Genomic DNA, 144179 nt, shown 5'->3' on the forward strand with positions numbered 1-144179 from the left:
ACCTGGGTTGCGGGCACTTCCCCATTGGGGGATGTGCAGGAGGCAGCTGATCGATGTTTCTCTCTCATCGATGTTTCTGACTCTCTGTCCCTCTCCCTTCCTCTCTGTAAAAAATCAATGAAATATATTAAAAAAAAAAAAATTCAGTCCTGGGAACAATACCAGGAAGAAAGTTTTCAACTCCCTCATGCTGCCAGTCTTGTGAAAACAAATGATACTCTCCAGCCTCATTCTTAGCTTATCAGGTAGAACTGGGAAGCCATGGGGAAGGAATATTTGGAGGCTAAAGGTTCTTTGTCCCAGTGAGAGAAACATACTCTAGCCTTCTAACTTGCCACCTTGTCCCCAAGTCTGCTTCCACGCTGGCCACCAGAGTGACCATTCCATGATCCCAGTTAGATTCCCCCTAAAATATGCAATGGCTCCCTCTTGCCCTCACTGTAGAGTCCACATTCCTTATTAGGTATTTAGGGTACGTTCTTCACTGAGCCCCAGCCTCAGAGTAGACAAACATTGATCTCAGGAGACCTTGGAAGACCACAGGTTGGGGGTTCGAATCTGGATTCCTGAGCTGACTCTGTCGCTGTGTGAGTCTCAGTGCTTCCATTGGGTCATCAGTGTAGAATTTCCTTCTTCTCTTCGTGCCTCTCTCTGGCCCTCGGATTGCAAGCACTGCAGGGGTGGGTGCTGTGTCTTACTGCTCGATCCTTAGCATAGTGCCTGGCACTTAGGAAGTGGTAATGTCTTGTGGAGTAAGTCAGTGTGTAAATGCTCAAGTATTCAGGAGGCGTCTGTGAATTCATGTGTCTTTGGGGCGGGGGGGCGGGTGGTGTCATTTACCCTCTGGGATTGTGTGTTTGCTTATTTATTTGCAGAGGGAAATGACATTGCATTGAGGTGTTCTGGGAGCAATGCTTCTGTGCTTTCCTCCCTCAGTGGGTGCTGCTGTAGACATGCAGCCCAGCCCAAGGGGCTTCTCCTCGCCTCAGGGCCCCTCTCCCAAGCTCCTTTGTGCAGGGCACGCCCCCAAACCCCTTACTCGAATGTCTGCTCAATGCTGGTCATTGGATGAAAACCTCTCTTGTTCCCCTCAGCACAATGTTGCCATTATAGCCCCTATCCAGGAAAATGACACATGCCCGCTGGTCCACTCTGGGCCCCGGAAAGCAGATAGAGATCTGAGTGGCAGCTTCTGGGAGAAAGAGTTTCACGGATGGATGGAAACTCCTTCTTTTGTCAGACCTGCAGTGTCTGTTGCAGGGCAGGGGCTCCTACCTGCACCCGGGCTTCAGGGCTTCGTCTCGGAAGTCAGCAGTGGCTCGTGCACTGGTTGTATCTGGAGGAAAAGGAACTTTTGTTTTCATGTCCACATGCTGCACGAAGCCCGCCCCCTCCTTTTGGGCCCTTCCTCCAGAAAAGAGCACCCTTGGCTCCATAAGTGAGTCTCACAGACTGAAGCACCGACAGGGCCAGGCGGGGGAGGCGTGTGTGAGCTGACCTGGCCAATGGGGCAGTGGCAAAGCAGGACACTCTTGTTTCAGCAAAAGGCCGGTAGCCAGCAACCTGGGCCAGTGTGGCCAGTGGGAACATGGGCCTGAAGTGGCCAGATGTTCAGACTTGTCAGGAGAATCCATAAATCCAGATTTTAGTGTAAAATCTCTTTTGATGTAAAAATGTTGGTAAGTAATACCAATTGATTTAAGACATTGAAAAAGCCAGTTAAAACACCCCTGTGGCTTAATCTGGCCTATAGCCCCCCCCCCCCCCCCCCGCCGCCATATGGAACTCTGAGGAAAATTGTGGACCCAGGAAGACTTCTGGGGAGTCTTTCCAGCTGGGTGCCTCCACCCTGAGGGACAAGATGATGCCCAACAATACAGCACAGGCTGGCTCTCCTCTGAAAGGCTGGGCTGCATGCCCATCTTCACCTCTAGGCATCGGGCTGACGCCAGGCTGCAGGTCCAAAGTGAATTTCTTAAACCTGAAACTAGAAAAACTTTCAAGCCAAGAGGAGCGTGAGAGATTAGCCAGTCTGGAGCCTTCCTTTGTCAGATGAGGAAATTGAGGCAAGAGAGGAAGACGTCTTGCCTGAGATCACATGAGATCTCAGGGGCAGAACCAGGAGTGGTACCCAGGGCTCCAGACTCAATGACACCAGAACCACACTCCTCCTGCCCCCACAGTATCACTCTCTTCAGTTTGTGGGACACAAAGAGCTTGACTTTGCAACGAGGCAGATCTGAGTTTGATACCCAGTTAAGAGCATGATCTTCAACCTCTCGGAACCCCAGATGCCTCAGCTAAAAATTGGGGCTAATGACACCTCCCTCACAGGGTGGTTATGAGGCTTAAATTCGACCACCTATGTATGTATGTACCAGCTGTACCCGTTAATAATGCAGATTTTGTAATCAAAGGAAACACGATAATTTTAAGAGAAACATCAAAAGTGCTTTATTCAAAGTAATGTCCATCGCTAGCTACACATTTCCCCATCTTTCAGGTAATTTGTGGATACCGTCCCAATAGAACTTTTCTTGTTTTGAGGCAAACCATTCAGAGACCCAATTTTCCATTTCGTATGTTTTGAAGTGCTGCTCAGAAAGTGCGTGTGCCATCGATCGGAACAAGTGGTAATCTGAAGAAGCAAGGTCTGGTGAGTACAGTGGGTGGGATAATACTTCCCAGGCAAGATCTTTTAACGTGTCTTTAGCTGGTTTTGAAGTGTGTGATGGTGTGCCATCATGAAGCAAAATTACTTTGCCGTGTCTTCTGGCCCATTCTGGTTGTTTTATGATCAAAGCGTGGTTCAAATTGACCTGGACATTCTTTATCTTTCACATAGAAATCATCACTCTTAAAGCGATGTTCATGTTCACCATAAGCTTCCCGAAGTATACGATAACTTTCAGCAGCACTTTTCTTCAAAATAAAGTAATGAATTAAAACTTCCCACAAATGCTCTTTTTTTGGGCACGAAATTCGACATTTTTAAATGTAAAAATATCTATGATGTTAACACCTTCAGAAAATTTGACATATGAAGTTTTGAGCTTGTTGTCAATACAACAAAATAGCATACATATCAAATCGCATATATATCAACATATGTGTAACTCCATCTATTGAAAAAAATCCGCATTATTAACTGGTACGCCTAGTAAAGTGCTTGGTGCCTCGCCTGGCACAGAGGAAGCGCTCTCCAAATCCCTCTGTTTAGGGAGGAGTTGTGCAGTGGCCACGTGCATGGGCTTTAGAGTGAGACATCCCTGAGTTCAAGTTCAGGCTGTGCCACCTACAGCTCTGAAACTCAAAGGCTCAATTTCCTTATCTGTAAAATGAGGATAAAAGTAGTGCCCGGAGGATTAAATGAGACATCGTAAGCACTCAGTGCAGGGCCTGGCCCACTGGTGGAAGTGTGAGTTATTACTGTAATCAAGGTGGGTTTCCTCTGACGATGATTCTGGAAATAGTAAGGGCGACTGAAGTCCCCGCCACACACCCAGGCTGCCCCCTGCAGGGTACTTTTTGTAAATCACACCATTAGGTTCTGCTAGATTCCCCCTTCTCTGCAGGAACACCTGATAGAGCTGTCATTTTGTCAGAAGGACACATTGCTTGGGACAATTTCTCCTGATCCAGGTGGGCAAGGCTGTGTGCTAGAGAGGCAGCCACACTTCTTTTGTATCCACACGAGGGCTTTGGGAACAAAAGGGCCCTTGGGTCCAGGTCCTACATGCATCGTTCAGTGACCGACCGAGGCAGATTTTGACCCCTTCATATGTATTCACTTGGCTGCCCTGGCAAGTCTTCCCTCCCATCCCATGATCCCTCGGGGCAGCTGCCTGCACTATTTAAATTGTCATCACTCTCCCTCACACGGACAGTAAAGGCATGCATGCCAGACTCCACTGTCAGTGCTAATTCGCTCTGGAAGCCAGTGTGTCTTTCATGACTCCTTTGGTGGCAAGTGATGGAATCACAGCTCCAAGCAGCTTAAAAAAAAAGGGAATTTACTTGCTCCGAGGGTAACGGGGGAGTGGAAGGGGTGAAGTTGGCTTGAAGGCAAGCTCAGATCCCTAGGAATGCAAACAGAGTAGTTGCTACTTTCTCTCACTCTCCCACCTTCCTCTGTTCAGTCTTCATCTTTACATGGTCCCTTCCAACCTGGCTAAGGCCTCACCTCTGCAGGCCTGCACGCCTTGGTAGCAGAGGTTCCAGGGCACAAAGGCATGCCTCTCTCCCTGTAGTCCAGCACCGGCCCAGAGGGGGCTCTGACAGTCTGGCTAAACCACTTGATCTAAGAACGAGGGAGATGCTGTGGGTCAGAGGCACCTCTCTCCTGCAGCCAGGTACTGTCCCTGAAGCACATCATTCTGTCCTTACCACCCTATGAAATAAGTGCTCTGATTCCTATTTTGCAAGTCTAATTGCATGTGTTGTATTGATTTGCTAGGGTTGTCATAACAAACTACCACAGACTGGGTGGCTTAAACAATTGAAAATTATCTTCCGGCAGTTCTGGAGGCTGGAAGTACAAGAGCAGGTGTTAGCAGGGTTGGTTTCCTCCGAGGACTCTCTCCCTGGCTTGCAGATGGCTGCCCTCTGGTGCTTCTTCACGTGGCCTTTCCTCTGTGCATGCAACCCTGGTGTCTCTCCCTGTGCCCTATTCTGCTTTCATAAGGATCCCAGTCAGATTGGATTAAGGCCCACCCTGACAGCCTCATTTTTACTTAATCACATCTTTAAAGGCCCTATTTTCAAATACAGCCACATTCTGAGGTGGGGGGAGCGGGGAGAAGGGATTGGTCTTCAACATATGGGTTATTTTTGGGAGCGGGCACAATTCAGCCTATATAACCAGTGCCTGGTTGTGAGGCTGAGTCCAGTTGCCGTGCTATAATGTCCCTGCTGAAGCTCAGGAAGATGCCTGTGGAGGCAAAGGCTTTACCCCCAGAGCAGCGGGTGGGGGGGGGGGGGGGGGAGAGGAATGGGCAGTGTCTCCAGAGAAAAACCTTAGCAAGGGCCAGGGACTTCTGTTGGCATGATGCCCCGGACCAACCGGTGGTACATGATGGTCTTGGCTCCCTGAGGTGGGCGGGGTTAACCCAGGCCCTGTTCGATTGTCAGAGTAGCTTGTGTTTTCTTCTCTCTGTGGCTCCTTCTGCTAGTTTTCCCTTTGGTTCTCCAAAGACCAGTCGTCATGAAGAATTGAGGGAATCTACGTCCTCTCCTCCCAAAGGGTGGAATTCAGACTACTGGTGAGGATGTGAGATAAACCCAGATGTTACACAGGCCAACATGTTTAAAGATTTGATGAAGTTGTCTAAATTTGTATTTAAAACATATAACCAGTCCTTACAAACCTATGATTTCAATATCAGCTTAAAATAGACATGTCGGGTATGAATTAATTGAAATAAAAATATTACATAAGCAGCACCGACTAAATAAATAACCTTATGAACATTGTGAAGGTGATGTCTGAGTGACTGCAGTTTGGGAAACACTGGGACACTTTCCCCCTGAGAAGGAAACGCTTGCTGTCACGGGCATAGTTGTCGCTTGACTTTGGTGACCTGATTCATCTGCACACCTGGCCCTCATTTGCCGAGAGGACGAGCCCTGGGGCTGACTGCAGGCCTGGGCTCCCCTGCCTGTGTCCCTCCCTGTGCCGACTGGACCAGGCTCAGTGAAGAAGCCAGTGGGCCCTTGGGTGGTAAAGAGCGGCTGGCCGTCATCCTCAGGGCTTCCGGGTTTCATTGATTTAAAAGAGCCTTGCTCCGAACGGCTTGGCAGCGGCTCCGAGCTGTGGATATAAAAGCAGGTGTTTATCACTGTGTAGTCAAGGTTTTTAGCAGCTCAAAGTCTGATGAGGAATGAAGCATGTAAAAGTTAGTTCCCCAGGGGCATTAACAGAGCTGGCACCATTCTGCCATGCTAATTGCTATGAACTCTAGCGGTGCTTTGTTCTCTTTAAATTTTAAGCCCGTCTGCTTCACGTTTGGCTCTGCTCGGTGGCGAGTGCTGCTGCTGACACGCTCCACAGCCGGTCCCCACGTTTCTGTGCCCGGTGCCCGGTGCCCGGTGAGGACGACCGGCGCCGGAGGCAGTGTCGCTGCGTAGTCCTGATCTGCTCACTCAGTGGGCCTGTTTCCGTGGCTGCCAAATGTGGACCTCACACTCTAACCTCCTGTGACTTCTGTGCTCTTCCCGCCCACCCCCGCCTTGTGTTCTGATTTATTAATGTAAGATTGCCCCCCAGTGTCCAAAAAGGTTATATGCATGGGGAACGGGCTCCTTTCTAGGACTTCATTAAGCCTAGACACGAAATGGTGTTGCGCTTGTCCCTAAAAGGATGGTGGTTGAGAGTAGTGCTTCTCAAACTGCACTATGTATGTGAATTATTAATGATTATTACCTCATTAAAACACTAGGGACACAAGATACAGCATTTCTTACAAACTCCCAGGTGACCCCAATGCTGCTGGTTGGGGAGCACACTTCAGTAGCAAGGCTTAGGCTGCAGGGGTTCTCAACCTTCCTGATGCCGCGACCCTTTAATATAGTTCCTCATGTTGTGGTGACCCCCAATTTCATTGTTACAAATTGAACATAATTAAAGCATAGTGATTAATCACAAAAACAATATGTAATTATATATGTGTTTTCCGATGGTCTTAGGTGACCCCTGTGAAAGGGTCGTTCAACACCCAAAGGGGTCGCGACCCACAGGTTGAGAACCGCTGGCTTAGAGTGATCCTCCCTGCATCCGATATATCAGCAACCACCATGCAAGCCAGACAATCTCCACAAAGTTTGAATGAATAAGAGGTGTCCTTCTAGACCAGTGATGGCGAACCTTTTGAGCTCGGCGTGTCAGCATTTTGAAAAACCCTAACTTAACTCTGGTACCGTGTCACGTATAGAAATTGTTTGATATTTGCAGCCGTAGTAAAACAAAGACTTATTTTTGATATTTATTTTATATATTTAAATGATATTTATTTATATATTTTTATATATTTAACAAAGAAAAATCAACCCAAAAAATGAGTTCGCGTGTCACCTCTGACATGCGTGTCATAGGTTTGCCATCACTGTTCTAGACCCAATGCACGTTCTGGCCCCTGCTTGCCTTTTTTTTTTTTTTTTTTTTTTAATATTTTATTGATTTTTTACAGAGAGGAAGGGAGAGGGATAGAGAGTTAGAAACATCGATGAGAGAGAAACATCGATCAGCTGCCTCCTGCACATCTCCTACTGGGGATGTGCCCGCAACCCAGGTACATGCCCTTGACCGGAATCGAACCCGGGACCTTTCAGTCCGCAGGCCGACGCTCTGTCCACTGAGCCAAACCTGTTTCTGTCCCTGCTTGCCGTTTTTGATTAAAAGAGACACACGAAGGGAAGCTTCTTTCCTGCTTTTTGATGTGGTTCTGTGAGGACATGATGGCTGGAGTCACAGCTGCCCTTCGTAAACATGAGGGGGTCACACCTGAGGACACAGCCAGTGTGCGGATGGTGAAGAGATGCAACGACACCCCGGCTCCTGATGGAATCACTGAGCTGCCTAATTGACTAGCTGTGCACCTTGGACTTCCGGTTGTGCAAGACAATGTGTGTTCTCATTGTTCAAGCCGTTTCTAAGAAGGCACTCTTCTCCTGGAGCTGAACACATCCTGACGGAGATGAGTGGATAGATAAGCCGGTCTCTCCAGGCAGGCAGCTTGGAATTGGTCCCTGGCTCTACCAGGGTAGTTATGTATCCTCAAAACTGTTTCCTCATCTGTGAGACAGAGATAAGAACAATGGCCACCTCTTGGGTTGTGACAGAGGCTTAAATGAGGTGGTAGATGTAAATTCCTCAGCACAGACCTTGGCTCATTGTTGGGACTTAATAATGAGGAACTGTTACTATTATAACTGTTTGATCACAGAATCTTATTTGTCCTTGGCACACCCTCTTCCATCTTGCAGGACCCGTGTGCTGCAGGACCCAACCTGGGTGATGCTGACCTCATCAAATTTTCCTATTTTACAGAAGGAGAAACTAAGGCCACGGGAGAGCTGCTCTCTAAGAGACTCTTATTTTGAAAAAAGTGTGTGTGGTTCAGTCTCTTCCCATGTCACTCATTTCCACTCCCACTACGAACGACAGCAGGACACAGGTCTGGGTTGAAATCATGTGCCTTTATGGGAAACAAAAATATCCAACAACAATAACAAAAGCCCTTCAAATCTTGCCAAGTTCTCAACCAGTGACAATGAGGCAGTTTCGATGATTGCGTCTGGCTGGGGACATTTCTGAGGGGTCAGGACAGTTGAAAGACATTGGCCATAAAGAGAAGTAACCGAGAGGGTTGATGTTTTAAATGAGAGCTTAATAGACCTCCCTTCCGGTCCCTCATCCTTTCACCCTTTCAAGTTACCGTCTCCTCCCAGTTTACAAAGATGCTTCCTGAACTTTGCTCTAATGCAATCTCCTCTAGAACACTCTCCTTCGTCTGCACCCACCGCCATCTGCCTTTTCAGTAATGTCACAAACACTTTCTCATGCCATCTCCCATCACTTTCCGCCTTACATCCATCACAGTTGAGTCCATGCCTTGTTAGTAGGCTCGTCCCCCAGACAGGCCCATGCTGATCGTCCCAGCGTCCCACCTCCCTCCCCCGTTCAGTGCTCAGTATATAGTGAGTGCTCAGTGAGGGTGTGTTGAATTGAAGTCAGTCCTACAGTTGCCATGTCACATCTCCAGCCTCTTGAGAGTCGTAATTGTCATTTCCATGCATTCGTCCTTCCTTCCATGACCTCAAAATTGCCTGACTCAAGGCATCTCCAGGAAGGAACAGGCCCCACCAAACATTACCAGCTCAGGATAGAAGGTCTGGAAAGGGGAGGAGAGAAGGCTAAGCATTCACCCCGTTCCAGAAGGCAAGGAGGCAGGAAAAGCAGCCACTGGGGAAATCCAGGAGGCTCGTGAGTGGGATGGGCCAGTGCTTCATTCTGGAATCTCATGAGCAGCCATTCTTCAGAAGGTTTCCCCTATGATACCTGGCCCACTTTGTAGTGGGATTCAGGTCCTGGTTGGGTTGCCCTACCAGCCCCGGGACCAGCAGGCCTAGACCAGGAACCTTTCTTGGGAACATGGCCTTTGTTACCTTGAGAGGGGTGATAGAGGTTGTCTATCTAGTTGGTCGGTTAGAGCTATGGTGGGAACCTTAGCCCTGGGTGTGTTGAGTTGTCAGGCACATAGATTGTAGTAAGGCTGAAGAATACAGGCTGCAATAATGGGCCTCTCCTCCAAAGGGGGAAGGAGTCAGTGGGTGCTGGGAGCAGTGACAGGGTGGAGGGAGAGGCCCCAAGAGGTCCTGCAGCTCCAGTTCTAACAGGTGCCCTTCTCTGTCTCCCACTCCTGCTCCCAGTTCCCACTCCCTCTCTCTGGTTCTCATGGTAGGGGCCAGGCAGAGGGGCCAGTTGGAAGTGGTGGAAGAAAAGGAAGCGCCTTTTCCTTTCCTACCATGAGTCATAGATTGGAACCAGGGAGAGGTTAGGATCAAGGACAGAAGGAGGAGGACTGAAGAGCTGAGGAGAGGCCAAGGCCCTGGCCACCTCTGTTTACTGCTGTGAGGAGTAGTCGTGAGGCCCACACTTCTAACTGCATCACCCCTAGAGAGCACCGAACTCCTAATTGTGGGTGATGAGAAAATTCTGCCAGGGCTCTCAAAGGTGCTCAGTGACTTTGGGAGGTGGCTGTGGATCCACCCAGGGGAAGGCCCCTCTGGGGCCAATAAGATGTGAAACAGCATGGTCAGCGTCCACACTCAAGACTGGAGAAAAGAGCTAAGAAGCAGAGAGAAGAGACCTCAGGCACCTCCTTTAGGAAGGAGGGTTGGACCTTGGGGGACTCAAGTTAGGACAGATGTTTCAGTATAAAAAGGATCCCTAGTAAAAGGATGGGCGTCCCCTCAAATTCCTTCCCAAACCCCATTACATTTAGAAAAGAGAAAGTAAGGAGCATAAAAATATTTTGATGACGTGGGCTTGCCTGACAGCACAGAAAAGCAAGTCTCCTGGCAGGCAGCGTGCCCCATTACACAAGGGGATTATACTGAGCTCCAGTATAGAGATTTTACATATATCTTTATATAAGTGCATATATATTTATAGAGCCTCTGTCTAGAACAGCCGGGCTTGCTTCTTCAGTTCGTTCCTCTTCCAGAGGGCCAGCCGGTCAAACTCTGAGATGGTCATGCCGAAGACTTGGTAGAACTCCTCCTGGGACAGGTGGCGCTAAAAGGAAGTGGGAGGGGACAGAGAGGAAACAGCTTGAGGATGTGAGGTGTAGGCTGGGGGCTGGTAGAGGCAGGAGCGGTCACTGTATGTTTCCTCTGGGTGCACTGTGCCCGGCATGGTGTCTGACACACAGAAGGCATGTGATGAATAGGTGTTGAATGGATAAACGTGTGAATGAAGGTTTCCTCGGAGGGACCTCGGGGCTGGTCTGATTGAAGAGGCTGCCCCGGCTTGGGATTCAGGTGGGACTTATGCTTCACCTAAGTGCCTCTGGATGCATCCAGGTTGACCTCACCCTTCTACATCCCTGCTACACGCATTCATTCTGTGTTTAGGAGTGTGTATGGACTAATGCTACTCCTCTGTCCTTTGGGGGAAAAGAGGGCATAGCCAAGACATTAGGGTGTATATCCTCTTATTAATATTTTTACAAATGATCTAGATGGCTGATCCTCAGGCTAGTCAATGAAAAACACTACTGTTCATATTCATCCACCCACTGAAATGTCCTTTCATCTCTTTCTTATATGAAAACAATACGTTGTAAAGTAAAACATTGCTTTGCACTCCATGGCAGGACCTCCACCCACCCCTGCTTCCCACCTTCTGCCTGCTCTCCCTCCCTTACAAAGAGTCTTGAAACTTGATACACTGTCAAAAGCTTTTAAGATTTAGAAATATATGGCACTTAAAATGTGGCAAAATATCAATGATTGGGGCATTTAAGTGAAGGGTAGATAGATGTTCATTTTGCTATTCTTGCAACTTTTTGGAGTTCTGAAATTTTTCAAAATAAAATTTAAAATTGTGTGTAAAGAGAGAAATATATGGCATATATCCTGCCTGGACACTTACTGGAGTCATTGAGATGACCTGTTGGTAGCAATTATAGTGGTTCATTGACTTAGTTCAGTCCACTTCCTGAACTGGCACAGGGGGCTAGGGCCCAGGGGTCTCAGCTCAGGCAACACGTTAGATGTGCCCGTGCGTCTCTGAACGCTGATGCCGGAGTTCCTCCCCCGACTGCAGTTTGACTGGCGGACCCTCTATTGGTGTTTTTTAAAAAGCTCCCTGGGTGGTTCTGATGCTTAGGGAAGGCTGTGCGTCCTGGAGGGTGTAGGAGAGCAATTGGTTTTCAGGATGAACATTTCCATCCCTTAATGCTGGTCACGGAGCTGCCCTGGGAGCTGTCCCCTTCAGCACTGGAAGACACTCTCACTGCCAGACAGTGAAAGGAGGCCGTTGGCTGAATCACCTGTTTCTTCGTTGCTACCCCAACATGCTAGGGCTGGAAGGACTCACTCGCATTCCCCTCCGACTGCCCCAACCCTCTCTCTACTCTAGGTGAATTCCTCTTTGTCAGGTCAAGGCGGTTGATATGCTTCTCCTCCCACTCTAGACCATGTGGTAGACGACACACGGTCTTGGCAGGCAGAGGAAATGGATCTATACGTTAGATACAGGGCGGGGGGGGGGGGGTGTGGAGACTGGAGGAAGAGGTAAGTGACACATTCTGGGGGAGGCTTGGGGAGATTTGGGGCACAGGCATCACTAGAATGCAGCCTTGAGGAGTGAGAAGGCTAGTGGGAAGGGAGGGGCAGTCCAGGGAGAGGCAGGAAGAGGCCCTGGGTTGGAAAGGGCAGAAGGTGCTCCTGCATAAGTCTCCAAGCCAAATGTACTGAATGGCTCGAAAGCCCAACGCCATGCTCAGGTCACATCCGTGCCTGTTTCTATGCTGTTTCTATTGCATGATGTTCTCCTCCCTCTCTCTGCCCATCCAAACCTGCCCACTTTCAAAGGCCAGCCAAATCCTTCCTCTTGGTGGAAGCCTGCTCCTCCAGCTGAGCCTTAGTGGTCTCTGAGTAAGAGCAATCCCACACTGGCAAAGTGCTTGCTTTGCAGGACACTGCCTGACTCAACACTAAAGGCTTTGTTTCATTGTGTCACTTGGCAACTGGAGGGAAGCATGGCAATCACCCTACCTCACAGAGGAGAGAACTACGGTTTAGAGTCGTGGTCACCTGGCCAAGCTGCCCACTGAGGGATGGCAGGATCAGGGTTGGAACCTAGGGAGTCTGACTTGAGGCCTCCTTATGCTTTTAATTCTGCAGTGCTGCCTCCCTGTCCCCCCCTGTTACAACACTGGTTTTCTCTACAATCCTGCACAAAACCAGGGCTGACTTTCTTCTTATCTACCAGACTCTGAGAGCAGGGGCCAAATCTAGCTGCTTCTTTCATCTGCAGCATCATCATCTGCAGGTGGGACACGCTGTGCCTGTGTCACACAGAGGCCGAGTGAATTGAGGAGGCAGCACAGAACATCAGGGAACAGAGCCTCTACTTTTTCAACAGGCTGTGTGACCTTGAAGCCATTCATTTCCCTGGGCCCCTCCTGAGCTGGGTGAGACCAGGCAACTGCTAGAATCCCTTTGAACCCAAAGGCTCCTGCTCAGTTTTCCACACTTACCTCTAAACGTGTCCGGTCCACGTCCTTGGGCAGTCGGTTTCTTCCTCTTGTGGTCACCAGCAGCAGCTCGTAAGGGTAGATCTAAGGAGACAGGATGGGGGTAGGAGTTTGCAGATTGGGTGAGGGTGGTGGGCTTGTCCCTTCAGCCACATTTTGTGTCTGGGCTCCTCCTCTACCCAGAAAGAGCCAGAAGTTCAAGTCTGGAGAGAGGCCTGGGTCTGCCTTCCCTGGGGTTGCCTGGTAGCCTTAAGCCACCCTTTCCCAAAAGGCAAGGGTCCAGCGTCCCCTGATCTTCTAAGGGATAAGCGTGGTGGCGTTCGACATTAATGTGGGCACAAGGCCTCCTGAATGTAAATGGCTCATATCTGGTGATTTGGAAGCTTCCAGACAGTCTCTGAGGCCCATGGGGAATGGTCTGATTTCAGGAGGCAAGAGTCGTAGGGAAGGATTTAGGGAAAGTGGGCCAAGGAACTGGAAATGCTGGTCTTAAGAGGACCATCGGGGTTGTTTATCAATGCCCCCATTTTCTGCGTAGATAGCACTGTCATCCTCCTGCTGGTCCCCAGTGTAGCAGGTCCTAGTGTCTCAGGGACCTCCCGGGTCTGTGCATCTCCTTTACCTTGTACTCTGTAGAGAGAAAAGACACACAAAATGGAAACACATTGGTCTTTGCTGTGCAGACTATACTGGCCGCTGTCTTAGAGACCCTGTCCTTGCTGAATTCATCTCACATCAAGGCCAGTAGGAGTACCATGGCTGGCTGGCGATAGGGGTTGGGCTGATCCAGAGATAGGGTTTTAGGGGAAAAAATGACTTTTGAGAGATTTAGAGGAGAAATAAGACGAGTCTGAAGCACAGGGACAGACCCTCCCTCCATCGCCTGGGGGCCCTCCAAATTTCTGTAGGAGCTGCCCTCCTGCCGGAGCCTGCTTGACGATGGTGAGGCTGCGGGAGAGCCTCTGGCAGACTGCCCACAGCTCACGGAAGTTTTGCTGGGAACAGTGTGCATTTGGCTCCGAGTGTTTCCCTGCACGCAGCGCTGGCAGCAACTCTGGCTCAGCCGTGCCGGGACAGCAGTGCTCTGGATTGGCTCCGGGAACCCAGATGGGACAGATGGCCTGGAGGTCACCCAAGGCCAGGGATTTGAGAGGATGAGGGTGAAGAGTGGGAAAGGGAGGGACTGGGAAGTGAAAGGGAGTGGGAACTTGGGGTTTGGACAGAGCCCAGCGTGGGGCCCGAGCCTGTAGCAGTCATTCACTGGGGGTCATGTCACAGCTATGAGCAGTGCATCCGAAGTCCCGGTGACTCACCTCGCATGCCCCAGTTGACGGCATTCATGCTGTCGTAGTGGAAGAGGTCCGCGCTGGGTGTCTGCAGGGGAGACAGAGCCAGGGCCGGCCTGAGGCGAGCTCACTTTGCCTCCCTGAAGCACTCACCTATCTCCAGAAAATGGACCAGGGCGTGTGGGACGTGGGGCCCTCGCAGAAGCCCCAGTCTCCAGTTGGGGTCATTTAACTCACTGCCATATCTCTAGTGCCCAGGCCCAGCACATAATAAGCACTCAGGAAACACTCATTTATTGGTGAATTACATCTCATGCTTTCTTTCATGAGATCTACCCTATTCAAAAATGCTGTTGCCCTCTCCCCAAGTCTGTGATCTCCCTTCTCCTGCTCAACATTCCCCCCTCGCCCCCATAGCACTTACTACCTTCTACATTCCATATAATTTGACTTGTTTACTATTTACTACTTTCTTTCTGTTTGTCCCTACAAGAATGGAAGCTCTGAGGGCAGGGGTTTTTGTCTTGCTTGGTCCCTGATATACACAAGGCACCCAGAGCTGTGCCTGATGCATATAAAATACTTTAAATAAATAACTGCTGTGCGAGCAAATGTCCAGGCTCTGAGCATGCAGAGTACACGGCCTGTGTCCTTCAGCAGGACAGCTGGATTAACACCAGCCGCCATGCTCCAGTGGAGCTCAGATCCCTTTCTTATGCTCGACCCTAAAGTAGCCTAACGGGTGTACAGCCTCCACTTCTGTCCTTCTGTCGTCTCCAGTTCATACAGCAGGGAGCCAGGTCACACAGCACGGTTACTGGAAACCCTCAGAAGCCCTTACCAGCGTGCAGGGCCCTACTGACACCCTGTCGGGCTTCATGCTCACTCCATGCCAGCCCTGTGTCCTCCCCGCCCTGGGCCTTGGACACTGTGTGTCCCTCTGTCTGAATGGGTCTTGCTGGTCTTCAAGCAGCAAGAACCTCTGTGCCCTCAGGCCTGGCTTACATCCATCCCCCTCTGACCGCCTTCTCTCCTTACCCCCATGCTTTGAGTTCCATCTTAGCACTTAGGACCACCTGACTGCAGATCCCACCTTTACTTGCTGGTTGTCTGTCTTCCCAAATAGAACTCAAGCTCCCAGGAGCAGCCACTTTATTCACCGCGGTACCTCCAGCACCTAGAACAGTGCCTGGCACGTAGTATGTGCTCAGTTAATAAACATCTATCTCAGTGTCGCTGCTTTCCCCGTCACCTGTCCAGGCACACAGCCTCTCCTCTTGCTGACAAGACGTATTTTTTATTCTCTGTAGGTTCTTAAACTAACGTTTCTGGGAAGGTTTTATGTTGCAGGCCAATCAAAGAGCTCAGAGGGCTCCAAGCCATGCCAGGCAAGTGGAGCAGGCAGTCAGGTGTGGGCTGTGGGCTTGAGTCCTGGCTCTGCACTTACTGGGTGTGAGAGCCTGAGCAGGTCACCCCCTCCCCTCCGTGCCTCCACAGTAACTACCTCGCAGGGTGAAGGAGTTAGTGCTTGTAAAGTGCTTAGCACAGTGCCAGGCATTCGCCAGCCTCTCCCAGGGGCTCCTTTTCACGTAGGGCTCACAGGGAGGAGAGCAAGCATTGCTTTTGGGTTCCTTCAGTTGACCCACCTCTCACCCCAAGGCCTTTGTCCAGGTTCCACCCCCAAGTGATCACCATAAGCACCACAGCAATGAGCTAATGCTGGAATTGCCAACATCGCAGAGGCAATGTCCCCACATAGCCTCTCTTACCCTGTGCAGCCCATTTCTTCTGTAGGCAGGCAGGGAGGCGGACTTGGAGATGAGGGGATCTGAAAAGAAGGAGCAAAACAATTGCTAGGGTCCCCTCTCTCTCTGAGTTCATCTGGCTGCAAATGGCCAATATTACTCCCCAACCCCGGGGGCGAAGGGGTCATAGCTGAGGCCACCAGCTCCTCCCACTGCTCTCCAGGCTTGCAGCTGACTAATCTTAGGGGTGCCTCAGCCTGACAGAATTCTAGGTCCCCCCAAAGCGCCCACTAATACAGTCTTCTGGCCTTGTCCTTCACACATCTACCTTCTTATGATGGACTCCTGTCCTGGCCACACGGTGGCTCTGGACAAAGGCCCTGGAATTGGAGGTGAGCTCGAAACCCAGACAAGTAAGCTCTCACATGGGTGGAAGAGATGCATACTCTTCCTTTCCTTCTGGGAGCTACTGGACACATCAACCTTTGTTCTAAAACCAAAAATCGAGGCCCTCCAGCTGACAAACACAATGGGGTAGACTATTGGAGAGAAGGACTGTGCTGGGACATCCATGTTATATGCTCATCACAGCTATGGGGGACCTGCAGCTGACTCAGCTCTGGCCCTACAGAACACCATGGGCTGAAGGTAGGGCGGGCAGAACATACCACTGTCAGCCAGGTAGTGGGACCGAGGGGCTGCAAGAGAGAAAAGCCACAGATCAGTGTTCATGGGGACAGACAGATATGGTGGACAAACAGACAGGAGCTGGAGGGGAGAAGGGGCCTCTTTCACTACCTCCTTTCCCACTGGTCAGTTTCCAATTGTTGTACTTGCACTGCATCCTCCCTGCCCCTCCCAGCTCCTAGACCAGCACCTGGGGCAGAGCAGGTGCTGTGTTTTATTTGCTGCACAGATGCCATTGAATGTGTTGAATTTTGAGCAGCATGGGTGGTGTACTGCACAGGGCCCAGAAGCAGAGGTTAAAATTAGTGCCTCTCAGTGGTCAAACAGGGAACTATCCTGGCTCTGCCATTAGTAGATACTTAACTTCTTCAAGTTACTTAATCATGCTTCAATTTTCTCATCTCTTAAATGGGGAGGGAGTGTCTCCTTTACAGGGTGATTGTAAAGAATATATGACCTAAAACAGAAAAGTACTAGCACAGTGCCTGACACCTGCAAAACACTGAATGAACTGGCTTTTAACATCATTACCACCATATCCTTTCATCTCATCTAAAGTCAGGGTGATTATCCTTGATTAGGTTACTACTCATCTAGTATTGACTTGTATCCATCAAGTATTGATATGATGTTAAGAGGATTATTCTTGACAAGGTTATTACCCATCAAGTATTGACTTGAGATAGGATTTCCTGGCAGGACTGACTCCCACAGGGGTAAGAAAGAGAGAAGGCAGAGCATGTGTGTGTGTCCAGGAACAGGGATGGGATTACAGTGACTCTTAGGGCAAACTGCTTTGTATACCTCCAGTGATAGGAGGCTCACTACCTCAAGAGGCACCCCTTATATCTTTGAGCCATTTAGACGAGTAGAAGATGTTTTTGTTGACATTGAACCTGATTGGAAGTCACTGCTTCAGATGCCCCAAGAAGCAGAGTGACTCATCGCAGCACATGGTCTCACTTAGTGCCCTGCAGAGCCCCTTGCCAAGTCCGTATTCTAGAACCAGGTGAGACCATAGCAGGGGGGAGGAGAAAGCCCCCACCAGGCAGGCCTCCAGAGCAATGCTTACAGCCATTGAGGGACATGTCATAGCCAGCTGTGTGCAGGGCCTCCCGGCTGCTGGTGGAGCTCCTGGGTGGGGTCCAGGGATCTGCATAGGAGCTGGACCGGGCCTTCATCTCCTCTTTCAGAATCAGCCGGCCAATTCCGCTCTGGAGCTGGGGGTGGGAGAGAAGCAAGATGAAGTGAGAAGGAAGCCAAGAGCCCTGAGATGGAACAGGTGCCGGGAGCCGGTCCATCCTTGCTGTTTCAAGGGACCTGGCATATATGGCATACTGTTCTTAATATGTTTGCTCACCTTCTTGGCACTATGTGTTTTAACCAAGGTCTCTGAGAAAGGTTGTTTCCCCAGGTAGGGATTTTCCCCTGAAGTTAGGGAGGGAATAAAACCTCTTAACTAAGTGCCAGGTGGGTAATTAATCACTTTAACTACGAACAATCATGCTTAAGCTACATAATCTTTACTCCCTGGAATGGAGATAAGAAACGCCCTAACCTTTGTAATAGAGATTGATAGGATTGAATCAACTGGTATAAATACAGATGTAACAAGACAGCAAGAGACAGAACTTAGAAGAAGAGACACAGAACTTAGAACACAGAACTCAGAAGACAGAAGGAAGAAGACAGAACCTACACAGAACCTAGAGACAGAAGAACTTCGCTGGAGAGAACTGGCAAAAGATCCTGGACTGAACCTGACTACAGAAATTGGCAAGAGAACCTGACTAGAACCTGGTGACTGAACCTGGCTGGAGAACCTGGACAGAACCTGGCTGGAGAACCTAGCGAGGGAACATGGCTACAGAAACTGGCTGGAGAACCTGGAGAACCTAGCAAGAGAACATGGACACAGACCCTGGCAGGAGATTCTAAGCAGAACCTCTCTGGAGATCCAGACCAGAACTTGGCTGGAGATCCTGGCTGGAGATCCTGGCTAGGCTGCTGATCAACTGAACACTGTCTCCGTGTCATTCCTTCTTCGCCGACTCCGTCTACGCCTTTGGGGACCCCTGGACCCGCTGGGGTGGGACCCCAGCAAACAGGGTTGGGCGAGGCTGAGTGACTGGACTCTCTATAGTGAACCTCTGTCATTTTTGCCTTCCCAGTGTCCCTCCCTCCTTGCAGCACCCGTATTTTCTTCTGGGACTTCATCTCTCCTTCACAAGTGGTCTTGTGGTCGGAGTGAAATTCACATAATATAAACTTAACCATTTTAAAATGAACAATTTAGTGGCATTTAGTACAACCACAGCCTCTATCTAGTTTCAGACATTGTTATCACCCCTTAAAAGGACCCTGTACCCATTAGGCAGTCACTCCCTATTTCCTTCTCCTCCCAGCCCAGTCCCTGGTAATCACCAATCTATGTTCTGTCTTCACGGATTTACCTATTCTGGATATTTCATGTAAATGAGATTGTGTAAGATGTGGGCTTTTGTGTCTGGCTTCTTTCACTAAGCACAATGTTTGTGAGGTTTATCCACACTGTGGCATGTATCAGTACGTCATTCCTTTTTTATGGCTGAATAATATCCCATTGTATGGATAGACCACATTTTTTAAACCCTTTTGTGAGCTGGTGGACATTTGGGTTGCTTCCACCTTTTGGCCACGTGAATAGTGCTGTGAGGAGCATGTGTGAACATATATTTGAGTACCCGTTTTCAGTTCTTCTGGGTATATATCTAGAGGTGAAATTGCTAGGTCACATGGTAGCTCTACATTTAACTTTTTGAGGAACCACCAGTTTCTGCAGTAGGTGCCACCACTTTCCACTCCCGTCGGGGTGCATGAGAGTTGCTGGCACTCACGTGCCACTGCGTGAGAAGAACCTGCTTGAGCATGAGGCCAATGCCGAGGCAACGGCACAGGAGCAGAGGAGACAGCTTCCCCGGGGCAGTGTTTTGAGCAGCTGGATCTAGTTATACTTGAAGCTAATCCTACCGTTTGACTTTTCAGTGATGCCATTCCTTTTTCCCCATCAACAACTGACTTTGCATTTGGTTTCTGTCACTCGCAAGTGAAAACATCCTCAGTAACATACCGTCTAAGCACCTCATTCAGCGGGGTGGCCGGCTCACCTTGTGCATGCTGCGGTCAAAATCGTCCTCCTCTCCTCCGGACGAGAACCTCCTGGCTCGGGGCACTGCCAAAAGACAGCGAGGATCAGCTCCTGCGTGTGCTGCCCACTCAGCCTGCTCTGGGGAGAGGGTGCAGGGGCAGTAGAGCCTAGACAGGTGGGCGTTTCCTTTAGGTGCTGCCACTTTCAAGCCAAGTGACCCTGCCCAAGTGCACTTGGTGAGCTGCCGCTCCACCATGGCCTCCTGTACAGAGGTGCCCAGCATCCCTTTCCCTTCCTGGGCTCTGAGGTGGGCGTGAAGCTGACAGCCCAAACAGAGCTAGTAAGCCACCCTGTTGGGGCTTTGCTTGGTGGGAGAGAAGCCCTTTTCCTGCCCAGGGTAGGAGGTAAGCCTGGACCTGCCGGAGCTCCCGCTGCTATGAATAGGGCAGAGTCAGCCTGAGAATGGAGCCACCCAACTCGGGGGACAGGATAAGTCCCGATGACATTCATTCACCTCTAGATCCAGCCGTGCCACGAAACTTTCAGTCACATGATCCAGGAAATCCCTAATTTGGCCTAAGCCATTTGGAGTTGGGTTTTTTGTTTGTGATTGAAGCAGTTTCATCTAAGATCCCCCTCGCCCCGGCACCTGCTGGCTGTGCAGCCTCTGAACACTTCTCTCTTATGGACCCTGGTCGCTGTTCACTTTGGGTCATAGTTGTGCTGGTGTCTTAGCTCCTTTCTAAATGGAGACTTCTTTGAGGGCGAGGAAGGGGTCCTCTCAGCTCCTCAGAAGCTTTGCTTCGAATGGACATTCAGTTAGCAAAGGTGTGTATTGAATCCAAATGGCACTTGATGAAAATTCCTCCCCATACTGAAAGGAAACACTTGGGATGCCAGATTGGTTGGGGTTTTCGCCTTGAGGACCATTAAGGCTCTTTGCCAGGTGCCTACAAAAGCCTTCCATCCATCCTCCAAACTATTATTCCCCCTGTGGCCAAAGTGGTCTCTCACAAGCATAGATCTGATCATGTCACTCTTAATGGCTTCCTACTGTTTAGGATAAAGACGAAAACCCACAAGGCTGGTGGGATCTGGCTCCTCATCACCTTCCCCACACTGCTCTGAACTCCGGTTAAGCTGACGGCCTTTTCTTCCCCCCCATGGAACCACCCTCCCATCTTGGGCTTTGCAAGATGTGCTTCTACAAAGCTTCCTCCTCACCCTTCCTGTAGCCACAGTCTCTGCATCTGAGATGCTCTGTCATCCCCTAGGCTGGACAGCATGCCCCTGTCATTAGCTCTCTTACCACCTGTGTCTCACCTCCGGGATATCACCTCCTGCTCTAGGTAGGACCCGTGTCTTCTCCACAAGACCAAGGACATGGTCTGGTTTGCTCCCCAGTGTTTCCCTAGGGTCCATGGCTGGTCCTCAATACATGTTTGTCAGATGAATAAGTGAATGATCATGTGAAGGAGCAGGTGACTATCCTGGCCCTTGTGTCCCTGGTGTAGGTGACAGGGCTCTGGCCTTGGCTGCCCTGCGGGGCACACTACCTTTGGGGGAGCCATGGTAGGTCCAGTACTCAGACTCTGAAGCATAGTAGGGGTCTGGAGAGTAGGCTGGACTATACTTGGAGGCCTGGCTGATGTCTTCACTTGTTTTGCTCTTGGTTGCTGTCGATAAATCACCTGCAAAGGACCCAAAGAGAGAGCTGTAGGGAGGCAGAGTATTCTAGACCAGTTTCCTGTGCACTGTTTCCCATGTCTCAGCCAGGCTCCAGCCCAGGGGAGTAAGGCCACAATAGGGAGCATTGGTGCTGGAAAGCCCTGAGGCCAAGGCCTGCATTTAACAGGTGGGAATCTGAACACCAGAGAGGGAAAGGTGCTTGCTCAGAACCACACAGCTAGTTAGACCAGAACAGGATCGCACCTTGCTCAGGGCTCCTTCTACCACATTCCACGGACTCCCAGGTGTGCTCCTGAGTGAACACTAAGGCCGTGGCTCCTCCAGGTGAGATTGGACACGTTCCAGGTGAGCCCTTGCCCTTCCTTACCTTCCTTACCTTCGAGCAGTTGGCCTTGTTGTGGATTCGAGCCACATTTAGGGTGGGAATTGGCAAGCAAGCCCTGCTGCATGTTGAGTCGGGTCAACCTGCTCACCCTGAGATGCCAAGTCCTTCTTGGGGAGATTATATGACCCGAAGGAAGGAGCACTGGACAGGGAGGGAGTCAGCAACGCTGGGTTCTTTGCCCAGCTCTGCCACTTAACTCAGTTGTAACACTGGGAAAATCCTTCCCCTCTCTGCCTCAGTTTCCTCATCTGTGAGCATCAGAATTAGTCTTTTGGCTCAGATGCCATCCAGCTTCCAGCTTCCACATGAATTCCACAGCATGGAGTGACCATCAAACCTATCGCAGCCACAAAACCTTCTGGGGCAGTGACTTTAGCATGTCTCAAAGACTGGCAAGAGGCTGACTAGGGCAGAGAGAGGGCTGGCTTTAGGACAATTCCTCAGAAGAGAAGCTATAGGGACAAAGTCTACACTCCTGGCAGCCAGGGCAGCAGAGGGTCCTGGGATGGCCCTCAGCCAGCTCTAGGCTTTGCCCCCTCCCCCAGCAGCACTTGCTCCCAAAGCTTCCCAGTTCCCTTTGATGTGGTTCAGTCAGTCCCCAGCCACTCTCCTCTAGCCATTTCATCCGCCCTCTTATCCACTCAGCCCACCTCCACCCCAGACGCCCTGCCTCCCAGAGCCATCTGCAAATCCTGCAATCCTGAGGGCTTTGGGGTCTGGGGGCCTTTTCCAGATGTAAAGTCAAACTAACTTTGTCAGGGTTGGTGACTTTCTGTGGCCACTTGGGGCACATGGTATGGCCTCTGCAGCCACACACAGACGTGCACATGCTCACAGACCCCCCTGGACCCCAGCCCGGCCCCTTCCAAAATTGAAGATGTTTGTCTAAATCAGTGGTTGGCAAACTGTGGCTCGAGAGCCACATGCGGCTCTTTGGCCCCTTGAGTGTTGCCACGAAGTTTTAATCGCACTGTATGTGCGCGCCCGCACATGGTATTTTGTGGAAGAGCCACACTCAAGGGGCCACAGTTTGCCGACCACTAGTCTAAATGATCAGGTTGTAAGTACCCAGAGCCACTATTTATACTTGTGCCGCCCCTTCCACCAGCTCAGTGAGTTCAGATCCCGGCTCAGGGCTGCTTCTGCTGGCTCCATGCTCCACCAACTCTGTTACCCACCTAGACCTGTGGGCACGCGAGGGTGACAGGGTAGCAGCCGCGCCTCTGCTAAGAGGTGTGCTTATTGCACCGAGGCTCAGTAAGTGCTCCTGCAGAACCGCCAGGCCTCAGTGATGAATGACTGAGCGTCAGTGCCCTGGGAGTGCCCCTCCCAGCGGTAAGCTGACAAGGGTTACTCTGACCATGGAATTTAGGATACCAGACAGTAGGGAAGGGGGATTGGGGAGATGGTGGCAAAGGATTTAGGGGATATGAAGCCTTCCTTGCTCTTTTAAAATGTCAGCACACTCTTCTCCAATGTCCCCTGGAATCAGTAAGGACCGAGGTGCAGCCTTGCAGGTGCCCTTCCTGGTGACCGGTGCAGCGCCTTCTGCACATGTGTTAACTGCCCCACATCCCTTGCCTGGCCATGCCCGCTCTGCCTCAGACCGTACCATGCCGTTTGTAGATCGGGGGTTTCCGGTAGATGTTACTTTCTCCAGCTGCCAGACAGACCCAGAAGGGACAGTAGGGAGGAGAGAGAGAGAGAGAGAGAGAGAGAGAGAGAGAGAGAGAGAGGAGAAAAGGAGAAAGCAGTTGGTCAGTTGATCTCAAAAGAGAGAGCTGGTCCATAAGTTTTCCCAAGGGTCCACCATCTTTTCCCAGGTGGCCTTCTTCCAAAGCTGAACTTCCAACCTCGTACCACCAGGTTCCAGGAAAGGTGAGGGGAGAGGAATGGATGGATTCAAATGGTGCAGAGGAAGGACTTGGGGCATGAATGGTGGGCATGCAGGCAAAAGGTGGGCACGTGCTCAGCAGGCCCCATGCAGGACGGGCCCCACTGCCTCCACCCAGCAGCCACGCCTCATTCCATGAGAAAGTGCCCTGAATGCTGCAGCCAGGGTTCAGCGTCATCTCCTCCCAATTCCTTAAAACAGACAGGCTGGGACCTTTCTGGGGCAGGTGAGAAAGGTGTAGATGAAACAGCAGGATGAGCTCCCAGGAAAAGTGAGTGGGGAGTGAGAACCTGCGCTCGGAATTGGGAGAATAGTCGAGGCTGTAACTCAGGGCGAGATCTTGTCCAGTTCACACCTACAAGCTCACCTATCACTATCCCCCAGGCTCGCCACCTCTAGCCACACTGGCCTGTTTCAGGGCCTTTTTACTTGCTCTGCCAGGATGTTTCCTCCTGGGATCTTCGTAAGGATGATTCCTTCTCATCTTTTGGCTTCAAGGTTGTCACCACCTCCAAGAAGCCCTTCCTGACCACCTCATCTAGCCCAGCCTCCCCCAGTCACTCTATCTGTTGTATTATGTTTGCAGCACCTACTGTCACCCGAAATTATCCTTATACTTATTTGTTTACTCATTTATGATTTCTCTCCCCACATTAGAACATAAACACCATGAAGGCAGGACCTGGGCTGGTTTAAGTTGCAACCTCAGCGTCCAGAATAGTGCCTGGCTGTACAGAAGGAATAACAGAGGCTCAGAGAAGCTAAGTAACTGGCCTGAGGTCACCAGCTTATATATAAGCAGCAGGATCAAGATTTAATCCCGAGTTTTGATGCAACAGCCCCTGACTTTCAGCCTGATTACTGCTGTGTCCCATCACGGCCCCTCGGCATTCGAGGCACTTCCCTGGGCTACTTCCTGGCGGTCCTGACCAAGGTTGATCCTGTCAACAGAGTGAAAGACTGGGGGTGTATCAGGACTGGAGGGTGGGTTAGTTCCGGTGATGGTTATGGAGGGTCCCCAGGAACTGGCTTCTCCTCGGTGCCGGTGCAGGGTGCCCGGCAACCCCATGAAGCATGCATCCGTCCATGCCGGGAGTTCCGGGCTGGCAGCCTACCTGGGATGTGAAAGTGCTTGGGAGCCTGGTAAGAGGTTGGAGTGGAGGACCTCACATCTAACTGGCTATGGTATGGAGAGCTCCGGCCACTCTCGGGCCCTGGAGCACGCAGGCAGTGGTCCCCAGAGAGAACAGAGGCAGAGAAAACAGGCATTAACGCGGTGGCAGTCAAGGCAGCAGTGAAGTGTGGGGAGCAGGGACAGTGGGGAGGCGGCTGTGCGCTCATGCACTGTGTCTGCAGAAACAGACCTGACCCTGTTTTCTTGCTTCACCCCAAAGTCAGGTTTTGTGGGTTAGAAGAATCCACTCCACTAAGCTTCAGGAAGGCATTTTTACCCCGCCCTCCCCTTCTCCTCCCACCTCCCTGAATTGCTTTGCTGGCTTCACCCTTAATCTCAGGGCTGGCTGTCCACGACCTGACTGGCCTGGGTGGGGCTGGGCTGTGGGTGAAGGCCAGGCCACAGCCCCATTTCTGGTCCTTTGGTTCTATCCTCTGGACCAGGCAGGCCTAAGGCTGAGGAGTGAAGTGTCTTCGTCCAGCTAGGGCCTTTGGGATGTCTGCCACTCTCCTCTCCTAGCAGCTCACCACCCATTCCCCACAGCTGCTCTTCCTCTCCCCTGCCAAGGGCATCTGCAGGGCCTCAGTGAGGCCCAGCTGGTCCCCTGGGTGGCCTCAGGCCTCCAGCGGCCATGCTGTAAAACGGAGATCTCAGGAAAGCCCTGTTCTGTCTCCACAGCTGGGAACATCAAACCACTGTGTTGTCCCCCTGGCTCTTCCTGTCCCTTTGGGGGCGTCCCCCTTCCTTACCAGAGCGGTAGTAGTGGTGAGGTGAGCGGGAGAAGGTAGGGGACATGCCCTGCCGGCTGTACGTGGGGGAATCGATGTATCCCGGGCTGGAGGCCCGTCTCTGCCGGAGGTCCAGGTTCTCGTAGATGTCCTGGGGAGGAAGTGGGACTGTGAGCAAGGCCAGCAACTAGGCGGGCCTGTGGCCTAAGGGTCTGGTAGGCGGGAGGGGGAGTGACAGAGAATCTGGGATTCTAGGGCCTGAAGCACGGTGCTGCCCTTCTGAATAGAGACCCCTCCGTAGGTTACATGCATAGCCCAAGGCAGGGTGCAGAGAATTTCCAGGGCCTTCACCCATCACTCACAGGCCCTTGAATGGAACCTGAGGGTCAGGTCCCTGGAATCCTGGCCAAAGATCACAGAAGCATTGGGGAGGTCTTCTCTGGGTAGAAAGGGTACATCAGGTTTGCCCCCAATCATTTCTACCCTTTACGCCACCACCCCTTCCTCCAGGTCATGCTCCTATCTCCCTATCACTGCCCTCGTTGGGCCAAGGGCTCGGGCCCCTTGGGGTGAAATCAGGGGCCTATTTGGTCAGCATCAAGGGACAAAATTATATAAAAGGTCTCCCCAAACCAGATTAATTACCTGGGAGTAGGGAGATAACGTTCCCAGCGACTTAGAAGCGAAGAGTTTGAAGGCAGTCATGGAAGGAGAGAGAAGAGGGTGAGAGAGAGGGACAGAGAGCAGTTAAATGGTTCAGCAAAGAGAGGGCCTCTGCTGCCCTCAGCCTTCCTGTCCAGATGACCCTCACTTAGAGTTCCAGGATAGCAGTGCTGACAGGTGGTAGAAAACCTTGAGATTATGTTCTCCTTTTGCAAATGGAAAAGCCAAGGCCCAGAGAGAGAACAGGAAGGCTCGGGTCCTCTCAGGGAGGAGGTGGCAGGGTCTTCACCTGGACCCAGGCTTCTCCACTGCAAGCTCAGAGTCATTTCATGACTGTTCCGTGTCCCTATGCCAGTTCACAACCCCTCTGTGGTTCCTGAGGACAATGCCTGAGTAGGGGATCCAAAGGTAGGTCCAAGCAAGGGCCCGGCTGGTGCCATCAACACGGGAGTTGGCCAGTGGGTGGTGTGGGAAGCTGGAGATGGAATGTCCCCTCCACGGAGGGCTGCTCAGCCCTAGAACATCAGGGCCAGGTTGGGTTGTCTGTCCAATGTTAACACAACTTCTTAAGTTTCCAAGATAAGTCAGAAAGGCAAATTCTTAGGTGAAATCTCCCAATGTTTAAATGTTGACAACTAACTTACATTTTAAAAAGATATTTTGTGAGCGAAATAAAACAAATTTCAGAGCTGGTGTGGCTTATGGGCCCTAGTGGGCCATCGCTGCCCTTAGGAAAATCAGCTTCTACCAAACACTTGGTCCCCTTTTCCTGGTCCATTTCAGGGGCCAGACACAGAGAGTCTCAGCACCAGGCTCTCAAACCAAAACAGAAGCCAATCCCTCTGGAGAGGAAGGGGACAGTGGTGGAACAGGGACAAGAACCTGAGTCTGGCCACAGATCCTTCTGCTCCAAATGATCTCAGCTCAGGAGTCTGGGATGGAGTCAGAAATCTCCTGGGATAGCAATGGCCAGGGCCTCCCGGGTAGTGGCCACCCTGCCTTCTACAGAGAACACTTTCTCTTGTCCAGGGACCATTTATTTCAAAAGCCATCTGATGCTGAGTGTTTATACTAAGAGTTCATCTCTTGCTTTGAGTTCGGGGATTTAAGGCCAAGTGCAAAAACCGGAGAACCTACTAACTAAGTATTATAAACCCAAATGGCCATTAATTGTGGCAGGGGATAAGAGCCATGGGGCTGTGTATAAAAATTCTCCGCTGTAAGAAAAACAGTATTTCGAGTGATAAGTAGTTACAGGTTCTCAGCTTCAATGTTGGGGTTCTCAGGAAGTGGTGGGGACCCAGGAGAACTGCTCCCCATCTCTAAATGGTGGAAATACTGGTGTAGTGTCATCAGCTCTAATTTTTCAAGTAAGTAGATTTTTGGATGAAATCACCTGATTTTAAAATGCTAATTGTAAATTCCAGTTTAAAAGAGTCTTTGGGTCAACACTGTGGAGGCCAAAGTGTCTGTGATGGAGGGGACTGGGGACCCCACGGACCCTCCTCTCCTCCAGCAGCCCCAGAGAGAGGGGCAAGAGGCCATACCTCTCCATAGCCACATCTCTCCAGCATCTCATCAGACGTGTATCTGGAATGAGGCTCGTAGGAAATGAGGTCGGGGCGTTGTACCTCGTAGATGGACTTAACCTTGGGGAGAGCTGCCAGGTCTTTGTAATTAAGGATCTCATTATCCACTTTAGCCTGGGGAAGAAGGAAACGGACAGGAAAGAAGCAGAAAGATAAGAGGGAAAGGAGAGAGGCACAGGGAGAACAAGCTTCTCCAGTGTCCACAAGAAACAAAACTTTAGGATGGAAGACTCGCAGAATGTGAGAATAAGACAGGTCTTTGAGGCCATCCATTCCAATGGGGTCAACACTGATTGTGCACATATGATGTGTGAGGCCCTGTGCTTTACAGGATTTATCTCCTCCACATGTCATGACATCTCTGTGAAGTGTCTGGGTGTTGACTGCCTTCTGACCCCACAGAGTGAAGATACCCAACTCACAGCATTCTTGAGGATGATGAAGATGGCAAAGACAAATAATTATGGTAGAAATTACTAGCTGACATTTAGTGAGCACTTCTTATGAGCCAGACTCTGTTCTAAGTCTCTTATATGGATTAACTCCATAACTCACAACTCTAATAGTAGGTACTAATATTATCCACACTTTTAAGTAAGAAAACAGGCACAGAGGAATCAATTGACTTGCCCAAGGCCACATAGCTAATAAGCAGCAAAACCAGAATTCAAACCCAGCCAGCCTAACCTGAGCGCCTGCCCTCTCCAGTGGCCTCTCCTAGTTCCCTAGGGTGGGGCATTCACTGGCTTACAGCTGTCAAAGGGCTGCATCAGAAAGCTGCTCCTCACGTCGAACTGAACTGAGCCTCTACTACCTGACTTTGCCTGAGTCCAGTTCTCTAGAAATGCATGGATGAAGAGGGAACTTCCCCTTGCAGGGGACAGCCCATGTCTCATGGTTTCTGAAACCATGTTCTTTCCATGTCTGCGTCCTCCTTCTGTGACCTGGTTTCTGCTCTGGTTAACAGGATCTGTCGCCCCATAACTACTGTGCTCCCGAGGTCCTGAGGTGAGGCAAAGTAAGAGAGCTCACTAGATAGGGCATCCACGGAGATTGTATTATCCTCATAACATCTCCCAGTGCTTTGGGGGCCAGGTAAGTCTCAGGGCCACGACTAGTATAGAGAGAACAGCTTTCATAAAGACCCTAAAAGTGTTGGTATTTTACACACTTCCCAAGGCCCTTCCCCTATTCCATCCTGTCTCATCCCAGTGCTCTTTGGGCACTGTGCTATTCATCCCCCTTTCCTCCTAGAGACCCACTCTCCACTCTTCTTGCGCTGACCTAGGCTCCAAGGCCCCATGGACTCTATCTCAGGCTCCCTGTCTTTCAGTTGGGTTGGCCAAAGCGGGGCGGGGGGGCACCTGCAGAGTGGGAGGTGAGTGAAAAGGCTGTGTGCTTGTCCCCCTTGCACCTGTCTTGCCTGGCTGTGGTTGGGCATGGCTCCTGCCTGGGACTGCTCTTCCACAGCTCCAGCTCTTACCATCTTTTCCCTTTAGGCTGAGGGTGGTGACAACTTCCCGCTCTTGTAGTCCTGGGATGCTGCACTAAATTGGGTCCCCTAACCTTGCCCATACCTCTGCAAATGCTCCCTTCACAAACCCTGACTCACTTAAACCCTTTGAGGTATGCCATCTCATTTCTGCCAGACCCTGCCTGGGTCAGACATCCACATCTGTACCAATTTGTGGGGAGGGGTGTGTGGGTAAAGGGAACCTCATTTGGAGAGTCCACTTGCTGAAGTAACTGCTGCCTTTCATTCTGGGATATTGGATCTTGACCTTGAGCGCTCTTGGCATCTTGCAAACTTGTTTCAACCCATCAATATTCATCTCAGCATTTTACTCCAAACCTCGGAAACACTAAATTTATATTTCTTCCTATAGCTGCCTTGTTACAGGTTATAAATAAGTTTATAGTGATTGGACAGAGGCATCCTAACATCATTAGCCAGGAAGGAAGGAAGAGACCATGAGGAGCTGATCCAAGTCAAGTCACCTGGAGATGACTGTAGCAGTCAGTGGGGGATGGAGCAAAGTTTGAAAGAACCTGTCCTCTCCAGGTACTCTAATAATTCCATTTTAATGCCAAACCTCAGTGTTTATGAACACTAAACCAATACTCTTTCCTTCTGCCTGTTATTGCCTGTCCCAAATGTGGTTGGATGGATTCTTCCCTGACTTGGAAGCCATATTTGGAACAGTCTGACTTAAAACATGGCTCACATCACCTGTGCAGTCATTCCCCCGAGTAGCTGAAAGTGAGGCATCATTAAGGGGAGAGTAGGAGGATACAGAAGGGAGCACACATGCCTATGCAAGGATGTGGGGGTTACTGATCTCAATGTATAGGCCCCCCGCTGGAGGGCACAGTGGCAGGTGTCCCCAGTTGCTGTTGTTCACCTGTAGTCGAGCTGCTTCTGACAGGGGCAACTCTATGAGCTTCCTCCAGGGTGAACACCATCAGGGCCTAGCTTATTTCACAAAGGTTAGCAAGGCTCCTCAGAAGCACAGAGACCAGCCGGGGATTAAGGGCTTAACAGTGCAGCTCTATATGTCCTGAGTTCGTACACCTTGGTAACTCTCTTTTGGAGACAGGCCCGCTTTGGTCAATAACCTTCTCACGGTATAGGCCCCGGAACTAAGCTCATTAATCCTGCTGTGGTCTGGCCCCATTCATAGCACCACTGAAGATTCCTGTCTTACTCTGACAGGAATCTTCAATGCCTACAGCCTGTGATCAAAGCCGCCTGTCCTTTGTGGGAGCCACGTGGCAGAATTGACCCATATTGAAGTTGCAGTCAATGGTTACTCTTACATCTTTTAAAAATTTAAACAGAGGAAGAAAGGAAAGGAAATAGTCCCATCAATAGGCATAATCCAGCAATCAAGGAGGAAACTGGATGTGGATTTGGAGTAAAATAATGATCAGGCATGATGGGCAGGGCCCACCCGGGGCTGGCGGGTTTGAGGACTGTCTCTAGAACTTCTTATTAGGGTTTCCTGCGCTAGACATTACCCCCAGCCCCCATTTCTGGTCTTCTTGGCTTCTTTGACTTGAGGAAGGCTGAAGTAGTCTGGCATTAGCCAGACTGAGGTTTGCTGACTGTCAGTCCCTCCTCTGCTCATCATGGTCCTCTCAGGCTGTGCTTCCCCCACCTCCTTTATCTTACTTCTATTTACCTCTCAGGTTTGAGCTTAAATGTTTCTTCCTAGGATTCTACTCCCAATTGGTCCTAGACTGTCAGGTTAAACTGCAGCAGCATCAGAGCACCCTGTACTTTTTCTTCCTAGCACCTATCAGAGCTGCAACTGATTATCCATGGAATTATGTGCTCAACATTATGGATCAGGTTGGTGAGGCATCACCATCTCCCCAGTGCAGAGGACAGCATGTAGTGGCGTAGACACTCAGTATGCATTTGTTGAATGAATAAATAAATTACATACCCAAGGTCATCTAACTCAACTCTTGTCCCTGGCAATGATGAGTGTATCTGTATTTGAATGCCTCTAGGGATGGGAGCTCAGGCACATGCACAAGGTTTACTCCATCCCTGGACCTCTCACATGATTAGGAAGCTCTTTTATGTGTTTGCAAATCCTTTACGGCTGTGTTTCCACATTCATATGGCTTCTTCTTCCTTTCTGCTGCTTTACCTCACACCGCTGTCTCCACATTGACATCCCATTCAGTACCCACCCTGAATAGGACTCTAATCCCCAATTTTTCTCTTGCCCTTTGTCTCAGTTAAGTAATGGGAAGGGTGGGCATTGCACTGTTTCAGAGCTCATCCAGGGCTCTTGCTGTTGCTACACTTTCTTTCTCATGTTCCTCCTGATCTCGGTATTATCCCTGTAACTCTGTAACTAAGCTGTGTGTTCCTAAGGGCAGGGGCTATGTCCTCCCTGTCCCACCATATCCTCAGGACCCAGCACAGAGCCTAGCATGTGTTGGCACACTGGACAGCAGTGGACACCAGCTGGATGAAAACCTGACAGCTGTCTCTGTCCTAAGAACCTCCTTAGATTCCAGGCTTGGGGATAAGAAAGTCCTCTCTGTGCTGAGAAGCGATACATACGCAGATGACTCGGTTGGGTGACCCAATGCTGGATCCAGGGGGTGAGATGGAAGTTTCAGACGTTCGCCTGTGCTGTGGGAGAGACAAAGATAGAAGGGGTGAGGAGCTCACCCCAACTTGGTGGGAAGGGGGAGAGACAGGGTATAAGAACCCAGCTCTTCAGGGAACATTAGCAATACTATTAAAAGCACTCTGGCTATTTTATACTTTCTCTTTACTGCCTTTTAAATCAATGTCTGAGTGTGAATGAAATCAGAAATGCATGGGACTTCAGGCTATTGGACTGAATATGGATTTGTTTTTACATATTTGTAATTGGCCGTTTAGATAGGAAGTTACTCATAAAACTTTTTATTTGAGGTAATCCCAGCCAATAATGTATTTACTTTAAATGAATAAAATTGGTTAGTACTATTCCTTAGTAGTTTGCTCATACAAAATATAAAAGTAGGTTAAACTTCATGTAATTGCACAATATACCTAGTGTTTATAGTATATCCACTGCAAATTGACATCAACCTAAATGATAAACTTAAAAATCTTTCTCTAAACAATGGCAATGATGGACTAAGGGCTTCCTTAGCAGAACAACACTGTGTCAATCTCAGTGCATCAGAGAGTGGCAGCATGGTGTGGTTAAAAAGTAAACAGATTGAGCATTAAGGACCACTAATGAACTATGTGATTTTAGGGATCTTGAATTTCTGATCTATAAAATGAAGGGGTTGGTTTTCAGGATTGCTAAACTCCTTTCAGATCTTTCACCCTACAACTTAAAGCATCCTGAGTGGGGCTGTATAGCAGTGTTTTGTGAACTAGTGTGGCTCTAGTGGAGATGAATTTAGGTGGAACAGTTGGTGATACAGGATCCTAGAGTAAGAGAGTAAAATGTGAAGTTCTATTTCAGTCCTCGCAGATCAAGGAGCAAGTCTTAATTTTGTGCTAATACATTTCAACAACTGTCTTGACAATTGCTAATCCCCCAACACCCCCTCCTCTGCCTTTTTAACAAAGAGTACAGGCAACATGATACAGCTGGTCCAAGAATTATTCTTGAGAATTGTATTTTTAAGAATTATTTCATTTTCATCTAATTTATTTTATGGTTACCTTCTATTTATAGCAAGTAATACTGGTTTTCCACATGGTGCTATAAAGTTTTATTTTAAAATAAGTTTAGTTAAGTAAAAAGTAGTGAGTTGATGTAAAGAAAAAAGAAAAATGGTAATTATATAGTGATACAGGTGGCACACAGCTATGGCAAAAAGCACCAGGGTTGTAGGGTGACTGAAATTTGAGATGCCACCAAAGAGGAGGACATAGAGGAAGAAAAGGATGATTAGGTCTTCTTACACCTTAAAAGAGAGAGGCTTGGAAGAAACAGGAAAAAAACCCCACTCCTGGATCAAAAAAATTATACATCCATAAACCGTCTCTTTCCTAAAACTTACATTAGATGGATGAGATGGCAAAGGAGACAACATTTCACCAGCTGGTCAGAAATTGTATGCATGTGTTTTTACCCGAAACTCTGTAACTTTTAACACGGTCCCAAGGGCCCAAGTTGCTCTGAGGGCCAGAGTGCAGGGGCACCTTGGAGATCATCGAGTGCCCCCCACACACTCCAGGTATCTTCTGCGCAGCATCAAGGACCAGGAACAGGGCCCCTCTCTGCAGTTCTTGGATCAAGAACCCAGAGTCACAGTAATTCAGAGGGACACTGGTCCAGCGTGTGCCTGGAGACCGGCTGTGCTTCTGCCTGGCTGCATCACTGTGGGCAAATCCCCGCCCTCTTTAGACCTCAGTCTTCTCACAAGCAAAGCAAAGATAAAATTCCTTCCCGACCTGCCCCATAGTCAAATAAATCAAATCAGACAGTGGCTGTGAAGATCTTTTGCAAACTCTCAATCCCTGTGACAATGTTAACTTTTATTATTATTAATAAATGACCTTAGATCGGGGCATCTGAGAGAGGTTGCCATCTTGGTAAGCAATGGTTAGGGTATAGCCTCACCCCAGAAACGCTTAAAACTCACATTAAGACACTGCTGAACAGTTTTCAAAGTGCTCTCACATCCAGTGTCTTAATCCCGCTCCGTGAGGTGGGTGTGCAGCACACATTTGGGAATATGCACTCTATTAAAGTCCAGTGCTCCCAGCCTGTGGCAAAGAGTAGCTGGGCTCGCTTACCTTTAACTTCTTCTCTGCTCGGGCTGCCTGTTTGCAGATTGGGTGCCAAACCTCAGAACCTAGGGGGCCAGGAAAGTAACAGAGGCTCAGACCTTTCACACCTACCAGCGTTCAAGTCTCTCCCCACCCTCTCCCATCTCCATTTACTCCCTCAACAGCATAGGAACCCTGCACAGCAGCCAGGAGGGCCCTTGCTTTTCCTGGCTCTCTGCTCTACAGGGATTCAGCCAGCCCTGCCCTCGTTCTGCCTGTCCCAATCCTACCCATTCCTCAGGGTTAATGCCTGACATGACATCTTCTTGCAAACTTTCTTACCTGCCAGCTGAGAGTGACTTCTCGCTCCTCTGTGATCCATAGTTCTTTGTATCTCTCTTAGCACGTATGGCTTTAACTCATAGTAGCTTGTGGATTTATCACCCCAACTAAATTAAAGAGTTCCTTCTGGGCAGGAGCTGGGCTTTATTCATTGCTGGATCTCCCGCAGCATCCAGCATGGGACTTTGCTCTCAGTGGAGTCTCCGTACATGTTTGTGGGGGTGAATAGATGAGGGGACGACTGGCAGTGAGTGACACATAGCAGGTGGTCAATAAATGTATGTTGAATGAATGAATGGCAGTGGAGGTGAAAGAAGGTGGCAGACTGTGGTGAACTCCAGCCTTCTGTTCTCTTCAAAGATTCGTGACAGTCTACCAGAGCTATGACATTTAAGGGGAAGAAGTGTCATGATGTATATTCTGCTTAAGAGCATTGGCTTGACCTGCTAATTCCTAAAAGACTCCAGACTCTTCAAATTTAGAATATTGCATTTCATTGTGGGTGTGAAGCCAGTTGGCCAGCCCCAAACTGAGAGGCCGATTTGGAAAGGCATGAGCAACAGGTGGCTGGTCACATGGTGAGGAGCCCCAAATATTACACATTCCCCAAAGAAGGGACAGATGTCCTGGATTAGAAGAAAAAAATAGGAACATATTATCCCACTGGTGCCATTCCCCTTGTAGTAACCAGCCCTAAAAGGAAAGGAGCCAGCAAATGGCTGGGTTCCTGAGCACCCAGATGGCATTTGTTTGTCTGGCTTTGTTTTTGGGATATACTCACCATTATGGTTTGTTGCCTGGAACCCCAGGACTGGAATACTGGCTAAGTGACTGGAGGTTGATTTAAGGTTGAACAGTTAGACCCGAAAGTGTGATGAAGAGGGGATGGACCTGGAATAAGGAGCCTGGGTTCTTGTGTTTGCTCAGTCTCTAACACCTCCTTTTTGGGGCCCCTATTTCTTCATCTGAATAACAAGGAGGTGAGATCTGGGTGGTCTTGGAGATTGTTTTTATCTCCATAATTCTAGAGCCATTTTTTCATTTGTGGGATAGTGATCTTAGATTCTTGTTTGCTGACAGTCTTGGGTGTTCCTAATGATTCAACACATGTTTAATTCCTTCTATGTCAAGTGCAGTGGCTCTCAGAGCCCAGTAGAGGGACTCTGGGTCTGCGGCTTCATACAGAAACTTCAGGGTGTGTCTACTGCCAAGCGGTGGGTGGGGATCCTTGCTTTGGGGAGTTAGAGCATTTCCGGGTCCTCTGTGAGTTGCTGCTGAAGCCACCAGGAGTTGTTTAACCCTGTGGCTCTGGAGGAAGCACATGGATGATCACCGTAGGAAATGGATGAGGTGGACACAGATGTCTCAGGTCACGAGATTAAGCACAAGAGGCATAGGAAAGGTAAAAAGTCAGGCAGACGTCTCATGGGGGAAATCATGTGTAAGGGGAGGGGGTCAGATGAGATGGTCTCTCCATGCCATTGGCATATCTGCTCTGAAATAAAGCTGAGCCACAAATGGCTTCAGCACTCCATCCACAGGAAAGCAGGTTTATAAGATGTGAGGGGTGAGAATCAAAGGGAGAAAGAAAATATAACTGAAAATGAAAAAAAAAGTTTGGGGAGTTGGCAGAAGATCATTTCAATTAAAGAGGGAAGGCGTTTGTTGGTAGATAGCAATAAACTTAGATAAGTGAAGGTAAGAAAAGATGATTTGTTCATGAAGGACCCCTATGAAATTATGGTCTGCTGAGCTTCCGCTGTGAGTTAATAGCTCTACAATGTGACATTAACAGAAAGGTAGCATCCAGAGTGAAGAGGGAGGTCATTCTCTTCTGTGAGCTTTATCCCCAGAGCCTTAAACGGTGCCTGGCTCACGTGAGTTTAATAAAGAAACAGATGAATGACTGGTTGGCTTTCATCTTTGTATTTTAAAAAAAGACACAGTGATACGCATCCCGAGGGTGATGGTAACCATAACAAAAGGGTGAAAAGGATTTCTTTTTGAGTATTTTAATGCTTCTCTGTGGGGAGAGGGATTACCTCATTCGTCCTCATGTCTTATAAAGGAGAACAAGGACCAAAGGCAAAAGTTTCAGGGAAGGAAAATTTCATGTCTGAAGTTTGAATGGGCTCATTCTGCAAGTAAGTTTCCCGTCCCTGCAAGTATTTCAGCAAACACTGGGTGTGCAGATGCTCAGCAGGGATATTGTTGAGGAGATACGTCATGTGGCAGTGACACTCAGGAACATTTACTATCCCGCCCAACCGTGGAGATTTTATGTTTCTCTCTTAACAGGCTTCTTTGTATGGAAAAATAATTATTTACCCCATCCCATATAAATTCTATAAGAAGCGGGATTCATTTCTGTCCTTTCTACTGATGCACCTGCAGGGACAGCAGATCCTTAATTAATACTCACTGAATGAATGAATAAACATGAAATTCTATTTTAGGCCAGTAAAATTCTCTAAGCCGGCCCAGAGATTTGGACAAGAGGTAGAATCTAGACTCTGATTCAACAGCTACAATTTCAGATTGTCTACAAGAATATTCCCTAGATTGGGGTTTGTTGGAGTGTGACTTGTGGGCCACGTGTCCAGCAGCCTAGTAAAACACAGATTCCTGGCGCCCCAGAAGAGCTCCTGAGGTCCGTGTCCTGGAGTTGGGGCCTGGGAATCTGGATTTTAACAAGCTCCCCAAGGTGATTTATGACTAAACTGGAGAACCACAGGACTAAATACCGTTTAACACTCCAAATTTGTTCCCCTGGAATGCCATGGGACAAAGAAATCAGTTTTACAAGATGGGACTCTTTTAACTTGTAAAAATTCAACATGTTTTGCTTGTTACAGGACTCCTGGTTCCACAAGTCACACTCTCATCCTCTGAGACTGTCACCCACAATTCCAAGTTCTGCAGTTAAAACCTCCTGTAAAGGTTATGGAAGTGAAGGATTAGCCATTTCTGTGTCAGCTGAATCAGAGATAGAGATCTAATTCTCTAAGACTGTCCTTGGGCCAGGTATTAAGGCTGTTTTTAGTCTGTAGCAGAGTCAGCATTCAGTCTTATCTGACTGGTTATGGCACCTGTAACATTTTGGACTTATTTAATGTTTGGGAACCCACTCACCTCTCTGTTGGACCTTGAAATTCAATTTGCCAACTTGTTTACTTTTTTTGTATTAGTGGATATTTATGCCAAAACTGGAACTGGTGCCACAGTTTTCCAGAATGCCCAGCTGGGGTTACAAATAAAGCAGTGACTGGAGCTGGCCCAGGGAAGGTTCCATTTAGGCAGCACAGTGTTTTCTTAAGTATTTTTGAATATGAATGCGCTAAGGGTGACCCGTGACCCTCCCTGCTGTCTGCCTCCGGCCCTTCTCACTCATCTAAGCAATTTAAGCAGGCGATTGAGTTTTCAGCCCTGATCCTAGCCAGCCTGTTCTTCCTCAGCATGTTTCTTGTCTGGGTTTCTCTTGACCACAATAGGGTGGAATTTCTGAGTTCTGCCTTTACATTGGCAGCACTACCTTTGTGACATAGATTTGCTAGGGTCTTGGAATGGCTCCTTTAAAGTCCCTGCCCAGATAAACAACTGTGGTGAATCCATAGACTGGAATATTATTCAGCCATAAATAGGAATGAAGCATTGACACATGCTACAACATGGATGAACGTAGAAAACACTGTGCTAAGTGAAAGAAGCCAGACACAAAAGGCCACGTATTAGATGATTCCATCTAAACGAAATATCCAGAATAGGTAAATCGATAGAAACAGAAAGCAGATTGGTGGTTGCCGGGGGCTAAGGGGAAAGGATATGAAGAGCAACTGCTTAATGGGTTCGGTTTCCTTTTGGGGCGAGGGCATTTAGTTGCATAGCATTGTGAATTGTACTAAATGCCACTGAATTGTACACTTTAAAGTGGTTAATTTGATGTTATGTGACTTTTACATGGTGGGTATGTGTAGGAAAAAGCTTGGCGTATATAGGTTTTGGTACTCTCCGTGGTTTCAGACATCCACAGGGCATCTTGGAACGTATCCCCTGCAGATAAGGGTGGACCGCTGTATATGCACTTCGAACAGCGTCTGCCTTGGTGTAGGCACTATGTAAGCGTTAGTTGTTTTCGTTATTATTATTATTATTTTCCCTCTCCTACCAAATAAAAGCTGTCTGCCAGATCCAGTTAGGGGAAGGGAAAGCAGTAAGGAGACACTGCAGGGGTGGGTGGTGTTTACTCTCCCAGGTGAGCAGGTGGAGCGAGGGGCTTGCAGCAAGCAGAGCACTGGCGGTGCAGGTGGAGTCTCTAAGCAGAAGCCTAACTTGGCTGCCAGTGTGCCCTTCTGGGAGGTTGGGCTTCTGCCCAGGGACGAGGGCACCTCGGGAGCAGTGGAAAAGACCAGCTTGCCTGGAACTGACATGATCAAGTGGGCTTGAAGCTTAATAAAGATTGAGGGGCAAACCTGCTTAGCTACCATGAAGCTGGTTACCATGGAGGATATGAAGTGGGATGAGGAAAGGAGAACTGCAGTACTGAGTAATTCACAGGAAATAATAACTGCTGAAAAGAACAGTTAGGACAGTAATTAAAATGTGTTGAGTGCTTAGTGTGTGTCACGCACTAAGTATTTTTATTCTTCTTCTTATTATTATTATATAGATAATATTTAGAGAGTGTCTGTGCCAGCCCTTATGCTATACACTGTATAACAATAGTACTCAACTGAAAAATAATGATAACTAATAATGATAATAAAAATAATCAAGATAGATAATAATGATAACATTTACGAGCACATATGCTGAGCCCTGTGCTAAGTGTTATTAACAGTGATGATCTATTGACAAAAGCCAACATTGTCAGTGCATGGCATCATGGGGAATGGTTATTTCTACATCACTGGGTGTTTATTATGAGCTCACACTGGCAGAGCTGGTGGTGCCGGGCTCTGTACTAAGCCTTTACCATGTATTCACTCCTTTAATCTTCACAGCAGCTCGGTGAGGTGGGGCCTATGGTTATCCTGTTCTCAGATGAATTAGGGTTTAGGGAGCTTAGATGTTTTGCCGACCTGCCAATCACTCTCTCCCCACCCTGGCCAGGTGTGGCCATGTGACCAAAGTCAGGCTTCTGGGAGTCTCTCAGGAACTCCTCGGTTGAACCTTGCAGAGAACTCCGCCCCTCTGCACCCATGGTGTCAGGGGCTGGCCATGCCACCCCACCTCTCATGGAGGCCACACACAAAAAGCAGCAGGGAGAAGAACCACCTGCTGGCACCGGGGGCCTCTCACCCCAGCTGTGCTGCTCCTCAGTTACGTGAGCTGTTCAATCCTCTTGTGCCTAATGTCATTTGAGTTGGGTTTCTGCCACCTAAAAAGTCCAGAGCAATAAAACATCTCATTGAGCTAAAATGTGAGTATCTGACAAGTTCCTGACTTGCCCTGCAGGCAATTTTGTTTCCCAGAAAATAGAGGAAGCAACCAGGGAAATTGCTACTGGGGACCTAATTTCGATCAACATGGACAAATTGGCTGGTGAAGTGGATGTGACATGTAACTGGTGAGAAAATGGCCGCGTTGTCTTGAGTCGGTGGCAGTCTGAGAGGAGCAAGTTGGAAGCAACCTTTAAAATACAAACTTAAAGTTGCTACACTGTAATATCTATAGGATTCGAGATGTGTGGTAACCCTAAAAATAAAAAAAAAATTGCAGCTCCTCAAAAATTAAAATGTACTGTGTTTAAGATGAAATATGCTTAGTAGAGTCAGACTTTAGGAAATATCAGTTTAGCACAGTAGCAGGATATGTTTGAAGAGTCTAAAATTATGTAGCAGGATTGGGAAAACATAAGATTTAAAGTTTTTAAGCATAACTCCTACAACCTAAGCTGTCAGGAGAGAGATCCCATTCAAAATAACAATGCTAAACTACTAAATTATAGCAACCGCTATTACGTTAGTGCCCTTTACAGTGTGGTTTGATGAGATGTGTCTGAGGGCTGGCATTCCATAAGCCATAACAACAGACGATACCTCTCCTAGACATCTATTGCTCCGCAAACCTCTTCTATGGCACTTGTCAGAGGACAGTGAGGCCTCTACTAAATATCAATCCAGCTGTGCAGACAGACACACTTCCTGGTACCAGGCCCTTGTGTTATCTGAACTAAAAAAAAAAAAAAAAAAGAAAGAAAGAAAGTGATCTGAAATAGACTCAGTTATACAAGAGAAGGGTATGGTGTGATTATCAAAGAAGGCTTCCAGGGCACCGCTTTGGATTTGCATTACCACGGGACCCGGGCTCTTCACTTTGTTTTGGGCCATGGGCACCTGGCAATTTGATGAAAGCTACAGACCCTCTCCTTAAAGAAACACCTACATGCAAACTTTGGCAAGTGATTTCAGGGGATTCGCTGAATTCAGGAGGCCAACTATGAACCACGGGTTAAGAATTCTAATAATAAATGAAAGAAGATGGACTGACCCCCTAGCAAAATAGGCTGGCTAACCTTGGCCCAGGGACATAACCTCTCTAAACTTTCTTATTCTCTAAAATGCAGATATTAATGGCTTTTGGTCCATAGGGCTGTAATGATAAAATGGTATATTGCAGTTAAAACTCAGTGTATGGCACATACTAGGCGTTCAATAAATATTAAGGTATTTTATTTCTCTATTATTACTAGTATTATTATTATTAGGACCTACAATTTGTTATAATATATTCCTCAGCAGAACAGAGTTTGTCCTAGGATTTCATAAATGACTTCCTGCCTGGTAGGTTTAATTAAATATACAAATGATAACAGAGATCTGTTTAAAAATGTGCAGCTGAACTCCTGTTTCCAGTGTTATTCTGAGGACATAGGGGTGTTTAGTGTAGACAGAAGGAGAGAGACAAGTCTCTCTTTCCTTTTCCCTAGGTATATGCACATTTAGAGCAAGAACAATATTTATCTCATGAGCCACATTTTGGGTTTAGAAAAACTCCCACTGGCCTGGCCACTGTAACCTTTGTGATTTCAGTGTAAGTTTTGCCCTGACCCTGCAGCATTTTGGCTATTATTTTGCTGCACAAAATCAGTGATCTAATTCTCTGGTGAAGCCCAAATGAAGGGTTTGGACAACAAACAGATGAGAAATTTTGGCATCTTTACAAAAACAGTTGCAAGACTGAATGCACAGCAGAATTTAAATAAAAGAAAACTTACTCTTGTCTCCTGGGACCTCAGAAGTTCTCACCCAGACAGATGTCAGACTTTCCCCAATTAGAGCCCATCAGAAAGCCATCACACAGCAGTTATGACACAAATAAACTGACCAAGAGAACCTCCCCGCCCAGTTGCCAGCACCGTGCGTTCTGTGTCTGGCTATGGAACCGACAAGGCTGGGTGTATGCACTTTGCAGGCTTCCTAACACTGTCTCCCCTGTATGCTGCTTTGTGGGCACTTGGCAGCCTCACTTCCATCTCCTGAATATTCATGAGGACTTTGTGGAGTATGCTTGTTCTCGGAGCATTGGCCATGTGGGCTTGCCTCAGTTTCTCCACTATGCAATGCTTCCTCCCACCGTGGGCCTTTGCACCTGCTGTTCTCTCTGCCTCCTTCCCCTCTTCACCCTCCCACCTCCTACTCACTTTTAAGATCTTGACTAGACCAGGAGCCTTAAAACATACTCCATTGTCCCCAAATCCCCCCTTCACAGCACTTATCACACAGCTTGTCATTGAATATTTGCACTTCTGTTTGAGTAAAGTCCGTCTTCCCTTCCTGATAGTGTACACTCCACTCGGAAGCAAGTACACCTGCCTCGTTCATCTCTGAGCAGCCAGCACATCACAGAGAGCCTGCTGCATAGCATGGCCTCAGTCGGAATGAAAGAGAGTGTAATTATCTTCATTTTATGGGTGAAGGAAGAGACCCAGAGAAAGAAGTAATTTCTTCAGGCCATAGCCCATTAATGGAAGTGCGACCTTTGAACCCAGGAATCCCTGCTCTAAGCCAATTCTCACTACTCCTGTGCTGCCTGGGAGGACAGTTTTCTTGCTATTTCGGGGGAAATATTATCCCACCCAGGGAGGATGTCCAAGGCAATAACAGGCCAAGCTCTTAGTAGCAGCAGAACCACCTCCCTCCCCCTACCTTCCCTGCCTCCCCCCGCCTCCCCCCGCCCCCATGGCTGACATCCTCTCCAAACACCCACAGCCCAAGTCAGCATGACTGTAGCATTGGATGGCCTGGTCCCCCTCATTCCAGGATCACTCAGCATCTCTCAAGGCAGGTCCTTGAAGACCCTGCAATTACTCCCACTCTCCCAGGAGCCAGGAAGGTAGGGAAGGGGATAATTAAGGAGGAGGGTGACAGGCCCTTCTTCACCACCAAGAATATCTCCTTCCTCCTGGAGGCACTTGCGCCCTGGGTTTGATTGTACATTCTCTCTCATGATCACAAAGATGTTCACTTCATCACTTAACTCTTTCAGCATTCTGTGGAGTTCTGGTCAGAAGCAGAGCTCAGAAGGTAGTGATACACGAGGACGGGCACTCCATGAGCGCAGGGAACTTGTCTGACTTGCTCACTGCTACGTCTACAGTTGTTAGGGCAGTCCCAGGCACTCAGATGATCCTCAATAGATATTTGTTAAATGAATGAACTAAGAGGTTACCATGTGTCAGGAACCTAGCATACTTCTATATATAGGGACTATTAAAAGCTGATTTGACAGGGTAGGCAACTGAGGTTCAGAGAGTTAAGAGACTCACTCAAGGTAAAATCTTAGGAAGCAGTGGAGCCAGGATTGAAAGCACCACATGGGGAAAGATTAGGATTGAGAATTCAGGCAGAAAGGTAAAGGTGTTGATTGCTCTACTGATATGAATGTGGGGGCAGTTTTAATGCTAGGAAATGTGTTAACCAGGGAATGGGGAGAGGAATACCATGCAACAAATTTTCAAACCAAGTACAAAGTCCAGATTCCCAAGGTGGTCAGGGTCCATAAAGACATCGTGCAGGGTGTGGAGACTCAGGTGGGCTTTCTAGCATGTAGTACAGGGTCCTGCAGCAGGAACCACTCAGGGACTCAGACACCGAGGGATCAAGTGTCTTCATGAGAAGGGGCAGCTAGTCCTTGCAGGGACCTGAGAAAGCAGGCAGGAACTGGGTCCCGGGTTCCAGGAGATGAGGTGCAGAGAGTCCTGGAGTGGGAGTTACAAGGCCAGTCCTGTTCTGCCCCTGTTCACTCTGGTTCACATGAAAGTCTCTTCTTCTCTCTGGACCTCACTGTTACCATCTATATAATGGGGGTTGTTACTTTAAAGTCTCCAGTGACCTCTAACACCTGTGTGACTGCACATTCAAGTAAGTCATTGTAGAGTCACAGCATCCAACCCAGGAATTTCTGCTCCAACATTCGAGCAGATGATAAGAGATTCTGTTGAATAGCTCTAGGCCTGTAGTTCTTCATCAAGGACGATTTTGCCTCTAAGAGACACTTAGCAATGCCTGAGATATTTTTGGTTGTCACAGTAGGAAGAGGGTATGTTATTGGCATCTTGTCGGTGGAGGCCAGGAATGTTAATAAATACCCTGCAATACAAAGGACAGTTCCTGTTCCAAAGACTTATCTGGCCCCAAATGTCAGCAGTGCCACGGTTGAGAAAATCTGCTCTAGGCAGAGACTCATTTGATCTTGCAGGAACTCCTGGACCTGGGCGTTTGTGGCTATGACAGGTTGACAGGAAGTCACATTCTGTGTAACTGCCTCCCTGGCCTTAGATCTGCACTGTAGGGAGACTGTAGGGAAACCCACAACTTAACACACTCACTCCTCCCTGAGAGATATTCACACATCTGGGGATGGCTAATCGCAGCAGTTCAGCCAACAGTGATCACTGGTAGAGTGAGTACTTGTGGGGCCAGTGTCAGTAATAAGGGCTCTCAGGGAGCTGGCCCAGACTCTAATGCAAGCTGGAGGGGACCAAGTGTAGACAAAGGGATGTAGGGTCTCAGGGAGGAGGGCGTGTGTTAAATTGTGGGTGAGGGCAGGGGCATCTGAGGGGTTTATGAAGTGGGCAGTGATTAAACTGGGCCCAAAATGATAGGACTTTCGAAGGAGGGCATGGGAAGACAAGTGTCTTTGTTGAGGATAAGGCATACAAACAAAACCAGAGGCATGGGGGCATGTTCATTTGCGGGGCTGAACACCATCCTAGCCACAAGGACAGGCCTGGCTCACCCCAGCCAACCCACCTCTGTACCTTGGCCACACAGGCTCCCCTAGGTTCCTAACATTTGCCATTTCTTTACTCACCTCAGAGCCTGGTAGATTCTGTCCCCTCAGGTTGGTGCACCCCATCTCTCCCCTCTTTGCCAAGCTAACACCCACCTATACTCTTTCTCTGGGAATCTTCCCTGAGGCCTCTCCCCACCCTGTGATGTGCTCTCATAGTCCCATATGTCTCCTCTTCACAAAACTTATCCTGGTTGACAGTTATTTGTGTGATTATGGACTACGATCCATCTCCCGCATTGGACTTTAGGGCAATGGGTGTAGGGCGGTGGTTGGGACTCATTATGGACCCCAGTGGAGAGCATGCACATGGTAGGAGCTCAAAAAATAGTTGTTGAATGAAGAAACAATTGAAATTTGGCAGCTTAGGTGTTGGGTTGGTTCAAGGCTAGATAGGCGGTTTGAGACCTCTTGAGAAGGTCCTAACTGCTAGGTCAGACTGGTGGGTAAGGAGGGGCCCTGCAGACCTCTTCACAGGGCTATGCCAAGAACACCGTGATGCCCTTGGACGATGGACTGGGCAGAGGATGGAGGATTGAACCTGCCGGACCCTGGGAAGCAGGCCTGATTTGCTTCTAAGAGAGTGCTGGTTCCCTCCCCTTCCTCTTTGTGCCTCCTGAAAGTCCATGGGAAGACCCGGGCAGCAGCCTGGTGTGATACTCTGAGATGTGGGGAGAAAGGAGGGGAGATGCTGCAGATACTCTGCAACTCAGGCATCCCTCTGAGGTTTTCTGACCCTGTGGCCTTGTTCAGCTCCACCTCCCACCCCCAGGCAGAGCCAGAGGAGTCTGCTCAGAGCACTGCCAGGGAAGCAGGCCAGCCAAGCAGCGGGTGGAGGCGCAAAGGGATGGAAGGCAGATTAGATGTCACTTCATATTAGCCACACCGGCAACTTTCCCGAACCACCCAGAGAGGGGCGAGTTAATTGCAAATCTGAGGATAAGCCCAAAGCAAGATAACACTGAAATAAAAGGCGATTGTATCTCCTTTCCAGTCCTGAGTGGATCGGAATGCCTTACAGGGGGTCCGATTTGCTTACCTGTGAGGTACATCTCCTCCCCTTCAGTGAACATCTGGTGGCAGCGTACACATCTGGCACATGTTGGGTGGTAGTGCTTCCCTCCTGCCTTTGGAAATAAAAAGGAGAAATAGGAGATCAGACCTGGGGCTGTTGTGGGGGGGGGGGGGGGGAAGGTTGGGTTTGAACACTTCCTAGGCGTGTTAGTTTTGCTGGCATCTTCATGGCCCTGAGGTTGGATGGGAGTCTACCCAGGAGAGTCCAGAACTATCTAAAAGTCCATCCAGGAAGCTCAGTAATTACACAGCATGGGTCCCTGATGGCAGTTCGGGGGATTTCTCCAGATACCCACACTTCTGTTCTTGTAGTAGAACGGCCATTTGGAGGCCACCAATCCCACCTCATTTCCAGATGAGGAACCAGGCTTGCTTTGAGGACATCCCAGTATGTCCCTGAGGATGGGGCCCTCACCACTGATGGCGCAGCAGATGCTTTTATAGGGTACGCGGGCCCAGGAGGTAATAACATTGGATCAATGGGGGGGAAAAATGTTCTCCTTTTCAATCCTCTATCAGTTCTTCTGATTTATTTTCAATGAGAAAGTACCAGTTTGGTGCAGTATGCCTTTAACATCTATCCCAAACTTACTAACCTACCTTTATAAGAATGAGAACAGGAGCCTCTACAAGCAGTAAAATCTAGCTAGTACTATACTTATTTTTTGGTTATGAGCAAGTGATCCTGGCTTTCCTGTTATCTGTATATAGAAAAGCCTAAGCAAGCGTTATGACCAAATGACCGAATGACCTGTTGACTAGTCGCTATGACGTGCCCTGACTACCAGGGGGAAGACGCTCAACGCAGGAGCTGCCCCCTGGTAGTCAGCGCACTCCCACAGCTACCCTCCTACTGCAGACCAACCTCCCACAGCCCTTCCTTCCCCTCCCCCCTCCCCCCCTCCCCAACTGGGCAAGATGGCCCCAATCAGCCCCGGGCACCAGCCAGGCTGAGGGACCCCACCTGTGCATGAATTCGTGCACTGGGCCTCTAGTTATATATATTTCCTTATATGTAAGTGAGCCAACTTAAAGACAATTTAAGGTATTAGTTAAGAAAGAGTACGCAAGGTTCACAGACATGGCAAATATTATGAGAGTGGCAATGGAAGGACAGACTCTTATACATAGGAGAGAAACAAAGGGACCCACAAAACCAGAACCTGTTGGCAAGCCTCTGATCCCCAGGCAGCTCCTGTGATTGTTGTACCTTGGTGCCTCCACCCCTATGTCCAGCTCACCCCAGTCTGGTGAGCCCCCTTCCCTACTCCCACTTTCCTTCCCTACCATTATTTTAAGGAAAAATGAAAATGACTTGCAGCTGCAAATTTTTTTAGCTTCAGAGAAGGTCTGACTCAGGTCTCACTGAAGCCGGGAGCAATGCTGGAGCTGGACTCCTGAGGGCTGGTCACCAGCCCCTCACTCCCCTCCACGCTGACCGCTCTGACACTACAATCCCAGCCAAGAGGACTTGGTATGCGGAGCCCTTCAGTGGCAGCTCTGGGATTCCCACATGGGAGAAGCTTGGTGCACTGGTTGGGCTAGAAGGTGGGGCTTGTTTTGAAGGTGTATTTTGTATGTTAGGGTGAAGTTTTCTGGGGGGATATGTCTGGGGGAAATTGATAGATATTGGGAGGGGTTGTTAAAGCACCTCCCTAATCCCCAAGCCATCACTTGGTCTGATGCTAACAAGTTCCTTCCAATTAAAAAAATTATCATTGTGGCCCTAACTGGTTTGGCTCAGTGGATAGAGCATCGGCCTGCGGACTCAAGGGTCCCAGGTTTGGTTCCGGCCAAGGGCATGTACCTTGGTTGCAGGCACATCCCCAGTAGGGAGTGTGCAGGAGGCAGCTGATCGGTGTTTCTCTCTCATCGATGTTTCTAACTCTCTATCCCTCTCCCTTCCTCTCTGTAAAAAGTCAATAAAATATATATTTTTAAAAAATTATCATTGTGTAACACTGAAGGCCTGTTTCCAAATCAGTTTTTGGGGGTGGGGGAGTCTGGGCATAGGCTTGCTTATTCCAGAAATACTTGATTTAGTCTAAAAACTTAGCAAAAATGTGAAAAGGACAGATTTTTAAAAAAGGAAAACAAACAAACAACAACCCCGCCACTATTCCTTGTTTTACTCTGCATGGTTTGCGTGGTTCTCACCAATGATAAAATGTCCTTATTGTCATCAAAGCAGACTGTTCAAACTCTGGAAGGAGCTTGCTGTTTCCGCAAGCTGAGATGTCGTGGCACTGATGCCCCCACACTGTGGCAGGGATAATTGGTTTAATTAGTAGCCTCTTCCCACTTTGTGTCTCTTTTTCATTTGAATTATAGACCTGTTTTTCCAGGGTGGCAATAGCATGTTGGCAAAACTAAAGCTTGGCATCTTCCTAAATGTCATCCCCACCACACAGCCTCGGCCGAAAGAGGCTTCGTGCCCACTTCAGCACCCTGGCTGTGGATGGCGTTGAAAACAACTTGAGGGAAGGAAGAAATAAGGGAGGGAGGGAGGCTGCCAGAGCAGCTGGCACCAGCATAAGGGAAACCAAGTCAGTGAGATCAGATGAGATATTCTGTTTGGTAACAAACTGAAGTCATGAAAATGGTGAGGAAATAATGGTGAAGCTCTAGTACCTGAAAAGGGGGGGCATATTGGAGAGCACCACACACAAGGTAGGAAAAGCACATGGGCACCAGGTGTGTGGTTCTCCTTGGCCAGGACACAGATGAGGAAGGAAGGAGTATGACTGGTGCTCAGCATTCTCAGCTCTGTCACTGAGGAAGGGATTGGGGGGTGGCCTGGGGAGGGGATGGGAAGGGGAAACGGAATCTAATTAAGTGCCTATTGTGTACCTGGCAATGTGCTGAGCTCTTTAGTGGGCAACTGTTGTTTTTGCCTGGCCAACATCCTTCCTCCTTCTTCCAGAAATAGCATCAAGCCTTTCCTGGGTGGGACTTCCCACTCCCCAGGTCAGTCCATGTGGCTAAGTGAAGTAGGGCTGACACCACCAATAAGCGTAGTCCAGCTCTGGTTCAGATACTGGTTCAGAGATGACCTGAGATGGTCTAGTACAATGGTCAGCAAACTGCGGCTCACAAGCCACATGCGGCTCTGTGGCCCCTTGAGTGTAGCTCTTCCACAAAATACCACGTGCAGGTGCACATGTACAGTGCGATTGAAACTTCGTGGCCCATGCGCAGAAGTCGGTATTTTGTGGAAGAGCCACCCTCAAGGGGCCAAAGAGCCGCATGTGGCTCGAGAGCCGCAGTTTGCCGACCACTGGTCTAGTAAGAGGCTGCCCCAGGATATTTGTTGAGTTATCAGAAAAGAGAAATTCTCCTTCCATTGGGGATGCTGGGTGATAGGAAGAATAAGCCTGGAGCCACTGGGGTACAACTTCCCCATCATGAAGGAGAGCCTTCCTGAGAATAAAGTCAACGGAAGACAGTGGAACCAAGATGGCGGGATATTCCAGATGCATTTGTTTGAGCACTTGATCCAGCTGTGCCTGAACTACTCCCAGGCTCTTTATTATTAATGTGAAATAATAGAAAAAAATATATGTTTCCATTAGGAGTGAAATAATAGTAGTGTTCTCCATTGAAAGATAAAGACTCTAAGACGCAGGGAAAGTGACTTGCTTAAGGTTTCATGGCTAGATGTGGTAAAATTGGGATGCAAGTCTGTTTACTCCAGCCATGTATTTCTCATGACATAACCTTACTTCAAAAACCCCTGAGTGGCTGAGAGCTGTGGGCAGCAGTGTGGGATGAAGGGGCCTGGCATCCTAGAGTTTGCTCTCTCTCTCTGCCAGAAACATTGCGTGTGACCTTGGAAAAGCACCACATGTGTTGGGGCTCACTGCTCTCATCTGTAAAGTGAGGAGGGGAACTAGTTGACTGCTGACAGTGTCTTCAGCTCTAAGAAAAGAATCAATATGTCCAAGATGCTAATGGAGCCTCATATGAATGGAATCAATTGAAACGCAGTCACAACAGCTTCCCTAGAATAGGAGGCTCCCAGGACGCTCAAAGAGAGTAACAGGCAGGAAAGTCAGCCCCCACTGACAATTTCAGAGCAGCCTGGGAAGGCCGGGGCAGCTCCCATTTGCAGCCTGCGTGTAATCCAAGTTCCTTCCCTTCTTGAAGGAAAAGCATGCTTTTATGATCTCCCATCCCACTGACCTTTTATCCCACTACAATCTGGATGCTCCTCCCATACAATCCTGCAAACCCAACAAATAGCTCCCCTGCAGCTGACTTGCTCCACACTCCACAGTCTTTTCTCAGCCCATGCGGTCCTTAATGCCCTGCAGAATCTGACCACCACTCTGACTGACCTCGCCATCTTTCTGAAGGTCTGGCCTCTCACTGCCCCTCCCCTGTTCACCACCTCCCTGACTGCTCTGCCTCTTTCTCTGAGAACTCCTCAGCCTCCACCTGCCACCTGTAAGCAGCTAACCCCCAAGGTTGCCTTCAGTGTGCGCTCTCTACCTCTCAGTTTCTCAAATCCCGACGACTCCCATGGTGCTATTATTCAAATCCTAGCACTTCTTAGGTCCCCCCAGGACTGACCGTTGTCTCTGAGCTCTGATCCACATTTGACTGCCCTCTTGAAACCACCCTGGAATTTCAGTAACAACCTGTCCCAGATGAACTCACTGTGCGTCTGCCCAGATCTGCAGAGGGCAACACCAGACTTCCTCTCACCCAGGCTTGACACTTTGGTTCAACTATTGGCCTCTTCTCTTTCAGTCTTCATGTCTACTAGTTGCCTCTCAGTTGCAAAGCTATTGGAATTCCACTTCCATGATCTCCGAGACAGGGTGGTTGGTCTTCCCACGGCCACTGTACTTCCTGAGTCCTTCCTGTGGGGTCATGGCCTCCTTGCTGGTCTCCCACTTCCAGTTTCTTTCCTTCAAATCTGGCCCATGTACATCCGGCTATCCTCTCTGAGGTGCAGCTCTAAGCAGGTCACTTCTGCTAGGTCCTTCCACAAGCCCTCGCTGCCCAGTGAATTACATGCAAACTCTTCACCCTGGTATTGGGCCCTTGGAAACCTGGTCCTACTACCCTCCCTGCCTGTGCTCCTGTTTTAGGCCCTATCTTCCACGTTGCACTCCTATGCTCCCTGGAAATGCTTAACAATTTATCAATTCTGCACTTGCTTAGCATAGTCTCTCCAACTCCCTACAATTTTTAAAAAAAGTCTTTCTGGGTCCTTTCTCCTGCTGAGCCTAGATGTAGCTGCAGAATCCTTCTTAATATAGTGCTGACTTCAGAGAACCACAACCAACTGGCCAGGTTTGTTAGAATGAATGATTCTGCTCCAGACAGCTGAGCCAGGGTGCCATCCCCAGCCACTGTCAGATAGGAAAACAGGGGCCTAGAAAGGCAAAGATACTCACCTCCAACCTGAGCATGAGTTAGCAGTTGAGTGAATATTAGAACCCAATTGCTCCTGCCCTTAGGCTATTGTTTTTCCTTTACACCAAACCCTTTCCTATTTCTAATATTTCAAGGTAGGTGGTCCCAAAGCTATGATGGTTTTCTGGGCCCACAGGTGTGGGGAGGAAGGCCAGGAAGGCAAGTGGATGGGGGCTTAGGCAGGGGCTCAGCAAGGGTGCTGCAGGTTGTCTCTCACTGGCAGAGCAAGCTGTGCACTGGAGGCGGAGGAAAGCTGTTGCCATGGTGATGGACCAGCCAGAGAAGGGCTTAGGGAGCAGGCTGCTAGACAAGCTGGTTCTTAAATCAGCACATTTACCAAACGCTTAAAAAATAAAAAACAGCTTCCATTCTTTAGCAGGGTTGGGAAAGAAATCATAATTGTTACTCGCTCACAATCTACCTGGGTCTGATAGGTTACTGATATTCCCATCACAGCATTTTTGAACCAGGAATAATTTTGTTCGGCCTCTCATTTTGAGGGTACCCAGAGAGGCAAGGTTATCTGCTCAAGGTCAATTAGCAAGCTAAGCCATAGCAGAGGAAGTGGGGGAGGGGAAGGCTATGGAAGAAGGGCGTAGGGTGACTTCTCTATCTTCAGTGATGACTCTGGGGCGTCACAGGCCTTCCTGCTTAAACGTCTTCACAGTTACCTGTACCCACTCACCTCCAAGACCCTGCCGCTGATGTATCGGTCACAGGTCTCGCACTTAATGCCAAACTGGGAGTGGTAGTCAGACTCGCAGTACGGAACGCCATCCCTGCAAGAGGAAATCCACACAGGAAGAGGAAGTTGGAGGTTCTGGGGGGGGGGGGTGTCTGTGGAAATTCCAGGACCTGCAGTTGATGGGGACTGGGCTAAGATTAGGAGCACTGGGGGAGCTCATTAAAAATCCAAACTCCCCAGACACCCCTCAGATCTACAGACTCAGAGAACCCCTGGGGCTCCGGGAATCTGTATCTTGACAAACTCCCTAAGCATGTCTGGGAACCGCTGGTCTGCTGCTGGCCAGGTGTTCCTTTTTTACTCTCCTTCTTTCCCCTCCCCACACATTCTCCAGACCCATTCTCTGAAGACCCTTTACCCCAAAGGGCTCTTTTAAAAAATACTTAAACTTTATTAGGAGTTATTTTATTTAGCATAGATAATATTTGCCCTTGGCACACTACAAAGGCATAAAGAGAAAAGTATTTACCCTCCTACCAGCCCCTCCCAGTTTCTCTTCCAGGAAAACCAGGAGGTAATCAATGTGATCAATTCTTTGTGTATCCTTAAGGGCTCCTCTTCTAATTAAAAATTTCACCTGTGGTGAAAGAGTCTCCTGACTGCGCTCTTGGATAACCAGATACCAGGAACCTCTCCCGACCACCTCCTCTGTGCTCCATTCTTGCCCAGTGCTTATAACTTATCAGGCAGTAAATAAGATTGTTGTTAATTATTCTTGTACTACCCCCTACTACTAATAGCCACTGACATGTGTTGCTTGGTGTGCGGCAGGCCCTCAGATGGTGTTTTACATAGATTATTCCATTTAATCCTTAAGGCAGCCCTATGTAGTCGGAACTGTGTGAATGAGAAAAGCCAACTTGTTGGGCCTAGAGTTAGATTCTTACCCAGTCAGTCTGGTTTCTCACCCAGATTTTCGTGAGGATTAAAGGATGTGGCCCAGGGCTCAGCACAGTGCCAGCCTCTAGCGAGCACCTGGCAAGTGGCAGGCAGAGGAACCCCCATGATTGATGAGAAGGGTATTCAAGGAGGACGTGTGGGGCTCAGCTACCAAGGATCAATGTGGAGATAGTTGGGAACTTCAGAGCGTTTAGTTCAGTTCTGGGCCCTGTGTAGCTCTAAGGACTGGATCTGATGATATCTCACTGAGTGCCGACGTTGTTTGTGAGAAGAGAGGAACATTTCCCCCACTTTGGGGTGTGACAGAACTGGCTCACACACAGGAAGACTAAGGGACAGGCATGTCATTGTTCCATCTCCAAGTTGTTGCCATGCTGGGATTGCTGGGAGCCCACCCTGGGCAGCAGGGCAGTCACTGTTTTCCTGAAGGAGAGGCAGCAGTGAGGACCGAGGCCCAGCAAAGTCTGGAGGTGAGACTGCTGTTTGTGGGTCCATGAGACAATCCTCCCTCACTCTGTGGGTGTGGGAGGGTGACTCAGCAGGGGATAAAGTCATTTGTCAGGATGTAGGGACAACGAGCCAGCAAAGTTTGGGTAAATATGCCAACACCACTGCATTTGGACCCGTGGGTTGATAAGGCCTTGGGGAATTTAAAATATATATGATTAAAAAGAGAAGCGGGCCCTAGCTGGTTTGGCTCAGTGGATAGAGCGTCAGCCTGCGGACTGAAAGGTCCCAGGTTTGGTTCTGGTAAAGGGCACATGCCCGGGTTGCGGACTCAATCCCCAGTAGGGGGCGTGCAGGAGGCAGCTGATCAATGATTCTCTCTCATCATTGATATTTCTAAGTTTCTCTCCCTCTCCCTGCCTCCCTGAAATCAATAAAAAAATATTTTTAAAAAAGAAGCGAAAGTAAAATTAATACTTACTAGGTACTTATTAGGTACGAAGCACAGATCTCTGAGCCTTTACACAACACAACCCTATGAGGTAGGTCATCTTCTTATCCCCACTTTTATAAAAGGAAACTGAGACTCGAAGAAATGAAGTGTCTTGCCAAGGCCATGTGGACTGGGCTTCTAACCTAGGCATTGATGCCAGAGCCAGTGCCTCTGAGCCGGACAGAGGAAGAGCCCAGAGCCAGGCTGCAGAGGCCCAAGGTGTGGTGGGCAGCCTAGGCTGGGCCTCCTTGAGCGGAGCTCTGAGCAAACCCTTACTCCCCAGAGAATTCTGACTTAGGCTCCCAGGCTCACTAAGGGCACTCCTGACTTGGCAAGCACAGAGGAGAATGCGAAGTCCTACTAACATGGCACTCAGTGTGGTCTCAGTGATGCGACCTCAGTGCACCTGTGCAGCTGAGGACCCTGCTGCACCTGTGCACACGCCGGAGCTCCAGGCAACAGGACGGATGTGCCCCACACCTCCCTACCTTGCCCAGGCTGGGCATTCTGCCTAGAAGCTTTCCTTCGTTGTATTTTCAAATTTTATCCCCTTTCTAAGGTTCAGCTCAAATACCACCATCTTTCATGAAGCTCTCACAGATTCCACTTCCTGCTGGCTGTAAGTGATCTCCCCTCTCCCCGAATATTCCAAGCCCTCGCTTGGGCCTCTGATACAGACCAGTGCTGCCTGGCCAGTATCCATCTATCCTTCTGCCAGTCTCAGTGCCTCGTCACCCCTCCCCATTGCAGTTACTGTGGGCCACAGAGGGCTGCGCTCTGTCTCTAGGGGTCACATCCTCCTGGCCAGTGATTGGTCAGAAATGGGCATGTGACCCAAGGGGGGCCAAGTGAGAGCAGCCGTGGGATTTTTGCTGGAGTTCTTGGGAAAGAGGCCTTGCTCTCTGCGGTGCTAAACTGACAGAAAGAAAGCTTAGAGTTGCTGATGCTCATCTTACCACTTGGGGAGGGTATACTTGAGAATGAATTCAATACAGAGGAAAGCAGAGGGAGGAGGAAGATAGATAGAGATAGAGATAGAGATAGAGATAGAGATAGAGATAGAGATAGAGATAGAGATAGAGATAGACAGAGAGAGAGAGAGACTTCTAAAGTGCTCGACATCTCAGTAAGCCCCTGGATTCACCACGCTGGGAGCTAGTATGCCTCTGGCCTTCCTGTTCCTATGAGCCAGTGAACTTCCATTTTTTTGCTTTTAAGTGAGCTTGAGTTTGGTTTTCTGTCACTTATGATTAAAAAGGTCTTAAGGAATAAAACTTCTCCTGAGCTCCCTATCACATATCCCCCGGGGTCATAATTCTCTATGTGTATAGCTCATCTCCCTGTTAGACTGTAACTTTCCTGACAGCAGAAACCGTGTATGCTGCACTTTACATGCTCACTAGGTCCCAGCGTTGGGCCAGGGAGTGGTACCTCGGAAGTGTTCAGGTCACAGAGTGTCAAAGCTGCGAGCGTCTGTGGCATAATTCCTTTTAGGTTCTCGAGTATAAATGTGGTCAGTAGGTGGCTTGTCTAGTGCTGCAGTGTGAGGCCGCCAGGAGCTGGGCCCTCTCTCCTGACGGCTTTGTGTGCCCATCAATCATCTCTTCTCATCTCAATTGAACTCATTCAACAACTAGATTATTAATTATGGGTTGGGCACTGTGCTGCAGGCAGCAGTGGATAAAAAAAGTCCCCACCCTTGTGAGGACAGACATTAAATATTACCGCTGGAGCAAGTTACTCACTCCTCCGAGCCTCAGTTTCCATAGTTTTTAAAACGGGGATAAATACCTCATGATGCTAGTTATGGGGTTTAATGGAATAGTCCATATATAGCAGTTAATATGTTCCTTGTACATAATAAAAACTCAGTTAATGGTAGCAAGTATAATTATCATTACTGAAAAGTTACCATGGATAAGTATGTAATTGCAAATGGTGTTAGCCTGGATGAAGGAAACAGAGCACTATGAGGGCCAGTAGTGGGGGACCAGAGGTGGTAAGAGATGGTGTGAGGACAGGGTGGCACCTGTGACCAGAGGGAAGGGAAGAGAAGGAGCATGTGAAGAAGGGAGAAGAGCATCTCAGGCGAAGGAAACACAGTGGGAGGCTCAAGGTGGGTGAGATGCTGTCTGAGGCTGTGATGTGGTAGCCGGATGGAAATGAAGGGAGATGATGCTAGAGATGCAGGCGAGGGCCGATGGGGCAGCCTGGCCCAGGGAGGATGCCCAGGCCCAGGAAGCCGGTGGGAGGGGAGAGACCCACTTGCTGATGTACTCCCCGGTGAGGATGACGCTGCAGGTCTGGCACTTGAAACAGCTGACGTGCCACTGCTTGTCCAGTGCCAGGAGTGACTGGCCGTGCTTGATCTCCTCCTTGCATCCGGCACAGTCTGCAAGCACAAGAGGACGTTGCTGAGGAAAGCATCCCGGGCCCCTTGAGCGCTGCCATCATCTCAGCCCAGGTCAAGGACACCTCTGTGAACACGTTTTCCCACAGCAGCTCCCACCCTGGTCCTGGCACCGACCAGAGCTCCACTGGGGGAGAGAAAAGGCCACTGGAGCCCTGGCTTCTGGACACCAGTGTGAGGGAGAAAGAAAGGCTTCCCAGGGTTCCTCCGGAAAGTTCCTGCTTGCTGTCCTGACCACTGTTTATCCAGAGAGGGCCCTGCGCTGCTTCTGGCCTGCCCTCGGGTAGCTAACAAGCCCATGCTGCTCTCCATGACCCGGACCGGTAGCATCAGCACCACCAGCAGCTGCACAGGCAGCGGCGAAGGCCCACCCAGACCTACTGCATTTTATCAAGGCCTCGGCTCACAGTAAAGTCTGAGAGGCACTGGTCCAGGGGATAAGCTTAGAACCTATTTTTTCTCACCCTTAGGCTCTATGCCCAATGGCAGTGTTTTGTGGTTAAATCTATTCTCTCGCCTAGCACCATGCTCAGCCTGAGAATAAATGAGTGGGCCTTACAGCACCCAGGCAAGGATAGCATTTACCATGCCTGGCCCCTCCCCAGTGTGCTCCTATACCGAACGTTCGCCTCCCCAAGCAGCAAGGATGAAAACGTCTAATGCAGCGGTTCTCAACCTGTGGGTCGCGACCCCTTTGGGGATTGAACGACCCTTTCACAAGGGTCGCCTAAGACCATCGGAAAACATATATATAATTACATATTGTTTTTGTGATTAATCACAATGCTTTAATTATGTTCAATTTGTAACAATGAAATTGGGGGTCACCACAACATGAGGAACTGAATTAAAGGGTCGTGGCATTAGGAAGGTTGAGAACCACTGGTCTAATGAGACTGTCCCAAACCAGAAAGGTACCCTCACTCTCTGTCCCCGTCACCCCGGAACATGCACTGGGGCCACAGAATGTGGGGGGCCCGGCAGCTGCCTGTTGCTCAACCAATGTCTGGGGAGGGGCAGGAAATGGAGCCAGCGTCCAAGGTACTTGGGAGATTCTGGGAATTGGGGCCTAGCCAACCGGATGGCCCACTCTGGAGGAGGAAAGGGTCACGAGGCAAAGTTTACTAGAGGACAAGCCTCCCTTTTGGCTCCACAAGACAAATGCACCTCGGAGCAGTGGGGAGAAAGACACTGCACCCACGTTGGGAGAGCCTGGCTGGAGGCCCTCATATCCAGCTGGGAGCCAGTCCTGGGAGAGAAGATGATGAGTCTGCATGTCCAGGAAGTGGGTGAGCCCCTGCAGGCTTGGGAGGTCGGGGCCCTGATGAAGTGTTGTAGGAGGCGGCTCCCACAGTACCCGCCTCTTGGCTGTCAGCATCTTTCTAACATCACTTAGCACAGGCGAGGGGCAGGGACATTTCTGATTGCAAGAGGCTTGAAGACCCAGGCTGAATTTCAGATGGCGTCTGGGAAAATATTCTGCAGTTTATTTTTTTTCTTCTTGTTCTCCTGGGATAAACTACCCCCAACTCCCCATTCCAGTAATCACAGGCTTTAGAACATAATAGTTTAGAGAGGCTAGGCACCCCCTCCACGTTTATAGACAGACAGGAGTCTGAAGTGACTTGCCCATGCTTGGCATAGAAGAACCTGAGGGCCCAGGTATCTGGTCTAGCTTTCTAGGCCACACAGACTGCACCTGTGTCTCTAGGGGCCTCTCCAGCAGGGTAGACAATTCCAGAGGGGCTCAGAATTCATAGAGCATTTGCTCCCAGTTTCACCCAATACAGGAACCTACAGCATTCTTGACAGTGGGCACCATCCTCTGCTTAACCACCTCCAAGGGTGGGCAGCTTACCCCTTTGAGGAAGTCGACTTTCCTTTGGACAAGCAAGATGACCAGCACTGCCTCGTTTATATGGAGCCCGGACCCAACTCCTGTGACAGCCCTATTTTATGAAACCAAGAATAATCTACCTCTTCCCCTACATGACACTTCAAATATTTAAAGGCAACTACAATTTCTGTCTTATTCTTCATTTCTTACACTTTGCTTTTTCTTGCTTGAAATGGTCACCCACTGGTCAAATTCACTTGTGGAGTCCATGGACCCGGGCATGTTATTGGCCAACAACACGATTCCCTACCTCTCTCGTAAACTTACTTGAAGAGCTGCATTCTTTCATGGACACCTTCTAGTAATGACTCCCATCTCTCTAAGTTGTAGTGACCTACCTGGGATGAACTGAGCACCTTGAGTTAAAATTTAGGAGGTGGTAGTATAGTGGTTAGAGGTTGGACTGAGAGTTGAGAGTGAGGAGAAAGAGGCTGGCAGAGGGGAGAATCCCAGCTCTCCCACTTAATAGTTGTGTGACTGCTAGGCCCCAGCTTCTTCATCTCAATCTTTTCCTTATAACTTTGGTGTGAAGATGAACTGAAATCAGGCCTGTGAGGACTTAGCCCAGTGCTTGGCACATATGTGCCCAATATGTGATTGCAGATTATTATTTCACATTCTCATGTTTTTATCCTATATTCTCTGCATTCTCTAACCTCTGATCTGAGGCCAGAAGCAATATCCCTATTGTAGGGTAGGCCTACTGACCCTGAGAACTCAGGGATACCTTTTCCACGTGGTTTTTCTTTTCATGTTAAACTGCTGGCCATCCATTGTTCTGGCTTCATATTTATCAGAACTGTTTTTGCCTTTCTCCTTTCATTCAGGCATCTGATCCAGGAGCCCACCAGTCTCATGTCATAACCACACCCTGTCCCTAGTTGGTTTCTGTAAGCCAGCTGTCCACTCCTCGTATGTCCCTCTCTATTCCAAAATTACAACCTTCAGCTGGCAGAAGGTATGATGCCTCCACCTGTTCCTCTCAGATTCCTCAGTTTATTGAGGTCTCTAAAGACCCCAGATAGACATTTTTAGTTTTTTTTTTTTTTTAACTGCTTCATTCATTTCACTTAGATCAGCAAAAATGAGCGGGTTTTGTGAGTCATAGCAAGCTTCCCACCTTGTTTTAGGCAACTAATCCAGGCACAGACCCCCTTCCTAAATTGGCAAATCATGTGTTTGATAGAGGGTGCTAAGGGAGTAGCCTTCATGGTAATGCCGCTACTGCTGCCGACTCCTGTCAGTGAAGTCTGTGAGGAAACATTTCTTCTTCCTATGGAAAGAGCCCACATCTCTGGGCTCATATCCCAGTTCCATCACTTACTATCTGTGTGATTTTGGGTAAGTTATTTATGCTCTTTGAGTCTCATTTTTGTCATCAATAAAACAATTACTCTTATCTCCCTCATAGAGTTGTAATGATTAAATGAGATATTATATATAGAAACCTTAGTGTAGCCTGGCTGGTGTGGTTCAGTGGTTGAGCATCGATCGTGAACCAGGAGGTCACGGTTTGATTCCTGGTCAGGGCACATATCCGGGTTGCGGGCCCGATCCCCAGTAGGGGACGTGCAGGAAGCAGTCGATCAGTGATTCTCTCTCATCATTGGTGTTTCTATCTTTCTTCCCTTCTCCCTTCCTCTCTCTGAAATCAATAAAAACATTAAAAAGAGAAAACTTAATGTATTTCTGGACAATAGTAACAATCAATGTTAGCAGTGGTGATGGTAGTGGTGATGGTGTTGATAGTTATAGTGGTGATGGTGGTGATGATTGTGGTGGATAATGATGGCTGTGATGGTGATGGTGGTAGTGATGATGTTGGTAGTTATGGTGGTGATGGTTGTGATGGTGATGTGGTGATGATGGTAATGCCGCTACTGCTGCTGCTGATTCCTGTCAGTGAAGTCTGTGAGGAAACATTCTTCTTCCTATGGAAAGTTACATGATTTTTCCCCTCTTAATAGTTCCTGAGTATTCTTCTTGACTTATTTTCATTAGATATAACTCCTACTTTTCCAGAAAGTCTTTATTCACCCTCCAGATAAAACTTCACATTCCTTTAGATGAAAAATACACCACATTTTTCCTTCTTTTTCTTTTTCCATGATCCCTTCCTCATCTTAGTGCTCTTTAGAATTTGGTTTTGGTTCTCTCTTTCCTTTGGGAACTCAGCAGACCTTCCAACATTCCCTCTAGTCATTTGCAGCAGTGACAGGGACGACCTTCGGGCAGAAAACGTTTCTATGACACATGTGTTCTGTAGATGCACAGATTGATGTCTTTACTTTGTGAGTAATGAGATGAGCCATAGTCCTGGGTACTCCCCCCAGAGTTCTGCCCATATGCTCACTTGCTTTCCATTATCCATTCTTCCTCACCTTCCTCTACCTCCTGATCTGCAGAATTATGGTGGAGACATTGAGTAGCCTCTCCTTGAGGATACACTCACATGCAAGAATCCCACACTCAGCGAGGAGTCTCCCACCTGTCCGAGATCTGATGCACACAGTAACACACAACACAAGCTGAGAGAAATAACGATCGATTCAGGAATCTTCTCAGTTGACCTTTGACGTGCTTTCTAGAATAAACCTCCAAGTGGACAACATACCTCACTTTATATTAGGGAGCACTTTACGTACTATGATGGATGTTAGTCCGATTCCTATACATTAATACATTTGCTTTCTACAAAGCTGGGTAAACTGAGCACCAGGGAGGCTACATAACTGCTTTGCATCATGCAGAAGGCTGGCAGGCCCCTGACTCCCAGCTCCCTTCTCTCTACCGCCTGACAAGTGGTTCCACTGGCCTCCGGGTACTTCAGCAGCATTAGTCGCAGGGCCATGGTCCTGCATCCCAGCATCCTGGCCTTGCTGTCTTTCTGCATGATGCTTTCAAAGAGTTATGAGAGATCACATTGTGTGCACTCAGCCACCTTGAGATGGAAACCTGCTCAGAGCAGCAAATTGTTCTTGGGAAGAGCTGTTCATCCTACAAACAGATCCAATTTGACTGAAAGGAAGGAAGGGTGAGGGAGGGAGCCTTCCCATGGTCTTTCTCTCCAGCTCACCACCTTGGGAGGACTCTAATGGAACCCCTGGGAGCCGACCCTGCTGACTCGGGTGTTGTGTGCTCACCCACCTCAGTAGGATGTAGCCCTAGCATGCTGACTCTGCTGGTGCTATGGCTGACAGCCCCCCGCACCAGCACAGTGATGCGGCACAGGAAGCTAATGGGTTTTCATTGATTCTGCCGACAAGGCCAGCAAGTGTCATGTAGCATGAAGGAATAATGGAGCCTGGCGTAGTTTACTGAGACCCAGGGGGCCGGGCCCCTGTGTATATGTCAGCAGCCTGACAAGGGTGTCTGGGAACAGTGAGTTGCCAGACACACTTGAGTGGAATGGACATTCCACAAATTAGAATGACTGTTCCAAGGAACTCTTGATCCTTAGTTCCCCTCCCCCAGTCTGTGGTTTAGTGATAAAATATAACGTTTGCTATAGCATGGCAGATGTCCTCCTCATCCCTAGATGGTGATCCTCAATCTTCTGAACAGAGAATGAATCACCCAGGATGCTTATTAAGAATGCAGATTTCTAGGTTCCTTCCCATAAGTCCAAAGTGGGCCTGGAACTGTGTTTTTCCCAGTTCTGCAGTGGCGCTGATGCAGTGGTGCATGGAACACACGCTAGGAGACACTAGCACAGCCCTTGTGGTTCACTCCCACATGTTCTCTTTTGTAAGGCATGTCTGAGAATTCCTTTTGAGTGGGGCTTGTGAAAATGGAGAACCACTGGCAGCAAAACACTTGGTCAGCTCCGTTGGGGTCCCCTTGGGAGGTGGATGCAGAGGGGAGATAAGATCAGGAGCCCAGCTCATCCCAGAAAAGCCCACCCGATGGCACAGGCCATCACTGTTTATAGTCAGGCAGCTGCTGTCCCTGCATTTGTGCTTAGGGAAGCTTGTCGGTCTGGGCCACATGCCAACTGGGTCATGATTCAGAAGTCCTCCAGGGTGGGAACCTCCTGCACGTCTCTCCAGGCCTGCAGGAGCCATTACTGGAGCTGAGACAGGGGAGCCCTGGGAGACAGGGAGGTAGGTGCCCAGTGGGGAGGACTCACGGCTTGGTCCACGGATCTTGATGGGTTTACTGCTGGTCATGGACTGGGAGCACGTCTGACACACACACTCCTTCCCGCTGAAGGTCACTTTGTCTCCAATGGGGAAAGGCTTCCTGCAAGGGGGCGAGGGAGGGAGTCAATACCTCTTCTATGGAGGGATTCTGTGTCCACTGGTGCTCTGACAACACGCGTCCTCAGAGCTCTTTGGTAACACACACGGCTTGCCCTCTAGAGCCACCAGATAAATTCAAGCACCGTTCATAGGGCCAGGCTGACTAAAGCACTCGGTCAGGGCCAGGGCCAGAACTGGAGGCCCACTTGGGCTAGTTACATGATTTCAACATGGGGAGAGTCATGACACTTTGTTGAGCATACATTTCTCATCAGGTGAATGAAGTGGTTAGTAACTCCTCCTCAAGTTTGTTCCTTCTTTCCGGGACTGTTTGCTCTGCAACCTGATTTATCCCTGCACGGCTAAGAGAACTCATTCAGCTGCTGAGTTTACCATCCAGGACCTTTAGAAGTCCACAAACCACCTCTTCCTCCCACAGCTTGAGTTCTAATCTATGCTGCTTGAGTCCCACAGCTCTGAGCTCTCAAGCTCGTACATGGCCGTCCTCCCTAATTAAGTATACACTGCATCCAGAACCCCGCACTGTCCATCCCACCACCAGCTCCTCTTGCGCCTGGTTTGGGACACTTGTTGATACAGACTCAGAGCATAGCCCCTGACATAGGCTCCCAGTGGCTCCACTGCCCTTGTGTTAGCAGCGTGGGACGATGGAGGATGTCTTGGGGGCAAGAGTTGGGGAGCAGCATTTGCATAGTTCAGGCATTGACTCGTGGTAAAGAAACATGGCATGACCTTGGGGAGGTACCGCATCTCTATGGCGCTTGACAAAATTTTATACTGTATGGACCCTATTGTGCTAACCTCTGATGGGTCTGGGAATCCAGAACCCAGGGCCCAGGTTTTAAGAGATAGAGGATGAATGAATTTCACTTCTTTCACACTGTCATTGGTCTCAATAAAAAACCCTTATCAGTAACTAACAAGTGGTTATTTTATGGGGAGGATAATTAATCTACAAACTCCTTTTCCAGTTTAAAAATGCATATATATATATATATATATATATATATATGTATATATATATATACACCAATCATATATATATGTGATTACTTATAACTTAATCACAACAAATCATGTTTTACTTATAACTTAATCAGAACAGTCCATTTCATTATAATGTATTTATGGGCAGGGTTGAGTTTTTGTTTATTTTTGTCTCCTTAATGTGGTACTTCGCATACAGTGGATCCTTAATGTACGCTTACTAAGTTAACAAGTAATTGGGATGTTGGGAGTGGGAAGGAGTGAGATTTCCTTCACCTATCAGATATTCTGAGGCTAGATGATTATCATTATGATAATGAAAATAATAATAAAAGTGGACACAATTATGTATCAGTCACTGAGCGAAGGTCTTTGGGTGCCTCATCTCATTGATCTTCATGAAAACCCAACGAGGTTGGAATGGTTTTGATGCCCATTTTACTGATGGAGAAGCTGAGGCTTAGGGAGTGGGGTCACTTGCCAGGATCCTGGAGGAAGGCTATACATAGCTATCCCTGTAGCACAGGTGGCTGAGGTGTGGGAGTGGGCCAGATGCACGGCTTCCAAACTGAGTACTGAGGCTAAGGAACTCAGTAGTTCCTTTGAGCCTTTTGATGGGAAATGAGAGGGTGAGTGTGGGGGCCCAGGTCCTCACTATGCCTTCAATGCAGGACAAAATAGTGTTTTACATTAGATCACATTTGACAGAAAGGGTTCAGTTGTTAAAAGGTTTGAAAACCACTGGGCTGTCAGATCCTTCCACCCCTGAGATTCTAGAAACCCAAGTGCCCAGCCTAAAGCCCAGGAAGCCCCAGAACTGTCTGGAAAAGACCGTTTCTTCCTTCCCTGGGGGCTCAGCAGAGGATCCGGCCTCCGCCAGCCACCCGCTCACCTGCACAAGCTGCACACGAAGCACTTGGGGTGGTAGGTGCGGCCCAGGGCGGAGATGACCTCGCCGGTGATGAAGTCCCGGCAGCTGTCGCAGCGGGTGCCATAGAGCTGCTGGTAGTCCTGGGTGCAGATGTACTCCTGGTTCTTGAAGAAGAAGCCTGACTGGGCCAGGCCGCAGCCACACACTTGAGGAAACGAGGAGGGAAATAAGAGCAGTTTGAGTCCAGGGAAGGTCTGCAAGCATGAGGGTCTTGTTGGAGACAAAGCCAGTGTCTGATTTGGTCATGAGTGACCAAGAATGGTGGCACATCAGACTCATGGATCTTTGGGGCCAGTGTTCCTTAAAGTATGGGCTGAAGACCACTCACATCAGAATCACCTATTGGGCTTTTTAAAATGCAGATGCCTGGGCCTGAATCAGACTTCCTAGGCCTGGGCCTGGGATCTGCTTTTTAACACACTCCCCAGCTGATTCTGGTGCATGCCAACTGAGACCACTGATGTTGTACAATCATCTCAAGATGGATGAAAATTTATGGCCATGTGGCTCACGCTATGCTACATAGCCGATGTATCATGAATTTGATAAAGAATCATTCAGCTATAAATTTCTGGGGCACTTCTTACCAGCATGACTCAGGGCTAGGTGTTTTAGGTATTGGGACCATGCACTCGAATCCCAAACTGGCCTCAATTTACGGTGGCAGTGGGATGGATGCTTTGAAGATTATAATCTGTCCTCATCATAGCCAAAAGGGTGCATCTGTTCCCGGGCGTGAATGGTAAACACAATCCCCACACTGTGAAGAGCAATAATGTGTGTAGAGCGAAGATCGTATTGAACATAAATCATGGTGACAGGCCATCGGCTGGTGTAGGTAGAACATTCTGTGAGTGGGGAGGAAAAGGGAACACTACCAGTGCGGGAAGGATCAGGGGAGGCTTCTTGGAGGAGGCAGCACGTAAGTTGAACTTTGAAGAACAGAATAAGCTAAAGCATAGAGCAGCGGTTCTCAACCTATGGGTCGCGACCCCTTTGGCAGTCAAACGAACCTTTCACAGGGGTCGCCTAAGACCATCCTGCATATCAGATATTTACATTACGATTCATAACAGTAGCAACATTACAGTTATGAAGTAGCAATGAAAATAATTTTATGATTGGGTCACAACATGAGGAACTGTATTTAAAGGGCCAGAAGGTTGAGAACCACTGGCATAGAGGCAGGAAGTTGCAAGTGATATTTGTGTGGAGATAGGGCTGGGGAAGGAGTGGTGTTTTCAGGGATTGGAGGGTCGTACTACATGGAAATATTGTAGTACTACCTCCTCCAGTTGGAGGAGGGCCCAGGTCTAGCTTTGTGCTATACTAAGAAGCTAGGAATGGTTTTTCCATTAGTTTTTAAAAACTTAAAGCAGTTTTTTTTTTTCAAAAAACATAGACAAATACAAAAGTAGAGAGAAGATGTTAATGATTCTCCATTACTCAGCTGTAAAAATGATCAATTATCTTGGTAGCTTTTGAATAGAGAGGCAACATGATTTTATGAGGCATTTCATCAGGTCTTTTGGGATATCCTTGTGGACAACATGAAGATGTATACAATAGAGAATAGAAGAGCAGGTGGATATAATCATAGGTGTCTGAACAACTGAATCACATGTGACTGTCTTCCCTGAAAGGACTTAGGAAGGTGGGAAATGAGATTTCCTCAAGAGTGGAGTTATGAAATCAACTCATAATGGCCAGAGCAGAAAGAGGCAAAGTTTCTTCCAAGAGATTGAATGGCTCTCAGGGCTGCCAGAACTGCTGAGTGTATTGATCCAGCTAAAGCAAGGATGGGCCCTGGCTGGTCTGGCTCAGTGGATAGAGCATCGGCCTGTGGACTGAAGAGTCCCAGGTTCCATTCTGGTCAAGGGCACATGCCTAGGTTGTAAGCTCAGTCCCCAGTGAGGGGCATGTGGGGAGGTGGGGAGGGGTGTCCAATCAGTGATTCTCTCTTATCATTAATGTTTCTGTCTCTCTTTCCCTCTCCCTTCCTCTCTGAGATCAATAAAAATATATTTAAAAAAATAATAAAGCAAGAATGGGACATCCAGGAAGGGGCTGGTCAGCAATCAGAGGCCTCTGGAGAGTCCATTCAAACCCTCAGACCAGCTCCCTTGTTCTGAGTGCATTCACCAAGCAGCTGTCTGATCGTTTGACTTTCTACATAGATTGCCTTTGGGAGAGAAGTGGCTGGTTAGAATATCGTGCACTAGAACAATGGGGAGTTACAGCTCTTGTTTACGTTAATAAACAGGCACTCTGGTTTTCTACATTGGTTTCCTGAGGATTTTATTCGCATGAGTCAACTTTCTCAAGTGTGGCCAATAGTGGGGAAACCAATGAGACAGAGTTTCCAAGCCTGTAAGTGTGAGGACCTGGCTTGGACAGGGTGACATCACCTCAGCAAATACCACCCCATCTTGAATAAGGAAAGTTCTGCAAAAGCAGCCAGGTTAAAATAGGAGCGAGTTCCAGGTGGATGCCAGAAATATTTTGCAAGTGTTTGTTCACCTTGCAGGCCAGAGGCAGGCTTGCAGGGCCAGGGTGAGTGAGGAGGGCAGCCCAGATGTCACAGCACCAGGGGGTCAGGGCAGCACAGCAGGAGGCATAGTGGTCTGGGAGACAGGCCCCCTGGGCTTTGGTCTTGCCCTGCCACTAACTCTCTGGGTGACAATGAACTTGGCCCTCTCTTGACTGGGGCCTCAGTTTACTTATATGTAAAATGACCTGAGCTCTTCTTTTGACTACCATCCTGTGAGTCCAGGGAGAAGGAGAGCTTCCTTCAGGGCTCACGATGAGCCTAAACTTTTAAAACTCGGTGTGAGGTAGAGCTGGAGGCCCTGGAGCCCACCCCTGTGGAGAAGCAGGGTGAGTGGGTGGAAGTAGTGGTAGAGGTGAGAGGTGGGGAAGGGTTCTTTTTCCATCAGGCTTCATGAAAATTCATCACATCAAACAATGCCGGGCCTGGAGGGCAGGCAAGGCCAGGGTACAGGCTGTTCTGAGGTGTGCAGGTGGCGGATCAATTGACTTCATGGCTGTGGAATTAGTTAGGTCATGGCTTACGACCTCATTGGAAATAGCTCCTGTTTTTTCCCTTCTTTTTTCTTTTGTTTCCCCTGACAACTCCACCCCCAGAGTCACCTCTCCCAGTGGAGAAAACCAGGAGGCCACAAGAAAACTTAGAACAATCAGTTCCTTCTTTTCCCCCAAGGAGCTGCAGGAGGAAGTTCTTGGTAGAAAGGATGCTAAGGCTGATAAGAATCTCAGGGGCTTCTGGAAGTACAGTGGGGAGCATGGGTATGGAAGGCGATCTGGCCCATGACAGGTGTCTCTGGGGCTGAGCAGAGCCCTACATTCCAATAATAGGAAAGGCTTCACAGAGGGTCTGCAGTGCAGAACTGATGTGGAATCAGCATACCCAGGAAAGTCATTATTATTCCGGGAATCAAAAATATAAAATCTTGCCCTGGCCCATTTGGCTCAGTGGATAGAATCCCAGGTTCGATTCCAATCAGGGCACATGCCTGGGTTGTGGGCCGATCCCCAGTGTGGAGGCAGCCAATCAATGATTCTCTTTCATCCCTCTCTCCCTCTCCCTTCCTTTCTGAAATCAATAAAAATATATTAATACACACACACACACACACACACACACACACACACACACACACACACTGAGTGGCCAGATTATTATGACCGGCCAGATTATTATTATTATGACCACCCCATCAGTACAATGAAGTGAATTAGTTATGGAAATAATAATAATAATAATAATAAAACCTTGAGAGTATTTGCTTAGGAAGTTTTCAATATTCAGTATTTTTGGAAGTGTCAATGAAGTACTGATGGGGTGGTCATAATAATCTGGCCACTCAGAGTGTGTGTGTGTGTGTGTGTGTGTGTGTGTGTGTGTGTGTGTATCTATATTAATAAAAGGGTAATATGCTAATTAGACCTGGAGACCTTCTGGGAGACCTTCCGGAAGTCCCTCTGGACAAAGCCATGGTGGCGGGGTCAAGGCAGAGGTGGTTAGGGCAATCAGGCCAGGAGGGGAGGGCAGTTAGGGGTGACCAGGCCAATGGCGGGGGGCAGTTGGGGGTGAGCAGGCCGGCAGTGGGGGGCAGTTGGAGGTGAACAGGCTGGCGGGAGGGGCAGTTGGGGGTGAGCAGGCTGGCAGGGGGGGCAGTTGGGGGCAAGAAGGCCAGCTGGGAGGGCAGTTGGGGGTGAGCAGGCTGGCAGGCAGAGTGGTTAGGGGCGATCAGGCAGGCAGGCAGGTGAACAGTTAGGAGCCAGTGGTCCCAGATTGCGAGACATCCCCCAAGGGGTCCCAGATTGGAGAGGGTGCAGGCCGGGCTACATCCCCCCCCACCCCCACTCAATGCACGAATTTTGTGCACCAGGATATATATATATATATATATATATATATATATATATATATATATATCGTAATTTTAAAGAGAAACAGCTCAAATGCTTTGACAATGGACAGAATATGAAAAGTTAGAAGTGCTTTGAGAAAATCAAGAATGAATGCTCACTGTGAATACAGAGCCTAGAAGGAGGACTTGCACACCGCCTGGGCACGTTTCAGTGGGAAATGTACTGTTTTACAGGTCACTGCCCATGTTCCTATTCTACCACTCAGATGTGACTTTGAAAAAGCTACCTCCCCTCTCTGGAGCTCAGTTGATTCATTTGTCAAATGAGGTGGTTAGATGGTAACTGAGGACACATCCAGATCTGAGAGTCCAGGATTCTGGCATATAATTCTGTTGATTTTCAACTTTTCAAACAAGACTGAGTTTTATGAAATTTCAAAACCAAAGCATTAGAATGGCCCCTGAGGGTGATCTAGCTCATTACTTAAAATATTTAAATTATGAAATACATTATGCATGCAGAAAATGTATAAAATATGTATGTATCATTTAAAGAAGAAAAATAAAATTCACTCCTAGGCATCTGCTGCCAAGTTTATGAAATAGAGCATTACCAGCACCTTGGGAGCCTATTGGCCTCTCCCTAAAGCATCCCTTTCCCACATTATCCCAAATTGTATGTTTGTTGTTCCTTTGCTTTTCTTTGTAGTTTTACCACCTGTGATGTATCCACAAACAATATAGGGTGGATTATGGATAGACATTTGATACAAGTTTTATTCTTTTCTACCCAGTGCCAAAGTGGGTACAGGTGTGTCTCAGTACCGTCTCCTCCACAGCCAGTTCATTTCTCACTCATCTATACCTTGAGAGTAAGACCTTTGGAAGGGGAAATCTCAGGCCTCCTATTAGAGTCCTACTTTGGCCAGGCTCCAGGCTTCGCCTCCTGCTCTCCATGATCCACATAGCCATCAAGGTAAAAGCTCAAGGTCTTCCAGGTTTAGCATGAACCGCCAGGATTAAATCTGGCACTGGCAGTCACAGCAGGATTTCTGCTTTTATTTTTGCTTTTCACCTCTTCCTTTCATGTCAGCCCAGTAGTGTGTATTAAAAGAGTTGTAGAAGAAGTTCATAGAGATTTTAGATTTTTCAAATGAGGTTATTTAGTATAACTAATCCCTGGAAACAAAATCCTCTCATTTCATCTCTAAGCAAGTTGACATTGAAAATAATACTCTTTTCTTCCTCCTTAAAGTCCTAAAGATTCTACCACCTCCCTGTGATAGATGTCAAAATGGCCAAATTCTTCCCTTCTCTGAATCCACACCCTAGAAATCTGATCTGCAGATCCACCCAGAAAAGGCAACATTTATTTCTTAGTGATCTTTTTTTTTTTTTTTTGCAGATTTACTTATTTATGTATTATTATTTTTCCTACTAGTTAACAAAATTATACAGGTTTCAGGTGCACAATTCTACAACACATCATCTGTACATTGTATTGTGTGTTCACCACCCAAGTCAATTCTCCGTTCATTACCATTTACGCCTCTCCCTTATCCACCTCCCTTTTCCCCTCCCCCCAGTATGTCTCCATAAGCTTGAATCTGGGTTGGCCATTTGACTTGCTTTTAGCCAATGGGACATTAAAAAGTGTGATAGAAGCTGAGGCTTGAAAAGGTCTTGCTGATTGCACTTGAATTCTGAGACCACCATGCAAATGAGTCCAAGCCAGGCAGATGAGGAGCCATATGGAGCCACTCAGGTCAACAGCCTGCCAAACACAGTCAGCTGACCCACCACGTCATCATGATGAGGCAGGTAGAGATAAGCAGAGCCAGCTCAGACTGGAAGAGCTGCCCAGCTAACCCAGAGAATCATGAGCTAAAAGATTGTTTTAAACAATTGAATTTTGGCATAAATAAAAGACAACAGATACATTCTCTTAAGACTGTAATTGCAGAGTCATAGCTCAAACCTCCTTATAACAATTCTGTTATCTTTGTCCTACCTCAGTTTCTGGTGATATAAAAATGGTCACTCACTAAGGTACTCTTGCAGGTCAACTTGCATTAAAGGGGTTTTCAAATTCCCAATATAAAATTTAAATCACATCAATTAAAATATATCCCATTTATGCTTCTATAAACAAATTGGGGAATATTTAATTTGTTTGCTCAGTGCTGAATTCAGTTAGATCCCAAGGAAAGAAATCCAGGATTTTCCTCAGTGGCAGGGGAAGTCAACCTCAGATACATGAGGCTGAGGTTGGAAGCAGTTACCAAAATGAAAAGATCTGGAGGTTTTAATTGGCCGTAAATTCAATATACATCAATGGTGTGGAGTGGCTCCTCAGGAAGTATCAGTCACATTAATGCAGTTCTTCACACTGTCATAGAATAAATGTTCACCTCAGAGCCATGTTGAATTTTAGCCAGGACAGCTTGCTTTTTCATTCACTCTCAAATGGATTTTAGGCACAGGGCAGGACTTTTTTAAGAGGTGTAAGGTAAGCATGCAGAATTGCCTTTTTCCTTCTGGGTCAGCACTATCATTCTGGGGTCACCAGGCCCCTTCTCTCGCCCCCATATCCCAACACTTCCCACCCCCTTCCCTCCCTTTTCTCTCCATACTGCTTAAGAGAGAATTATTATAACAGGCTTGAGGGAAGTCTCTTTAGGCCTGTCTCTCTCTCTTTCTCTCTCTCTCTCACTTGTTTGTTTTGCCTGCCTCTGTGGCATGCCCCTGTCCCTGGGATGGGAGCACAGCCAGGAATCTGAGAAGGAAGCTGGGAAATTGGGCCTCTTACCTTGACAGGTGAAGCATCTGATGTGAAAGTGGTTATTGTGGACTCGAACCACCTCCCCTTTGCAGGTGTCTCCACATCGGTAGCACTGGATGGCATTGGAGCTGCCCCGGGGATTGTAAGGATTCTGCTGATAAGGAACTGTGGGAAGAAACAAAGTGATCACCGTCCATAAGGCTCTCATTCTTTACAAAGTCTGCCATAAGACATCATTATAATCTTGGAAGAAAAGGCAGAAAGGGTGCAAATGCTGAGCAGAGTACCTTCAATACATCATCAGGCTGAATATGCCAGTCTCAGGCATCATTAGAAGGGAAGTGGCATTAAGATGGGAGTCCATAAATCTCCTTAGGCAAGCAGAGACTATATATGAGTGAGCATAAACTTTTCTTGCAATGATAGAGGCCAGATTCACAAATGAAAAAAAATAAAAGAGGAAGTAGAGTATTTTAAGGTAAATAATCCAGAAATACCATTTTTGGGGGTGATCTCTGGATCAAAGCCAGGACCCAAACTTCTCAAAAGGAATTTAGGTCTTGCAGTTGACTCAAGGGTCACAAAGAAAAGGGTGGCTGACAACAGGCCTTTTTGTTAAGCAGGTTACATCCCCTCTTGTACCTCGGTTTTCACATCTAGAAAATGGGTGTGGTCAATGGTAGCACAGACTTTCTATAAAAGAGGCACAAAGGGAGGCAGTCTAGTTGGAAGGAGGTTGACAAGGGGACTCATCTTAAAGATGCCTTTGAACAGCACTTTCCATAACATTGAGAAAATGTCAAAAGTGCATAATTGAGAAAAAAGAGGTGGTGGAGATTTGAAGGGGCTGAAGTCACTGGGGGTTGGACTCAGTGGGCAGCACTTAACGGTGTTCAAGAGCTCTACTAGCCTATCGAGTCTGTTGTTCTCTTGCTTTGGCCTTCTCATGGTGCTTTTCTAAATCTCCCTTCCCTGAGGTAGACTTTGCTCGACCATTCTAAAATCTGGTCTCCTGGGATTTAATCACAGTAGGCACCTGCCTAGAACTCAGAGTATCAGGGTTGGGAGGGATATTAGCAGCTGTCTGTTCCAACCTCATTATGTGTAAACTGTTGGAATAACTGTGCTAGTGAGGAACCGTGTTTTCTCTCCTGTAGGAAGACCCCAGTGGCACCATTACTTCATTCTCACTGTTATTTCATTCTCACTCAAAGTGGAAAAGTCCAAAAACTTCTGCTCATTCTCTATTCGGGGAAGGCTCACTCTTGTCCTGGCTATAAAGATGATCTGATTGAAGGGGAATTGGTGTCTCTTTAAAATTAATTAATAGAAAAGAAAAGGCTCTTTATTCAAAGGTCGCTATAGTCAGGGAGTCAGCCCCCATCACTGGCATTTTGGTAGAGACTCAAAGGCAGGCAGAGAAGTGGGAAAGCTTTCTGGTGGGAAAAGGGAAAGATCCAGGTTTTCCCTGACTGGTGGCTGTGGGCCTGGGGAAGTTCTAGGAGGCCAAGTAGAAGTAGGGTGTCCTATGTGCCTGGTTAGTGTTATGGGTTCACTCAGTGAGATAGACCACCGACTCAGAATTTAAATTTAAGAGCCTTTATTAAGCTGGCCAGGTGACTACAGTTACAGCACCCTGCCGAAGCAGAGGCTGAACTGCAGCAGCGACTGCAAGAGTTACATTTTATTATTAAATTCTGTGGAGGCCCAGAGAAAAATGTGTCTTTCAAATTCTGGGCCACCCCAATATGGAGGAAACTCTCTTTATTTATACTTTTTCCAGTCTGTTGTCTCCCAAATTTGGAATGAGACTTCCGGGCCTTCTGAGAAAGAAGGCCTGCATGCTGGGAAGGGGCCATGAGACCATATCTCAAGGCCTGGCCTGATGTCAGTACCTTCCTATCTATGTGTTTTAGGAACAGACAGCACAGCATGACTCGTCTGGCCAAAGCGCCAGATATGCAGCCCAGCCCAGTTAGGGGTGCACACTTGACTCTCTCTAGTTGGTCCCAAGTTGGAAGCAGGGACAAAAATTAGGGATGAGATCTGGGTGCTTCACTGATGTTTTTTACATTCAATATTATATTAGTTTCAGATGTACAGAATACTGGTTAGACATTTATATAATTTATGACATTTATATTTAACCCTGATCATTCTAATACCCACCTGGCAATACATAGTTTACGACAGTATTGACTATATTCCTTATGCTGTGCTTTACATCACCATGACTATTTTGTAGTTACCAAATTTGTACTTCTCAGTCCCTCTTGGTGTCTATCATTTAGACATGTTGACTTACTGGCTAACCTCTGAATAAGCATATTATAAGTTACTCTGATTCACAGGAACCTTGAACTGCCAAGGAACTTAGAAATCACCCAGTTCAGGGGCTCTGTACCTAGTGTGGTAGTTGTTACGTCTGTTCACTGAAATTTGAATCTGTTATTCTAGGCACATGAAGGATTGCACATGGTGACTTGCTTGGCAATGAAATGGTAGTTGCCTGCCACTTCTAATTAAAAGTGATCTGCCATGTTGCCTTCTCCATAGCCCAGCATCCAATGATACCCCAGTTGGTGTGTGGGGACATGTCAGTTTAGATCCCTGATTGAGCTGTCTAACCCATGATCATCAACTACCACGAGCAAGGAAACATTTTTGTGGTTATAGCCTCTAATGTTTTTTGTTGCTGCAGCATATCCTGACTGATACACCCGGGGTTTAATACTTCTTGCTAATTAAATATAAAATCTGGTGTTATGTGCATTTTCCTATACCTTTCTTCAGATTTTCAAAGATCATCTCCGTAACCCACCCTCCTCTTTTTAAATACATAGAACAGGAAAGCAGGACTTTTGATTATCTTCTACTTAAAGGGATCCCGAATCATACCTGTTCTGTAGGGCAAAGAGCTACTTCCTTAGCCATGACACTGCTTCTGACAACTTTGCTATCTGAGGTGAGAGAATAATACCCTCACAAGTCTTTCTTTCATGGAATCCAAGCCCCTTAGCCAACTCTTTTTCCTGTTTTTAATTTAAGACACAAATTAAATGAGTTAGCTAATTAACCAAATCACAAATTAACTCATTAAATGGATTAATACAATAAAGCCTTTCAAAAAGTACACCGTGACCATCGTATTCTCCCCACAGCTCAGTGCAATTCTTCCTTCCTCCCCAGAATGTCCATAAACATTCTCTTTAGTCCTATCTCCTTTTCTTCTCTTCCTGTTCCATATCGTTGGAAAATATTTCATTCTCCCCTCTGCCCCGAGTTTGTGAAAAAAATATGACCTTATTTATATGAGCAGTGTGGTGATCTACTATTGCTGGGGAAACAAAGGTATGAGTCTGAAAATAGCAACAAATAGTATAATCATCCCCGATGATCAGAGCTCTAGAAATGACCAAAAGTCCCTCCAGAATCACTGCACAAATTTTCATCTGCCTCTTCTAACTTAACCTATCTTATTTCTCAAGAACCAACTTACAAGATCAATTAGATTTTTCCTAATTTGATTTTCTGGGGAAATGAATTTGTGATCATGGTCTTCAGTAATAATCCAGTCTTTGAACCAGTCAGATAAAAAGGCAAAAAATCAGGGTGAGGGAATGGATTGGGAAAATGGGCTTTCTGGGGCCATTTACTGATGGTGCCTCCTGCCTTGACTTTGTTGCTTCTCTCAGGATGAGGGTACTGCTTTGGTGATGCTGACTGTGGCTGGAAATTCACAAATGTCTGAATTTTGTACAAAGTCCCATGAACAGCGATGCATGCATCGCTGGTGTGAGTTCTTCCAGATTGCTGGTGTAAGCTGTGATTATAAAAGGGCAGCGGTGTAGCCAGATTTGAGCTTTAAGATGTGTGAAGACCTTTCCTTATCCAGACAGTGCCGCTAGAACTCTGGTCCACATCTGATCCTGGAAGCCACCCCATTTCCAATAAGATTTTGTATCCTCGGCTAATTAAATTAGCAACCTAATCTTATTCTGTGTGTGTGGAGGTATGATCTTTCTTCCCACAGATCTATAACCCCCTATCCTGAAACACTAACATTTTATTGTTGATTTTCTGCTGGTTATTATTTCTACTGATTTTAAAAAAAATCTCAGTACTAAGTGATTCATCTCAGAAAGTCACATGATTTATAACATTTGTCTTATGGCAAATGTCTTTTGAATTCTAAATTGACTTACACATGAATTTTTGAACTGCTTCATGTGTTAGGAACTATCCTTACGAGCAAGGTTTGAGAGCAGCCACGGCCTCAAAGGACATTAGCTCTTCTTACCTGTGAAATAATCTACAAAGTTAAAAAGTTTAGACACATAAATCATGTGATGTTTCTGTGTGCAGGGAATCTCTGGCTTCTGTTTAATGTTATTTGGCCAATAAAGGGCACGTGGGAGAGACATTACCAGTGACTAGTCCTCAAACAGTGCTGGCCAATAGAACTTCCTGAGTTATGGAAATGAAATTTTTATATCTGTGTTGTCTAATAGAATAATCGCTAGCCCTATGTAGCCGCCAGTGTGACTGAGGTACTTAATTTTAAATTACATTAAATTTTAATTAATATAAACTTACATTTAAACAGCCACAGGTGGCTAGTGGATGCCATAGTAGAAACTGAAGCCTCATAGCTTCACAAATGGTATACCAGGCATTGAGAGGTGGACAGTGCATGAAACCTGGTTGAATTCTATTTATATAAAAATACATGTGCAAATTAATTCAGGAATACCACCTCAGGCTTAAATCATGCTATTTGTTTTGTTTTGTTTTATCCCTGAAGAGTTTTAAAGATGTATTTAAAAAATAATTTGCAGTAGGAACCAATTACACACACATTCACCCATCCTGAATTTGATCTGGAAACAAAAAATTCTGAGCAGTGAAATAAATACTGATTTAAAAAAAAAAATCACAGATTTCCAGGCACTGCAGGAGTGAACAATCTTAATCTTTCCAAGAATAGAAGCAAGAAAATCAGTTGATGATGGCTGTCAGTATAATTTTTTAAGACAGAAAACTAGCTAGTCAATGCCTACGAGATAAAAAATTAAGGGTCTGGAACACTACGTCCTCTTTTATACACATGCCAAGTCTTTAGCGTTCTAAAAGCAAATACAGTTTAATTCCATAATTAAATTTGCGAGTACAGCTTTTCCCAAATGTTACAAAGATGATTTAAAGTTGTTGGAGCACAACAGAGTGGAAGGGGAGGGCGATGGCCTCCCGGTGAGGTAGAAGGAGCCTGAGTTGAACAATGCAGCATCCAGTTCCCTCACCTGGCTCTTCCTCCTTCACCCTGGTCTTCATCTCCTGTGTTTCTCTCTCATAGACAGCGCTGGGGAAACCTGGGTTCTAATTCCCTCTCTGCTGATACCTTGCTTTATACTTGTGGGCAAATAATCTAACTTCTCCTGGCCTCCATTCCCTCTTTAGTCACTGAGGAGCTAGGACACAATGATTTATAAAATTCCCTCCAGTTAAAAAAGTGGAACCAGAAGCATGAATACATGGAACAGACTGGCTAGTGCCCAAGGGGAGAGGGTGGGGGTGACTGGATAAAGAAGGTAAAGGAAATAGCTAAAGAACATATATGCATAACCTATGGACACGGACAATAATTTGGTAAAAGCCAAGGAAGGGGGAAGTGGGGAAGGTTGGAGCTGGGCAAATGGGGGAGGGAGAGAGAGGGGACTCCTACAATAATGTCAACATTAAAATAAATAAAAATAGGGGAAAAGAAGAGATAAACTACTTACATATTTATATGCATAACCCATGGACATGAGTAATAGGGTAGTGAAGACCTGGGTGGGGAGGTAGGGGCTGGGTGGAGGGGGGGGGGAAGGGGAGGAAATGGGAGATATCTGTAATACTATCAACAATCAAAATATATTAAAAATAAAATAAAAACAGGTAAGTAAAGATAACATCACCCATTTATAAATTCATACTCAACACACCCCTAGTATTTCCTGATCTGCATAAGGTATTTGTTAATCTTACCTGAATTTTACTAGTGTTTTTAATAATAAATACCTATGTACAAACAAAAAAAATTGATTCTGGCTCTGTGAGTCCTTTTCTGTGCTTCTTTCTCTCCCTCCACACTCTCTTCTCACCACTAACTGGTCTCACTTTTAAACTGTGTTGTATGTTATCAGATTTATTAGTCACTTTTAAAAGCAGATAATGGCATGCTGCCTCTCTCATAAAAACATGACCTAAGTTACCTTCTCTTTACTGATGCGATGCCTGCACAATACTTTTCCTCCCCTGAGGGTCACTTGACCTTGTAGATACAAGTGTTCCCACATTCTAATAGAGTCATCTTTAAAATAGTCTTTAAAAGGTAGAAGCACCTACGTTGTGCTGGGGTATAATTAAAAGAGTGACAAAACTGACTTGGAGACAGTGTAACAACTGTGAATAATTGGCTGGAAGTGTAATAAAAACTGTGGGGCTTCTGGTTGAACCGTGAAACATCAAGCAGAGAATGAACCGACTCAGCAATGAGCTCGCAGCCCCCCGGGGCCCAGGAAAACAAGCGGGTGCAGCCGCTGTCACGTAGGCTTCCCGACCACTTCATTTGAGCCCAGGCACCCTGGGGGTGTCCACAGGGATGCGACAAACACAGGGGAGGAGGAGACCCCAGTGTGGATCCAGGCACCTCACAGGTAGAAAGCTGTCTGCCTGAAGGTTAGGGGCGGGTCTGCATATAAGAGTAGGTGGTAGTTACCAACAGGGACCTTGTGTCTGATTTTGGGGTTGAATCATGGCCATGACACTGGTCCTGTTCGCTGGGATAATGCTGGGGTCCAACCCCAGCAGGTCCAGGGGTCCCCAAAGGTGTGGATGGAGTCGGCGAAGAAGGAATGACATGGAGGCAGCATTCAGTTCATCAGCGGCCTAGCCAGGATCTCTAGCCAAGTTCTGGCCAGGATCTCCAGCGAAGTTCTGCTTAGGATCTCCAGTGAAGTTCTGGTTTGGATCTCCAGCCAGGTTCTGTGTCCATGTTCTCTTGCTAGGTTCTCCAGCCAGGTTCTGTCCAGGTTCTCCAGCCAGGTTCAGTCACCAGGTTCTAGTCAGGTTCTCTTGCCAATTTCTGTAGTCAGGTTCAGTCCAGGATCTTTTGCCATGCTCTCTCGCTAGGTTCTGTCTCTAGGTTCTGAGGCCAGTTTCTGTCCAGGAACTTTTGCCATGTTCTCTCCAGCGAAGTTCTTCTGTCTCTAGAGAACGTTCTGTGTAGGTTCTGTGCCTAGGTTCTGTCTCTCTTGGTTCTGTATTCTAAGTTCTGTGTCTTGCTGTCTTATTACATCTGTATTTATACCAGTTGATTCAATCCTATCAATCTCTACTACAAAGGTTAGGGCGTTTCTTATCTCCATTCCAGGGAGTAAAGATTATGTAGCTTAAGCATGATTGTTCGTAGTTAAAGTGATTAATTACCCACCTGGCACTAGTTAAGAGGTTTTATTCCCTCCCTAACTTCAGGGGAAAATCCCTACCTGGGGAAACAACCTTTCTCAGAGACCTTGGTTAAAACACATAGTGCCAAGAAGGTGAGCAAACATATTAAGAACAGTATGCCATATATGCCAGGTCCCTTGAAACAGCAAGCATGGACCGGCTCCCGGCAGGATAAGACCACAGAGATGTGGGACCCTGCACTGAAGGGGGCTGGAGCGCAGGCACAGAGGTTAATGGTGTGGATGCTGGAGTCAGGAGCGCTGGGTTTGTGTTCCCCTCCTGCCCCTTGCTGGTCACGTGACCTTGAGCAAGTTAAGTGTGTGGCACCCATCTCGGTTTGCTCACGTCTCGAGTGGGAATAACTCAGGTCACTTGTGAGTATTAAATTACTTAGATTACATAAAAGTGCTTAGTACACTGCTCGGCCCATAACTTGGGCTTAAACATTAGCAATAATTAAGGGAAAGGATCTCTGAAGCCGTGCATGCCTACTGGTAATCCAGTATGTATAGGAATTCTTTCAAAATGACCCCCATCACTTGCCACTGAGCTTGGCTCGGACGTTGTGAAGTCCAGTTTTGAAGCAGTCCAACCTGGGCAAAGCTTTTCTGGTTTTCCCTCCTTGGTGACTGTCAAGGAAAAAACAACCCTGGGCTGCAGCCCATTCGCCACCTTAAGTAACCTCTGCTTTCTTCCCCATCTCTGAGTGCTTTCTGTTTATGGGTTTCTGTAGGCCACAGAGGTGGGTGGCTGACATGCTTCTGATGTACCCTGCAGAGGAATGTGTGAATTGGGTGTTTCCTGTTGTGGGAAGGAGAGGCTATGATTTATGTTATCCTGGGGCGGTGTATTTTGGGCACATCTGCTGTTTCCAGGAGGACACGTTCGAGTGTTTGTTGTGCGTGCTTACTTACACTAAGTGAGCAGTCTGTTTTCCGAAAACTCCGATAGGGAGACTGCGAGAGCTGCTTTTGGTAACAATCTACACATTAGATTGTGATCCACATGAGGGCAGGAACCATTTCTGTCATGTTTGCTACTGTACCCTTAGTACCAGGATAGAATAAGTGTTCAATTCATAACAGAATACATAACAGAATGAATAAAATGAGTCCAGTGGTTTCACTTCACCAGTGAGAAAGCCGAGGGCCAGAAGGGAGAAGGGATTCATCTGAGCTCACACAGCAATTTCTGCCTCCATCAGTGCAGGGGGGTGCCCTTTCTGGGACAACAGGATGAAAGACAAGGCAAACCTAGAGGGTGAGCTGGGCTGGTACAGAGCCCCAGGGTCATGGAAAGGTGGAGAGAGACTCCATAAAAGACTACATCACCAGAGGCCTGGAGTCATGCTGAGGTTTAGCAATAGAATAGCTGGGGGAGTCCGTGTTTCAGGATTCAGAAGCATAGCAGAGTTTAAGGAGCAGTGCATGAAGAAATGGGAGGGGTAAATGCATAAGGAAAGGTCTGGCAGGATAAGACAGTACTTAGAGTGTGGTTACTCTGTCAGGAACTGTGCTAAGCAATTTACATATGTCATCTCATTGAATTTTCATAACTCACGAGGGGATATTGTTATTATCATCCTCTTTTTACAGAAGGCCTGGCAAGCTGCGGTCACTTGTCCAAGGTCACAGTTAGTCAATGGCAGAGGTAGGATCTGATCCCAGGCAGTCTGACTCTGGAACCTGTGTTCTCCCCACTAGGCTCTACTGCCTGCCACACACAATTACCAACAGTGGTAGTTACCTCTGGGGAGGCAGTGGGCTTGGGGGAGGCTAAAAGGGCATCTAATTTTTCTGCCCACAGTAATTATCCATCCATTATCCAACTGATTACAAAGATGTGTATATATATTTCACAAAGACATAAGAGTAACAGTGGAGGGTACTAGCGTCCAGGCCAGGAAACAGCATCTATGGCAGATGATGAAGAAGCAGGGATGGCTGCCCCCAGACCCCGCCTTGAGCAGCTTCCCTGGCTCAGGTACAGCCCGACAGGTGTGCGTGCCTGGGCCCTGGGAGGCAGGCTCTGCAGGTGCAGGCAGCTGCAGCAAAGCAGAGGTGGGAACACCCTGGGAATCCCCGGGTCCTTGCGCAGATGGTCCCGGCCTGGCCACAGTTTCCCGTGTCAGCAGGTCATTACACAGTCTGTCACCCCAGGACGATATTGTGAAACCTTTGCTGCAACAGAAACTCCTCCACAGCCTCTGTGCCAGGCTCATCAGCCTGTTCCACAGTCATGGCGTGTGGTTGGCAACATGGCTCACGCTGCCTTCTCCAGAAATGTGTTGTCAGGACATGTGTCAGAGCCACATGCTCTTGGCCAGGCCGGCTGCTCCTGCCTGACAGCCAGCTGCCACGCTACCGCTCTACAGGAAGGATCTGGGCCAGACCCAATGGGCCCCTCCATAGTGGTGTCACAGGCGAGGAAGCCCGAGGTGCCTCCTGTGACAGCAGTGACGCACCCTCACTTGTGTGGAGTCACCTGATGAAATGGGAACTGCATTTTGTCATTCCTTTTGCAAATTCAGAAAGCCGTCCAGATATAATGTCCCAGAGTTAACTTTTCACTTATTTCTATATTAATCTCCTGATTATAAAAAAACCCCCAACATCTCTATAGCTTATGTCTGATTGAATTTAAGATTAAACCAAAAAACCCAAACCTCATTTCTTTCTTATAAGTCAACTAGGTTTCTATTTCAAGACAAGCAGAAACACAGTTTCAGCCAGTTCCCCCACCCCCACCCCCGCCCCACCCTTCTGCTGCTCGCTGGGGTGGTGTTGGCACAGGGCCTCTTTCTAAGGACTCCAGAGATCCGAGTCTCATTTCTTCCCTGAGGGCTCTCCTCCCCACCGCTGGGCCAAGGAATCATCCTGTTAGCTGGGGGAGAAGGAGCCCTTTCTGCCTCCTCTGTCTCTAGAATATTTAGCTTTGTAATAAATCCTTCCTGTTCTGAGGGCACAGACTTTTGAAACTCAAAAGCCAGGAAGCGACTCCTCTTGTCTCTGGCTTCTGCTGCCCATCCCGGCCCCGAGGCCTCGCTGATTGAACAGAGGGAAGGCGGCAGCAGGGGTGGGCAAGGGAAATACCAGTTACCAGTGAGCATTTCAAAAATATCATCTTGCCACGCTTGGTCAAGGGTTTTAAAAATATGGTATACAGCACTGTGCAAGAGTGGCTGAGGAACAGACAAGATTTGGTGGAGAAGGGGAAAATCCCCAGGGCATTCTCTTGTCACTCTCTGTCCCTCTCTGCCTTCCCCAAGCCCCCACTCAGGGACACCGAGGAGCTGTAAAAATAGCTCAACACAGCTAACGTGAATTGGGCAGTGACTACGTGCCAGGCCCTGTGCTAAGTGCTTCGTACCTATCTCCTCATTTAGTTCTTACAACAGCTCCACGGGGCAGAGACTACATGATCCCTACTGTAAAGGTGGAGCAGCTGAGCCACAGAGAGGTTAGTTCATTTGCCTAAAGTCACATACGTGTAAGTGCCAGAGCTAGGGTTCAGACGGGCATCCGTGGGTCTAGGGGAGGCTCAGTTCTCTCTCCTCCCCCTCCTCTCCTCGGGGGCCTTCCCAGGAGAGCCTCCTCCTGTCCAGTGTGGCTGAGGGGAAAGGGGGACCTGCCCAAGCACCCCCAGCAGGGAGACCAGGGCTGCCTGGCCCTGGAGCCTGGTGGCACCCTTCCCAGCATCTCTAGCGCTTATCTGAAAAATACTATTTGGGTTTCGTCTGGGGTCCTGGAAACCATGTTGGAAATAGAGGAACTCCAGGAAGCCAGTGATTGTCTTCGTGCTGTGAGTGACTCAGGCCCTTGGCCTCTGAGCCAGGGGTTTTAATACTTGTACAATGTTTGCTTCCTGAGGCCCTGGCAGGCCGTCAAGCCCTGATATACTGTGGGAAATCCAAGATCATCAGCTGCCACTGGGCTCCCCTGGACTTACAGGTTTTCAGTATCAGAGTGGAGGGCATAGAGCAGTGGTTCTCAACCTGTGGGTCGCGACCCCTTTGGCGGTCGAACGACCCTTTCACAGGGGTCGCCTAAGACCATCCTGCATATCAGATATTTACATTATGATTCATAACAGTAGCAACATTACAGTTATGAAGTAGCAACAAAAATAATTTTATGGTTGGGTCACAACAGGAGGAACTGTATTTAAAGGGCCAGAAGGTTGAGAACCACTGGCATAGAGCAAACACCTCATCTGGAGGTTTCCACTTTTTTTTTTTAAAGCTATGAACCCTTTTTTGAAATGAAGACATGGCCTCTAGGTTATATTGATTCCAATGTAAACCCTGCATGGAATGCAAACACACGATGACCTGGTGCTCATCCAGGGAAATCCCCTCGACTGGGGCTGCTTCCATTGGATGTGGCTCCCAGACATGCTTTATTTGGGCGGCCTGGTGTTTGTTTTTAAACCCTTCCAGATCACCATGGTTCCTACCTCTTCCTTTGGCCTCGCCCCTGGCCGGCTTCCCTCCTGCACTGCCAGGTGCTTGCAGGCACTGGAGCTGAAGAGCAGCTGTGACTGCAGTGGGTAGGGCCTGGCATGTCACCTACTTGTGACTCCTTCGCTCCCCCAGATAGTGATCAAGGCACCTTCTGCCCCTTGTCATCCACATTCCTGCCTTTACAGATGCAGCCCCGAAGCTTGAGGCTCGGTGAGGGGAGGCACTTGCTCAGGGTCCCCATCATGCTGGCCACACCAGGACCAGCAGGAAAATACCTTCTTTTCATATCAGGGATAGTGTGCCTAAGGACAGGCTAAGTGAGGTGTAGGTCACACATGTCAGGGAATTCTCAAAGCCATCCTAAGCAGCCTCAGTTCTCAGAGGGCAGAGGTTTCCTGGAAGCGTCCTCTCTGGTGTCTGAAGTGCTTATCCCATTGCTCAAAGTTCTACAAGGGCTTTTGATGGCCTCTGCAGTCATCCTCTCACCAGATGTTCCTACAGTGTGACTACCGCACACTAGAGGCCTCCCTCATAGAAATCTGCCCTGATAGCCAGGCCCAGGGCTGACGGGATAGCTTGCCATCATTCCACTGCATACCATCTTCTCCCTCCCTCTCTCCTCTCTCCCTCCCTCCCTCCTCCTCCCTCCCTCCCTCCCTCCCTCCCTTCTTTTTTCCCTTCCTCCTCAGTCCTACTAAGATTTCTATTAATATCTGGTTTTTCTTCTCATCTTTTTACTCTCCCATTAACTTTTGGTGAGGTCTCAGGCCAGGCACTCCCCAGTTTGGGGTCACTGTGATCTCTCAGTTTCCTTTCCAATCCAACATTCTATGCATTTTGAACACAGTTGCAATACAAAATACTTTCAGGGACCAGGCAGGTAATGTCAGTGGAAAATCGACCCACAGGGACCAAGCTGGTAAGACTGGCCTACTTAAAGGAGAAGAAACTCCTGGGTCCCAGAGGATTATTGTCCTGCAAATACACGTCAGGGTCACAAAGAGAGCTGTGTGTGTGTGTGGGCTGGATTCTGCCCATGGGCCACCAGTTTGGGATTGCTGCATCCAGACAGATAGATGACCACAAAGTCACTTCCAATTACCATCTGCAAGAAGTCGCATGTTCACCACATGCCTGTAGGACCTGGAAGAACAGAATACTCCCGAAATGAGGCCGTGCAGAACCCCAGGCTAGAGAAGAGAGCACCCTATAAGCAGGGCACTCTCAAGGTCTCAGTGACATTACTCAGGGACAAGCAGAGGTTTTCAAACTTTTTTGGGGCCCATGACTCACTAGAAGAAATCAATTTCGCCACATGACCTAGCACACAAATATGTGCAACAAAAGTTTCACAAACAACACTTATTCTAAGCACACGTGATATGTCCTGATAGTTTTCCTATTCCATTTCCTTGCAATACTTTATGCCATTTCTTTTTTCTTTTTTTAAAAAAATATATTTTATTGATTTTTTACAGAGAAGAAGGGAGAGGGATAGAGAGTTAGAAACATCGATGAGAGAGAAACATTGATCAACTGCCTCCTGCACACCTCCTACTAAGGATGTGCCTACAACCAAGGTACATGCCCTTGACCAGAATCAAACCTGGGACCCTTCAGTCTGCAGGCTGACACTCCATCCACTGAGCCAAACCAGTTAGGCTTTATGCCATTTCTTTAAAAAATGTTGTAGACAACCCAATGTGTGTGTGTGTGTGTGTGTGTGTGTGTGTGTGTGTGTGTATCTATGTCTATATCTATATCTATATCTATATCTATATCTATATCTATATCTATATCTATATCTATATCTATCTATCTATCTATCTATCTATCTATCTATCTATCTAATATGCAAAGTGTCCCCTCAGGAGTTTGACCGACCAGGAGTTCGATTGCTTGCTATGATATGCACTGACCACCAGGGGGAAGCATGGAATGAAGGAAGGCCCTAGCCATCAGCTGGGGAAGAAAGGCGGCTAGGGACCCTACCCATGCATGACTTTAGTGCACTGGACCTCTAGTAATATGTATAAGATCAGAGGTGAAAAGAATGATAAAAATTATTCTAGGTTTGCACTGTCCAATATGGTAGCCATTAGTTATATTTGGCTATTCAAATTAAAATGAATTAACATTAAATAAAATTTAAAATTCAGTTCCTCAGGCATATGAGCCACATTTCAAGTACTCAATGGGCACCTGTGGCTAGTGGCAGCTGTACTGGATTGCACAGAAATGCAACATTTTCATCACTGTAAAAAGTTCTATTAGGTATCCCTGATCTATAGTGTTGCCAATCAAGAAACCAAGGTCTGAGGCCTCTCAAAAGAGATGTATTTGAAATTGTGACTGTATGGGTTGGGGATGGATGGATGTAGCCTCAAAGATGTCTGCCAGTGGTCACAAGAGGAATAAAGATAAATACGGGCCCTTTCAGATGTATCCTCACTACAGGATTCACTAGTCAAAGTCTACATCCTGCACTCCAGATGCAAGGTGGTGGATCAACCTTCACAGAAAAACAGAAGCAAATTTTAATTGCTCTACAGGGTAGTTATGGAGTAGTTTCTGTGGTCTGGAGAGAGAACAGGCTATGGAACCTGTTAGATCTGGGCTCAAATCCAGTCTCTTCCTCTCACAGGCTTTATAAGTTTGAGCAAGGTGCTGTGTCACCAAGCCTTACCTTCCTCATATGTAAAATGGTGTTAATAATATTTACCTTTCAGAACTTTTGAAAGGATCGGAAGTAATGTACATAAAGCACCTACCACATTGTCTGGTATGTTTCAAGTGCTGTGCCAAAGCTTGCTATAATAATGATAATGATAACAATAATAAAATAAAGCTAAATATTGTGGAGATATAAAGATAAAGTAAACACAGCTTCTACTTCAAAGAAATTCCAGGATGGAGTAGGGGAGATTATTTTTTATTGTTTATCTAATGCTGAACCCAGTACCTGGTACTAGCAGGCAATCAATTCATACTTTCCAAATAAATGAATGATGAATATATATATATATATATATATATATATATATATATATATATATATATATATCCCTAAATGCTACAGTCTAAGGTAGAGTTTGGTAAAGGAATCAAAGAAGTCCAAACATGGAGTCCTAAGATTTTTATGAATTATTTCTGATTGGGTATGGGAATAGAGAGAAAGAAATAAAAATTGGGAAGGCACCATGGAGAGATGGCATTTTAATATTTTTCAGTAGGCTGTTGATACATGATATGTGGGACGAAAAAGTCAAGAACATGATAAGTAACCAAGAAAAAGAATAAAAAGACTAAAAGATAATAGGAGGAAAGATGAAGAATACTTGCTTTTGAAATAAAAGATTTTATAAAAACAAAGGTCCTCCCCAAAAAATCAAAGGACAAAAGTTGCTTTTTCATCTTTAGGAAACAAAGCATCATTCAGTTTCACATTTAATTTGTATAGTCTGGGGGAGTAGGGAAAAATGTTTACTCTCTTGTTTGGCCTATGTATAAAGCCCTGCAAACAGCTTTTTTTCATACATAAAATGTAGTGAACATCTGTTGTTTTGCTTGTTCAGCATCTGCTCTCTGCATCTTCTGGCAAAAGAACCTCTGTTTCCCCAGGGGAACCCATTCCATGGGGTTTAGGTGGGCTGACCCTATTCCTACACAGGACTGGAAAGTAGCCCAAGCCTAGCCAATCAGAGAACCCCAATCTTCTTTCCACGTGATTGGCAGACACATGACTTATCCTTCTCTGGGATTTTTCTACAGGAGCTCTTGTAGAAGCCATCTGGGTTGCTAAGCCAGAAGGAGGTAGTCTGGGGGCCTGCTGCCATCTTGCCCCAATGGTGAGAGAGCCTACTAGAGATGGAAAGAATGAACAGGTCCCCAAATGCAACACTTTACTCTGTGGATCCAGATGGGCCTGAAACCCAATTATACTAACCAATATTGTATAGTCACTTTCTAAAATAATGAGTTAGTTTGAATTGGGGTTTTGTCACTTGCAACCAAGTACTTATATCCTAATTAATCATAGTTTTCTATCTAAGTCACAATCTATAAATTAAATTAAACAAATATTCCTGGACCACTTCATGCTGGACCTCATATATCTAAAATGACCCACAGCTTCTAGCTGAGGACACAATGATGGATGAGATGAACAGGTCCCTGCCTTCATGTGACTCACACTCCAGCTGTGGAAATGGTGGGAAAAGTGCTAGGAGAGAGGAAGAGGAGAATGGAAGGGGGCACTATTGTTTCTTTCCCACCAGACATTCATCTCCCCATCTGCTAACCTCTCTCTCCTGGGGGGGAACTCATTCTTGTTTATCCTTCCCTGAGTAGCCATATCTTTCAGGAAAGGTTGTGACCCCTCCCAGTCTTGGGGAGGGAATCTTGGTTGGTGAAACTGATTCTGATAATCTCATTCTTTGACAACTGATTGACTTAGGCAAAGGCATGTGATATACCTCTGGCCAGTGAGACCCAGGGGAGGTCAGGTGAAATGAGAGGCTTTCTTAGCTCTTTTTGGCTCCTGGAGGTGGGTGTTCATCTGGGGCACTGGAATGCAGCCTTACTGCCCATGATGAACTCTGAGGGGAGCCACTTACACGGGAAAGAACCCAGTGCTTGCGAGTGATGCTGAGCCTCTGAATTAACCTGCCTTGGATCTGCCCCTCTTTGGACTTCCTGTTCTGTAAACTGGATGTGCAGATGTTTAAGCCACTCTTAGTCACTTGTTGCTGCAGGCACTCTGTGGAACCAAGGATGCTATGCTATGGGAGCATCCAACCAGTCAGGGAAAGTTTCTTACAGCCACTCTGGAGACGAACAAAGACACCCAGAGGTAGGTGAGAGCAATGGCTGATCAGCAGAAGTCAGTGGTGGAAGTGAAACAGGAATAAATTTCTCCATGGAGATGCTTTGTGCTGCATGAGTGTTCGTCAAAGTCATCAGCTAACTACCTGTTTCAGAATCACCTGGGAGGAGGTGTGGATTGTCAAAGGGCAGGTTCCTGGGCCCTACCCCAGATCTACCGAATCAGACTTTAAATTTCAAACAAGCTCCTATGGAAGGTCTTTTCTTCACTGAAGGCTGGGAACCCTTGGTTTAGTGACCAGGAAACTCACACAGTCTTTGGCACTGAGATGAGAATTTTAGAAATCTTGGTATCTGATACTAATGCATATTAAAGGGCTGTTAGAAAACATGCCAAATATCCTTTGGGTATTACACAGTATATTTTCACTGATGTGTTTGCCAACCTTCACATATGTTTAAAAAAATTGACTGGCAATGAAATGATGTTCTAATAAGGTAGATTAAACACACATTTAATTCACTCAATCCTGGCAGATGGTTTTTGTTTTTAAAAATTTAGCCTTTCTCCATCTCCACCAGCTCTGTCCCAGCCACAAGCATCTCTCACACCACCATGGCCGTTCTACCACACATCTTTCCTAGATCAGTGGTTCTCAGCTGAGGGCAATTTCCCAACCCGCCTGACCCTTCCCACCAGGGGTCATTTGACAATGCCTGGAGACATCTGGTTGTCATAACCCAGGTGTGTGTGATAAGTGTGTGTATGTGTTATTGGCACTAGTGAATAGAGGCCAGGGATGCTACTAAACATCCTAAAATGCACAAAATAGCTTCTCTCCACTCCCAGCAAAGAATGATCTGGTCCAAGACATCAGTAGTGTCAAGGGTGAGAAATTCTGCTTTAGATAGATCCTCGATATCCCACAGATCTTAGGTCAAAGGCCCCTCACAGAATTCCTGTACTGTTTTTGGTTCTCACAGTCCTGGGTACTGTCCCTTGATTACATTTTCAGTTATATAGCGATATCATCAGTCATGATTATCTGCTGAATCTCTTTTTCCTTCATTAAACTCTAAGGTTGACGAAGGCAGGGACAGTATCTATTGAGCTCACTTCTCTAGTCCTAATGCCAAGCACAAGATCTGCCCTCTGGACATTTACTACAAACATTTTTAAAATAAATAAAACTACATTGTGCAAATTCCTGTGCAATCATAAAACACACTAGTTAGCATAGCTCCTATCTACAAGAAAATGACATTCCTGCAGAGACTATCTGAAAATCCATATTACAACATAAGCATTTTGTAGTAAAAAAAAAAAAGCACAGCGGTAGCAGTTCTGAAACTGTCTGGTCTCAGGACTTCTCTACATATTCAAAATTTATTGTGAACCTCAAAGAGTTTTTGGTTTGGTGAGTTGCATCTATTGGTATTTACTGTAGTAGAAATAGAAATAGAAATCATATCTGAGAATTAAAAACACACACAAAATAACCCAGATGCATGCATTCCTTTAGCGGTCAGAGTGATGCCTTCATCGTACTTCACCTCTGGAAGACCCCACTCTGTCCTCATGAGAGAATGAGAGTGAAAAAAGCAAAACACTTTGTAGGGTTGTCACAAAAACAGGGTTGATCCTGTGGACCATGCAAAGGGTCTCAGGCATTTTCAGGGTCCCTGGAACAACTTTGAAAACTTTGTACTAAAGGAATACTAATGCCATAGAGATAACTTCCTGCAGAGGAATCAGGGCAAGCTGCTTGGAAATGCCACACCTGAGCTGACCCTTGCAAGATGGGTGGCATCCAGACACCCCACATAGACATAGACACCTCTTCTGCTGGCCCACTACATGGTTCTATATCAAGAGTAGGCAAACTGTGGATGGAGAAGCAATTCTGGTTCACTGTTTGTCTTTGTAAATAAAGCTTTATTGGAAAATAGCCATGCCCACTCATTTACGTGTTGTCTATGACTACTTTCATGCTAAAATAGCAGAGTTGAGTAGTTGACCTGCAAAGCCTCCATCTGGCCCTTTCCATAAACATTTTGCCAACCCCCATTCTTTAGAATATTTATAAATGTAAATATATAAATAAACTTGATGTTGAATGACTTTTTAAAAAAAATCCACCTCTCCACCCCTACACTGGAATTGAGGTTAGTGAGTGGGTAAAAACATGGGACAGAAATACCTCCATCAGGTGGGGTTAAAAGACTATTAGCTTGGTCAGTCATACTGACACCTTTGATTTCTAGTCTTCCAACACAGTGGAAGATTTGGGGCAGGTCACTTACCCATTTTGGGATGCTAAGGAGGATGGATTAGACAGGGAAAACTTTACCAGCTGTCCAGAGATTAAATGGGCTGCCTTTCTAGATTGCGAGCTTCTCACATGTGGGAAGTTGGTTGGGGCTGCATGATCACCAGGCTCAACAGACAGGAATCAGGTCTTTGGAAATCAGATGTATAACTGTACTAAATTAGGGAGCACAAACTCAGTGCTTAAGGGGGTAGGTAGGTCATGCTAATGAATGAGTGGGCTGGGGTAAGATGAAAGGAGTGAAAGATGTGGCCAAACAGGCATAGGTGGCCCCTACTTGGTTCATTGGTTTCCTGCCATCTGGGGACATGAGCTCAGTGAAAGCAGACATCTGGATTTTAAAGTAAAATCTCCCAGTTTTTATAGGATGGCTCGAATATTAAACAAATAAAAAGAACATTATGCGAGTCAAATAAAACACATTAATACATCATTTTGTCACCCAGACAACCAGGATAAGGTGAACTTTTGTGCCTTTTCTAGCTTAAATATGCCTTGATTCTAAAATAAAAGCAATCCCTTATGTTTATTGAGGGCTTTTGGATTTTCAGTGTCTTGACATCTTATCTCATGTTTTTGTATTTAATAGCAGACTGAGGACTAGAACAGGACTTCCTATGCCAAGTCTAGTGTTCATGTTATGGTTGCAGGATCCACCATACCAGAAAAAAAGATTTGAACTTAGCAGAGTGGACGGGATGCAATAAATGGAGATGGGCAGTGAAGGCAGAGAGTTCATCAGATTGAGTGAGTAGGAGGAGAGTCAGTAACAGGTGGTGGGTAGACATTACTGACTAGAGCAGCACACATAGAGAAGACAGTCCATCTGGGTCTCAAGAGGAGCTGCTCCACCCAGACTTTCCTTGACTTCAAAGGTCCAGAAGCCAATAGATTCTTGTTTAATTTGAGTAATTTGAACTGAGTTTTGGTCACTTGCAATTTAAGAGTTTCTACAAAGTCTTAAGGCGGGGATTAAAATGTTGTTCTATGGTAGTACAAACACAGCCAGAGACAATACTATCTAATAAAGAGAGAATATGCAAATGGACTGTCATGCTGTCACAAAGATGGCTGTGCCCACAGTGGAAGTGGGGTTTCTGTAAGGAACCTTAACGAGCAATTAGCAGGGACCTGAGGCTATGTGGTGTTGGGCCGGTACAGGGCACCTGAGGCTGCACCCCCTGCCCAGTGTGGCTTGACAGGGGACCTCAGGCCATGCCCCCCAACCTGCGGGGCTTGACGGGGGCCCTGAGGCTACACCCCCCTGCCTGGCGAGGCTTGACAAGGGTGGGGCCAGCTGGGTCTGGATCTCGCCCAATAGGGGTGGGGCTGGCTGGGTCTGGTTCTCGCACGATTTTGAGGTGCTGTGGGTGGGTGGGGACTTGACTCTGGGTCCTGCAGCGCGCCCCAGACTCTGACAGGGGGAAGATTTTCATATACATTTTACTAATTTTCTTTCATCTCTGACACTTCTATTATAGAGAAAGGGCAAATAGCAATATTAAAATATTTCCTCTAATTAATCCCTTTTTAATGTGCATGAATTTCGTGCACCAGGACACTAGTATGTAAATGAATGGGCATGATTGTGTTCCAATATAACTTTATTTACAAAGATAGGCAGTGGGCCAGAATTGGCCTTTGAGACCTAATTTGCCCACACATGCTATAGAATTTTTCACTGGGGAGCAGAAGAAGTATGTGTCTGTGCTGACTGTCCTGATGCCACCCAGCTTTCAAGGCCAGCTCAGGCGTCATGTGGCTGGGTTATTAGACTAGATATCCCTACCCACTATGACATTCAAGGATGCTTTGGCCTGATTTGTCTCAGGATACAGAGGCAGAATCTCAATCCTCCAATTCAAGCAATGTTTTGAGGGAAAGTATCCTCCAACAAAATGCCTCCAACCATAAATACCAGTTCTATAACTGAGCATATGTTGGTGGAAGCCTCAACTCATACTGAGCCAGTTAAAATGCAAGGAAGGACAGCTAGCATATCTTTCAAGTTAGAGTCCAGGCTGTTAATTACTTTTGCAAAAGCAATACATAAACATGCAGATGGCAACTGTAGTAAATATGATCATCTATATATAAACATCAAAATCCAACCCACTCCTCAAGGCCTATCTCGTATGAAACATACTTCTAGAAATATATCCAGGTCTCCCCCCTCACTCCCCTCCACATATGAGCTCTCTTTGTTTTTACAACGTCAGGATGCGTACTTCGTATGACTAAGCAGTGGCTCCCAAACTTGAGCATGCATCAGAATCCCAGGATATCAAAACACAGATTGCTAGGCTCCCCGCCTCCCCTTCCTGATTCAGTAGGTCAGAGTGGGGCTGAGTTTCCAGGTGATACTAATGCAGTTGGTCTGGATACCACATTTTGAAAGCCACACTGACCTGGAGCATAGTGTCATAATATCGTCACTTTTGTGCTTGCTTTATTTCCCTAGCAGATTGTAAATTACTTGAGGAGGGATGCTACTCATGTTTACATACCCTGGAGTATTCTTGTGGGCATTAAACAAACATTTAGACACACCCATGGGATGAAATGAGGAGTTTCATCAGGATAAGTTTTTGGTCAGGATAACTTGACAGCTGTTTCCTACAACAGGTATTGCTTGCACCCACAAGGAAGGCAAATGAAACAGACTTGTTCCCAAGAAGTAATCAGTACAGGAAATTTCTGTGGCGAAACCACACTGTAATAGAAATCACAACACAGTCAAGTTTCAAGTTCAACATCTGGTGGAAGACCAAAACCAAAGTGAAATTCATCAAATGGTTATGCAACCTTTCCTATACATAATGTGGTTACTAGGTGTATGTGTGGGGAGGGTGGGGGTGGACAGTAACAAATTGTGGTTGGAGCATTGTCCCATACACCAAAAGGTTGTGGGCATGTGCCTAGGCTGCAGGTTTGTTCCTTGAACGGGGCGCATATGGGAGGCAACCAATCAGTGTTTCTCTCTCTCTCTCTCTCTCTCTCTCTCTCTCTCTCTCTCTCTCTCTCAAATAAAAGCATATCTTCAGGAAAGGATTAAAAAAAATAAAAGAAAAAAAATGCTGAAGGTTATCTAAATACCCTTTATAGCAGTGGTTCTCAACCTTCCTAATGCCGCGACCCTTTAATACAGTTCCTCATGTTGTGGTGACCCCCCAACCATAAAATTATTTTCGTTGCTACTTCATAACTGTAATTTTGCTACTGCTATGATTCGTAATGAAAATATCTGATATGCAGGATGTATTTAGGCGACCCCTGTGAAAGGGTCGTTCGACCCCCAAAGGGGTCGTGACCCACAGGTTGAGAACCTCTGCTTTATAGGGAATCCAAGAAAAAAAAGTATGTTGGGAATCAGAATGTGACTGTATTTGGAGACAGGGTTTTTAAAGAGATGACTAAGTTAAAATGAGGACGTTAAGGTGAGCTGCTGTCCAATAAGACGGCTGTCATTATAAGAAGAGGGGATCAGGACACAGACATGCACAGAAGGAAGGCCACGTGAAGACACAGAGAGAAGATGATCATCTACAAGCCAAGGAAAGAGGCCTCAGAAAAAACCAGCCCTGCTGACCCCTTGATCTCAGACTTTTAGCTTCGAGAACTATCATAAAATAAATTTCTGTTGTTTAGGCCATCCATGAATGGCATTTTGTTATGGCAGTCCTAGCAAACTAATATAGATGCCAGATCATTATTTTAAGTAGTACAAAGGGTATAAGAGCTGCAGGGAATCAAGACCATGCAATACCCCTCAAGCAGAAGATGTCCTGTACCACCTACCCCTTGTCTCAGTCTTATCATCTTATGCCTGGGGGATCCCAACAGGTCCTAACTGGCCTCCTTTTCCCTCTCATTCTCCACACAGTAGCCAGAGTGTTGCTTCCAAAATGCAAATCTGATGATGCAAATCCGATGATGCTTGATCCTGATCCCACCTCCTCCAGCGGCATTTAACACCATTCAGTGGTTTCACTTTGCTTTTGGGACAAAGCCAGACTCCTTGTCATGGTCTCTGAGGCCCTGACTGGCTTCTCCCTGCCAGCCCCACCCCCCAACTCATCTCAGACCCACCTCCCTACCAGCAGTAGATGACAGCCACACTGGCTTTCTTTCTTTTCCCCCAAACACATCGTGCTCCCTCTCAACACTGGGAGATTCCCTTTCACAACAGACATGCCAGAGGCCCTTCCACGTTCAGATGTGTTACCCGTCCTGAAAAATGCATGCTGAGGCTGACGGCTTTCGGCAGGAAGAATTCCCGACTGTTTAGGCCCCACTGCCTTCCTCACATTAGTCACTGGTAGAAACTGTCTAAGGAGCAGCTGAAAAGTGTCAGAGCCTTGACCGAGCTGTCTGCAGGATGTTCTTCCCAAAACTAGACCTGGCGGATCCTGGTGACAGGCACCATTCACCTGGGAATTGTAAAAGGAGCTGAAGGGTGAAATTCTGGGCCTGTCGGCCAAAACACGTCACCTGCTCTGATGGGCATGATGAAAGGATTCTTTCTTTTTGGTCTGGGTTGCTCACTGTCTTTCCAGACACAAAGAGAGGAGCAAAGCCTCTGTCCTATGCTCACTGTTCTGATAGCTTTTTATCACCATTTAATTACAGAGAGCACACTTTCTGAATGAGATACTGAAATGCATGGTTGGACGCATGACCTAACAATGGATCCTAGTACCTGAAATCAGGACAACTTAACCAAAGGATACTAGATTCATAATGAACCGACTCTTTCTACCTTGCCCCATTTACCTATAACCCAAATAAAGCTGGATTTGCCTTGTGCTCAATTTCTGTGTAGAATTATATTAAATTTTAATGTAGAAACATAGCTAGCAACCAAAAGTAGTAAACAACACACAATTCAAACATATGCTTCTCTCTCAAAGAATAGCCAAGAAAAGAAGGCATGTACTTAATAACTGGCAAAAACAGAGGCCAATTCAAAGGCTTTTTCATTCATTGCCTCATTTAATTGACATTAAACATCTGAGTCAGGCCAGAGGACATTCTTCCTGTTTTACAGATGAGAAAACTGAGGGTTAGGGAACTGAAGAGGTGCCCAGACTCCAACACACCCCTTCTCACACCTAGTTCAGGGAACTTTCTTTTCTACACTAACACACACCACTAGACTTCCTTGCCACCATTTTGCATCCTAAAATATTATTATTATTTCCTGGGACTAATGTCAGCAAAAAAATGATTATTGCTGATATGAGTTCACAATATCCCAAGAGATTCATTACCATTTGATTTTCAAGCCCCAGTTAAGAGCTCAGACAAGAGGGAGCAAACATCACTGAAGCATACAAGCATTTTCACTCTCACAGCCTCTCTAAACTAGATTAATGCTTCTAAAAAAAATCCTACCAGAATACCTCTCTCCTAGCCAAAGAGGCATTCTGTCCCCAGTCGACTCTGGGAACCCTGGTACAATAATTAACATGTGGGCCAGAGGCCCAAACTCATTGGCACAGGACAGATTCTCGGATGAGAAACAGTAGCCCCAAATCCTACTCACATAAAGGGCTTATTGCCATTATCTGCTGAAAGGAATACAGATTTCAAGGGAGACAGCAAGGTAGAGAGAAAGCATAATTTTGGCTTTGGAGGATGTAGGTGGGGGGAGGGGCACACATCTCCCCTGTTTCAAAGCCCCTTACATTTTCACCAGAGCATTCCCTAAGTTCATGCCCTCCGTGGACTTTGCTACTGCCAAAGAGCATTTCCCCATAGCACTGACGTCACGAAGCCAAAATAATCCAGGTCAGCCAACACATTCCAGTTCTAAAACAGGAGGTTTCAGAGTTCTTGCAGGCAGGATTAGCTGTGGGTGATGCCAGGTGCCCTGGGCTCAGGAGTGGCTGCTTGGCCTGGAGCTGACTCCATGGAGAGAAATGGCCTCAGTGGTTCAGATCCAGAACCCCTCCCCACCAAAAAGGTGGTTTGATTATTAGAGGGAGAGAGAGGGAGGGGATTAGGCCAAAAAGCTCCCCAAGATGGGTCAGAGGTCTGAAAAGTGCCGAACAAGATGATGGGTGTGGACACAGGCATTCATTCCACTTGCTCTTGGGCCCTGTGCTGGGCATGACGTGGAGGGCCCTAGAGGTGGAGGACAACTCCTGTGTGTTAGGTAATTAGATTGTTTGTGTTTCAGCTTCTTCTTGACCTAGAGCAGGGGTGGGCAACCCCTGGCACACGTGCCAAACATGGCACGCCAGTAACTTTTGCTGGCACGTGAAACCCTCTCTTATAATCTTACAATTACAGTTTTTTTCTTAATATCGCCTTTTGTATTCTTCAGATAAATTCAGTGTAGGTGCATCTTAGGTAAATAAATAATTTTACATAACATGTATACATTAAAAAATAAGTGTATTTTTCATCATCATATACTGTGTTTTTGTCGCTCAAATGAATTTTATTATTTCTTCAAGGTTCTTCACATACGTACCCTTAAGAGATATCAAGTAGGCGTAACATGTTCTCAAAAAATCAGGGTTGGCACGCAGAAGAATTTTGAGTCTGAGATTTTGCTGGTTTTGGCACGCACTCACAAAAAGTTTGCCCACCCCTGACCTAGAGAAAGATGCAGAACCCCCAGGCTACATCCCAACAGAGGGACCACAAAGCATAGCTACACATGGAAGGCATCCCAGCCTTCCTAAGGACAGGATATCCTAAAGCTGCCCTGAGTCCCTTGACACAGAAAGCTTTTCCTGAGTGAGCACGCTACAGTGACACCAGCATTATCTGGTGTTACTTTTCTAGCACCCAGCAAACCCCAGGGAAGACCTGGCTCCAAGCAGAAAGTGCCAAGTCAACACAAACAGATAAAGTCCATGTACTGAAGCTCATGTTCGTTGGCGCAGTTATCTATTCGGCAATGTTTACTGGCTGATTTCTATGTGCTAAGGACTGGGGGTACATTGGTAAGTAAAAAAAAACCCATTTTCCTCTCCTTTGGGAGTTTACAATCTTCAGGAAAGATACGTAGTAAGTAAATAAAAACATAAACAGATAATAAAACTGTGACAAGTAGAATGAAGGAACAGAATAAGGGGTGGGGACAGGCAATCTGAAAGTAAAACATTTCATCCGAAACTACAAAAAGGCAAGGAAGCCCGTCATGGAAGACCAGGGGCAAGAGCAGTATAGGTGGAGAAATAGCATGTGCCAGGGCCCTGAGGCTAGAAAGCCCATGGTGAGCTCAAGGAGGCTAGTGCAGCTGCAATATGAGGGCCAGGAGAAACCTGAACAAAATAAGTTGGAGAGGAGGCTCTTGAAATGTACAAAGCTCAAATGTTTACCAAGCACGTTCCCAGGTGTTGTTATAGTTGAAACAGCCCTTTGAGGTAAGCAAGGCTGACAGGATGCACCCATTGAATTGATAAGGATACTCGCAGATGTCACAGAGTTCGTAGGAGAGCTGAGATTGGAGTCAATCTTCCGTTTCTAAGCCTAGGAATCTTTTAAAGGGTCTCTCTCTCTCCCTCTTTCTAATGAGTAATGAAATACCCTATATAATAAAGAGCTAATATGCGAATGGTCATCATGCCCTGGCGTCCTCATGCCCTTGCGCCCTCGTGCTGGGGCCGAGAGACCTGAGGCCAGGCCGGGTGACCTGAGGCTGCGCCCCCCGCCTGGCGCCTGGCCGGGGGACCTGAAGCTACGCCTCCCACCCTTCGGGGCTTGACAGGGGTGGGGCCGGCCGGGTCTGGGTCTTGTGTGATTTCGAGATGCACATGGGTGGGCGGGGACTTAACTCTGGGTCCCGTGGCATGCCCCAGACTCTGACAGGAGGGAGAGTTTCATATACATTTTACTGATTTTCTTTAATCTCTGACACTTCTATTATAGAGAAAGGGCAAATTGCAATATTAAAATATTTCCTCTAATTAATTCCCTTCTAATGTGCACGAATTTTGTGCACCGGGCCACTAGTATAGATTATAATTACAATGAGTTTAGACAGATACATGAATCCATGTAAACAACATCTCAATAAAGATAGGATACATTTCCATCACTCCAGATAATTTGCTGCCACCTTTTGCAATCAGTCACTGCTCCCCACAACCAGAGGCAAACTCTGTTATGGTTTCCATCCACATAGATTGGTTTTGTCTGTTCTTGAACTTTGTATAATGGAATCATACAGTATGTGCTCTTGTTTGTCTGGCTTCTTTCACCTAGCATGCTTTTGAGATTCATTCATGCTGTGGCATGTACCAACAGTTGGTTTGCTTGTTTGCTCAGTAGTATTCCATTGTGTAAATGTACCACACTTTGTTTATCCATTTGTCTATAGATGAACATCTGGTTATTTCCAGCTTTGGGATGTTATGAATTATGCTGCCAGGAACATTCTTGCACCAATCTTTTTGCAAGATATACGTTTTCATCTCTCAAGTGTAAATACCTAGAAGAGTTGCTAGATCCTAGGTAGGTGATTGATGAGTTGTTAAGAAACTCACAGTTTTCCAAAGTTGTTGTACCATTTTACATTCCCACCACAATGTACGAGGAATTTTAGCCATTTTGGTGGGTGTAAAACGGTGGTTTTGATTTGCATTTCCCTCATGACAAATGACATTGAACACTTTTTGTGTGCTTATTGACCATTTGCATATGTTCTTTTGTGAAGTATCTGTTAGAAATTCTTGCCCATTTTTGCTGCTTTGAGTGTTCTAAGAAGTCATCACTTCTCTCAAGGTCATAAGACATTCTCCTGTATTTTCTTCTAGAACCTTTAGTTTATTAGGTCTATGATCTATCTAAAATTAATTTCTGTGTGTTGATTAGTGATGAATGGACTTGTCAAGTATGAGGACTCCTTTATTTTTATTTTAGATTTTACTTTTTATTGTGGCATAACTTGCATAGAGTCAGGTACACAAATCTTAAGGGTAAAGCTCAAATACTTTATATATGTAAACATTCATGTAGCCACATTCAGATCATTTGAAGACTCCTTTTTAATGTCGAGTATATTTGTTAACCTCTCTCTATCGGTATTGCATTTAAGTAATAGTTATGGTAGCTTCTTGCCATATTGATTTTTCTCAAACCCATGCATTTGACAGAATGTTATTCATTTGAAGCTTGGTGCACACATGGATTTGTAAGCTCCAGCAATAATCCTCTGGCTCCCCAGTGGTTTGTGGCTTGCAGTTGGGAGCAAATACACTATACTCTACAAGAGGAGTGCTAGGAAATGCACATGAATAAACCATGTTGACTTATAGCAAATGAGCGGAAGCCTAAGAATGTTTTAAACAAGGGCCAGGGACTTCAGAAGAGGGAATACAATCACTTCAGGGGTGGATATGAGAAAGCTGGAGTGGAAGAGTCTTTTAGCCTAAAGATAGCTAGGATTCTGATAGATGGGGATGGTTGTAGGAGGTAATTGCCAATGGCATGAACAGCTAAAAAATGCACCTTAGTTAGAATCCAGCTGAAACCAGTGTAAGCAAAAAGGGAATTTTTGTTGTTGTTGTTACAACCAGAAGGTCTGGGGTGGGGGTGGTAGGTAGCTTCTGGCTTCAAGTCTGTCTGGTCGCAGGGGCTTCACTATATGGTCAGAGAGCTGACATTCTCTATTCTCAGATAGCTTCTTCTCACATATTAGACAAGTGTGGCCACGTATCCCCCAACCCTCATCTCCTCAGCTCAGCAACCTCAATCGAATGAGTACTTCTTCTTCCCAGTATCTTCTTATCCAATTTCAGGAAATACTCTGGCAGGCTTCTCTTGGGTTAATGTTTACTGATGAACAAATCCTTGTGGCTAAGGGAGATAGGCAACTCTGGTTGGCTAGTCTAGGTCCTATGCCATCCCCGGGGGAGGTGCAGAACATCACAATGGACAGCCCATTAGTACTACAAGGAATCGAGAGGAGTTCTTGCAAAGAATCAGAAGGAGGGATGATAAAACATACTGGACAGACAACACAGCACTGTATTGCATTACATGGGAATGTGGGCCTCGAGTAGGAAATGTGAATAGGGAGCAACGCAGGAGGAGGCTTTGCTTTGGGCATTGAAGCACTAGCCTGGAATGTCTGTATTTGCCCAGTCGGGAGAGTCTCTGGCCTGAGGGTCATTCTCTGCAGCCCAGGAGCTGGCTACTGAACAGATTCCAGGGCAGCCTGCGCAGCTGGCATTTGGTTGGCCACTTGAGAAAAGTCATACAGCACCAGAGTGTGACTTACGGGGTGTGCCGAATATGAAGGCAGCAAACAGAAAAGAGACAGCTTTGTACAGTCCTTCCTGTGTCTGTACTTCCAGTGTATCTTCTCTATTATATTTGAGGCAAACTCCCCTTAGTTACAAAGATGAACTAAGTAAGGATTAGGCATTTCTGTGCCATCATTTTGCATTGGAATGTCAAAATTGGAAGATATCTTGGAGATCATTTAGTATAGGGGTCCACAACATGGACCAAATCACTCTTCTTCTTTCTTTTTGTAAGTAAATTCGGATTAGACCACAGCCCTGTCCATTTGAGGACACATCATCTGGGGCTGCTTTCATTGCTATGGAGACTGTATGGGCTACAAAGCTCAAAATATTTACTATCTGGCCCTTTACAGAAAAAGTGGTGTGTCAACCCTGGTCTAGTCTGATATGCTTCCTACTCAATTAAGAATGTCCTCTACAAAATTAATTTCACCCCTGATGCATGCCTATGATCAAACGAAACAATTCATGGAAAGTGTAGAATACAGTCTGATGTATAAGGAGTATTCCTTAAATGCTAGCTAAAAATAATCCTGGGCTATTAATACATAGTCCCCTCTCCAATGAAAGATCAAGAGGTGACTCTATCCTAACAGTACCAGGTGTTGATTAATTTGTACAACACACATGTATCATTACTTCACCACGATTAAACATTATTGTTTTCTATGTGCCAAGCATTGTGCTAAGCATTTTATGTCCAACCCCTCACTCAGTGCCCCCCAAATATTCCCATCCTGAGAGGAAACGGGAGGTTTGGGGATAAAGTGAGTCTCTGGAGGCTGCACAGCTAGTAAGTGGCTGAGCTGGAATTTGAACCCAGGCAGTCTGACTCCACAGCCCCAGTGCTTATCTAATACACTATCGAGGCATCTCGATTTGGTCGGTAACCTAGTTTTCGAAGTATCAGTTCTCACAGCCCCAGAAATCAGAATCAGATAACAGGTCCACCTGTGGGCATAAGGGTGGCAATGCCGACATGAATGCACAGCGGGCTATGGAACCACTGCCATCCTTCCGGCAGCCCACGCCTCCCCTCTCCCACTCATACGGGCACCACTGCACTTAGCCTGCCCTTCCCTGTCTCTGGGCTCTCTGATCCAGCAGGTATGTGTTGCCGGGGAGATGGTCCTAAATAATGCACAGCTCTGGTCGGGTCATTGCTCAGCTCAAAACCTCTCATGGCTCCCCATTGGCCATAGACTGTAACAAATACTCTCCAGCCTGGCATTTAAAACTCTCAACGATCTGATCCTCAGCAACTCCCCAGCCTTATTTCCTCACTTCCCACCTCCTCAGACGCTACAGAGTGTAGGCAAGCTGGACTTCCTGACATGTCCCCAAACACTCTGTATCTGTTTATTTCGCCCTCCACCCCACCCAAGAGCCCAGGATGCAGACGTTGTGCAATAGGGTTTGTGGAATGCGTGCCTGGGAGAAGAGTGAATAAGCCCATCTGGAATGCCCCTTCCTGCCCTTCTGCTCCGCTTAACAGAAGTTTATTCATTCCTCAAGGTCTTCTCCATGCAGTATTCCCAGGTTTTCCAAAGGCACTGGCCTGTCTTCCCCTCTTCACTTTTCCTGCTCAACACCCATGATGGCTCCCTCTGTCCCTCTGTGATGCTGGAGGGAGGCAGTCGGAGTTCATGCTCCCTGTCTTGTGCATCTCCTACTTCACAGTGCCTGGCACCTCGCCATGCACAGCAGCGCGGGGATTTGTGTCATTTCCCCAGTGAATGGGAGAGCAGGGCTGGGACATCCAGCAGGAGACCCTAAGAGCAAGCAGCCCATGACCTTCATCAGAGTAAAATGGGGAGAGACAGTGAAAAGGAGGAAGAAGGAAGGGGTGAAGGGAGGCCTCAGAGCAGGATCGACATGATTGCAAACACCTGCCCCACCACCACTTCCTAGCTCGTGTGAACATGGCCAGGTGACTTTGCCTTTGAAGCTCATTTCCCTTTTATGCAAAATGGAATATAATGTTCCTCCTTAAATTCATCTATTCATATATTTATGAGGCTTTGTTACCTATTAAATGTGAGATTTGGGATTAATGACTTCTCTGAGCCTCAGTTTCCTCCCTTTGTAAAAATGAGGATATTAGTGTCTACCTCCTAGGACTTTGTGAGGGTCAAGTGAGTTTATGTCTGCGAAAAGCGTAGCGCAGTGCCAGGTACACAGTAAATGTTCAACAAATGTAAACTGTTATTAGCAATCATCACTCTGTGTGAAGCACGGGAATGCGTTTGGAGGACTCAGCGGTAAACAAAAAAGACAGGTCTGTCACAGAGCCGTCCCGTGGCTTATTGTCAGAAGAGGATAATAGACAGAAATGAAGAAAACAAGCGATTGGGTACAACAGTTACCCGTGGTGGCAAGTTCTTTGAAGGATGGTGTGAACCAACATAACAGGGGGACCTTCCTTTGATGCAGAGTGCAGGCAACGCCCAGGTAGGATTGTTGCAAGGATTAAAATGTAATACATATACAACATTTACACTCAGGTAGGCTATAGTTGGAAAGAATGTCTCTTGATTAGGAGGAGGAAAAAAATTGATCTGAGGCTCAGGCATCTCAGATGTAGGTTGGGCTTCCCTTTGTTCCAAAAACGCTCCCTCTCACGTCCCTTCTCCCTACATGTCATGGGCCCAGGCTCTTGTCTCTCTCCTTTGAAAGCGGGATTTATGGTCACTTGAGGTTCCTGTACCATATAATTCTGGCATGATAGGCAATTCTCCTTCCAGAACAACACACGCTGACTGAAAATATCTAATTTTATGGTTGCCTTATATCATCCCTGGACAGGTAGGGTCCAGATCTCTGGGCTGTTTCCCGGGATTTCACAAAGCAGGGACAGACCTCCAGCTGCCCCACTCCTGCACGCCGAGAGCAGCCTGTTGTGGGAAGATTTGACACTTGGTGGAGGGTACTTCAGGTGCTTAAAATAGATCAATTGTGCCATTTGACTATTGCAATGCAGTTGTTTCATTGGCCTTGATGGTGCTGCTGAGGGCAAGAGATGACAGCCCATGGAGAAAGACCTGTGCTTTGGACAAAATTAAGCAGATGCCAGGAAGAAGCTTTGGAAATGATACAGGCAGTAGAGCGTGGAATTCTGCCAGGAGAGGGGGTGGGGCTGTTGCAGGAGAACATAGCAGCAACCACAGCACTGGGAGCAACAGGGCGGCAAAGTGGAGCCTGTCTGGACCCTCTTGTCTGCTTGGTGACACACTTAGGAAAGAGGCTAGAGACTTCTGTGTTCCAGGAGTCAATCCAATAGCGTTGTGTGAAATTGCCAAGGGACCACCCATACTCTGAGGCGAACGCAAAACCAAGGTGAGGGGCTGGCTCTGACATCTGCCTACTGCCCCTTCAGTGCCCTGTCCCTGGCATGTTCGAGTCCTTCCACTGTTCTGGCGGCTCTTTCCCATCCATGCTACCCGTGATCCCTGTCCCCCCTTGAACACAAGGTTCAGACACTGTCTAATCAGGGTTCTGCGGAGCAGTGCTGCAACCTCTTCCTGCCCATGCAGCCGGGAATCACATTGTCCAGCAGCCCACATGGCTCCATTCCTTCCTGCCAAACTTGAGATCCACCCACCCCTCCCCCACCCAACTCTCACTCCAGTGGCTGTGCCTGTCGTCAACAACACTGGGAAGTCGTGGCAGCTGAGGAGGGGACGCCTTCAGGTCATTTTGGAGAGGTCTGAATGACCAGATGTGGACACAGACTGAACGTGGGAGAGTGAGAGAAAAGGGAATGCACAAGGCCTACTTTCTAATTACTAATTTAGGTGAGTGGGCGGATGGAGGTTCTAGCAATCAACTGGAACTAAGATGCTGAAGCAGTTTTTCCCCTTTATTCTCTTTAAAGAATAAGTTTATTAAACTGTAGGTTTATGTAAGTTTATTAAGATTTAGGCTGAAATACATTGGAATACCCAGGTGAGCAACTTAGCAGATAGTCAGGAGAATGAGTCTAGAGCTAGAGGGGTCTTCATTGTAAAGAAAAAGAGAGCAAGCTTTGCATGAATAAATTAATTCATCAACTATCTTTTGAGCACCGACTATGTGCCAGGCACGGTGCTTTGCTTTCTATGAATGATTTGCGACCCTGAAGAAAATCGGCCCTCAACTGAAGAAATGAGGTTGGCATTATCTACTTTCTCACCTTTCTTTCTCAAGCAGGAGAACTCCAATTTGACAGAGGAGAGGTTTTGAGTAGTCGTATGGGGGTCAATGTGTGGCCTTCCAGTAACCACGCCTTAGCTGGGTGGGTGTGTAAACTGCCCTTACTGTTACGGAGCTGCAGCTGTTGACTTGATGTCCTCAACTGCACCAGGCATGTCCCCTGTGCCAGAACAGCCGCGGGAACAGTTCAGCCTCCCAGGGCACCTTCCTTTGGGCTGGAAAAGGTGCCCAGAGCTGGAACCAATTATCCAGAATTTCCTTCCTTCGGTCTGTGCCTCAACCCCTACTCCTAGGTTCCCCTGGAAACAAAACTGACCTCTGGGAGATGGGGCGGGACGTTGTTTGCCCAACTGTATCCAACAGGATATGATATCTCCCTCCTGGGAATAGCTCAGCTGGGGAAATAAGGACATGCAGTAGGGTTTTGCTCACTTCAAGAGGACCTCAGTAGCATGGCAGTGTTAATCAACTGCTAACTCCAGACAGGACTTTCTTTCGTAATAATTAACAGATATGCTGCAGTTTCCACATCTCTGTGTGAAGACACACTTCTCCGTGTTTGATGTTACATGGATCATCTACTAGACAGGGTTTAACAATTCAGATGCTTACAGCAGCAAGGGAACATAAAAACACTCAGCTGCTCTTGTGCAAGTTAATAGGAAGTGGTGGCGATAGTGGCACACTGGAGGCCAGTACCCGCACCACTGAAAATAGCAATCCGACTGACTGACTGTTGTCACACAGGAAAATGGAGCCAGGGATACAAGACCTTCTAGCTGTTTCTTTCAGAGAAGCTGTAAATCCTAATTTTGATTTTCTGATTTCTCAGTGTTGGTAGATGATTCAAATTCATTGAAAACCTGGTGTAGGGCAATTACAACATGTCCTGTCATGCTGGTCACCAGCTGGCCCTGTTTGATCTGTGAAGGCAAGGGCCATGTCTGTTATGTTTACTGCTGTGTGCCCAGCATCAGGCCCAGTGCGAGGTTGGCCAGTAAGTATTTGTTGAGTGAACAGATGAGTAAACCAATTCTTATTCCCCGTATTGGACATTCCCAGAGACTAGGCAGATTGAAAACCAGTACCATGACTGTTCATTCCGTTACACTCTGAGATGTGACAGTTGTGCATAATGACCTGAACGGAGGGTCAGGTAGGGAGTGTGTGTTTTCTGCAGAAAGACCAACTGGGGGCTACCAAGCCACTGGGGTCCTCCTACATGTGAACTCTCCCCTTCAGGTTCCCAGAGGTGGTGAAATTAGGGTTTAAACATCAAGAGTAGGCAGATAACCTTTGTGACACGTGTTTTAATAATAAACTATCACTAGGCCAGGGGAATAACCGATATTCAGGGGAAACCAATCCACAACAAAATCTTCTCCTGGGGGGTCATTTACTTAACAAATACTATGTTATGGCTAGAATTGTGTACCCCAAATTTATATTTTGGGGTCCTAGGAAATGTGACCTTATTTGGAAATAGGGTCTTTACAGAGGTAAGCAAGTTAAAACAAAGTGATTAGGGTGGGCCCTAATCCAATACCACTGGTATCCTTATCAAAAGGGGAAATATGGCCCTGGCCGGTTTGGCTCAGTGGATAGAGCGTCGGCCTGCAGACTGAAAGGTCCTAGGTTTGATCCCGGTCAAGGGCATGTACCTTGGTTGTGGGCACATCCCCAGTAGGGGGTGTGCAGGAGGCAGCTGATCAATGTTTCTCTCTCATTGATGTTTCTAACTCTCTATCCCTCTCCCTTCCTCTCTGTAAAAAAATCAATAAAATATATTTAAAAAAGGGGGGGAGGATATGGACACAGAAACACACATAATGGGAACATAATGTGAGGAGAGAAAGGAACAAGACCAAAGAAGGGGCCTGAGGACAGGAGGAAGCAGATGAAATGAGAAAGGATGGATCTTGGCCATTGTACATGGTATGCGTGATGTTTCAACCTCAAGGATGAGCCAGCCCTGGGTTTTGTGCCTAGGAAAGCCATACCTTTCAGGAGCTCTGGTAGTTCCGACTATGTGAGGAGCACAGCATTTATGGGATACAGAATTGACTTTGGTGCTCAGGGCCTCTGGCACTCTGGGGTCAACTGCATCTCCTGTAGACCAAGGAGAGAGGCCTGGAACAGAATTTTTCTCTTGGCCCTCAGAGGGGACCAACCCTGCTGAAACCTTGCTTTTGGACTTTTAGCTTCCAGAACTGTGAGATAATACATTTCTGTTTTTTAAGCTTCCCAGTTTGCAGTACTTTGTTATGGCAGCTCTAGCAAATTAATATACACTATTTTTATTTGTTTTATAGACACTTGTTCTATGCCCAGGCACTGTTTTAAGCAATTCACAACTATTAACTTATTCATTCTTTACAAAAACTCTATGAGAGAGGTACTGTTATTATATTCCCTGTGATTATCACTAGAGGTGAAGAGCTGAGGTACAGAGGGGGTAAGTGACTTGCCCAAGGTCACACAGCAAGTGTGAGGGCAGAACTGGAATTTGAATCCAGCTATTTAGTTCCATTCTGTGCCCTTAAGAGCTACAGGAGAACAATTTAATTGGCAAAGGTGCTTATATACTTCTGGCTGTTTTCTGTTCTTTTACAATGTTCTCTGGCTAATGTTGGGTATCAGCCAGTTGTTGACCATTCACCACGGCAGATGTTATCTCAGCAAGATAAAGCTTTTGCCAGATAGGAAAGCTGGAGTTCAGAATTGATATCACTTCCTTTATGCAATACAACTCCTCTTGAAATCACATTGTGATTTGCAGAGATGTGTTATAGTCATCATATTGTTCATGGTTTTTCAGTTCTTCCTTACATTATTCCTCTGACCCCCCTTAGCCTCAAGTAATCGTTCGTCAACTATGGTTTCATTTGGGAAGCACCGTTCTTGTGTTTTTTAAAGCTCTGTCCTTATAAAGTATACAGCCATCTCTATTTTATCTATTTTGCAAATATAGAATGTTTTTAGAGGGCATCCTATGTGCTTGTATTTGTAAAAGCACCTTTTCCCAAGGAATTCTTAGAGTTCCTGACATGGTCAGCGACATCAGCAGAGGAAAGTCATCATGCTCCCTGTGCTGCATGTCTTTAGTTCTGAACTCCCTGGCGCTCCAGATCCACTCTGCTCCCTTCTCACCCTGCAGTGTACCCTGGGAGGCTGACCATGATGTGCCTTCCTTGCTCTCTGGCTCTTGGTTGGATTGAGCCAATGGGGAGCACTGTAGGAGATCCGTGGGGTTGCCATGCAGGGGCTGGCTGCCTTTCGGGAGCCAGGGGCCACAGCTCCTGCCAGGCAGTCCTTACCCTATAGCATGCTGGGTCTCTGGGTTCCTTTATTTTTTATTTTTTGCCCATCAGGCCTGGGGACAGTTGGGATATGAGTGGTAATGAGCTGCTGTTACTATCCTCCTGGTACTGGACCATCCTCGCTTCTCCTCGTTTATTTCTCTTCTTAAACACTTGCAAAGACTCCTTCTATTTAGCACCCTTCAAATTGCCCATCTGTTCCCTGCCAGGACCCTAACAGATATACTCCTCTTCTCCTACTTCCTATTAACTCAATCAGGTGATTTTCTAAAGGATCTTTCCCCTTATTTCTATTCTTACAACCATCAAAATCCTGGCCCTCAGGCTTTTCCTGAACTAGTGTAATTATCTCTCACCCAGGATCCTAACTTCCTGCATTGCCCTTTTCAACCCAGGCCATATACAACAGCAGGTTAATAATCTCCCGAAAGCTGTGGCTTTCCTATGGACAGAACCTGGTGGTGGCTACAATACCCGCAGCAAAACAGGCTAATTTTCAACCAGAGGGGTTGGCTCTGATGATACCATCATTGCAGAACTTTGCTCTACTCAGCAGCCAACTCAATTTCAGGTTCAGTTCCTTCCCTGAGATTCAGTGCCAGCGAGTTTCTCATGTTATTTCACTTAATCCTCACAACAACCCCTGTACATTGGCATTACTGCTCACATTTTACATACGATAAAATTCAGGCTCAGAGACAAGATCTATCCTGCCCAAGATCACAGAGAGAGTACACCAAAGGTCTTGCATTTGAACTTGGGAATATATAATTCAGAGCTCAGGTTCTTACCACCCCAGGATGGTGTTGCTTATCCCATGACATCTTTGTGGGGGTTGTATGACCCCTCAATACTCTCTTCAACAAAACTTGTTGACATGCCAGTCCATGATAGAGACCCAGGAAGAGGTCAGAGGGCAGGAGGAAGGTGATGATGGCTCTAGGCACCCTTGTACACGGTATGCATGGTGCTTCAACCTCAAGGATGAGCTAGCGCTGGGTTTTGTACCAAGGAAAGCCATAGCTTTCAGGAGCTCTGCGAGTTCCGACCCAAGTAAAGAACAGCATTTTATGGGACACAGAAATGACTCTGGTGCTCAGGGGCTCTAGCATTCTGGGGTCAACGGTCTCCCTTCGCTTTGGACCTAGAGGCTTTGGAAATCCTGGGCCAATGTGGGAATGGGAGACACTGACAAGGGATAACCAAAAACTTATTGTTGCCTAAGAATATGCACTTCAGATGGTGGTGCCCACATGGCTGTAGGGCAGCGGTTCTCGCGACCCCTTTGGAGGTCGAACGACCCTTTCACAGGGGTCGCCTAAGACCATCCTGCATATCAGATATTTACATTACGATTCATAACAGTAGCAACATTACAGTTATGAAGTAGCAACGAAAATAATTTTATGGTTGGGTCACAACATGAGGAACTGTATTTAAAGGGCCAGAAAGTTGAGAACCATTGCTCTAGGGTTTTGTGAGAGCAAGGGATCTGGGGTCAGCTCCCTCCTTGCTGTGTGGTTCAGAAAAATGACCTGGATGGTGTGTGATGACAGACTCGAGGCTCTGAAGGAACAGGACCAAGGTGCATGGAGAGTGCACATTAGGGGGATGCTACCTGGGCTGGGGAGCTGGGAGGGCTCCCGCAGCTCTGGAGGGTGAGGAGACCAGCTGGGGTTAGGGGGGAGTGGACAGAGGAGCAGGCACTAGAGGGAACGGAAGAAGGTATATGGGATGGGAACATGGAGAGTGGTGCAGTGTGGATGAGACAGGCTGTGAGCAAGGCCAGGCCAGGCCACTTGGGACCTGCAGGTCTCACTGAGGGGTTTCCTCCCACATCTTAAGAGCAATGAGCAATGAGCATTTGTAAAAAAATAATTTTAGAGATGGAAGAGGAAGAGAGAGAGAAACATCGATGTGAGAGAGACACATTGATTAGTTGCCTCCAATTCGCGCCCTAAACCCAAAACCTAGTTATGTGCCCTAACCAGGAATCTAACCTGAGGCCTCTTGGTGCACAGATTGAAGCTCCAACCAACTGAGCCACACCAGCCAGGGCAGGATCCAAATTTTAAGCAGAGTGTGATGTAGAGGGTGGATGGGGAGAATGGAAGGGGCTGGAGTGGATGACGGGAAACCAGTTGGTGGGCTGGTCAGGAGACAAATGACAGGTCCTTGGAATTAAGGTGGGCACAGGCCAGGGCAAGGAAAGGCTGGTAGTAGACCCAGCAGAGGCCAACGTAGAGGCAATTGCTGTTTTCCCTTTCCTTCCGCTGAAGCTCTCTGAGGTGCTGTCTCAGTGTTAGCCCAGGGCTCCTGAGCCCTGCGTGTCCTGCTCATGCCTTTGGTGTCTTCTCCCTGCAGGGAGTTCTCCTTTCCCTCCCTATTGGCTCTGAGGGCCAAACCCCACCTGTTACATTCTGCAGGTCTGAACCACCACCCACCCCATCATCTCCAAAATTACCCCCTTCTCTCAAATTCCTGGTCTGAAGCTTAGCTGGATTTCAGAAGAAAGGAAAATGCACAAAAATGAAACAAGAACGCACACTAAGGTGTCGCTGAGTGAGCACTCCCCTGTTTTTGCCATCTAAGGCATGTGTTTCTTATTGATAAAAACAATATACATATGTTTGCAAAGCATTTTTTCTCATAATCCAGTGTAATCCTGAAAATCACACTTCTGGGACTCCTCTCAATTTATGACGACGGTGTAACGTCCGAGAGGTTGAGCGATCATATTGTCATAATGCTTGCTACTGTCATGAAGCCAACAGTGGCAACTGCCAAAACAGCCACCACAGCGACAACGACAGTCTGACCACCATCGCTGACATGATGCCAGCCATGCCCAAGGCACCACATTCTGAATTATACACAACACAGTCACGTGTATCTCCATTCCACACCGAGGGAGAGCCTGTCATTCCCGTTTTGTGGATGGGACCACCATGCTGTGGACCACAGCTAATAAATGGAAAAGGAGAACTGGAACCCAGGACCACCTGATTCCAGGGACCAAGCTCTGTCAGCTCTCACACACTGTCCCGAGAGTGCAGCCCCTCCACCTCCCCAGATGAAGTGAATTAGGACTCAATAATAAGCTCATGCTTTGCCCCCCTTCAGTGGTGACCTTGAACCATGGATTAGGAACGGTATGCACTGTCAAACTATCATGCATCCAAGAACCGTTCATAATCCAACTATTAGTTCCATGACTTGAAGAAGATATTGCAAACCTTTAGAAGATTTCACCTATAAGACGGGGGTAATAATGCAGTTCCACAGGGTGGGTGTGAGAGTTTGGGGCGCTCATGCAGGTGAAATGCTTAGCACAGTGGCTGGGGGAGAGTGAGGACCCAGGAAACGGAAGGGAAAGAGAAGCTGAGTTTCCCTGAGGCTTCATTTCAGGCATGAGGATTAGGTTAAGAATGTCACATCGCAAAGGGGAGAGCATTTTTGCTTAGATCAGGCCGCCCCAGAGATGTCCTGTCAACACCCTGTTCCTATGTCCTCAGGACCCTGCCACTCCTTCACTCCAGAGAGGTCTGATTTCTGCTCTCTCCACCTGCAGGCTCAGGGCTGGGAGGAGCCTCCGTGATGATGGAGCCCAGCCCCTGAGCCCGGAGCCAGTCTCTCTACAGTGCTGCCCAGAGAGCACTTCCTCTTATGGGGACTTCAGGTCGCCCAAGTCACTCTGCTCTGTTTATTTCCCACTAATCTCCTGACTTAGAAAAAGTGTCTGGAATGACATTTCTGTCAGTCCTCATCTTCTGCAGTATTCAACTCTATGGTCATTCCTTCTTTTCTTTTTTTAAGTAAAATCTCTGTTTCATTCCTTCAAGAATACTCAGTGTTGCTAACAGGACAAGAATTCCTTACAATTCCAGAGAGAGAAAAGGGCAGGGTCAGTGGCTTATTTTACCTTATTTCTTAGCTCCTCGAAAAAAAGGTGAGCCATCTTTCTGTTCTGTCATTTAGTGAGAAAGGACTCTGATAGATACAGTTTTTGCTGGAGACAGTGAGAAGTGACAGGCTGTTCACATCTTTATTTGCCTGAAAGCACCAGATGCACACATGTGGCCCCTAAGTGACCGGGTCTACGGAATTCTGCCCTTTCCCCGAGCCTGGTGTGGAGCCAAAGCACCGTTCCAGGCTGGCAAAACCAGGAGGCACATTCTTTGGCTGAAAGAGGCAAAGCGAGTCCAGCCTCGCTCGCTCGCTTAGTGCAGCCATGTAATACACAATGGGAGGCAGCAGAGAGAAGTCATACAAATACATAGTAAAGAAATATTTCATTTCCATCACAGTGGTTTTCGCTCTTTTCCGTTCCTCCTTGCCAACAGCCTGGAAATGGAGGGAAGGTGAGGAAATAGTGGGTTTGGTCTGGACACAGTCTCAGAAGGTTCTGATTTCCCTGGTATTGTTGCTCAGCTCTAGCTTTTTTAGAAGAAACTTGTAGGTTCTTATATTTGAAGGGTCTCTAATTCAACCCCTCTCATTTTACAGACCATCTGGGATGCAGAAAGGAGACTGATGGGAAAGTCAGAGACCCAAGGAAGTGAATGTTCCTAGGGGTCCCCCGGTTCAATATCCCCACCTGCTGCTGGAATGACCCAGCAAGCTCAGCTGATGAGGGAGCAGGAGGGAGGACTTGACCCAGACCTCCCCTTCAGGGTGGTGCCACAGCGGGTGCCCACGGTCTGAGGGACTCCAGTGATAAGAAATGGACTGGGCCTCTTTGTATTTCTGGCTCCATTTCTCAACAACTGGGGCCCAGCCTCGTAGCAAAATGTCTGGCCCCGGCTCTGCAAAGCAGTTGTTGCCTCTGGCATGTTAGAGGCCTTGGCCAAAGGGCTTGTCTCTCTCTCCTTCTGGGCATGGCTAAGCAGCCTACAGCGATGTGGAGAAAGCAGCTCCTGGCCCATGGGGCTGCAGGCACTCGGGAGAGGGATCTATTACAATCCCCAGACCCACCCCCTGAGGGCCAGCCTCCCTGCTCCTCCCAGCTCCAGGACCAGCCGATCTCCGTGGCTTTCCAGCTGTGTGGAGAGAGGTCTCCTCGGAGCCCCCACAGTCAGACAATGGCCACACGACTGCTTCGGAGGCCTTCCCAGGCATTGCTAGAAGGAGACAGGCAGCCTTCCTTGCAGAGGCAAGTAGCTCTGCCAGCCGATAAAAATGAGCAAAATGATCATGGAAAGCCAGACCCCTGTTTCTCCGCGGGAGAGCACAGAGGGGACCATGAAGGAGGCTGGGGGCCATGTGTCCACCCAGATGCCAGCGTTCCTTCCTCCTTCCAGGCAGCCCTGGCGCAGGCTCCTGCACCTCCCGCCCCCACCCTGTTCCCATGGCGAAGGAGAGGAGGACCCACTTACTGCTCGTGTTCATGGTGATGCCTTTGCACTGGGTCTTTCATTCAATACGGAGGCCCTGGTTGCTTTTCAAATCTTCCGATCTTCCGGCCTCACTCATCACCTGGGGGGCGAAAAGGCAGTCCAGTGCCAGCTCTGTATCCTCAGGTGCCCTCTCTCCCTCTGCTGTCCCCTCTCAGTCTGGGCTGTAACCACTGGCCTTGAAGGCGAGTGGACTAAGAGGCGCAGGTGAGAGCAGGGAGGAAGAGGAGGCGGGCAGAACACCGGTGCCCGGGTCTTGGTGCGCGGGTCTTGCTGCCCTCGGACCCAAATCAGAGGCAGAAGCAGGGCTGGCGGCGCCTGACCGCACGCACCCCCAACTACTCCAGCCCAGCCGCTCGGGAGCCCAAAGGGGGTGTGGACCACAGGGAGGCAGGGCGGGGGCAGCGCGCGGGGAGCCGGCTCCTCGGGGCAGCGCAGTCCCCGCCCGGCTTCGGAGAGCAGTGACCCGCCCCCGGACCCACCTTTCGGCCAGCGTCGGGAGCCAGAGGCCCCTGCCCGGGCCCCTGCGACCGGTTCATGAATCCTGTTTCTCGTCTGGGGTCTCGAATTCCAAGGCGAGCAAAGCGAAATAGGAGAGCTCGACATCCATGATGCGGGCTCGCGGGGTGGCAGTGCAGGGGGCGCGGCCGCTCGCTGCTGCCACCTGCTGGACACGCCGACCGTATTCAGGCCCCGCCCCACCTGGGCTTCTCTCTGGGTCCTGGGGTGTAATGGGATGACTAAGGGGACCCTTGTGCCTTGGGGCCAGCAAGGGAGTGCTTGAGCTCTTGTCTCCCTCCCTCGGTCTTAGAGTCTAAGGGCTAGCTAGACAATGACCGGGAAATAAAGTAATACTGGGAGAGGCTGTGAAGAAGGCTTTGTAGGAAGACCGGTTTCACTTCCAACTCTGCTTCTGTCCAGCGTGGTCTTGACCGGGTCACTGCTGTCTCTGGCTGGCCCTCCTCGTGTGTAGAAGGGAGCAGCTGGACAAGCAAATGAGACATTGGGGGATTCTCCCAGCCTCCTAACTTATGTTACTATCTCCCTCTGAATGCTCCGTATCTCTGGTTCATTTGTGACAATTGTTTATCCTCTTTCTTCCCCACTAAAATGTTAGCACCATGAAAGTATGGGTCTTGTCAGTGGGGTTTCCTATGGGATCCCCAATACCTAGAACAGTGCCTGGCACACAGTAGGTATCAATAAGTATTTGTTGACAGACACTCCAGGTCTCTTCTAGAGCTAATATTGTGCAGCCCTCAGAGTGGAAGGTCTAGGAACCCCCACCTTGAAACACTTCCCTGTCTGAGGCAAACAGCTGGTATGTGGCCTCATGACTCAATCTCACAGGTCCACCCAGTTTTTGTATGGCCAACTAGCTCTTATCCAAAGTGTTTTTGTTTAATTTAATTTTTGTAATTAGTTCACCTGGGTGTGTATTAGAGAAACCTATATTCTAATTTTTTGGGGTCATGAGTAATTCAGTGGGGTGGGGTTCTTTACAGTCGCCTATTTACCTTGTCATTTCCTGGATGGAATTCATGACCACAGAAGCATGACTTTTGAGTGTAGAAAAACAAGACTGAGAAGACACATGATCCCTGTCTATGGAATGACTCCGGTTAGAGCATGTGTTGAATCAAAAAGCTGTGAGCACTCAACCCCAACTTATAGACAAGGAAACAGCGTGTCAGAAAGGCTGAGCTACCTGCCCGAGGACACACAGCGACTGGTGGCAGAACTGGACCGGGTCTTCTCGTTTTAGCCTGGTCCCATGTGAGAATGAGTCAGAGCACCGGAGTCTGGGATGACAGGGTAGGGGTAGGTAGCCACCCTCTTAAAACTTGGAAAGAACACCTTTTAGGTAAATGCAATATTTCTGCCTTCCACATGGTGAAAAAGAAATTGATATGGCCATAACACCAAGATGTGATAGCGATGAAAGAATCTTCAGAGAAATTGAAGGGCCAGTGGATTGAAACACATTTTGGTAGCTTAACAGGATTTGTTTCCAATGGGGGTGGGGGATAACCCTAAACCTACTCACAACGGTTCTCAAAGTTTTGTTAGTGCAACAACTACACGAGATATCTGTGAAAATGCAGGTTCTCGGGCTTCTGAGTACTTGCTCTGCATTTTAAACAAGTGTCCCAGATGATTCCCAGACCACTGTTTGCTACTGAAAAGGGCAGAGGCCTAGAATTGCTGTGAAGATATAGTAAGTGATTAATAAATATTTAAATCATTCCAAAAGATTGCGCTTCCTTATTTGCTTCTACTGTTGTGTGCAACTTGCTAGGTGCTAAAGCTGGGAAAAAGGTATTTTTTTTTTTCTTGGAGAAAGTTTAGGTAAGTTAAATATAAATATGTAAAATGAACAAGACTGTTCAGTGAACATATGTAGTTCTCATCCAAAGTTTTAGTGTTCAGAAATTTTCTGATTATAAGACATAGTCAAATAAAAGTTTAGTATTCATTCATTCATTCATTCATTCATTCATCCAGCAGTCATTTATTGAATACTTACTTTGTGCTAAGCCCTATTCTAGCTCCTGGGGGTATAGTGGTGCATGGGAGGGACAAGGACCAAACCCTCCTGGAGCATAAGTTTTATTTGGGAGGGGGCAGGGGATAGACAGTAATTAACTAAGTAAAGCTGAATATTAGGTAAATCCAATGATGGCCTGGTTCAGAGGCTAGGTCAGAACTGCTTCCAGCCCGGCTGATTTTCAGTCCCAGTTTCATCACTTACTAGCTGTGTGACCTTGGACAAGATACTCGGCCTCAGTGAACCTCAAATTCTTCATTTGTAAAATGGGGATAATATGATACCTTCCTCATGAAATGCTGGGTGTATTAAAGTTGTTGGGTATAGTGATGACTGTAATCATTAGTATCATCCCTCTCTTATACCTACCCTCAGAGATGGTCCTGTCATTTTTCACTTATATAGGCCTTTCCATAGAGTGAGTGGTGGCCATGAAAATATGCCTTAGAATTTTCCAACTACAGGGGGCTTAATTGACTAGTTCTTCTTGTCTAGGGTTCTTTTAAAATAATAAAATCAGCTGGCTGCGGATGAATTCAGCTCTTTGGAGAGACCATTGAGCTTTGGACCACTCTAAAAGCCCCGAATTGCTTCTGTTGGGGAAACAATCTGAAAAATTATAAGGCTAGGAAGAAAAGGGTTAAAAGAAGCTAAAAAAGCGACACCCGTGAGGATGTCCACAACAATCGGAGAGGCGGGAAAGACGCAGGAGGAAGCAAGGGTGGGATTCTCGGTGGAGTGGGCTGTGAAAGTCATCAGGAAAGCAGAATCTTGGCTCTGCCCTTGCAGGAGAATGGGGGTGGACAAGCACAAAGTGGAGGGGCCCTTTGTTTGGGTTTGTTTTGAACTTTGAGACTCCAGAATGGAGATAAACAAGTCTCACTCGGAAACAGGCAAATGCTCCTGGACGTTAGAAAACCAGGTGGCAAAGCCATTGGGAGGCAAATCTGCCACCGTTTTCAAGGGGAAAGAGGAAACTTCGGGGCCAGCGTCAGCCTGGCTGCTCCTGGGCTGACGCCTGATGCTTCTCTCATTTTGTTATGTGGGTTTAACAATATCACTTGGGCAAGGACAACATGTGAGAGATTTTGGCATTTTATTTGAAGAAGAATTCAGGTTTTTTAGTTCATTCTTTCATTGACCCATCTTTCCTGACTTCCTGTCCCTAATTGGGGTTGTCTCTATTCCCCTCCCCACATTCTGTCCCCTCATTGCTATGATTTACTAACACAGGCCTAGGTCCCCAACTTTCCTTTCTTCTTGCCTTTCTCTTGTTCCCATCCAGCTCCTTTCTACAGTTTGTTGTTCACATCACTACTGGTGTGCGATTAAATAAGAAAAGAAAATTCCAGAAAAATATAACAGTATGTTCTTCTTAAGGATCATGTATACTTATGGGCATATTTATTTATACAACACAATCCATATAATATATAATTTATAGAACATATAGAATGCACACAATGTAATATCTATATATATATAAAAGGCTAATATGCTAAGTGTCCCCTCGGGAGTTCAACTAGGAGACCAGGAATTTGATCGCTTGCTATGATGTGCACTGACCACCAGGGGGTGGCATGGAACATGGCAGGCAACCAGCAGCAGCTGGGGGTGGGGGTGGGGGGGAGCACTGAGGTAGCCAGGGAAGGAGGAGGCGGGGAGGCAGGGAGGTAGGGAACCTGATTGGCCCTGATCGCCAGCCAGGCCTAGAGACCCTACTCGTGTACGAATTTCATGCACTGGGCCTCTAGTATTATATAAAAGTTAAATCTTTTCTTTTCTTTTCTTTTTTTTTTACAAATGGGACCCCATATATAGGTACTATATATACATATAACTATAGTGTTTAGCAAAAGACCTGGAAAAACACACTCCTAGTTACCTTGCTCAAGGTAAACTTTTGGATTATGTGGGTTTAACAAAATCACTTAGACAAGTACAAGACGTGAGAGATTTTGGCAGACATTTTATTTGAAAAAGAATTAAGGCTTTTTAGTTCATTCTTTCATTGACCCATTTATTGAATGACTTCTAATGGAGTGTTTATTCTGTGCCAACCGCAGTGCCTGGCAGAAACATGGGGGAGGAGACGATACAGAAATAAACACATAGATGTATGATTGCAAGCTGTAAAGTTAGCGAAGAGAGGGCAGTAATAGACACTAAAAGAAGGATGTCTCATTCAACAGGTGACATTTGAGCTAAGGCTGAAGAAGGAACAGCCAGTCTGAGTTGGGAGAGGTGGGGATGAAGGGAAGAGGGGGGTATGGAACTAAGCAGCAAAAGAGGGAATCACAGGTGTGAGGGCAGGCGAGACCGTCTGCTGGTGATAGTTCTCATGGAAGAGCTCAGTGGGGTGATGACCAAGATCATGTTCGGGCTTAATGGGCCCAGGATGGAAGTAGCTCACTGGGCTGAGAGGTCAGAGGTCCTGCTCATAGTCCTGATGCGGCAGGATGTGAAGAAGGCCTGGAGCAGTGGGAAAAAATGGTCTGGATTAGAGACCTGGCTCTACTCTTCATAACTGTGTGACCTTGGGCAAGTGACATAACCTCTCTGGGCCATAGATTTCTCATGTAAAGCAGAGATCATAGCAGTACCTACCTCACTGTATGTGTCAGTAAACACCTTAGCGCAGTATCAGGAACCTGGGAAGTGCTCATACATAGCTATGATGTGCCTTGGAACAACCTGACTGACTTGCCAGGTGACCTCCTCTGGGCCTGAGGTTCCACATTGATAACAGAGGGTTCGGCTAGATGACTCTCGAGGATCCTTTCACTGTAACGTTCTCGGTTCTCAGTGTCCTGCGGTCGGAGCTTGGCAGAAGGCCTCACTGCGTGCTAGGCCGCTGCAGGGTCCTTTGGTCCCCCAAGGGCACCACTGGTTTGTGCTGAGATCCAGGTCCTGAGCAAAACGTGGACTTCCCCCAGGAGAGGGAGCCTCACATGGTGCTCCCTCCACACCTGCGCCCCTGTCCTCCCTGGAAAACCCTGAAGCCTAGACGGAGTTAGCAGGACACAGGCCTGTTTTTCTAACTAACAGCTTTGTGCTGGGGCCATGCTTTTCCTCTTGTTCCTCACATTGTTGCATGGAGAAATGTTTCTTAAAAAAATCAACGGGGTAGCCCTAACCGGTTTGGCTCAGTGGATAGAGCGTCGGCCTGCGGACTGAAGGGTCCCAGGTTCGATTCCGTCCGATCAAGGGCATGTACCTTGGTTGCGGGCATATCCCCAGTAGGGGGTGTGCAGGAGGCAGCTGATCAATGTTTCTCTCTCATCGATGTTTCTAACTCTCTATCCCTCTCCTTCCTCTCTGTAAAAAACCAATAAAATATATTTTAAAAAAATCAAAGGGGTATGCATATATGTATAACCCATGGATGTAGACAATAGTGTGGTGAAGGCCTGGGGCGGGGGCGGGGCAGGTTAGGAGGTGTCAATGGAAAAAAAAGGGGACGTATGTAATACTTTCAACAATAAAGATTTAAAAAAAATCAAAGGGGTTCCTGTCTTTGGGAAGCTTCTGGGGGGAACAGAGGAACTGGCTTTGAGATCAGAGTGTTGGGGGCTGCAAGGGAGCTCCAGGCAGAAGGTCCCACCGCGGGGTTCTGCTGGGGCTTTAAATTCACATCCTACCACAGTCCCAGCCTCCTTCCTGACAGAAGCAAGAAGCTGGGGCGGAGCCAGCTCCGGATGGGAATCTGGAGATCTGAGAGCTGGACTCAGCCCTGCCATTCCCTTGGCCAAGCTGCTCTTGGCTCACTTTCCAAATTCATATCTAAAAGGGACCTCAGTGAGCCTTCTGTCCTGGTCTTCCATTTTGCAGATTAAGAGAGGGAGTCTTACTCATTATTCACCAATAATTTCCCTTCTGCCTACAGTTCTGTGGGCCGTGCCCTCCTCTGCTGTGCTTCCCTTGAGTAAAGCCATCATTTCCAGTCAACTTCTCAAGATTCCCCAAGTCCCGTCGTCTCCTGGCAGCTGTCCTCTGCGCTCCTCTAGCACCTGCCCAGGTCAGCCATTGGGGCCCACCTGACCTCATGCTCCTTCTCCCTTTGGCTCCCTGCACAGAGGGATTCCATGGCTTCCCAGTGAGTTTGCTCATCTTGGGAACTTTACACACTGTTCTCCACACCTGGTTTCTCTTCCCCTGCTCCTTTGCAAAGTTGGAATCCCCTCTCCTCCAGGTCTTAGCTTAATGGCCAGCTCCCTAGAGAGTTCTCCCGTGACCAGCTAACTCAAGTGTCCCAGAGAGTATATTTAACTAATGGGTGGAGTAAACGCCTTTCAGACACCATGGACTTATTCATCTCTTCTCAGAGTTCAGTTACATTAACTCCCATGTCCTCTTCCCCCAAACTTGGCTCTCTTCCCTCTTCATTCACGTGGCTTTTGAAGACCTAAATTTTATCTCTGCACATGGTCTCCCACCAAATCCTTTAGAATCTGCTGAGAACTCTTGTCTCGCTTAGTTATGAAGCCCCGCAGCTGGGGCGTCCAGTGTTGCCTTGCGTAAGAGGAAAGGACGGAGTCAGAAGACCCGGTTCCTGGGTTTAATCTCACTTCCTAGCTACGCGACCTTAGGCGACCAATGAATTCTTGCGTGTCAGTCTACTCTGATGTAATGTGTAACAGTATCTGTTAAACATCAGCGTGATAGGTACTGCAGTGATCCCTTTCCTGTGTGTGTCTTGGGGTGATTCTAGGAACAAAACGAGAAACTGTGTGCATTGTAAAACTAAAGTCTATGCAAAGGAGGTGGTGATTATTTTTGTCCTCATCTCACTATAAATTAGAGATTTAAACGCAGGCATTTTCACAGAATGTGCAGAAGGTGACGTCATATCCCCTGATAGCCAGGAAGGCCATGGCAAAGGGCAACCAGAAGGCAGCAGTATGTATGTGGCGCTAGTCATTTCCTCAGGAACACTAGGGAAGCGCGTTCCATGCTCGGAGTGATGCACTGCAGTCCACGGGCCCCCCTGCAAGTGCCTTTTAACGTCTGAGAGGGAATTGAACCCCTGCTTGTGGGGGAACCCCACAGCTCCACTCCCTGGGAGCACAGAGTTCTAGGTCGCCATCACTGGGAGAGTTCATCAAATGCGCCCCTCCCTCTATCAAGTCCCAGAGGCATTGGGAATTGAGTAACTCCATGCAGTGAGTTCACGGTGAGGGCAGTGATGAAAAGGAAGGGTCTCTGGGGTCTAGATGGCCACTAGGTGCTTAGGAATTCCCATGGCTGATTCCCTTTTGGGAACTGCATTTGAGAGTCACGTCCCCTGTCTGCCTTAGGGGAACATTCACAAAGTGGACAGAGAAGAGCTTTCAATCGAGTGTTGTTTAGTAATGCAGAGAGGATTGGAAACACTTGAAATTGCAATTCATGGGGAGATAAACTGGGGCCTATCTTACCAAAGAACATTACACAGCAATTAGCAAAATGAGGTGAGTGTTCATGTTGTGACCTGGAAAGCTCCTTAAGACCCACTGTCTGATCGGGGTAAAGAGAAGTTGCAGCCATTACAGGCAGTACACTACAGTTTGTGGAAACAAACCCATAAAAACCGCACCGTCTCCTTTTGGGCGTACATACATATGCATTTTAAGGCATAAGAAACAGTCGGGAACACTATTCACTTAATTGATAATAGTTTTTAGCTCTAGATGGGATAGAGGTGCAGGGACTGACGAGATGTCAGGATTGGAGGAGATGAGTCTAAGCCAGGGGTGGGCAAACTTTTTGACTCGAGGGCCACAATGGGTTCTTAAAGTGGACTGGAGGGCCAGAACAAAAGCATGGATGGAGTGTTTGTGTGAACTAATATAAATTCAAAGTAAACATCATTACATAAAAGGGTACGGTCTTTTTTTTTTTTTAGTTTTATTCATTTCAAACGGGCCGAATCCGGCCCGCGGGCCGTAGTTTGCCCACGGCTGGTCTAAGCCTTAGGGACCATGTTTTTTTCATTTCATCTCTTTCCTTTTATTTTTTTTTTAAATAAGGATAATGTATCCATCAGCTCTTGTGTAATTAAAAATTAATAATAATAATTAATTATTTAATAATAATTAAATTAATAATAATTTAAAGAATCTGCCTTCGCCTCTATTGAACCCTTCCTCGGTGCTGGCAGGGCTGCTTCATGACCCTTCTATGTGTCACGGTGACCAAAGGGAAGGGAAGTCCACTTTCCATTTTGATGCCGTCCAGCCACCCTGCTCCTCGGGGCTCCTTTGGCCTTTGGAGGCCTGTCCCGGGCTAGGTCCTGTGTGGGAGCACAGTGTGGCCACGGTCCAGTGTGGCAGGGTCCTCCTGTAACCACCCTGGCGAGTCAGCATGCTGGAGGGGCCTGCACAGCACCGGTGACACAGAACCATAAAAGCAGGGAGCCTGGAGGCCCCAGTTGGACTCTCAGTCCTGTTTCCACCTTCCAGAGGGGCCTTGGGCAGGTAGGTGCCTGTAGCCCCAGCCTGTGCCTTGCCCACGGCTACCACCTCCCCTCCTGGCATCTCCCCTTGCCCACTCTCTTCCAGCAACACAGGCTTCCTTTCTGTTCGCTCTGCCTCCCACACTTGCCTGGGGTGGCTGTTCCTTCTGACTTGAACCCCCTTTCCTCTGACTTCCATGTGACTGGCTCCTTCTCATGGTTCAGAGCTCATCTCCAGTGAATGTTGTTTCCTAGTGAATCCTGCTAAGCTGTCCTTCCCCCATCAGTCCCTCTCTGCCACGGTGTATTGTTTATTTCCCCCAGAGCATGGAACCCCCCAGAAGTGATGTTGTACAATTCATTTGTGCACTTTTATGGGCTGTGTTGTCCACTGGAAGGTATGTGCATTAGGAGCGGACACCTGGTCTGTCCAAGGACCAAGCATGGCATCTGGCCCACAGTCCGTGCTCAGGAAAGATCGCTTAGATGAATGTGAAGTGCACTTGGAGAAGGCCTCCACGCTTCCTGCCAGTCCTTACAGTCAGGGGTCAAATCCCCGAGTCAGGCAGGGTTGAACCAGGAAACAAACCCCTGGCTCCTCTTCCCAAGTTGGGCGCCATGAGGCTGAAGGTGTGGGGCCTGTTGCTTGATGCCCAGGGGCTCCAGTTGGCTCATCTCAAAGGTGAACGGATTGGACTAGATCAGCCGTGGGCAAACTACGGCCCGCGGGCCGGATTCGGCCCGTTTGAAATGAATAAAACTAAAAAAAAAAAAGACCGTACCCTTTTATGTAATGATGTTTACTTTGAATTTATATTAGTTCACACAAACACTCCATCCATGCTTTTGTTCTGGCCCTCCGGTCCAGTTTAAGAACCCATTGTGGCCCTCGAGCCAAAAAGTTTGCCCACCCCTGGACTAGATGCTCCTCTTCAGCTCCAGGCTCTCACCAGCGATAAAATATAAATGGCTTTGGTCCATGTGCTCAGTCAAGATATATGCTTGAATACACTTTCTTTACTATGCTCCTAATGTCAGTCCTTCCCCCACCTTTTCCTCTGACTCATAAAAAATGGAATACAGCGCGTGTGGCAGTTTGTTCTCTGGCGCTCTGTGATACAGGCCTTTATGCAAAATTCATTATTGAATCAAAGGCTGCACTTTTCTCTCCTCATTTGTTTCTTTGCTCTCCAAACAATTTTCAGCGTTGACATCTTTATTGGTGTCTTTGGGCCCTTTAGCAGGATGCAAATGCCGTGTATCTAGTCACTGGGGCTGTGTTCGGAGTGTGACTAAGTGGGCACGTGGAACAGGATGGAATGCTCGTCCCAGCGCTGCTCCTTCAGGCACATGGAGCGGGGAGAGAGGGGCGGGCTCCTGATTTGCCACCCAGCAGGAGGGAGCCCGCTCAGCGTGGTCTCTGGGGCCAGGTTCTGATTTCAGCGCTGCGCCTCCTCGTCTTTTTGCAGAGGTAACAGAGCAGGTGCCCTTGATTTGGAGGCCTGAGGCCAAAAGCACAACAAAGCCTCTTTCTTGGGAGCTCGCTGTGTGCTGTGCAGCAGGCACGGTGCTGAGGACTTTGCATCCATTATCTCATTTAGCTTGAATTTTTCCAAGAGCCCTGTGAGATAGGAATTGTTATTATCTCTGTTTTTCAATTGAAGAAGCTGAGGCTTAGAGAGAGAGTAAGTAGAACATCAAAGCTCGTGTAGTGGTGGAGCTGAGATTTGAAGCCCGGTGGTCTGATGCCAGAACCTACAGTTTTCCCACAACCAATACTGTACACCACATAGCAAAGGACATTACACATATGCCGGAGTGCTAGTTGGCTCTGCCAGGACAAGGTACAGCTAATAATAGTAACCCCTAACATTCAAGTTTCTAATCAAGAATTTAAAATAGCAACCAACATCAGAATGAATAAATGATTGTTATAAGGAAGTGGAAGTAAGGTCCCATTTATTTCTTCCATAAACATATAACCACTTACTGTGTGCCAGGAGAATGTATATACTTTGCTGCCACAAGTAGAGATAGTTCCTGTCCTCATGGGGCTTATGACCATTTCATGTCTGAGAAATTAAGGTTGAGAAATTTGTATAACCTGTCCAATTGTGTCCAGCTTGCCATCAGCAGAACTGGCATTCAAACTCAACCACTGGACCCTTCAGCCACTAAACTTCCCTGCCCAATGGGAAAGTGTCTAATTTGAGTGGCTGCCTATATTATTGGTCTTTTCCCTGAGCAGGTTTTCTTGACAGTAGCACCACTGAAATTTGGGCTGGATAATTTAAACAAAGGGACTTGAGTAATGAAAAAATCAAAATGAAACACTCATACAAAATTTTCCTTTGCTCTAAGCCAATATAGTTTTGCATACATGGGACTTATGTCATGTTGGAGGTTAGCACCTCAAAATCTCACTCAGTTAAAATCATTCTTGGAATGACTTGGAAGCCGGGAGCTAAGGGATGAGATCATAGTTTCCTCAGGTGAGTTTGAAGTTAATTGATGGGCTTAGTTTAGGGGGCATGTATGATCAATATGTGTCTATAAACACTAGAGTGGCTCTCAGTGGGGAGAGATGCTCACACAGTGAAAGGCAAGGATTGAAGCAGGTAGCAGTTCCTTGCTCCCATCTTGTGCTAATTACGGTCTCTCCATGGAAGGGAGTGGCAGTGGGTGACATAGGCTACTACTTCTTAAAGTGTGGCCTGTGGACCAGCAGCCACTGCATCGCCTGGGAGCTTGCTGGAAAATGCAAAAGTCAGTCCCTGCCTCGGTTCTACAGAATCAGAATCTGCATTTTGATAACATTGCCAGATGGGCCCAGCTGGTGTGACTCAGTGGTTGAGCATCAACTTATGAACCAGGAGCTCACAGTTCGATTCCCAGTCAGGGCACATGCCCAGATTATAGGCTTGATCCCTAGTGTGGGGCGTGCAGGAGGCAGCAGCCAATTGATGGTTCTCTCTCATCATTGATGTTTCTCTCTCTCTCTCTCTCCCTCCCTCCCTCCCTTCCTCCCTCCCTCCCTCTCCCTTCCTCTCTGAAGTAGTAATCTATGGTATTCAAATACACTTTAAGAATTTAGAACCAGCCTATGATTTAAATGGTTTTCTCTTATTCACTCTTACTTTTGTTGACTGTGCATACATAAGTATGTGGATCAGTTTGTTCCTCTTGTTTGTTTAACTGCTATAGGAATGTGGTTTGTGTAGGTGAGAAGCATCTGGACTTTATTATTAGGCAGAATTGGTGAAGTGGAGCTGAGGTTTGGGAATGAATGTTGTGGGGTTGTGTGTGTGTGTGTGTGTGTGTGTCTGTGTTTCTGGTACATGTTCTCTTAAAAGTTAAACTTTAAAAAATTATTTAATAAGAAAGAGAGAGAGGGAGGGGGGGGGAGAGAGAGAGAGAGAGAGAGAGAGAGAGAGAGAGAGAGAGATTGATTTGTTGTTCCATTTACTTATGCACTCGTTGGTTGATTCTTTTATGTGTCCTGAGTGGAGATCAAACCTGCAACCATGGAGAACCGGGACTATGTGCTAACCAACTGAGCTACCAGGCCAGGGCCTCTTATAAGTTTTAAAGGGTGAACCTACTGTATATGATTCCTTCCCTCTCATCCCCCTTTCCTCCAACGAATGTGTGGAAAAACCTACCCCTACCACTTGTTAGAAATATGATCTTAGAGAAGTCACCTGACTTCTCACACAAAGGCCTGCTGCTTCACAGGCATGGAACTAGGGTTTAAGGAGTCGATGACTTTGGAGGAGCTTCATGAATGGTGGCCTCCTGTACAATTATAGGTTGTTATTTGTGATCACTGTATGCAGATTATTTTCTCTGCAGCTCAAATGCCCCGCCCGTGCTGCCCCCTGCTGGTGAAAGCTTTAAATTAATATTGGTGTGGATCAAATTAAGAAAGGAGAGCCCAGCCTTGAGGATCCTTGAAGTCTATACACCTGCCCCTCCGCCCAGTGAAAGGAACCCCTGGGGCAGCATTGACCAACATTTCAGCTAATCAGAATCACTGAGAAGGTATATAAAACATTTCCAGGGTCCCTCTTTCAGGGGCTTCAGTGATTCACCGGACAGGACAAGGTCTGGGAACCTGCATTTTGATGAATCTGTCCAAGTCCGAAGTGCAGACAGGTGTGCAACCTGTTTCAGGAGCACTGGTCTGTGGCATGTTTCTCAAGGTGTGATTCTAGAACCGTATCCTGAGTAAATGTGGGCTACAATCGAAGGATAGTGAGTGAAATGAGGGAGGGGCCAGTGCCTCCACGCTGTACATTGGACAGGATGCCTGGGGACTGATTTGGGCATGCCCTTTCCACATGAACTTGGCCAAAGTCCCAAGGAGCAAGATTGGCACAGTGTGGGGACTCAGCCATGTCATATAGGGAAGAGGGGAAGGGACAGAAAGAAGACATGTTTGACTTGTTCAAGGTCACGCAGGAAAAGATTGAGACAGAGCCACTTATATTTCCCTCATCACTAAAATAGATCCATTAGACCAGTGGTTCTCAACCTTCTGGCCCTTTAAATACAGTTCCTCATGTTGTGACCCAACCGTAAAATTATTTTCGTTGCTACTTCATAACTGCAATGTTGCTACTGTTATGAATCGTAATGTAAATATCTGATACACAGGATGGTCTTAGGCGACCCCTGTGAAAGGGTCGTTTGACTGCCAAAGGGGTCATGACCCACAGGTTGAGAACCGCTGCATTAGACTATGAAGACAAAAATCATAGCTGAGTCCCCACACCTTGTAGATGAATGAATGGATCCCCATCATCAGGCTGAGGTGGTCCTTTTCCTACACATCCAAAGTCACATACGTGGTGTGATTTTGTACATCAATGTGACCAGGCTGTGTGCAGGTCTCTTCAGTTTTTGCTTTGTAATGTGTATTAAAGATCCTTCCTAGACTCCACATGTAGACCGGTTTCATTCTTTTTCATTGATGACTAAACACACCATCATTACTTGACCTTTTCCATATTGATGGTCATTTAAGTTCCTTCCATTTCTCAGGACTTCCTGCTGTGCAGCCTGCCCAGGCCTCTGGTTGCCCAGGCGAGAGGAAAGACAGCTGAGGTGAACTGGCTGGGTGGGTAGAAGGGCTCTTCCTTCCTACCCCACTCACCAGGTCGGATGCCTGAAAACCTGAATTTCCCAGAAAGATAAGCTGGGCTGAGAGAAATTCCTTTCCCTGGGAGTGGTGGGGAGAGTCAGTCCTGGCTTGTATTTTGCACTTGACACACACACACCCTGCCCCAGCCTCTCCCCATGGAACTTAATTGTAGAACATGACTGATTAGTGTTGGCATGTTTTGTGGAAGCACAGGGAACTGAGAGTCCTGAGTTCTAATATAGGCTTTGCCACAAAATTGCCTGAAAGTATTGAATGAATGATGTCGTCTTTATGAGACTCAGTTTCTTTACCTTTAAAATGGGTTGAGACAAGAACAATGCATAGAGGAGTGGAGAGATCACTGTCTAAGGACACATTCCCTGCTAACCTTTCAGGTTGAGGCTTTGGTTGCCTGCTCTTGACCCCGGGTTTGCTGTGGGAGCCACGAAACAGGAAACTGCCTTTTGGGAAAGAGCAGTCAGCTGTTCTGGGCGAGGGCAGAGCCAGCAGCTTGGTGACCTTTTCCTGGTTCAGCAGGTCAGCAGCCCCACCTCCGCCCTGAAGCTGCAGGACCTGTTCCTCAGCTGACCTTTGGTGAGGGCAGTTTCCCCTTCCTAACAGAGGAAAGTGGGGAGCACCTCGCCCGCAGCCTGGTCACCTGTGCCTTCTGATGGCTGCCGGGCCCCTCCACCACAGACCTGCATGGGTCTCCCTGACGATATCAGGCACTAACCACCGTGGTGAGGACCATGTCAAATAGAATCCAGCAATATATAAAAAGAATAACACATCATGAACAAGTGGGTTTATCCTGGGAATGCAAAATTAGTTCAGTATTTGAAAAATCAATGTAATTAATTATATAAACAGAAAAGATAAGAAAAAACCCTTCATGATTATCCCAATATATGTAGAAAAAGCATTTTAGCAAAATTCAGTATCTGTTAATAATAAAATCTCTCAAGAAACTTGAAACAACAGGGAGCTTCTTCACCCTCGTAAAGGTCAAGTATGAAAATACTTAATGTTGAAAGACTGCTTTCTCCCTAAGATTAGAAACAAGACAAGGATACCCATTGTTCAAAATTATGTCGAAGAAAGAACAGGAAATACATGGTGTACAGATTGGAAAGGAAAAAAAAATTGACTTTATTTGCAGATGACACGATTACCTACATAGGAAATCCTAAAGAATCTACAAACAATACATTACAGTAGCACCCAAAACACAGAGATACGTCTAACAAAATCCATTCCGGAATCCTGTGCTCACATACATAAAACATTGACAAGAGCAATCAAACTAGACCTAAATATATGGAGAGACACACTGTTCATGGATTGGGAGGCTCAATGTTGTCAAGATATCAGTTCTCTCCAAAATAAACTATAGATTCAATGAAATCCTCATCAAAGTACCAGCACCTGGATGTGAGCTGGCGACTGCTGTGGGCACTCCGACCACTCTGATGAGGCCAGCGTCAGTCCGTCCTCATCACTGGAGAGGTCCCCCCGGGATGTAAACCAGACCAGGCTGCGTCCTCCTTACAACGCTCACAGGCTTCCCCTTAGCTCTGAGGATCAAGTCCAGTCTCCAAGCCGCCGGAAACACAGGCCCTGGATTTCATGACCTGGCCCTGACTTCTCTTGGCTTTCATCTGCTTATTCTCCCCAAGGGAGGCCCCGGGCTGGCTGAGACTTCTATTTTGGGACACATTCATTTAGAAAATGCTTTCTGTCACCGAGTGGAAATTTTTGTTCCTGTAACACCCACCGTGGATGAGGCTCCCATAGGCCACAGAAGTGCAATCTCTCACCTTCCTAAGAGCCTTTAAACACTTAAATGTGACTATTCCTTCTGAGTTTTCTCACCTGCTTGCTAAATATCTCCTGTTAACGTAGGTATTTCTTCATGTACTAACTTTCTTTCCTGTTTTATTAGTTGCCCTTTTCTCAGTGAGTTCTGTTCAATGAATGTCTGCTTTAATACCTGCCACCTAGAGCTGAATGTGTGGCCTCAGCAGCTGGCCCCAGGACAGGATTTTCCATTTGCCACTTTGTTTACTTTTACAGGATTCTCCTCCGGGGCCTACCCTGCATCAGCATCAGCGTGTGGTACCCTCATTTACGTGTCCTTCACACTTAGAGCTTGAAAGTACTCTGAAGTGTTTCTTACAGTTTTATTTTTAGCCATTTCCCCCACTTGTACTTGTGTCATTGTATTTTTGAGTGTATTTTGAGTTAAGAGTTTTGCCATTTATTTAATTTGCTTGTGACATTTCCTCCAAACGTTTTGAGATGATGGTGAATTCAGATTCCATTTTCCCGTGCACCCTCTCTCCTCCCTCACCAATGCCTTTGACCAATTTGTGTCCGGGAGTCCCTTACCCAGTCCCCTGAACATCCCTTGATACTCTTCACTTTGCTCTCTCTGCAGTGCCACAACCTAGATTGAGCTTCCTTCATCCAAAAAAAGGAATGCTCATCTTAGCTGGTCCCCTGTATCTACTCCTGCCCCCTCCAGTGTTGTCACTACACAGGAGCCAAGCTAATCTCTGCAAAACAGAGAGGTCTGGTAGCAGCATCCCATTGCCTAAAACTCTTCAAAATTTCTGTTGTTCATATCCCCTATGTACTCTATTAGCTTCACACACCAGCGTTCGTTCGTTCATTCATTCATTCATTCATTCAATATTTCTGAATATCTACTATGTGTTAGGCACAGTTCTAGCAACTGGGGATACAGCTGTGAGCAAAGTAATAAAAATTCTCTGTCCTCATGGAGCTTACATTTTGGCAGATAAATACAGCTCCTAACTGCTTCCTGTACCCTCTGCTCATTGGCCCTTTATTTGCTCTCACTGTGTCACTAGGCACAGTCCCGCCTGGCGCAGGGCCTCTCAGGGACATGCTGGTCTCTGGGATGCTTGTCCCTCCCATCTTTGTCTATGTAACTCTTACTCATCTTTCAGAGATTAGCGTAGGAGTTACTTCTGTAGGGAAGCCTTTCCTGATTTCCTCGCCTGGAGGAAACTCCTCTTTTACATGCTCTAATAGTACTCACTTTCCTCCCTGTCGTAGCCCTTACTGCACAGTCATTTGCTTGCACCTAACTTCCCAGTGGATTGTGGGTTCTGTGATGGCAGGGGCTCTGATTTCATTTATAGTGTTACTAGTGCTCACTAAGAGTAGGTGCTCATTCAGTATTACTTAAAGGAGTGAATTGGTGACTTCATCCAAGACTTTAATCAATTTTGGCCTGAATTGGAACGAGAGCCGAGACTAAGGACCTGCTCAGAAAATAGCACCCAAGGAAGCGTTAAGTAGCATATTGGCAGTCAACTGCAGTCTTCACTCTGTCTAACCTTACACATTCAGCCAGTGTTTGCTCCATCTCCTTCGGGAAATCTCACAGAGGGAGGCTTTCCTAAAGGTTAGCTCACTGTGTTGACTGTACTCCCCTGCTCTGCTGACTATCCAAAACGAAAGAGAGGTTGGTCTGTGTGACCAGTGTTTGGTGGATACTTGTAGCCTCAGCAGACCCGGTCCTCCGTCCTCTCACCTGTGAGACCAAATGTGACTCATACTCCTGTGAGTCCTCTTTCTGACGAGGCCCTGACCGTGGTCTCTGTCCATGGTGTCCTCAGTCCAGTTTTAGCAAGAATACTGATGAGTCAGCTTAGCAAACATTCTCCATTCAGCATCTGATCATCTCAACATCTGATCAAACTCCTCATCCCCTACCCTTAATATCTGATCATCCTCGCCCTAGCTGGTTTGCTCAGTGGATAGAGCGTTGGCCTGCAGACTGAAGGTCCCAGGTTGCAGATTCAGTCCCCAGTAGGGGACATGCGGGAGGCAGCTGATCAATGATTCTCTCTCATCATTGATGTTTCTAGCTTTCTCTCCCTCTCCCTTCGTCTCTGAAATCAATAAAAATATATTTTTTAAAAAATATCTGATCATCCTTGCTTGCCTTCAGCAAGAACCCTCTTAAGTAGGTCTTACAAGAATCCTACTAGCCCTGAAGTTTCCTCTGAGTAATTTTCCATTTACAGACCCCACCCTGCTCCTTGGCTGGAAATCGCCACTTGTCCTTGTGTTTGGAGTTGAGCCTGATCCCTCTCCCCTATTAAAAACTCCATAGCAGGAGTGTCTACTTGAATAAAGCCTCATCATCATAAGTGTCATGAGTAATTTTTCTTTAAAAAAATATCAATTTCAAATACCTTTGACTTCTCATCACAAACCATGGGGACCAGAAGACTGTAAAACCACACTTTAATTAAAAGAGAGAGATTGTCAGAATTGATTTTTTAAAATAATGAGGCCCCGTTATATGCTATTCATCAGATATATACTTTAAAGATAGGTTTAAAGAAAATGAGTTGAGAAAGATATTGTGGAAGATATTGCCCAAGAAGGCTGGGGTGGCTGTAGTAGGACACAAAAAGACGTACAATCATTAATGGGTGCGCTGAATAATAGATCTTTAGAATATACAAAGAACCACTTGAAACAATTAAAGGGAGAAATAAATTCACAGCTGGGGATTTTAACACTCTCTCTCAATAATTAAAAGAACAAAAAATCACACACAATTGAAAGAACACAAAAAGTCAGTAAAAATAAAGATGATCTGAAAACACTGAACCAGCTTGATGTAATTGCTATTTATAGAACACTGTGTCCTATAATTATAGAGTAGACAGTTTTTTTTTTCTATGCACGTAGCACATTTTCCAAGATAGTCTAATTTATGGAAGAATATGACCCATGCTCAAACTCATATGTCATCTGCAGATCATCTAGACACCACAGCCAAATACATTGCAAGGGTATTCACTTTATCTATGACATTTACTTGCTGACAAGTCTTCTATCACTCTCCATTTCCTGCAAGGTTAATTTAAATCCCTTCAGACTGACATAAACATGCTTCAGAATTTGGCTGCCATTTTCACCCCACCCCCCATCATCATGACTCACAGTACTCCATTCCATATAATGGCGGGGGTGGGGGGGGTGCATAGTGGATATGGACTTTGTATTATCTGCCAAACATACATTGCATGTCCAACTGCCAAGTCTTCATCCATATCTTTCCCATTACTTTTATGCCCTCCATCCAATCTTCACTCAAGATCTTCTGCATCCTCCATGGTTCACCTCAGTTCTTTCCCTTTATGGTCGGTCTCTCTCTCTCTCTCTCTCTCTCTCTCTCTCTCTCTCTCTCTCTCTCTCTCTCAAGCTCCACTGACTATGCTCCCATGTCACTGGTCTCATAATGATTCTGTTAGCTGATTCTTGATGGAATGATCTGTCCTCGAGGAGAAAAGACAACTGGACCATGGCTAGTTACAGTCAAAAGCAGAAGTTTGGAAAAGCATGGAACAGGCAAAGAGACAGCCGCTTCCCAGCTCAGGTAATCTGTAACACTTGACATGAAGGATTTAATCTGACTCTAAAAATTGCAAGAAGTAAATCCCCAAAGAGGATGTGGATGGATGGCTTTTGAAATATATCAAATTACCTGTAAATAAATCTAAAGCAAATGTTAACCATTCCTCTGAAATGCCATGTGAAAAATTTGGCTTCTTCATCTCCAAGGAGAGCCTTCTTTATTAGAAAAACAAGCAAAACTGGCAAACAGTTATTGATTACCTACCAAATGCAAGGTACTGAAGTAGATGTATAATTGATAGATTTTTAAAATTAAGAAACTAGTCCAGAAAAAGAGCAAAGAAGCAGTTCAAAATAGAAAAGTTCCAGATGCCCTAGGCCAGTGATGGCGAACCTTTTGAGCTCGGCGTGTCAGCATTTTGAAAAACCCTAACTTAACTCTGGTGCCTTGTCACATAAAGAAATTTTTTGATATTTGCAACCATAGTAAAACAAAGACTTATATTTTTGATATTTATTTTATATATTTAAATGCCATTTAACAAAGAAAAATCAACCAAAAAAAATGAGTTTGCGTGTCACCTCGGACACGCGTGTCATAGGTTCGCCATCACTGCCCTAGGCCATAGCTTTGGGAAAGAGATGGGGGAATGATCTGCGTACAGCAGGCTCAGGCTGCTGGGTTTATCCATACATAGGGTTGTCGGGGCATGCGCTGTGTCCACAGCACAGGACCACTCTGGTGGGAGATGGTTTGCCTACCTTCTCCAGGGAGGACAACGTATCAATTACCTAAATTAACTAAATTAATTTTCCCGTTTTAGCTGCTCAGTTGTCGGGGATACACTCTCACCCTGGAGAACATCAGCCCCTGTACCGCAGTGGTGGCATGAGACCTTCTCCTTATTTCCACAGTGTCCTCTGTTGTCCTACACCTGTCAGGTTGTGAGACCCAGTGCTGCAGAGACTGCACACGTGGTAGGGAAAGGGAAAATGAGCCAGGAGACGGGGGGGGGGGGGGGGGGGGGGGGGGGTGGGGGGGGGTGGGGGGGGGTGGGGGGGGGGTGCAAGGAGGGGAGGAGAGGGGAACTGGCTCATTGCATCCCCACAAGGCACTCTCTGGATTACAGACCTCCCTGAAGCAGCAGTCAGGGGGACCCCACAAACATCCTGGACACAAGCAGCAGCCAGGGGTGGAAGTCCTGGGAATCATTCCTGTGGGCTGTGCTGTGGGCTGTGCTGGTGGTTGGCCACTGGGTGTCACTCTTAGCCCATGTTTGCTTGGTGTCAGGTTTCTGAAGCTGGTCCATCATTTGCTGAAGTCTCCATCCTTTTCCCACTCCCTGTCTGGGATATCTCCCTTGGAAGGCTCTACTGACCACATACATAGGAAATGTGCTAGCATGAAATCACCCAGGAGCAGACTTCTGACCTGCACACGGAAAGTGGCCTATTTGTCATGGAAGCAAGCAGAGGCCAGCATTAGTAACTGATTCTACAGCAGCGGCTCAAAAACAAGCTCTTAAAACATAGAGATGTTTCATTAATTTTTCCATTCAGCATTATTTCCTTCTTTCTATAGTCTTTGTTTTCTATTTTTTTAATTTATGTTCTTAATTTTTATTTAATTCTTTCATTCCACAAAACTAAACATTTAGATGAAATAGAAATTAAACTCAGAAAGGATTAGGAGAAAAACCTGAACAGATAAAACCATTAAAGAAATACAAACCATATATTTTTAAAAATCTATTATTTTTATTCCTTTTCTTCAGAACTTGGTGTGCTTTTTAAATCTGAATATACATGTCTTCAATTCTGGAATAGTCTTAGTCATTTCCCTGTGACTAGTGACTCAGTTTCTCCTTCTGGAAGCTCTATTAGATTATGTGGGGCATCTCATTCTATCTCGCATCTTGGGTAATTCTTTCATAGTTTCTACCTTTTTTTTCTATGCTGCCTTTTGTGTGATTCCTGCAGATCTGTGTTCAGGTTCCCTATTTTTCCCCTCTGCTCTATTGAATCCTTACCCAGTGTGTTAACCTGAACACACCAGTGAGTCCTTAACTACAATGCCTTTGTGTGTGTGTTTTTTTTATGGAGTTTTATTTGGCTATTTATCAAATTTGTCTGTTCCTTTTTTTCACAATACTCTATTCCTTCGTTATGGTTCCCCATTTTTAAATTCTTTTATATCACACTAGAGGCCCGGTGCACAGATTCGTGTACTGGTGGGGTCCCTTGGCCTGGCCTGGGGGGATCGGGTTGAAACTGGCTCTCCAACATCCCCCAAGGGGTCCTGGATTGTGAGAGGGCTCAGGCTAGGCCAAGGGACCCCACTGATTAGGTCTGGGAGGGACCACGGGAGGGCTTCAGAGCATGTCTGGCCTGTCTTGCCCTGTCCCAATCAGCCAGATCCCAGCAGCAAGCTAACATACCAGTTGGAGCATCTGCCCCCTGGTGGTCAGTGCACTTCATAGTGACTGGTTGAACGGTTGAACAAAAGGTTGGACACTTAGCATATTAGGCTTTTATTATATAGGATTCCCTTGCTTATTTTAGTCCTCTTTCATTTTCAGTTTATTTTTATTTCCCATCCTCACCATGGTAATTCACTGGCTGGTGGCATCTGCCAGTTTTCTCTCTCAGAATTAAATTTGTTGTGTGATTTGTATCTCTTTAACTATAAACTACTCAGAACTGTTCTTTAACAGTTAAAAAATGGGCTTCTCATGGCATCACATTGTGAAGGGAACCTTTATAGAGTAATTTCTGCAGTTGTTTCTGTTGTTTGCCTAGATAATTGACATCACTAACTCCGCTGACTGGAGAGTGCATAGTAAATTCAGATCCTGTACCTTCTCAAGGAGCAGGCCTGGGTGCTGGATTTTTGCATATAAGGCTTCAGACAGATGCGTGGCTTCTTCAGGGTGTCCTTGGGAGGTGGGAGGAAGTTTTCTAATTCTTTTTTGATAGAATAAGCAGCACTTAGAGACTTCAGGCTTTATGCAGGGAGCAACGTTCCCGCTCCCCTGCTTCCCAGAGGCCCAAGGTCATGTCTAGTAAGGGGGTGGGCATTTGAGAGCCAGCCCCAGATCCAAGGACCATGTCCTGGCTGACCCTCCAGGTTCTCCATGGCATCTGCTCCCACGTGCCCATAGGACTTTGATTTCCACACTTGTATCTGGACCCAGGCATATCCTGTTCTTTCTTTAAAGCTAAATATGTATTACAGTCTTTATCTTTGCTTACCTTGGCCTTGAGTGATTCAGTTTATCTTCTGGTTTTCTTATGAGGTTTTCAAATGGGTCATCTGAGATGTCGGGGAGAAGGACAAGTGACAGGGCTCCTGACCCTTCTCCACGCTACACCCTCCCCTCCACCTGGCTTTAAATGGGGGACGGGGGAGCACTTTGGCTGCTCTGTAGCAGCAAGTGCTTCATCTTCTTGTGCCTGTATCTCCACCTGTAAAAAGGGAATAATAATAGTGCTGCCTCACACCACCTTTTTGCAATTAAATGAGATAGTGTACATGAAGCACTCAGGTCAGTGCCTTGTTCAGAATACACAGGAAGTGATCCTTGTTAATTATTGAACTCCAAGTTATACTTATATTTTAATGTAATTTAATTTATCTAATATTTATTTTTTTAAAATGGTTCAGAATGGGGGCTTTATCTAGATCAGTCTAGACCAGTGGTTCTCAATCTGTGAGTCACGACCCCTTTGGTAGTTGAATGACCCTTTCACAGGGGTCGCCTAAGACCATCCTGCATATCAGATACTTACATTATGATTCATAACAGTAGCAACATTACAGTTATGAAGTAGCAACGAAAATAATTTTATGGTTGGGTCACAACATGAGGAACTGTATTTAAAGGGCCAGAAGGTTGAGAACCACTGGTCTAGACTATATGCTTTCTAAAAGAACTTCTGGTTAGAAAATTCTTTGCTTCCATATCAAGTCTGCAGTAGGAAAGTTAGCTTTAGCCAAGCTTGGCTTACCCCTAGCAGGATAGGCATAAAGATCTCTATTGTTTATGCTTCTTTTCCTCCAGCCCCTGACATTCCTTCAACCCCACGTCCCATCCCTTAGCAATTCCATTCTTTTCTTAGTGATTCACAAGGGACTTGTTGTCACAGTTGGACAAGCAGCCTCCTGACTAGACTCAGCCTTGCTTCATGATTTCTCAATGTTGTCACCTCTCCCTACGTGTTTTTGCTAAAATCTCCTAACCATAAAGAAATTTTATTTAATGGTTCCCCTCTAACTCTTACACTATGGTAACCTCTTCTTCATTTCCCATGAAACTGGGGACCATGTTGTCTCAAGGAAAGGATGGGGTTAAGGGAAGGGCTTTGCTTCTCATGAGAGAAGGTGCTACGGGGAGGGGCATTTTTACTCCCACTTTGTTCAGCCTAGTTCTGTGCGGATGAGCTGGTGACAGCTCTTCTTACTTTGGAGCAGGCTACATGATGAACCAATGAGATGATGAGTCAGGATTCGGCCATGAGCAACCAGGGTCTATGGTCTCCTACCACATCCCAGGGTGCAGTGCAGAAGGCGGCAGGTCGGAGGTCTGGCACTGTTTATTACCAGTACTAGTATATTCTGAAGGATCTGAGTGAACGTGCTTCCGAAGCAGCATAAATTCATATGCGAAGGTGACAGGATCTTGAATCCCTTCCCTTGATTTCTGGTTGAGATCAATTTTCCTTTCTAAGACCAAACATTTTCCCCATTTGTGTGGACTCAGTTTAATGAAATACACCCAGTGCCTCCCAGCAACGTTCTTCCAGGGATATTTTAAACCCCCCCCCCCCCCCCCCCCCACACACACAGCCACTCTGGGAAGCCTACAGGCAGGGGCTGCATTCCCATGTGATGCTGAAGAGCCCTGCTCTTGGACCAGCCGCTCAGCCACTTGGCCTCACATTGAGGCAGGGGCAGCATCGGGCTCCAATGGGGGCCCCTCACCTCTCTTTGTCTAGGATCCTTGTCACCTGTCCAGCTGCATGCTGATAAATTAGGCTCTTAGGAGAGACATGGGACCTTGGGCCATTTGAAAGCCCCAAGTAACTTCTGTTGGGAAAACTGTTTTCTTTTCCCTGCACAATTATGAGGACATGAAGAAAGGGGCCAGTAGAAATAAAACGCTACCCACAGGAGGATGTCCATAACAATTGGTGGCCACCAGGAAGGTGCAAGAGGAAGCCTGGGGTGGGATTCTGCGGGGCTCGGCTGCAAAAGTCGTCAGGATCCTAGCATCTTGGCCCGCTCCTCTCCAGGGAGTGGAGTCGAGACCTAGGAGCAGAGGGCCCCTTTGTTTAGAAGTTTGTTTTGAACTTTATTTAGACTCCAGGAAGGAAGATTAACAACTCTCACCCAGAAACAGGAAAACATTTCTAGATGTTGGAAAACCATGTGGCAAAGCCTTCGGGCCACACTGCTCTGCCTTTGTCCAGGGGAAGGAGGAGAGGCTTCTGTGCCAGCATCGCCCATGGCGGTGGCCTCACCCTCACAGGCCGGGGCCTGGGCTGCCCTCACGGAGGCTCCCTTCTCCTCAAGGGCCCCGCCTTTCTCACTTGGAGATGGAGCCGCAAGTCCAGTGAAACCATCCAAGTTAGAGCTGTCAGTCTCACACTGTGGGCAATTCTGGTGCCAAGAGTGAGGCAGTGAGAGAGTTACTGTATAGAATATTATCCTATTTAGGAATATATACAGGGTGGGCAAAGTAGGTTTGCAGTTGTTTGTATAGAAAATAATACAACAATTAATAAATAATAATACAAGAATAGACTCTGTGTTTTGTGTACTCACAACTGTAAAGCTACTTTTCCCACCCCTGTTTATATGTATATATAATGCATGTATTTAACACATACACATATATATGTATATACGTAAATTTTTTTGGTACAGAAATGGGGACCCAAATAGGTTGTCTGGAATGCAGTCAGCGTTCTAGAATAATACTCCAGGTTGCCTGTGGTTGCCTTTGGAGAGGGGACCGAGCTTTGGTTAGAGATGAAGTGGTTTGAAAGTCAGCTTGCATTTTTATTCAATATGTGGTTAGAACTCCTTCATGCATTTATCACTACTGTAATGTCACAGCTTTAAACAGAACACCTGCTTTCCTGGAGGATAGTACTGCCCTCTCCACCCTCCTCTTCATCCTCCATCATATAAACACGATCCCTGAAATTCCCCTCGGTACCCTCCACCTGCTCTCTCACTCCCCAAACCCTCCCGAATCTGCTGGACATTCTTCTCATGACCTCATGTCAAGATCTGTCTCTCTTCTCATGTCCTTTCCCACCCCCTTGGCCTCCTCATCCAGCTTGAGTCCGAGGTCACCCATTTCAGTGACTCTCTCACCAGCCCCCGATTCTCTCATTCCGTGTCCCCTGTCACACTTGCTTTGTCAGCTCTGAGCTGTCCCTGCTCCATTCCAGCCTCCTGGGGAAAGACATAGACTCCTGTGACTGGGCCCTGGCCGACTCCCAATGCCAGCCCAGCCTGCCCTTCACTGTGCCCAGCAATGTTCTTAATTCTTTTTAATTGGCTTCTTATCATGCTGCCCTGTGTACTCTTTCCCCCTTCTCCTTCTTTATATTGTAGCCTTCACCCGTGAACTGACGCAGATGCACACCTCATTCCTCCATACTGTCAACACTTCCACGCATCACATTCTCCTGAGGCCCCACCTCAGAAGAACCTTATTTCCAAGTCAGGCTGTCTGTGTACCCTCAATCCATCTCAGTTTTTCTCTCTCTGGACTCTTCGACATCAGCATCCTTTTCTCTCTCTCTTAAAAAAATACATTTTTATTGATTTCAGAGATGAAGGGAGAGGGAGAGAAAGACAGAGATATCATTGATGGGCTGCCTCCTGCACGCCCTACTGGGGATCGAGCCTGCAACCTAGGCCCTAACTTGGAATTGAGCCATGACCTCCTGGTTCATAGGTCAATGCTCAACCACTGAGTCACGCCGGCTGGGCAGCATTTTTCTCTCTTGCATCCTTAGTCTGTTCTACCCCACTTCATATGGGTGTGACACAGAGCTCCATCCTGGGCTTAGTCTGATTTAATAGATTTTTTCCCCCCAGTGACTGAGGAAACCAAAGGCATGCTTGGAGCCTGCCTCGATTCCCACCTACCACGACTAGCCCAGTCCTTCTCCCAGCGGCTGGAAGCTTTCAAGGTTGGCAGCTCTCAGCTGAATCCTTTTCAGGGACTTGCCGAGAACTGCTGTCCCCATGTCATGCTCCCTTGTGGGCCAGTCTGCCCTCAAGGACTGGCCATGACAGAGCTATAACCAGTCCAGTAACTGGTTATCTGTGCCCTGGGGCCAGGACAACTCTGAAGGGCCATGCCTACTCCTGAGCTCCCTGCAGGAACCAGCTGAGAACTCTGTTGGGTCTGCATTGCAGCCCACTCCTCCCTCTGCCCACTCCTGTTTCCCTCACTCCCCACCTGAGTGGACCCTGTGAGCATGTCTCCATACGCTTCCTGCCGGCAAATCTTCGACTCAGAGTCTCCTTCTTGGGAACCCACCTGCTTCAGCAGGCTTTTCAGATTTGGGGAGAGATCTAGAACATGGATGGGGACGATCAATATTCAGGCTGATTTTATCTGCTTGGAATGTAGACCCAGTCTGAGAGAACAAAGCTCCCTGGATCGGTGTAAACTTTTGGATTATGTAGCTTTAAAGAAATTCAATTTTACAAATATAAGATGTGAGAGACTTTGGCAGACATTTTTTGAAAAAGAACTAAAGGATTCCTTACTTTTTGAGTTCATTCATTCATTCACATAGGAGTGCCATTCTGCGCCAGGGGTGGGGCAGCAGAAACAGGAAGAGAAGGGTGATAAACTAACACCCAGACTTAGGATTGTAATCTGTGAAGTAAATAAACAGGGGGAAGAAATAGGGAATAGAAGGGGTACCTTTCAGAATAGGTGATTTGAGAGGAAGACTGATGAGAGATCGGCACCATTATTAATGGAACGGATCAGAGGGAGGGAACTCAGAGGTCTGCAGGTCATCCACCCACCCCATGCTAACCCCCATGCTAACTGGAGGCCTCCAGACGTTGAGGCTGCAGGGAGTTGCTGATGGCCTCCATGCTCAGTGTGGTTCCAAGACAGCACACAGGCAACACCGGCAAGCTCCCCTCAGAGCCTCTCACCACTAATCCTGGGCCCAGATGAGGGTCTGTGTCTTACTGGTTCCTGGTGTATCTGTTTCTGTGGCTGCTGTGACACACCACACACTTCCTGGCTTGGAACAACACAGATGCAGTATTTTATAGTTCTGGATGTCAGGGTCTGAAGTGATTCTCACTGGGCCGAGGCCAAGGTATTGGCAGGGCCATAGCCTTTTGGAAGTTCCAGGGGAGAATCGATTCCTTCCTTTTTCTAACTTTAGAGGCTTCCCACGTTCCTGGGCTCATGGCCCCTTTTTCCATCTAGAGCCAACATTGCAGTAGCGTCTTCAGATCTCTTTCTCTGATTCTGCCCCCTTCTCGTTTTGCCATCCATCTTCTGACTCTAACCCTCCTACCTCCCATTTACAAGGACCCTAGTGATTATATCTGGGTAATCCCCCAAATCTCTCCTCAAATTTTTTAATTATATCAACAAAGTCCCCTTAGCCACGTAAAGTAACATGTTCATAGATTCTGAGGATTGGGGCATGCTTGGGGAGGGGGGCATATTCTGCCTACCACGCCAGGTAACTCAGATCCATATCACAGGCTGAAAGCCCTGGCACCCTGTATTTAAGTGGCTTTTCTTTCCTACTTTCCCCAGGTGCTCACGCATTGCTGAAACCTCTTAAGTGCCTTGTTTTGCTTATTTGCTTGACTCCTTCACATATGTGGTCACGTGTCATTTTAAATAATTCTTGTTTTTGTTATTAGACAAATGCTGCTTGAGGAAGGAGCTGGGGGTTGGGGCGCTGTGTGTTTGTGTCTGGTTCATGTGCTCCTGGATGTCTCAAGTGGTGAAAGCTCCTGTATGTGCTGGCGCAGGCTTGGATGTTCAAGAAAATCCATCTCTACCAATAACTACAAACTAGGCCTTAGAGAAGTCACCTGACTTCTCTCAGACAACCCTTTCATCACTTCCTACATGGCAGGTTCAACTCCTATGTCATGGGTATGGTGTGAAGATGTAGTGAGTTGAAGGGTTTCATCAATAGGGAACTTCCTGTATAAGTTGTCATTTCATTATTTGTGGACACTGAACTTTGAGGGGTGAAAGGGAACCTCTCAGATTCTTTTTACTGAGGAGTGGACTGTACCTGAATGTGCTGCCCCCCTCACCCCCCCACCCCCCCTCACCCCCACTGTGGTTAAGGTTTTTAATTACCTTTGCATGGATCAGAATATTAAGAAAGATGTGCTGGGCATATAGACCCCTGAAATCTACACCTGGGCCTGACTGGGACATTATTTGCCAAAATCTGTATGAATATTAGACTCACCCGAAATGGCTCTTAAAGAAAACCTCTAAGGATTCTGCCTCCAGAGATTCTGATTTGTTGGGGCTGAACAAGATCGAGGCATCTGAATTTTGATGAATCTCTCCAAGTAAATGGAATATGAGCTATCTCCTGACCCAGCAGGCTGTGAAGTAAGCTTGGGGTCTATTAATAGAAGTACAGAAAATGGAACAAAGGAGGGGACAGTGTTTCAGAGCTGTGAACAAATTACAGAGCTGTATTGGATGGCTGGATGGAGATCTGGGTACCCCACTTCCAGAGGGAGAGGGACTGGGACAGAATCTTCATAGGAGCAAGACCCGGGTGGTGTGGGGACTCAAAGGAAGAGGGGAAAGCACTGAAGGGGAAATGGCTGGCTTGCCCAAGGTCACCCCGTGAAGTGTATCAATGAAAACACCTCGAAAAGAAGAGAGACACATGTCCTTTTGCTTTAAACAGCTTTATTAGATCACAAAGTCAAATGCTATAACAGTGAAAATAGTTGAACATGAGATTTCATCTTTCTTAAGTAAACAGCTTGTAAAACTCATGTCTTCGAAACTGTTCGCCAGGTGAGGAGTGAGGACAGAAATGCCGTTAGGGTGGTCTAGACTGCATGCCTTCGCCCCAAGTAACCTAAAGGAATCTTTCTGATTATCTCCAAGGACAGGTGGATCTGGTTTTACTTGGATGCATTTCCTTGTAGGCTTTCTGTTTGGGACTGAGATTTGGTCTCTGTCACAGCTGACAGGCACATGCTGTTTGCCTGGATGCCCTGTCCCCTCAAAATCCTGTCAGCTCCAGGCCCATCTAGAAGATGAGTAGAGCAGTGATTGTGCACGTGTGCATGCACACACACACACACACACACACACACACACTTACAAGGTTTGCACAAGTGAAAGACAGACACCTATAAAAACTTTTAAATGGAAATCTATATAATTTTATTAACCAATGGCCGCCCAATAAATTCAATAAAAAATATAAAAAACTTTGAAAATCCTCACAACCATTTTGTGAAGTAGAACTTTTTTTTGTTACCTTCACTTAATTATTATCATTGTTATTTTTGAAGGAGGAAGTATGTGGAAGAGCATACCAGTGGAAAATGGCAGAACCGGGATTTGAACTCTGGTCTTCCGGTCACAAATCTCTGCCCAAACGGACACCAAGAGGCAGAAGCACATCAGAGTGCTGGTAAGGTTTCTGTTACCCCACTGGCCAATAGCTTGTCTGGCTGATATTTTTGTCCAGAGAAGACAGAAGACGAACCCAAAGACTGGGAGGTGGCAGGGTGGGGAAGGGTGTGTCCTTTCGTGCAATCCACGTCACTGTGCCGTCTGCTCGGGGCTAGACTGCCTGGGCAGAGAGGTGGCACCTTCAAGAAGAAAAGAGGCGTCCTCTGTTACCATCCAGGTTCCCAGCTAGAGCAAGGGCCCTCAGAACAGGCTGCTGGTCAGACAGAGGCACTCGACCAGGGCAGGAGGGTGCAAAGGTCATGTCTAGAAGGCCACTTTCACAGAAGACA

General features: G+C 47.1%; 1 protein-coding gene and 1 long non-coding RNA gene across 9 annotated transcripts in view; both read right to left on the reverse strand.

Moving 5' to 3' along the window:
* Positions 1–8174: 8174 nt before the first annotated feature.
* ABLIM3 (actin binding LIM protein family member 3) lies at positions 8175–114288 on the reverse strand. 8 transcript variants are annotated; one of them, XM_036312566.1, is made up of 24 exons: positions 114112–114287; positions 113612–113711; positions 71381–71518; positions 64139–64322; positions 62127–62239; positions 55956–56082; positions 51791–51884; positions 45647–45734; positions 34000–34058; positions 31810–31881; positions 27687–27842; positions 26122–26151; positions 25498–25627; positions 24690–24788; positions 23293–23340; positions 21163–21297; positions 19626–19690; positions 17552–17699; positions 16461–16490; positions 15817–15875; positions 14075–14135; positions 13384–13391; positions 12765–12845; positions 8175–10294 (listed from the first exon to the last, which is right to left on the reverse strand). In XM_036312566.1, the coding sequence occupies exons 2-24, from the start codon at positions 113622–113624 to the stop codon at positions 10181–10183; spliced, it is 2052 nt and encodes a 683-aa protein (XP_036168459.1). In that variant the 5' UTR covers positions 113625–113711; positions 114112–114287; the 3' UTR covers positions 8175–10180. The 8 variants fall into 8 exon arrangements, with proteins under 8 accessions (XP_036168459.1, XP_036168460.1, XP_036168463.1 ...); XM_036312567.1 differs by lacking the exon at positions 16461–16490 and having other exon boundaries at positions 114112–114288; XM_036312568.1 differs by lacking the exon at positions 24690–24788 and having other exon boundaries at positions 10181–10294.
* A 29350-nt stretch (positions 114289–143638) lies between these two features.
* LOC118658668 overlaps positions 143639–144179 on the reverse strand; it is a 6283-nt gene continuing 5742 nt past the window's right edge. The window contains exon 2 of the long non-coding RNA XR_004968344.1: positions 143639–144179. This exon is cut by the window's right edge and continues 109 nt beyond it. This is a non-coding gene — a long non-coding RNA (uncharacterized LOC118658668).

Source organism: Myotis myotis, unplaced genomic scaffold, assembly GCF_014108235.1.
Source record: "Myotis myotis isolate mMyoMyo1 unplaced genomic scaffold, mMyoMyo1.p scaffold_m19_p_6, whole genome shotgun sequence".
In the NCBI taxonomy this organism is placed as follows: domain Eukaryota; kingdom Metazoa; phylum Chordata; class Mammalia; order Chiroptera; family Vespertilionidae; genus Myotis; species Myotis myotis.

Excerpts from the sequence above, each read along its gene's own strand:
- ABLIM3 (XM_036312566.1), bottom strand. Across the intron at positions 56,083-62,126 it reads CAAGATCCGTGGACCAAGCC|ACTGTGCCGGATGCAAGGAG; the intron begins GTGAGTCCTCCC and ends TTGTGCTTGCAG. Across the intron at positions 15,876-16,460 it reads CCACTACCTGGCTGACAGTG|ATCCCCTCATCTCCAAGTCC; the intron begins GTATGTTCTGCC and ends CCTTCTTTTCAG.